Raw genomic sequence first — 144,179 nt, 5'->3', positions numbered from 1 at the left:
AGGTAGGGCCGGGCCTTCATTTTCGGGCCCGTTGAGAACTCTAGTGTTCGCCGGGTGCACAAATCACTTTGGGGCAGGTCCGTCTAGAGTTTGAATGGACAGGTGGGCCTGTTGAGAACTCTAGTTTTCGCCGATTGCCGGGGCGCAGCTGCACTAATAGTCCCAGGCACAAATTGTTTTAGGCAGACAATTACATATTAATTTGTCTGTCCTTGACATACATTTATTTGAGAAGAACTGGTTTAAACTAGAAAAGACTCTTTTGTATTTATTTTTTGATGACAGGAGAGCGCAACTGTGCATTGACTGCATTCCTTTAAGCACCACATTCTGCAGCTGCACCCAACATGTTTAGAATTTGCATCAGAGCCCCAATGATAATGGAAAAATATACTTTATTTTGTAAACATGTGTTTATTACACACGGAACAGTCGTTTAATCCGTAGGCTACAACAGTAGGATTCACAAAATGTTAGAAACAAGCCCTCAAAAAACTCAACTCACAACCGCAAATATTTACAAGCAACTTTACAGAAAAGCAAGCCCAAAGTCACTTATAATAAGCAGACATGGCAACACCGACTGTGACTCACCTGCACCAGAGGGATACGCATCATTCCTTACAATGGTTCTTGCACAAACCCTAAAAGCCGTCTGACTATTTATTTCCCAGGAGAAGTATAGCTGATTGTAACGGGGGGTGAAGCTAAACAAAGAAGTGATTGAGCAGAGATTATTTACTTCTGAGGGTGTCTCTTCTCCTTACTTCATCTATTATCCATGCCAGTGGTAAGAACAAGCCAAGACATCACCAGACAGTGAGTAATGATCCAACCTGTGCTGCTGGATCCAACAGTATGACTATCAGTGGTTCTCAAAGTGGTGTAGCATCACAATCATTGTAACCACTATATCCATGGATATGTTGGTAACTAAACTAAAGCATGCAGCCTATACAACCTATCTTGGTGTGACCCTCGACAGAACCCTGTCCTTCAAGGAACACCTTAAAGCAGGGGTAACCAACCAGGGGCTCGCGAGCTACCAGTAGCTCGCGGGAACCTTTCAAGTCGATCCCGAAGTGTCTGCAGCAATACACAGCAGAATGTCGTTCGCAAAAAAAGAGCAGATCTACAAGCTAACAACGTGTAGAGGCTCGATGCATTTCAGCTTGAAGATCTGTTCCCCTTGCTTCCACCGCACCGCCCTCGGCCCTCCCCCTTTTAGCACTCTGTGCTCATGTGCTGTGTGTCTGTTGTTCCCCTCGCAGGCAGCACACAGAGCAATGAGAGCATCAGAGTGAACGCAGCATGATAGCGTCCCCGACACGTTGAATATTATTCAATATTATTATTTGTAAAGTTCGAACGCCAACTTTTAACACTGCACGGCTGCACGCACAAATAAAGAGTGCACTCGGCACTCGCACATGACGGATTATTATCGATCAAAACAATCCTTAGCGTGTTGCACAGCATGAATGATAAGTAATCACCGACCTGGCTGGATAAATATCACTATGACAAATTGTCAAAATGTTTAGTGCCGCTTTCAAAACATGACAAGATGCTCGATTGTGAATTAAATTGTAACATTCTCCTTGGCTTTGACTGCTTCAGACAGAACATCTGACACACAGCTACGGTAGACTATTAATTTAATAAGCTGTTAACTTACTCGGCTGCCTACCGTTGCTCGTTAATCAGGTCACACAATGGATGGACCACTGATATTTATCCATCCAGGTCGGTGATTTTGTAACACATGCTTTTGTAAGCGACGCTAAGGATTGTTTTGATCGATAATAATCCGTCATGTGCGTGCGCGAGTGCACTCTTTATTTGTGCGTGCAGCCGTGCACAGTGTTTCTCCCACGTTTGGTTAAAAGTTGGCGTTCAAACTTTACAAATATGTGAATATTCATTGAAATGAGAAACAAAATATTGTGCTGTAAAAGCAATTCATGTCCTTTGCATTTTGTTTTATTAAAAAAAAAACTCAACAAAGAAGTTTATTTGTATTTTTGTCCTAATATTTTTTATTTCTAATACATTTGTCTTAAAGCGCAAATAACATACTTTCTAAAATGGCTTTTAATATTTAATATCATATTGTCTATGTCCCTCAAAGTTATTTCTAATGGTTTTGAGCCTCAATCACCACTGATATAACCAGGCCTTGTCATTTCTTTCTGGACTTTGAAAGCAGTTTTAGCTGCAGTACCACAATGTCCTGAGGTGGTGGGGGTGCAGATGCAGATTATTTAATATTTGAGTCATTATAATACTGATGCTAGATAAAACCAGGTTGTTTCCATTCCATGCCAGCTTGGAAAATCGACAATGGTGGACATTGTAAACAAAGTGGAAATGCAAATTTGGAACTGAATACTTAAGAAGAGGAGGAATTATACAAAGTAGGGTGACATTGATGACATCACGATGAGGCCAAAATCAGTTGAGCTGTTCCTGAGAGCAATTTCTATTAAAGCACCTGATATGATATGAAAGCCTGATTGTTCAAAATTGGTTATTTGTGGGGATAGAAAACACATATGGGAGCTCCAAAAACAGAAAAGAGTTGAATTCTATGTTATAGGTCCTTTAATATTATTTGACATTGATAATATAACTTACTATAAGTTTTTATTCTTATTTAAGCTTTAGTCTTTGTGTGGATGTGTGCACATGCATTGAGCCTGTCAGAAATAGCAAAGAAACAAGTGTTTTTTCTAACACGTTTTAGTGGTAGATCTTGGCTTACAATTGGGAATAAAATGGGCTCTTGGGCTTGAAAAGGTTGGTTACCACTGCCTTAAAGGGACAGCAGCTGGCCCAGGCCGTAGCGTAACGGTCTGGGCACCGGACTGGTGATCCAGTCGCGGTGTGCCGCGGGTTCGACTCCCGGACCCGACACGGCCTTTACCGCATGTCATCCCCCCATCTCTCTCCCGTTTCCTGTCAGCCTACTTTCTGTCCCTTAAAAAATCAATAAAAGGCGTAAGCCGCAAAAAAATATCTTAAAAAAAAAAAGAAAAAGGGACAGCAGCTAAGGTGAAGTCCAGAAACAACCTGCTCTGCAAGCTCGCTGGTGCAAAATGGGGGGGCGGGCGGCAGACTCCACACTGCGCACCCCAGCACCGTCATACTCTGCAGCAGAATATTGTGCCCCTGTCTGGTCTAGGTCATCACACACATACACACCAAGTGGACACCCAGCTCAATACCACCATGAGCACCATAACCGAGGCTATTTTCTCCACACCACTCCCCAGTCTTATCAAACATAGCCCCCTGCCCACTGTGTGTGTGTGTGTGTGTGTGTGTGTGTGTGTGTGTGTGGTGTGTGTGCGCGCGTGCGGTGAGGAACAAACGATGAAGCACATCATTGAAGTTTGTCCTCTCCAAAGACTGGAAGGAAGATTAAGCACCTTCCATACAGCAGACCAGGAAGCAAACGCTTGGCTTAAAGACTTTGCATTCGCAAAATAAAATTCTCCTGGCCAGTTCTGACATCATGATGCGCAACCTCGCCATTTAGGGCGTCTTACTGGTACTAACGTTTGTCCCCACCGACTTCACACACCACCAGTCAGGGAGTGCATTGTGCAGTGCCCAGCCTCGAGTTGGTGGGATACACTGTTGTCCAGAACCAGCACAAAAGCCTCTGGCCGGGGCTCTGGACAGGGCCCACATTAGACGTTGATTAGATGTTTTGTTAGGGCACTAAATGATGACGTAATTAAGACATCATGAGGTTAAATGAATTAAAATAGCCAGATCTACAATCCTGTAGATCTCGCACAAGATTCTACATATAATGATATTAGTGCTGCCGGGATGAAGCAACTGTTACATAATGACAAACAGTTCTAAAATATTTGTGATGTCTGTTATGTGAAGCAACGACTTTTTTTTTTGCAATGTGCCTAAGAAAGACGCTCCCTCTGGGACAATAAACGTCTCTGTCCGTCTCTCCCTCCCTCTCTCTATCTCTCTCTCAGCACAGACAGTCTGGCGATCTGACACATGGCACATTGACCGGCTTATGGCCAGTGACGTGCCTGACGTAATGAAAGCAATAAATCCATCATGGCCATTTGACGTAAGGACACTCTCCCCTGAAATCGGGAGCATTATAATAACAATGTAGCAACTTTTAGCTTGTTTGGCTAACGGCTGATGTAATCTACCATAAACCGGATGAAAACCGCGCGTGAACGGGCGATCGTGCACTTGCGCCGTCTTTATGTGCATCGCTGCGTAAAATGCGATCTTTTGGGCTTGATTAGAACTTAATTTGACTTAGTTATAATAAACAATGATAGCTTAGCATTCCGGACATCAGACTGTCTGTCTGACTGCAGAAAGCTAGTGGATGTTGTGATCCGTAGAACCGGAAATGACATCGCCAGATTAGCTCTATTTGGTCAAAATAGGCATAATGGTGCGTTCCCGCTACCTGGTGGCAATAATATATATTACTATAGGATTGTCGTGTGAGAATGAGCAGTAGTAAGTGTATCACAGATTTTTCTTTTGGCATTAAAATGACGAATTTAAACATATGAATAGTGCTGGCAGAAGGATCAATCCACTGTTAATTAGGCTGGCCATAAGAGGGTTAGACTGAACAAGCGAGTCAATTAAACGCCCTTCACCTCTCACAGGGCTGGCTGATCGATGGACGATTCAATTCCTACTTGTGTAGAAGAGATGACTAGATATTTCACCGATATTGATGCAATGATAATGTGATCGTTAATGGGAAAAATAATAATAATATGTATATTATTCAGAGGTTCATCGTTGGCATCCAGGGAGTGTCTGTGTGTGTCGACCGGGTTAACGGTGCCGGAGATTAGCTGTGGACGGACGGACGGACACTCACACACTGATGCTAATTAACTTCACACCACCGTAAACATGCACTCCTCCTTCCGCAATCTACAGCCCAGGTAAACAATTCCAGCTACTTTCGCAACGCATGTGTGTGCGTGCGTGCATGTGTGTGTGTGTGTGTGTGTGTGTGTGTGTGTGTGTGTGTGTGTGTGTGTGTGTGTGTGTGTGTGTGAGCGTGCGTGCGTGTGCGTACACGCGTGTCAAGTTAAAATGAACAGCAATTAACAATATTTATGGGGAGGCAATATATCACAGCGGGTAAGGAGTAGTAATAATAATAATAGAGAATAAATCAAGCTTTAAAAAAAAATAAGTATATGGTAGTTTGCCGGAAGGCTCAGTGGTAAAATGTCAGCATTTAGACACAGGGAACCCGGGTTTGAAACCCTGGTAGGACATGAAAGTTGCAGTGTGCAGCTTTGAGGCACATACTTCAATGGGAGGCTCTCCTCTTCTCTCACACTGCAGAATGAAGCTGCAGCTACTGTAAGCAGCTATAAGATCTCCATCTCAGAACATGACAATATGGGCTTCAGCACAGGAGGCAAGACCAAATGAAAGACGGAAGAGATAGAGGGACAGCAGAGAGACAGGAACACAGAGGGGAGGTGGTCCTGAGTGCTAGCTGGTTAACATATTAAGACCCGAAATTAAAGAAATGTCTAAATCCTAACGCATCAGTGGTTCTCAAACTTTTTCATGTCAAGGAGAATGCAAAATTGTACTGTATTTGGCCACAGACACACAATCTCAAAAACATTTTGTTCCAGGGACTCCCATAAGCAAGAAATTTGAGTTCAAATGTTTTCACAGCTTTTCAAAAACAGCAGTTTTACAAGCTCATAGTGAGCTTCAATATTTGCTACAGTATATTAACTAGTGTGTAGCCTGAGCTAACGTGTATTTTTGCACCAACAAAAATTAAAGCCTGGTACCGAGGCTAACTAGTGTGTGGTTAACTACCCTGGAACCCCCCCCCCTTTTCCATCACAGAGGGATGTGGAGGTGTACACATTGGTAGCACACTGCTGAGATTAAAGTATTTAGCAGTAGAAATGTTTATTCATTCTGATACAATATTGTGTCGCTTTATATCACCACATAATAATTGTGCTCCGAGTGAACGTACTCATGACACAAAGAGAAGTTCAAAATATATTTTCAGGCAAACTAATGACGCGAAGAAAAAAAAAAGACACTTTGTGTGTAAGGACCGTTGATGAATGGCTCTCCCAGTGACTCACTAGTGACTCAGAACATTAGTCAGTCAGTCAGGTCAGTCACCTTCGCATTCATAAGGCTGTGCCCACTGTTGCGTTCCAGCCAAAAACATGGCAGATCAACATCTGTAGTATTGGGGAAGGTACAGATTAGAAAGACCCGGGTGGTGAGGACAGATGAAGGGGACTCTGGGGCGAGGTTGTGATCAGTGTGAGCCTGGCTGAACACACATCTCTCTATGCTGTGAGTCATGTTGTGGAGGAAGAGGAAGGGCCTGGTTGTGTGTAGATAAAGAGACACTGGACTTGCCTCATGGTAGCTCCGCACGGCGTTGCAGAAAGCCTCGTCGGCCACAATCTGAGTCTCCCCGTTCAGGAAGGCCTGGAAGCGCTCCTTCACGGCCTGCAGCTGCTGCTTATTCACCTGTGAGAGGACAGAAGGGGCAACGAAGGACCGTCACAATTATTACATAATCGTCTCATCGCAGTTATTTGAGAAAATCGCAATTAGTCTTGCATAAATTGTTGAAAAAATGTCCATACATTTTCAAGCATTTTCCAAAAATAGCTGATCAACAAGCAACACGTCACTTTGTGAAGTGTTGTCAAGGCAAACTGATTTTTTAAATTATATTCATAATGTTCCAATTAATGTCAGACGCCAAAAAACACAATAAAACGTTAATTGCAATTATTTGTGTTGAGAAGTAATTGTCATTGCCATTTTTTTGGGGGGGGACCCCTTTTGGTGTTTCAAACATTATGTTATAATTTAGCTATTTTTGAAAAATCGTTAAAATGTGCCTCAAATCTTTCAGAAAATTGTCATGATTGAGAAAACATTTATTTAAAATTTCGACGTCAGGCCTGAATGGGTTAAATGTGTAATCGTGACAGCCTTACGGAGGATGGGAGCGTGAAGGACAAGAGGAAGGAGGGAAGAGTAAAGGCTCATACATACTCCAGTTTTTGGTGATAGGTTATCACCGTTTTAGGTGATAGCTTATCACCTAAAACGGTGATAAGAGTTGAGGCCATCATACTCGCTGTGATGTCCTTAAGGATTGACCCCGCCTCCCTGTGGTTTACCCAACTTCTACACCAATCAGTGAACGGGGTGATAGCTCCAGAGTGAAAAGACTTGTCTGATAGTAAAAACAGAGAGATGGGTCTGTGTCCGCGGTGATAGCTGATCATCACCGCGACTGACGTAATGGTGTAGTTTTCCAACCCTTTAAAAACTACACCGCGGTGATAAGCTATCACCAAAAACTGGAGTATGTATGAGCCTTAAGAGAGAAAGGAGAAAGGAATGAAGCAGAGTGGAGTGGATAGAAAGCGGCGGGTGGAGAGAAACGAGAGGACGAGGGAGTGAGAGTGAGAGAGAGAGAGCAAAGCTTGATGAGGAGAGGTGAAATGAGCATGAGGCAAAGGGAGCGCAGATTGAAATGGAAGAAAAGCAGGTGGCAAAGATAAGTGAGGAAGGCAGAGAGTCGAGGTAGCAAAGAAAGGAACACGCAATTAAATTCCATGTGAAGAATGTTCCAAGTCGTATCTTACACTACTGTCTCGTGTGAAATACTATATACTTTATAATTTGTCATCTGTCCAAATATGTTACTTTTCAGGATTCAAATTAAAAAACGGCAAAAGTAGCAGATCCGGGTTAGCGGTCCAGGCACCATGGCTGGTAATCCAGCCGGCAGCCAGGAGTCCCGATTCCGACGAACTTTGCTGTGTGTCTCTCCCCCCCCCCCCCCCAGAGGGGAGCAGGGGTCTCCCAGAGGGGAGGAGGGGTCTCCCGCATGTACATTCTCAATTTAACGCTGAAAAATAAAAAGTAGCTGAGCTACTTTTTCCTATGTAGCTGTAGCTTTACAAGCTACATTTATCCAGGGGTAGCTATGTAGCTTGATCAAGCTACTGCCATGGTGAGCTACTTGTAGCTTTACAAGCTACGCTTTCAAAGTAACTTCCCCAACACTTGCAAACAGTTCGGCATATTTGGATTGCTCAGCGGACAGAAAGCACTTTAATTCCTCCCTCAGTTCATATACACGCGACAAAACTTTTCCCCTTGAAAGCTATCGAACTTTGGTGTGCAACAGCAGAGTTTGATGTTCCGCCTCCATTTCCTCACACAGTGTGGCGAACAGACGGCTTTTCAGTGGTGACTCAGCGGCACTGTGTCAGCCTGTGTGTGCTGCTGTCGGGTTCTGGTGTTGTCTTTCTGGAGGGAGCGAAATGTAGCGTCTTCTGGTGCCCCATTTATACAGTAAAGTTGCCAGGCGAGTACAGGTGATGGCGATTAGCATTTAACATTCCTATGGCCGATGGTCGTTAAGAGTCTATTGTTCTGCCGTTGTTGTGGTCGCATGTCTAATTAACAACAACGACGCAACAATAGGAAGCCTGCAGCTCAGTAGCTATTGCTTTCGGGGGAGGGATTGTTCATTTCGGTCAAATCAAGCGGAGCACCTAGACACATCAAACCACACCAAAGCTCTGTGACACACAGGTTGGGAAACACTGCGTTACACAACAGTATTACTATTAAACTATGTTAAACAAAATAACAGAGATGACACACAGTTTCGCCCAGGACGATATTCGATGCGTATGCACCGTCCCAGCATATTCGATGCGTATGCACCGTCCTGACGTCAGGGTATAACTGGTATAACTAACTCTCAATGATGACGTAATAAAGATGTGGATTAAAGGACCCAATGCCAGAGTGTAATTGGTTACTTCATAATACTACATTTTTACATGCATAAGGTAGGTAGGTAGCAAATAGCTAAACCTAATAATTCAACATTTCAAACATTCCTTCACAGAGAAGCTGAGATTTGACAGTTTGTAGGGTCGACAGTACTTGTGCGCTCTGCTTGCGCACTAGTAGGCCATGTATGGCCTACTAGTGTACAACAAGCAAGTAGGCACTCGACAGAGTGCAGTTCTAGTTCACATTAGATTTAGTACAGAACACAGATTCTGCACAAACATGGGGATGAATTCATTCTACCATTATTATGGCACCAACATGTGGAATGGAACCAACAGCCATCACAAAGTGTTACTGCATCGACTTGATGCAGTAATGGCATGTTTTCCCTCTTTTTGTTGGAGTATAATAAGGTCTCAAATTTCTACTTGACTTCACTGACACAGCCAACCATCGCCATGTACTGCAGTGTACATGGCGATACAGTAACATCACAATCACACAATTCTGTGTCTGATCGTGTTTAGTTTACTGTGTGAAAATGTAGCTTCAAGCTTATTTCCCTTCAATTCAACCACCTCCGTCTTCTGTTTAGTTGAATAACTCGAAACAGGGTCAAACAATTACAATAATTTCATGGACACACGCTGTGTGAATGTGGCTGGTAGGATAAACACCAAGCTTCAGAACCAATGTTTTTTCTTCAGTTATGTCTTTAACCCATTACAATCAGGAAAGTATCAGTGTCATTTTAGATTAGAACCTCTTAAAACCTCTTAACTCCCTCAAACTGTCTGCTAAAGCAGTTAACTCCACCACCTCTCCCCCGCTCATGCAAGTAATTGACGAAATATATAGTCACGATACCAACTTTGATGAGGTTTTAAAATATATAAAATTTTCTTCATTCAAAGTATATTTGTCCAATTCCTGAAAAATGTACATTTTGGAGTTAGGTGGTTTCTTTATGGGGAAGTTTGAAGAAGATTTTGTTTACAATAATAATCATTTTTCTACTCTGTTAACTCCTAAACCACCGGTTTCTAAAGTGTCCGACAGGATTGTTTGTGCAACCACTTTCTCGCCACTCTCATTACACAAAGTATAGAGAAACACATTCTGTCAAGTGATCCCAGTATTGGTCATGTGTTTAGAGACAAACCTGTGTTTGCCCACAAGAGGGCTAAGAATCTGAAGGGCAACACTGGTTAGAGCAGATCTATACAGCCCACTGAAACATTTCTTGTAAACACTCCCCTCTGGTAAATTCCCCTGTCGCAATTGTATACACTGTAATGCAGTGATTAATTTAAGTCATTTTTACACCCACATTCGGGAAAGAATATATACAGTTAAAGGCAGGATTTAATGCAAAATAAAATATGTGTTATACCTTTTGAAATGCCCTTGTGGCCTATGTTATGTGGGGAAAACTATCAGGGAAATCAAAACCAGGTTCTCAGAGCATTAAAGTTCCATTCGGAACAATGATGAGAAATCTTCTGTTGCAAGACATTTTAATGATGTGGGTCATGCAGTCAGAACTTTGAGGTTCCAGGGGATTTAAGTTGTGAACCCCCTAAAAAGAGGGGATGATAGGGACAGAGCGTGAGTCCAGAGGGAGGCCTATTGGATTCATACACTCCAGACAAAGCATCCCAAAGGTCTTAATGAGGAGCTGTTATTGGGCTGCTCCGCTGCTTCCTTTAGAGTCCAACCATAGTCGGCCAGATTGGCTTATACAATTGGGTATTTTCAAATTCTAAATATTGTATGGTTAAAACATTCTGAAATGAGAACGGATACGAGTGATCTGTATTCCAAAGGTCTCCCTCCATTATCTATATTTAATGTTTTCTATTTATCTATTGTCTTCATACATTTCAAATTAGTTTTTGTAAAGACTCATTGTGTGAGTTTATGACTGTCCGTTTGGTCTATTAACTTTCCAGGCACTTTAGGGGCCGGCCCCATATTCAGTATGATAGCTCATTGGGATGTATTCATATTTTACCATTTACTTATTTATTTGTGCTCACATGATTTTTATCCTGTCTTGGTATGATAAATAGTCTTCTTTTTGATACTGTGTAAGATGATAAGAGTTGACACCTGTGTTCAATTACATTTGATTGCATCTCATGCATAAATACCAGACTTTCTGTTGTCTTGTCACAACGCTGAGGAAGGCCAACCAGGCCAAAAAGCGTACGTTGTCCACTCTCGCCAGAGGTAAAAAAAAAGAATGTGAAAAGGACATAATGAGTGCTGGTATTTTCTTTATTTAGTTTCTCCCAGCCAGACAGCAGAGATATTGAAAGCAAGCCGTCTGATAGCCACCTCATACTAGACGGTGAGGTGAAGATAAACCTGAAGGACGTCTGAAGAGCTGTGATCTGTGTCTAACCAAAATCTACCAAAAAGTGCTGTGCAACCTCCATCAGATTTACACCCTTGAGCACAAAGTGAACGAGACCGTTTTCTATCTTGAATCGATCTATCTTTACATTCTGAGGTTGTCCATGATTTCATTTCTGGTTTTTCCAGGGTTTCCATGGGGTTTTTTTTTAATGAAAAAACGAAACCAAACAATGTACATGGTTCCATACGAAGCAGCAACTTTCCCCATTCTGAATCCCCATAGACCTGTTCAATATTGTGGTATATAGGCCAAAGAACTGTGCTCCATAAATACACAATGAGCCTGGCACACATGGATATGAAGCACACAGTATTCAGCACTGGTGGGTCGGGAGTCGGACTCGGGACCAATTTGTGGGTCGTGGACACAGTTTTATGGGTATTTAACTATTTATACATCTTTCCTACATTTTGTTTTTAATAATTACCATTTCAAAACATTTTCATTTCAAAACATTCCCAAAAAAAAAGAAGTTCATGACTTCATGAATCCAAGTAATTTAATTAATTATAAAACATTTTTTTAAGAAGTAGTGAAAATACTAGCAAGCTCATGCGTTGTGAGCTTGTAGATCCGCTAGTTTCACTAGTTTGGGTCAAATTTCTCTTTCGGGTCACATGAGGCTACAAAGTGTGGGAACCAGTGTTAGGCCTATACAGGGTCTAAGTGGTTAAATTGAAGTGAAGTGAAGCTAAATTAATATTTGGAAGCTAAATTACAAATATTATCAAATCTGCGGCACCCCTGGACTTGCGCCACAGCATCCACTTTGAGAAAGGCTGCCCGAAGGAATATATGTGTAATGTGAAGAAGAAACGGAGCGTCACTCTGAACTCACCGAGTGAGCAGCAACAGCATTATCAACTCAGTTGAAGAGTGAACGCTGTTCTCCACTCTTGGAGGGGGTTAATAAGACCTACCGGTACACTGTTATTATTAGCTCAACATGTCCTTGAACCATCCCACCCACTCAGACCATGTGCTTTAGCTCAGTGGTTCCCAAACTGTTTCATGTCAAGGACCCCCACATTGACAGACACTACTTATTCCGCAGAGCCCCATTTTAAAAGATGTGCCAGCAGAGACCCCCATAAGAGAAGAGTTTTACGGCTCTAGCAGTGATTAGGCTTAGGCTAGTAAAATAAAATAGTACTTTGAACACATGTTTTTTTACTGCCTGTCTGCTTTGCAACACTAGTCGCTCAAAGTATAAATTGGCCTTTACTCTGTTGTTCCCCATCCAAGTAAAGATAATGAACACAAAGACAGAGTGTGACTGACTGGTATTAAGACAGCTAAAGATTGATAGCGGTCGACAAAAAGAAGATCACAGATTACAATGCTAAAGTTCTGGGATGCTAGGTTTCAAGGGGCAATGTAAAAAAAGGAAAAATCAGACTCGTCTGTCAGTGAGTGGTACTGTACTGTACAAGCCCTCCTCCCTGGCCTGTGTGTGTCTGTGTGTTAGGCTGTGCAACAGTGACACTTGGTGGTGAACAAACGCTATTTTCGTGCTCGGAGACAGACAGACAGACACACAGGATTGAAAGGGTAAAACTAGCTCTGAAAGTCATCATGAGTCTCTAGGTGTTCCTGCATAACTTCCGCGTATGATGTTGATGCCATGCACATACCCCCTTTATACTAGTCTAGAAAGTACATGTGGAAGTGACTTCCAGACAAATTGAAATTCATGGAGCATCAAACTTCAAAGTACAGATGAAAGTATTGGAGTGGAGTCAGTCAGTCTGCACTGTGCTGTGCACATCCTCCTTGCTCTGTATCCAAGCCAACCATATGAAAGGGAGGCGGAGGTCTTAAAGGTTTGCATTGTTCAAGAATAAAGATTAGAGAGCATCTCACAGATAATGAACCATAAGAAACTCTGTCTCTGATAACACCCATCCCACACATCCGCACGTACATTAAGAGCTCATCGACTTGAAATATTTTATCTGGCAGGTTTTCAACATCTTTGGCTGCACCCTGAACTGAACTTAGTAAAACGAGGTGCTTGGCTACCCGCCACAGGGATAAAAAGCACAAAATGGTTGAACTTTGGAACAAAATAAATGTCCTATACTTCAGGCTAGTATTATTGCAGCCCAGTAAGTTGCTATGTTATTAGTCAGCATCATGACTCACAAACATAATTATGCAAAAACTGTTTTTTATAATCCATCATAAAAATCTACTTGTGCTTGCTGATATGTCACTATTTTCTCTCTCTGCGTTCGGATATATTTGGTTATCCTATTAAACTGGGCTGTCCATCAAAATGCACTCAGTTCTGTCTTTTTTATTTTGATTATTAATTTGAATTAATACATTTAATTAATATTTGAAAAACATTTAAAAACGTGTCGGGTACACGTAGCGCTGGGAACACACCTAGTGCTAGAGAACATCAGGATAATGTCACCCTCTGAGGGGCAGAGCTAGGTGGACATCAACCACGCAGAACCGGCAGGAGCTTAACGTTCATTAGACCGAGCTACAGTTCTCTCCTTTAACCCATTTAGACCCGAGGACCATTCTACAAAATGTCTTCTAAATCCTGAAAAAGCTTTCTGAAAAACCCATCTTTCTGTGTCAGTCGTTCGCAAACATTTTCATGTCAAGGACCCCCAAGATTATATGTAATTTGCCCCCCCCCCCCCCCCCAAAGATTTGAGTTAAAAATGTTGGCTCTGAAAGAAAGCTTTGCACTATACAACTTCACGATTTTTCGAAAATAGCAGACCTACAAGCTCATAGCTTGGCACTCCTTGTAGAGCTTGTAGATCTGCTATTTTTCAAAAGCTAAACAATGCACCAAAAGGCGTTCCCTTCCCGCCCAAAATGGGTTAAGCTGCACATATTTTACCCAAGAACCCAGCAGTCCGTCCCCGTCTCGGCTCTCGCTGCCTGCATGATATGCACGTGCATCATCTCATCCACATGCTTGTGTTGTGTACGTGGGCTAAAGATGTCACACTTCATCAGCACATCACAGACTCATGGCTAAGTGGGCAGACGGGGCTGCCAGCTGCTGCCGTCCCCTCCCCTCCCCTCCGTCCTCTCCTCTCCACCCCCCCCCCTCCTCATCATATAGCCACTGAATGACTGCTGTGATGCAGCCGACTCTCAACTCTGGTCATTATGAAGTATGGTTCAATCAATGTTTATGAAGTATGGTTCAATCAATGTATAACGCAAGGTATAATATACATTTGTTTACAATCACAATTATTACATGATCGTCTGATCTCATTCTCAATAGTTTTGTCATAATTGTTTCCATGTTGAAACATTCCCATATGTTAAAAAAAGCTGAAATAAAGCAGATATATAAGCTTTCCGTGACGCATTGTAAGCTTGTAGATGAGCTATTTCCGCTATTTTTGAGCGGTGCAACAACTCCTATATGGAGCTTTGTGTGTCTCTGGCTGTGTTCGAGCACGAAAATAGCATTTGGTTGGTTTTCATCAGCGACACACACACACACACACACACACACCACACACACAAGCACACACACGTGACTATTAATCATCAACTTAAATCTGTAATTGTGACAGCCCTATAGTCTATTGTATATGTTTATTATTATAAATCCACAATGTGCTGGGCGACCGCCCGGGTGGCACAGTGGTCTACTTTAGTTTTAGTCACATTGTAGTCACCTGGAATGTTTTAGTGTTAGTCTAGTTTTAGTCGACTAAAAATCAGAAGATTTTAGTCGACTGCTTTTTTCACTTGCTGAAAATAGCCGATCTACAAGCCCACAACGCGTCGCAACGTTGTGGGCTTGTAGATCGGCTATTTTCAGCATGCAAATAATTGTAAAATGACTTATAGTGGATCTCTTGTCCACTAGTCCAGTTAATAACAAAATTGTCAGTATATTTAGTCTTAGTTTACTTTTTATTTAGTTTCCATTTAGTTGTAGTCAGTGGAAAAAGGTAATCGACGAACATTTTTCGCCTTATTCGACGAAATCAACACTGCTGGTAAAGTAGGTGCCGTGCACATCACCGTGGATTTGGAAAGAGCAACCATGAAGGCATCAGATGCAGTTACGCTAAATGACTGAATGAGGTTGTCTGTCAAGGGATTACCGACTATGTACTGTACTCCCACCCACTATGTACTGTTACTGTATGCTGGTGTCATGGGCTGATGTCGTGGGGAAGGTTTGTGATCCCTCGTGATAAGTCCGACAATGCCAGGCTAACGAGGGACTATACAGCAGAGGAGAATTTGTAGAATGACAAAAACTAAAATCCATTTACAATGCAGCTCCATTGACGAAGATGGATCTGGAATTTTGCAGGGCATTGCTGAAAATAAGCACCTGCTGTGCTCAGCTACTTCCCTGGGTAAATAAAGGATTTTTATTTTTAAATAATCATGAAGAGAAAACAATAAAAAGGAAGAAAAAAAAGAAAGAAAAACTTTGCCATCAAACCAAGAAACATTATCTTCTGGGGGTTAATGAAGAGATGCTGTCTATAAACACGATGCGCCACAACAAAAGTGAGATAAACATTTAACGGATTAACGTTCAGCCAAAATTAGAACAATGTAGTTAAAGGTATCATATCCTTGAACACACACAATTTGTAACTTCTCCCCAGTCCGAGAATATGACATCTCCTGTCATCGCCATGGCAACACCCACAGCTTACAGTGTTGACACCGAAACATTTACAATCATGACAAAGACTGACCACACACACCCCCACACTTTGGCTGCTACATATTGTTGTGACAAACATTTCCAATCATGACACACACACACACACACACACACACACACACACACACACACACACACACACACACACACACACACACTCTCTCTCTCTATTTGGCTGCACTAGTCATCCTCCATCTCAAGCTGGAATGAAATAAAACAATATTTCAACCAGCGCTGCATGTCTTCATCAGGACAGCTAAATCAACAGCTATGATCAAATTAAAGATAGGTAGGTACATTGCCTCCAATGAGTTGATCGGTGTGAGCTCGCCACCATTGGTGTGTGAATGTGGGAAGTGAGAACGCTGGCGTCGACTGTTCGCCCCTAGAAAACGCCTCAACATTAGAGCAATCCTTGTGTAGTGATGCCTAATTGCCTATGCATACAAGGAGTGGTTCTCAAACCTTTTCATGTCACGGACCCCCAAATTGATTTTGTATTTGGCCACACACCCCCATCTGAAATTATTTTGTGCCAAGCGACCCCCAGAAGAGACGATTTGTGCAAAGAAATATATACTACTACTACTACTACTAATAATAATAATAATAATAGGAAAAAAACCTGATACATATTGCCTGGATGTTGTAACTCCAAAGGTTGACAAGATATCAAAATTGATTCCAATGAATTGATAATTCAAAATCTGGAACAGGAAGTTAACATTTTTATATATCTCTGTGGTTTGGAAGAAATCACCTACAGTAACGCCAAAATGTTCATTTTTCAGGAAATAAAAAAAACATCCAGCTCAAGTGGAGTTAGGAGGTTTTTGTCGAAGCACTTTAATACTTTATTGGTTTCATATTATTTTAACCATGGGCGTAAAAGGGTGTTCAATAAATAAATAGCACTGATAGGTGGAGTCCAATTTAGTTTAGCAGAACTTGCACTTTTTAATACTTTCCATTGGTTCAATATTTGTTTTACCAATACACAGACATAAAGGGTGTTCAATAGAAATGATTCATGCAAAAAACCAAAATCCTCAAAAATGTACTTAGGTGGTTTCTTCCGGACAGCAACGAAGAAACGGTATACTGGGTTTTGTCATTTTGTGATGTTCTATATTTTCGGAATCAACTTTCCGTCCATTTACATGCTAAAAGAGCAACTTTGAGAGTTGTTTCACAGTCAATGAGGGGCATGTTTTGAATTGTCACTTTCTAATCAATGGAGCAGTCTTTGAGTTACATAATGGCAAGTCAAATACACAAGCCAAGTACTCAATCCACAACTCTACCGAAGTGGAATTTCACTTTAAGCCATAATTTGTACACAGTCACAGTTAACTATGAAATCGTGCATTTCCCGTCAGTTGGTCACGCCCCATATATGGTCATGCCTCGTGACATCACGGGATGTCATCAATATTAAACCCATATATGGAGATCCCTGATGTAATCAATATTGGCCAGCAACTCTACATCTCACCTCAAACCCTTAGATCTCTACATGTATATATGGAGATGACATGTTCTGACATTCCATATGTTGATCCTTCCCCATCATCCTCTTCAATGTCTCCCTTTTGACTGATACCTGTCCATTTAAACTCTAGACGGACGTGCCCCAAAGTGATTAGCCCGGCAGCTGGTGAAAACTATAGTTCACAACAGGCCCGAAAATTAAGGCCCGTCCCCTACCTGGGCCCTCATCAAACCCTGTACACATAAGACACTGCCCCCGCTGCCACCCTTAGATCTCCATATAAGGAGCTGACCTGTTCTGACATTCCATATGTTGATCTGACCTCATCAAACCCTGTACACTGAAGCTCCATATATGGCCAGTACAGATTTCATTCCATATGTTGATCTGACCCCCCATTCCAAAGCGCCAGCGCTCGCCCAGCAGTCTGCTGTCACCCAGGCGGATATGTTGATCTGACCCCCCATTCCAAAGCACCAGCGCTCGCCCAGCAGTCTGCTGTCACCCAGGCGAATGCGTAGTCGCTTCTCGCCCTCAGGCAGCTTACTGGTATAATGTAATTGTGTAATGTAAAAATAGCATATTTACAAGCGCACAATGCATCACACTGAGACTGAAAGAGACTATCCTGTCCCGTCTTCTTTGGCGTTTATCTACCATAAAAAAGAAAAAAAGGAAATAATGGAATGGCGCAGCCGTGGACAGGAACGGAATGTATACAACAAGTGCATTCATTAATGTACCTGAGGTGCATGGCCGTGGCTTTTTCACACAACATTTCATACAAAGAGCATTGCTGAGCATATGATGCCACCACACATTTCCACAGGTCAATTACTGACATGTCATGACCCGTCTGAAAAATCAACTTTGATCCCACCCAACAGGCTATTCTTAGACAACCGTACTTGTCTGCAAGCGGAAAATGCAGTTTAATTGGCTGTAAAAGATTGCGCTCAGATGCCCACGAGCAAATGAGGAAATTACACCAATATGGGCAAAGGGCCTTCAAAGTAACTCAAAGATACTGTAACATGACTTGACAACTTTAAAACAACCAGACAAATTTAAGCCAATTTAAGCCACTTTCATCTCATTCGCATGACAAGATTCCCTCCATGTGTTCAAAACTCAACCGGAGGATATGTTTTGTAAGTGTTATCTCCGGCAGACTGGTGCAACACTAATAGCCCTTGGTGTGCACCAGACGTTTTAATTGGCCAAGTGAAGTTATCAACAGTTGTTTGAATACTTTTGAAATTGTATACGTTTGAAATTGTATATGTGACCCACCGTGATAAACAACAAATAATTGTTTTTTCCTTCTAGTTTTTTCATGCCATATGAAAGCAGGGAATCATAGCTTCAAATTGACTAATGTCAGTGATGCCTTGCACAGATGTAGAGACTTGACAATTTAGCCCTGAAACATTCACTCCTATGGTCTGTGGCATTTAGAGGGCGCTGTTTGTCTCCACCAGGCCGAAGGCATGGGGAGAGAGTATGTTTTGCACTCCGTCCGTCCGTGTGTCCGTGTGTGTGTCTGTGAACAGCTAATCTCTGGCACCGTTAACCTGGTCGATGTCAAATTTGGAAAATGGAAGAATCAGGCTGGTTCATATACTGTACATGCAGTAGCAGTGTTGCCACGAAATGGATGACGTCACATCACCTTCAGCTAAGGTGCAGAGAATGGAAGTAACGAAGGGATCGACAGTTAGTAACATTAGAACAGCATTGGCGCAGCGTTAGTACATCTATTATAAGCATAAGAAAGGAGGTATCTAAAAAGGTAGACCTTAGACTCAAACGTGACCAGCTCCGTTCCCTCCCCAGCTCCAAGAAGAAAGACAGATCCTTAACCCATTTTGAGCGGGAACCCCTTTTGGTGTTAGCATGCTTTAGCTATTGAAAAATAGCAGATAGTCACGATGTAGAAGACATTTTTAGAATCTGATCTCATGACAAATTAATTCAATATAACGAACTTAATGAAATACAACTGCTAATGGAGGGGAAAGGATCATCAAACATAGACTAGTCACACTCAGAGGCGTGAAAGACACCTATGATGAGAACAAAGGAAATGCAACCCCCGCTATGCATGATGGAATAGGTGTCTGTACTTTCTCTGAATGAGAGACAATACATTATTATTTTGATTCAATGCTTTCATAGAAAGAAAAAAAAACACAATGGACCCACGGGAAAGCTATTACTAGGGACAACACACAGCCAATACCACCTTTTACCATCAGGGCGACGGTACATGGTACCTTCCCTGCAGGCTAGGGCCTCAAGATCGTTTGTTCCCATAAGTATAGGACTTATGAACAAGCAGGCCCCATCTCAGTTCGGTGCATAAAGTGTGATGTGATGCCTCTTGGAACGACTGGTGGACTTCTGTTGGCACTGTTTCTTTATTGTCTATGTACTGTGTGATCTGTTTTTTGCATATGTTTTATGTATATCCTGATGACTGCTGTGCACAAAACAAATTCCGAAAGGACAAATAAAGTATCTATCTATCTAATGACAGTCATTCTAATAAACGTAGTAGTCACATTTTGCCTTTCAATAATTGAAGGGCAACACAACAGACTACACTAGAGTGACATACATTAGGATATTTGCTATTGTGATATGGCATAATGATGATACAGTATGTTACAAAAAAATATAAAGATCGGATCGGGAAAGATCGGTATGTCTCAAAATCAAATGATCGGAATCGGATCGGGAGCAATACAAACGTGTTTGGGACATCCCTTACTTTTCAATGACAGATGTAGCCACTATGGCCACAAATGTCCCAAGAAACTAGATAGCCTAGCCACAGAGTCTGCTGCGCTCTGAGAGAAAAGCACGGCTGAATTCTTTGTTTTGATTAGCCGTGCCATTATCGTGGTTTAAGCACAGCTACAAAGCTGTTTCAACCAATCAGATCGCTTCGTCGAAATGACCTGTTGTTTAAATATAGTTAACAATGCATCTACTGATGCACAGACTTGGACACATCATCCGTGTAGTTTCCTGGAATCTTTGGGTGTTTCGGGTCTTGCAACAGACACCCTCCTCCAGGCAACCCGACCAAGGCTGATCAGACTTTGTGACGAGCTCACACTATGTCACAAAGTGGCAGGTTGTGAGCTTGTATTCACAATTTCTATTTCCGTGCATAACCGCCGTACGACGAGGTAAGTGTGAGACATTTCAATCTCCCGTGTGTTACTAAATGATTACATAGTTGTACACAATGGTGTTAATTTGACTGAGGAAAATAATTGACCCGTACAGGATGATTTTTCAACTCTCCCACAGAGGATGTTATTGTGTAGGCACAAACAACATGAAGACAATCTATTTAAATGACAGCCATTATCGAGGCAGTTTAATTGTCTTTCAAATTGAAGCTGTAATGGAGGTACAAGCTATTGCAAAGGAGAGACGTGTAATCAAACCCCTGCATGAATAATCCTGGTGAATTGAAGGTGTAATATTGTGCAGCAGTCAAAACATGAACCACTTGAACTCTATCGTCTCTATAGCTGTCAGCCCATTGAAGTATATTTTATACCATACAGGAGAGAAATGTGCACGGCAGACAGACGAGATGAAGTTCCATGATGTTTATTTCAACGAAGTACAGCTTACAGCATAAACTCACGCAGTGGCTGGTCTCGACACCATCTCCCTTGACCATGTCAGGGGAAGAGAGAGAGAGGGTTCCAAATAATTCCATATTAACATTAGGTTGTAAGGTGTCACTGATTGACCTACACAAAAAAACTACCGATTTATCTACAAATGCCTTCTCAGTAATTGTCATACTTTCCTGATTTTGAAAAATAATTCAAAGCTTTTGTGCCACGCTGTGGCGACGGGTTGTAGATTGGCTATTTTATTTCAAATAGCATAGGTTTGAACTTGAAGTGGCCTATTATAGTGGCTTCTCTTGGGCTTGAATTCATGGACCTGGTTGCTTATTTCTCTCGCAAAATCTGCCAAGGCTGCCGATCACCTCAATGAGTGGTATACACTGTGCTTACTGTACCACTAAAAATGTCACACAGCGTCTTGAAGAATCATCAGTTTGAACCCTTTGTTTCCTGTAGACAGGAGTAGACACAGTAGAAAATATCACCATATTTCAATGAGATCAGATTCTAAAAGCTCGTAGCACGCCACGAGTGCGCGCTACGAGCTTGTAGGCTATATTTGAAAAATCACACCCTGTGTGAACCGAGTGGTGCAACTCTCTCTCTCCTCTCACTCCTCTCACTCTCTCTCTCTCTCTCTCTCCTCTCTCTCTCATCTCTTCTCTCTCTCTCTTCTCTCTCTCCTCTCTCTTCTCTCTCTCTCTCCTCTCTCTCTCTCTCTCTCTTCTCTCTCTCTCTCTCTCTCTCTCTCTCATCTCTCTCTCTCTCTCTCCTCTCTCTCACTCTCTCTCTCTCTCTCTCTCTCTCTCTGCCGTCCACCTCCCATTATACAGGCAGACTAAAAGCTTCAATAACTCCTAATCTACGGAGCTCTCCATGGTTTGGTCATTTAGCGCGATGTTCGGAGAGGTCTTTGCTGACTATCCGGTGTCTAGATGGAAACATGGTGCTTTCTAGAGCAAGGATGGCTATATTTTAGCTCGCTAGCATTGACGCTATTTATTTAGCACAAGATGTGAGACGCTTACCATTGTACACACACGCGCGGATATTACTGGCCATTGCTGGTTTCACGCATGCGCACACCACTCGTGCTCATGATACATGATACATGCGGACATTCCTGGTTATAGGAGTGGTTGCACCACTCAAAAATTTGGAAAATATTGAGTTCAGCAAACTGAAGATTTAGAAGATTTTTTTTATTTATTTCGAGGGTCAGGCCAAAATCGATTAACCACCTTTGTGGTTGTGCAATGCATTTCTTTCTATGGAGACAGAGGAGCGAACGTGGCTTTCGACACCAAAGAAGTGGACTGCTGTATGGAAGTAGTGAACGCGAAGCGATTGCATTGTTGTGAGCTTGTATATTGGCTATTTTCACTGCGGGGAAACTTGAGCGTAATAGGTTATTCATTTTGAATTTTAACCTAAAAAAAGACATGGCCAAAAGAGTGAAAGAGGGATGCCAGCGTTGTTAAAGAATAACATTCCCCATCACCGCCTGGAATCACTTAGCTCAGGGTCGGATGTGTCCGAGTGAATCCAGAGGATGTACACTTGCATGCCGCTGTTCTGTCAGCTATTTCCTGCCATTGTCTTGCTCAACGCCAGCATTTAGTCTTGGCATTGAGTCACAACCTCTGTGTGAAGCATGGACAAGTGGAGGGAGGGTTGAGAGTGACACACGATGTACCAAAGAGGAATGTGACCTGCTGTGTGCTATTTGATAAGATATCAAACAGTTAAGAGGCACGAGTTGGATTTATATTGTGTGCTATTGGGGTAACGCTATGATCCTTTAGATTAGAGATTAACCCTGTGCAAAGACTGTGGAAGGTAAATAAGAGGAAAGACACACACACACACACACACACACACACACACACACACACACACACACACACACACACACACACACACACACACACACACACACACACACACACACACACACACACACACACACACACACACACACACACACACACACACACACACACACACACACAAGGGTCTTGGTAGGAAATTTCTTCCATTACTTTTTTAATTTCTTTAATGTTCATGTTTGATTTGAAAGTAGGGTACGTTTTGTAGGGCTTCTACTGGTTCTACCGGTTTCATTTCGATGGCAGATTTCAATTCGCCCCGAAAAGGTGGTTTCAAAGCGGTCGTCCGTATAGAAACCAATGGGGCTCGCTTTGTCCATAGATGTTACAGTCTGTGGTTGATATGAAGTGAGACAGCAGAGAGGAAATTAAGGGAACAACAGTGCGGCACACAGACAGTAGCCATGAGACATGCAAGAACAGCTGGAGGCAGGCAGGCTCCAATAAACAAGGGATGACAGCACGGAGAGAGAGTGATGCATTAATTCCCTTGTGCTTACGTGACTGAGGGAATGATTGGAAAGGAAGGTGTGTGTCTCTCTCTCTTAACCCATTTTGGGCGGGAACACCTTTTGGTGTTAGCATTATGTTACGCTTTAGCTATTGAAAAATGGCGTGCTACGAGCTTGCAGGTCTGCTATTTTTGAAAAATCGAAGAACGACTCACATAGAAAAATGGCTTTTTCAGAAAACTGTAATTTTCAAACAGACATTTTTTGAATCTGATCTCAGATCAGAATCTGATCAGATTCTAAAAATGTCTTCTACATCCTGACAGTTTTCTGAAAAAGCTATGTTTCTATGTCAGTCGTGAGTAATTTTTCAAAAATAGCAGACCTACAAGCTCGTAGCGCGCCACTCGGTGGTGCGCTATGAGCTTGTAGATCTGCCATTTTTCAATAGCTAAAGCATAACGTAATGCTAACACCAAAATGAGTTAAGGAGCGGTGGTGGATCAAGCCAATGAGGCAGAAAAGCACTCCGCTGGGCCCCAGCAGGAGACTACACTTTGAAGGGGGATAGAGAGTAGTGGGTTTTCAAAGTGGGGGGCTGTGACCCCAAGGTGGTCGCGAGGGGGTCACAAGAGGAGAGGAGGTAGGGTTATTACAAGGTAGGGTAAGTGATTTTCTGCGGTTGAAATAAGTGTTAAATAGCTCTATATTCTGAGGGTACTCACTATAATAGAGTGTTTGTTCAGTGACAGGAGACTCCACTCCATGTCTCTCCAGCTCTCCATTAAACAGAAATGCATTTTCTGGTGAGGACACCAATCAGGATAGAGAATTGAGGCAGGATACAGATTAAACAAGTGAAATTGGAAGTGATGCCACAAGGAAAATGAGCAGACATAATTGAAACACTATAAAAATGAAACAGATTGTATGATGACGTAATGTAGGGCATCAATTTGGCCTTCCTCTTCTCCTCTTACCTGACAGTTCCATTTGCAGCATCCTTGAGGAGAGCATAGTATAGCATAGTAGATGAACAACCAAAATGAGACCATTAGCCAAGCCCGAATCCCAACGTAATCCTTGCTAGACTAGAGATTATTCTCCACCTGCTGCAATATTTAACCTGCTTGAAATAATTGGAAATATCTCCTCTAAGAAAGCCCAGCTTTGCCTCTTTTGATGTGTGTTCATTGACTGAATTGCTGAGCTGAGCGGAGAGATGAATGATTTTGGGATGGCCGGTATTATACCTCCCTTTGTTTCCCAGCTCGTTATGGCTCTATACTCTCACAGTGAGTGGAAGTCCTTCATGAGCCTGTTAGATATCCTGCCAACAGGTTTACACACTTACACGTCCCTTCATGTGTGCCGTCGCTCCCACCGTCTAATAGCAGTGGTTTACAAACCTTTTAGCCTGTGACCCAAAGCAGATATTAGAGATATTAGACGACGTCTAATATCTCACGTTTGCCTGAGACCCGAACTAGTGAAAATTGCAGGTATACAAGTTCAACTTCAAAATGTGTCGCTTTGCGCCATATTGTGAGCTTGTAGAGCAGCTCTATTTTCACTACTTCTTAACCCTAAGGCGGGGGTGGGCGTGCAGATCAATGGGAGCTTGCCACACAGAGCCTTATAAATAAATAAAACACAATGTTGTTCTCTACAAATCTTTCAGATAAAACACAGTGATGAATAGGGATGGAGCTCATTATTTATTTATTTTTGATAACACCTCATGATAAGGTGCTCGTTATCAAAAAATTAATAAATAACGATCGATCAGGCTTATCGAGCCGGTTTCTTATCAAGCCCACTATCGAGCATTTTCTATTATTTTTTGGAAAAATGGGAGACAATAAATTCTGAACAGAACCAATATATTTCACTAGGACCTTCAAATACAGCACTTTTCTAACAGACGGAAGGCAATTTACCTTTTTACCAATTAAATAATATTAAAGAAACTGTTAACTGGTTAATGTGCACCATCACTTTAAAAGTGTAATTTTGTTTACCCGGACAGCACTGGTTGGCAGGTATCAATACACTTTTAGACCGACATTTTGTGCCAGCATGCGTCGATTGTTTAAACATGACATCATGGGTCCATAAAAGGCTTGATAAGCCCAAAGCATATTGATACCGGCCCGGGTACTCAATAAGCTTGTGATCAGGTTTTTACGGGTATCGGTTATCGAGCTCCATCCCTAGTGATGAGTATAAAAGCTATCGCGTGTAATGAAGTGTAAAGCACTGTGGTAGAATGCATCGAGAGGCATCAGTATAGTTAAGATTTGCTTGAATTAAGGACCAGTTTATGACTTGTCAGGGGCAATTGGAAGTTGTCGAAAGCAGTCTGCAAGTTTGCAACGGCTAGTTCAGTTGATGCTGCTATACAATGGTGTCGCCCACATGGTAGTGGACATCACAGTTCAATGAAGGTATAATCATGTTATTAATATAAAAATAAAATAAAAGAGGACCTAGTATGGACCCCTGTACCCACCCTAGTAGTTGCTGAACATTACTAATACTAGATTCAACATGTGACACCTGGAGCCAACTACTGTGGCTTTAAACAGACAACATCAAAGCTCGACCTCTCTTAAAGTCTCTCCCAGTCCCTACTCCCTTGTAACAAAAACATGAGAGTAACTGGCCTGGGCCGTGGCTCAGCAGTCCAGGCACCTTGGCTGGTAATCCAGTCTGGCAGTGTGCTGCGGGTTCGACTCCCGATCCCGACGGCCTTTACTGCATGTCTTCCCCCACCCCATCTCTATCCCCATTTCCTGGCAGCCTACTGTCTGTCCCTCCATAAAAAAAAACAAAAAAAACATTTTTTTTACCAATAAAATAATATTAAAGAAACTGTTAACTGGTTAATGTGCACCATCACTTTAAAAGTGTAATTTTGTTTACCCGGACAGCACTGGTTGGCAGGTATCAATACACTTTTAGACCGACATGTTTGTGCCTGCATGGGTCGATTGTTTAAACATGACATCATGGGCCACTACGCTCGATAACAGGCTTGATAAGCCCAAAGCATATTGATACAGAGACGATATACACCGAACCAGTGCTGATCGGAGTGATCTGCGGCCGCTAGAGGCAGGATCAACGCGAGACTGATGACATATTGAAGCGCTGCCACAGCGCACATGTAAACACAACCTAACAAGAGTACAAATCGAAATTAATTATGGAGATATCAGATGTTTGTCCCGCTGCTTCGGGTTCATCGTTTGAGAGAGACCAGATGAAGGTAGGAGGAGGGAAATGTGTGAGCGTGTGAACTCAATTCTGCCGCAATCTGGCAGTCGGGTTAATCCGGACCCACTGAGGAAGACAGTGCTCTATAGCAGGGGTACTCAACTGGCGGACCGCGGTCCACGACCGGACCGCGGACCACCTCTCTGCGGACCCTAGGCAATCTTTTTTTTTTTTTTTTTAATAAGTTAATAATATAAATAACATCAGATGGTACATTTCTCATGTCAAAATTCTGGCGCGCGCTATGCGCGCGCATTGTGGCCTGCCAGGGTGTATAACTCCCGGCCTGATTTGGAGTTCCACTCCGGGCCTGCACTCAGCACCCCATTATTGGTTGGGTGGAAGGGGATCTGATTTGTATAAGCTTGGCCATACTAAACGGGCATAGAGCCCCGCTCTCCGATGGACGCAGCGCATGGGACCGGACCTCGGTCTTATTCAAAAAAATATTTGTGGACCTTCATCATTTCTAGTTGAGGACCCCTGCTCTATAGCAACATTTGTTTTTCAGAAGTCATTTTCAGAATGGGGCTCAGGACAGGTCTCCATGGGTTAAGAAAGATGAAGCAGGAGACAGTGGCTGCATGTGACTTCACAAGTGGCTGTGGCTAAAAATAGAAGCTGGTCCCGCTGGCTGGGTAATGTCTGTTGGGGGGGCCATTTGAATCAATTGATCATCAGTGTTGCAGAGAAGCTCAACTCAAGTCCCTTATTGCATTAGAAGACCCAAGGGGCCAAAGAAGGAACCAATTCAAAAGCCATCATTATAAAGCAAGTATACATTTTCAGCTGTTGATGTATGGCGGAGATTCCTTTGCAAACCTGTCCACCAGTTTTGGAAAAGTACTGTACTTAAGTACAATTTTGAGGTATTATTAATTTACTTGAGCATTTCGAATTTCCAATAGGCTACTTTTACTTCTACTCCACTACATCACAGAACTAAATATTCTGCATTTACTTTGCAGATTTTGATTATTATTACAAAACATAGATTAACCACTTCAGAAAATAGCCGATCTACAAGATCGTGATGCGACCCATTGTGACTGCTTGTTGCCATTTTCAAAAGATTGCTATACACTTGAAAACTTGAAATGGGACATTCTGCACAATGCATACTTTTACTTTTGGTACTTTAGCAGTCCAGGCACCTTGGCTGGCAATCCAGCATTACAGTGTGTTTTGCGGGTTTGAGTCCCGTGTGAATGTGTCAATGACAAAGCCATTAGTATGGCTATTATGCATCTTTTGTGTGGAATAACATTTCAAAATGTCAATCACAAAAGAAAAGGGACTTGGAACATGACAGATGGGAGGGAGGGAGCAAAGAGAAATGGTAGTTGGGTAGCAAGGTTGTGCAGAAATGGAAGGACGAAAGAATTAAATCTAAAGGACGTTTTTTCAAAAGACTAATAATTTCCAATCTGACATTTAGCAAGAGTGAATGGTGCATCAGTGTTCCGTAATATTTTTGGCACAAAAGTCTGAGATGTGCCATTCAGTCTGTACTGTACGTGGTCACAATGACAATGTCAAAATACAGCTGCAAGCAGCGATGAGGCGGGACCAAGCAGGAAGGCAATAAGAATCTGCACAAATAAGCCATAGAAACTTGTGGTTCAAAGGCGAGAGCTCTACCGACTGAGCTATCCGGACACAAGCAGTTGTTATATTGTAAAAAGTTATGCGTCTCCTGGTTTTGGAGATCATGTCATAATCCATTTAGGGTTGGGTGACGATACGAATATATCTGCAATCGTGATTTGGATGAGTCTATCGCCGAATATGTTTATGAGGCGATTTATTGCGGCGATTTTTTCTTTTGCAAAATAATATCAACCTGCAGCGAAATAATGTAAGTGTGAGCAAAATGCTAATCAATTTGGGCCAGCAAAATCGTAACAGCGGCCGTGTGGAGAGTGGAAACCCCCTCCTCTCGTTATAATGGTATGCTCCCAGAGTCCCAGCAGCATCGGGGAACGGGGGAAGTTCAAGACATGCAGCGTGCTGCTCACTCTACTCTGGGCTGGCTGGGACCGAGGGAGGGTAATGTACTGTAGCCTACATGTTGTTTACGCTCCGGAGTCCGGACAGCTCCAGACCCATGCAGTTTAATAATATACAGTCACACCAGAACGCACACTGCTGTCTCGTGTCTCCTCACAACCCAACGCGCAACCCGTGAAGTCGGGAAATAAAAAGAGAAAGGGAAAAGACGGGAGTGACAAATCATTAGCAACCAGCTAAGCTAGCAGGCTGGTGGTTGAACTTCACTTCATCTCCGCCTGTAATCTAGGTTATTTTGTTATTGACAACGTGAACGAACAATGACTCCAGCGCTGCAAAAACAGACAGATCTACAAGCTCTCAACGCGTTGCAAACGGCACTGCAGAGACAGGCACGTCTGTGGGTGGATCTGCTTGTGGATCTGTCCTTTTATCGACTCACGACCCACTGTAAACTGTAATCACATTGCACGAATATATCGTACATCGGCGATTTTGGGCCAGACAATGGGCGATAGGAACATTTTGCTATATCGCCCAACCTTAAATCCATTACTACTGTGTGTTTGCGGTTCGTGTTTTCACGTACAAACTTCTCTTCAACTGGGATTTCAGATAATGGTCCATAGATTGTGTGTAGAATGTCGAGGCAGAAAATCAGGTATAAGCAATTTTCAAACTGCTCAAAGCGCCCCCCTTTGGTCAATTTGAGTAAGACACCAATTTCCATTGGCTCATAAAACCATTATTTCACTTTTTTTTTTTTTGTCCGTATAGGTCCAAAGTTCATGTGTAGAAATGTTTGTGCATTTTGATCAAATAGATTTTAATTGTTTTTCATATAATTCAAAATGGTGGGTGATCTAAAGGTCAAAATACTAAAGTTGTTCGGCATGAGGAGATGCATATGTGAATCAAATTTTTATTGTTGACGGTCAAACGGTTCATGAGCTATGCCTGTTCAAAGATTGCATTTAGTTGAGTGCTATAGCGCAACCCTTTGGCCAATGGGTGTGGGCTTCGTATCCTCACCGCTTGGCAAAGCCCTCTACCATATTGCCAAGTTTCACGAAAACTGACTGCACGGTTCAGCAAGAACTGCTATATAAGAAGAAGGAGAAGGAGAAGAAAAAAACAAACCGAAACAATAATGCTGCATTCACATGGAATCAGGCAAACGGTAGAAGGCAAACGGCAAACCTGTTGGACGGCACGTAATGGTAAAAAGATTAAATATGTAAACATTGATGCCGTCTGCCGTTACCGTCGCCGGTAGTGGCTGCCGGGCCGTCCTGTTCCGTTTACCGTCCTGCTCCCGTCCACTAAAATGACATGCCATCTACCGCTTGCCTGATTCCATGTGAATGCAGCATAAGGGGACCAAGAGTCCCGTCGCCCCTTCGGGCTTGGTCCCTTAATTATACACAGAGTTCAAAGACTCTTCTCCAACATGAAAATGTAGAAGAATGTATACCGTATTCACACAGGAAGAAACGTTACCAAAAGGGGTTCCCGCCCAAAATGGGTTTTAACATTGCTTTTACAATATAAATTGGGGTCCCAGAGATAGACAAATCATGAAAGGAGGGTCCATAATGCCTAATGCATGTCAAACTGTGGGTTGAATATCACTGCAGTGCTAGAGCCGCGTTATGTATGGAGAACCGCCCGAGGCCCAGATTAGCCTTCTAGCTGAGTTGAGCCTCACACCTGTTGATCTCCTGTGATAAACTAGGGCTGGACAAAGATTAACACTGTGGCCCTGTGGGTAGATTAACAGAGGGATTTAATTGTTTAAAGAGAAGCTCAGTGTAAACATTGTTATCATGGTCAGCTGTTGACCCAGCCCATCAGCATACAACTGGCTGCAGGGTTCTTTCTGTCCTTTGTGAGATTAGATATTGTTGTTGTCGGGCAGAAACCCTCTTATATCCATATTCTAACTTTTTGTAAATTAACGGCCTACTTGATAGTAGTAGTAGCAGATCTGCAAGTTTGAAAAACGTTTTGAGCATGTAGATCTGCTACTTTTACTAGTAATGAATTTGAATGCTAAAAAGGAACGGCTTTGGTTAAGGTTTCCTCCAGACAGAGACGATGCACCAGTTTGAGTGACTGGGAGATTGGTCTTTCGTTGGAGCCGAGAGGTGCTCTGAAGAGAGATGAGAGAGAGATGGTTATAAGATGCTCATGCGAAAGGCCTCTGGAGGTTTCAAGCTCCAGTGCATTTGCGTTTCAACCCATCAGTCCCCATTGCGAGCACAGCTAGCAATTCGTACTTTTTCAGCAAACACGGAATGCAAAATACCTTACAGATGAAGCAGTCTAGCAGCAATGGGAATTGGGAATCTCTCAAAAAAAATCAATCTCTGTAGCCTCATTCTACGTCTACTGGCATCCTAGTACTCCTGGGTTTTCCTGACGAGACAGCATCCCTAGCTGAAATTCATTCAAGGTGCTCTATCTGCAGGAATCAAGGGAATAACAATGGCATTCGCGGCGGTAGGATGCTGTGCATTTGGTCCTTTCGCTTGGCCAGATCCGTCATGGGTAACCGATTCAGCACAGCTCTGCTGAGGACTGGCTTTATACTGAGACGTCCTCAGAGAAACGGTGAAACATCCAGTGGATGCATCCAGCATGCATTAGGGCCGATTCATGCCCCTATTTAGTGCCGGGAAAATAAGTTTGGTTCGGGAATGGTCCCTGACCAGACTTTAGTTAGCCTCTATAAAAGTCAATTCATACTCCCTCACAGCTAGCGCAGAAGTCGCTTGTAAATATTGGAGGTCCTTGACATGAATATGTCTGTGGCCGGGAAATGAGCCTCGCACAGCGGGTACATATCTGACTGGCCCTCGCTGTGGCGGTGCGTCCACCTCCTCCAGCCAGCTCGGTGTTTACACAACAAAACACCCAGCTGTGTGTGTGTGCGCGTGCGTGCGTGTGCGTGTATGCGTGTGTGCAAATGCGGCTTGTTAAGAATACGATGCTGTGGGGAACGGAGGTAAAAGTATCTTGTATTTTTGTTTCTTTGATCGTGTTGTTTATTTGTGCAGCCTAGTATAGGTTTGTAATTATATAGACAGTATTTGTTTTATTGTTGAGAAGTTTAGAACGAGTGTGAGAGGAGAGGAGAGCAAGTGCCCAAATGATTTTGGGTCGTCACAATATTTCAGTGGCACCAAAGCGCCGACTTTAGGACGGTTCCCGAACCGCTGAATGACGTCACAGTCTCTGTCTGCTCTAAAATAGGAGTATGAATCACCAATCGGTCTTTAACCCATTCTGACCTGAGATCAGATTCATACGATGTTTCCGCCGGACACACACTGGTCTGATGAACCCATTCTGACCTGAGATCAGATTCTAAAAATGTCAGTCGTTCTTCGATTTTTTTCAAAAATAGCAGACCTACAAGCTCGTATCGCGCCACTCGGTGGCGCGATATGAGCTTGTAGATCTGCTATTTTTAAATAGCTAAAGCATAACATGATGCTGACACCAAAATGGGTGCCCGGTCAGAATGGGTTAACAAATCCAAGTGGACCACTGGCCACCTGTTATATACCGAAACAGCGAGTGTGTATAAATGAGTCACTTGTGATAGGGAGCAATTGCTCATAGGCTGGTGGATTGAGAGCTTTCTGCTGTTTCTGTAGCCATTTTGGTGTACTTCCAGTTTCTGGATAGAAAATGTTTGGCGCCACTTATTACAGATTTACTCACTCTGGACGAGGGGTGCGGGGTGACGTAATCATATCCAATTGATATTTATATCTGTTTCACATATACATATTTGTATTATGGGGGTGTGGTATAGTGCGGGGAGGGGGCGGAGTTGAGCGTGCTATTTTCTAAAACAACGCCACAGAAAGGCTTCAAAAATGCAACTTCTGGAAACAAAATGTAGCCGTTAAAAAAATACAGATTCCGCAACCTTCATGGCATATTTACCCCTACATATTATAAGTCGTTTACAAACAAGCCGTCAGAGATTAGAACCCAGGGTTTATTTTCTCCTCCTGTGCTCGGCTCGCCCCTTTTCGCTATAATGATTGCCGTCTTTGATCCGGTGGAAACGCCGGAGGTCCTAAAGCTCTACTCGAGACCTACTCGAGCGTGTCACTGTTTCAGTGTGACTTCGATACCGTCTCAAAAACACTACATTTGAAGAAACACTACATTTTACTTGAAAAAAGTGTGTGTGTGTACTGTTGCGGGCGGCGGTGGCTCAGGGGTAGAGTGCCTGGATGGTAACCGTAAGGTTGCCAGTTCGAACCCGGGCTCCCCCAGAGTTACTGTCAAAGTGTCCTTGAGCAAGACACTGAACCCCTAATTGCTCCCGATGTGCTAGTTGGTGCCTTGCATGGTTTCCGCTGCCATCGGTGTATGAATGTGTGTGTGAATGGGTGAATGTAATGCACAATCTCTGTAAAGCGCCTTGGATAAAGGCGCTATATAAATGCACCATTTACCATTTACCATTTACTGTGCAACAGTGCAACAAAGGCTACGCTGAGCAGACACACAGACACCCCCGACAAGACACACACGTAAGAGGAGGTAAGGAGGTTGTGGCTCCAGCCTCCAGGCTCAGACATCCGTGAAAAATCCTCCACCTCAACTTACGCTTGGGTTTGTTCTGAGGCTTTGGTTTCCGACAGATTCAGTGTCACTGTGCATCCGCAGCACTGTGCAGTCACCGTGTTACCAACCAAGTACAATCTGTCAATCTGGTACCCTGACATGCACACTCCACTTTGTAGAAACCATCATGATTCACCTAGAATCCATCGCACACATAAATGGATGTAGTGCATACAAAAATGTGTATATTGCTCGCCACAACCGTATCGTTGACCTAGTGTCAGATGCAGTTCGAAAATATATGCTGTGGCAGGGGGCGGGATCAAGGTGTCCGTGAGTGGGGTGACAGGGCTTGCTTTGCCAGCTCACAGGCGCACCTGCAGCACTTTGTGTCAATTAAATGAAGGACAGCTGCTGTGTATATAAGGAGGCTAACGTGCTTGTGTTCTCTGTTGCAGTGAGAGGCTGGGTCCAGACAGAGCCACACTCCACATTCCTGCCTGTTATGGTTGTATGTTTAAAGGCGTAGTGAAATGAAGAATACATTTTTCACACTTTTAGACCATATCCGTGGTGATTATATGGGCATACCTAACAATGGATGCCAAAAGAAATGGGCAAATTCTCATTTCTGTGTGATTTTATATCAAAAGTCCATAACAATCTTTTTTGGGTGGTGCAACCACTCCTACAACCAGCAATGTCTGTGCGTACCTATGTGTTGTTCACCCATGTGTTCATTAATGAGCACGAGTATATGAAACCATATACCAGAAACAGAGAGAGAGATAGTGCTGCAGCCTGCTCTGTTGCCTGCTAAAGAGAGAGAGAGAGAGAGAGAGAGAGGTCGGGGGGGGGGGGGGGGGGATTGCACCACTCAGTTCACACAGGTGTGATTTTTAATTACTTCCTGAAAACGAAAAGGGGCTGCGTGATGACGTGTAGAGATACACATCGATAAAAGCAAATAAAAACTAGAAAAAGTGCCCTTCTGGGCACAGGTCTCCACCAGGTTATTCACAGATCCGTGCAGTTAGAGGTAAAAACACTTTTCGGGCAGTTATAGCGCCACCTTGAGGCTGAGTTGAAATAGTTCATGTGGCATTTTGTCCTGGGCCTGGTGGGAATGTGGGTGCACAATTTCACGGAAATCACGCGATGTGTTCATGATTTGCAGCATTTTGTTTGAAACTGAGCACTCATGTGAACTTGAAGCCAATCTTAACCAATCAGGATGGAGTCTGAGAAATCTGAAAGACCCGTTTCGTTGAATGGCTCTAGAGAGACTGTGTACCAATTTGCGTGATGTTTGGACAAAATCTGTAGGTGTACTGTGCAAAATCTTGTTTTGCGCAAAGCGGCCTCCTGGTGGCGCTATAACAGGCCGTTCTGGAAAGTTTGGGGCAGAGGTTCATCGTTGGCATCCAGGGAGTGTGTGTGCAAAATGTGGCATCGACCGGGTTAACGGTGGCCGAGATTAGCTGCTAACGGACGGACGGACACACGGACGGACGGACGGACGGAGTGCAAAACATACTCTCCCCCCATGCCTTCGGCCTGGTGGAGACAATGAAGCTCACCCGTTTAATTCCCCATATCTACGGATCCGTCCAACACTATCCAACACAGCTGCTACTGATTACAGAAATCATCCGTTTTTATTCCCATTCAAGATGACATCCAGACAAGTGTATTACTCCGTTTCAACTTAATCATCATGCTAAAATATGTATCTGAAAACATTATAGGGTAGAAATAAGACACATAACAGTAAACTGGTACAGCTGGCCGACTATCTGACTTGTAAACAAACACACACCATGCCCTGCGTATAGCATAGCTACCGTCCCATCGCCTGAAGGGATGCAACGCTCTGATTGGTTCAGAAACTTCAGAGCGGCGTTTCAAGTTGAAAGCGTCTGAAACTTCAAAATGAAATAAAAACCTAGAGTGTGTGTGTGTGTGTGTGTGTGTGTGTGTGTGTGTGTGTGTGTGTGTGCCCAATGATGCCCAGATGACAGACTCTTTTGCATATATATAAAAATGTGTGTGATGCCCATATATCAAAAAGAGAAAAAGCCTTCCAAAGGAGGGACTGCACACTCCAGGGAACAGAGACGGACAACTTACTGCATCAACTTATTTATTAGCACGACGCGTTTCACCGTGAGCTTCGTCAGGTGCTATATATATATATATATATATAGCATGATATGGCATAATGTGTTGTCTTTTTCTAGTTTTAATCTAATGGGGCATGGAAGAAATTATTAACTTTTGATGAAGATAAAATATGTGAACAGGCATATCCTATTATAATTCTATAATAGTGTCAGGAAGAAGACAACAGTATGAATCATGAATAGCCATGTTAGAGAAAGGAATCTAATCTACAAACACGCCTCAAGCCTGAAACGGCTAGCATCACAGGACAATAGTTGCAGAAGAAGGAGAAGCTTCGATCTCGTCATCTTCCTCTTCGTCATGTCGTGATGACTCTGAGGAGTCCGTCATTATTATTTATACTAGCGCCTGAATAAAAAGGCTTAAATTGTCCGAGCTGCTCCAGTGTCGTCTCCTCCTTCTGCAACATTTACCGCTTTCAGCCTGGCTGGCCTGGCATCCCAATTTTGGGCACACCATTATACGTAGGTGGGAAAGTTTGAAAATACAAAAGCATTAGCATTTTCATTCACCGCCTGAGGCTGTGCATGCGGCGTGCGCAATCTGAAACGAGGACTGACACTTGAAACTGTGGCACTACAAGAATTAGAGTTCAATGCACTTTTTGATACATTTATAAATTATACCTTTTTTTGCATTAAGTCATTGAGAAACAGTTTAAAATAAAAAAACGCACCCATTTTCTTTTAAATATATTTGCTCAACTATCCAACATGGCATATATCTTGAGGTACTGTACAGTATGCACTCACTGGGTGCAATCTTTAGTTGTATTACCATAATGAGGAAGGAGTCAGTGAGTAGATTCTGCACCAGTGTGTGTGTGTGTGTGTGTGTGTGTGTGTGTGTGTGTGTGTGTGTGTGTGTGTGTGTGTGTGTGTGTGTGTGTGTGTGTGTACGGCCTCCTCGCCATCTAGAACCAAATATCGTCGTGTGTCGGGTGGGAAGCCGTTACTTTTCCAAAACTGATACTTTTCTGGAAATGGAAAAAAAGAACCCGTGTTCCAATGGATAATAACTATAAGTGCCACCACGTATAATGGACAGTATTTCCGCCGGCAAGCATTCCAATGGAGATGAGGCAGAGACCCCAATGCATTCAGTAACGTCCTTGAGCTAAATTCATTCTCAAGGAAACATGTAGTTATTATTTAGTCACAAGCTTGTGTTAATACTTTTTATTTGTTCAATAATCTTAAAACCCAGAGACAAACATAACTTTCACATAAAAAAAATATTCTAAAATAGCAAAATAAATCTGATCTACAAGCTCACAACGCGTTGCATCAGGGCGCGCTGTGAGCTAAGGCTTGCAGATGTATTTCTACTTTCATGTGAGATGTACAGTAGTATGATGAAGTAGGGCAATACTTTACGGGAAAATACAAAGCTGAAATATGGACATGCAACAACAAATCCAACAACAACGATATGTCTGTATGTATGCATGTCCCATAAAAGAAGACAATTCACAGCTCATGCACACATCTTCAGTACTGTAATAGTTACACTACAGAAACAACACTACATCACTTCCGGGATAAATACATCACTCGAGATAAACAATTTAGTATAATGTAGTAGGCCTGACTATATGTAAGGTTTTACCCACTCAAATAGTACCTCGTCCGATAATCCCCACATAGCCTGCAACAACTTCCGTGAACCGACATCACTGTAGTAGCCTTTTCATAAATTATATTTGTACTTAGGCTGTCTGCTGTCGTGAAAGTTTATAGTTAGAGAAATTCAAAGTTTCAACATCAAAGTAGTAGTAGTAGTTGTTGAATTATAGCCAACTGGACATTTGTACTGAATGTGTCCTATATCCTCGTGTTGCGCTTCTGTTTTCGACGAAGTTTGTATAGGTCCCGTTCAAGTTCCACAGCCGTCTACCGTCCAGATGGACCCAGCCCCTTCTCTCCCACCCCTCACTGGTGCGAAATCGGGTAGGAAAAACGGGGACGCGGAAGTGACCGGTCTTCTATACTTATTTCGCGGATTTCTATGGCACTAGCACTATTTGACTGTCAAGGGTTCAGCCTCCAGGAAGAAACCCTAAATACAAAGGAAATCATTGCACATAAAAACGACTCCCGGGTGTCTAATGAAGTACTGTCACCTCATAGACACATGAAAAGCTGGAAAAATACAAAAATTGTGTCTCTCCATCTTTAAGAAAGGAAACATGATAGAGAATGAGTTAAGCCCAATTCTGTGTTTTACCTAAACAAGAATGCATCATAATGCTTGCCGGAGATACTGTCCATCGATTGCCGTCACAGGTTTTAGTGCTGACATGTGTCTCTCTCTTTTGTTTGTTTGTCTGGAGTCTAGATAAACAATAAAAGTTAATGTAATGAAAAAATGTAAATTAAAATTTAAAGTTTACAAAAAAAAAAAAAAAAAAAAAGAAGTGCCCACAAAGTCTAGATAAACAATAAAAGTGCCCACAAATGCCTTCAAGTACTTTACAAAAACAATATTTTCATACATACCATTCATTTTGTGACATGTTTGTTGGTGATAAACTAGATCTCATCTCAAAGTGGGAACTCCCAGGGGTCCTTGGGGGGGGGGGGGGCTATGTTGTTTATTCAAAAATAGTAGACCTACAAGCTCACAACATGAACTTGAAGACCCCTGGTCTACTGTATGGGAATCGAAAAGCTGCAAAAAGCTAATTAGCATTTCTTCTCAGGTGATATTCGATTCCGCTAAAGCTAGGTGGAGGCCGAGCAATCAAGCATGGAGGTACAGGAGTGAGTGAATCAATACCCTTTGTCCTTGGAGAAACCCTTGTGTTGTCATGTTTTACTGTCAGCTCTCTACTAGGACAAAAGTAGGGGCTCGCAACTCACTTTGTATGCTCAGGACAATTTGTATTCGCGAACAAAGCAGTCAGGACATGAGAAGCTCTCTACTAAAACATGTTTTCTGCAAAGCACAAAGATGTTGCCTTACAATAGTAGTGTAATGGTACTCTGCAGACATTCTTCAACACTGACAAAGAAAATGTCAGTCACATTCTCACACATTTTCACCGCTCCAAGAGATGGGGGTCAAATGCGGAAAACAAATTCCACCGCGATAACGTGTGTGACAAATCGTATGACTTTGACCACGTGACTACACTAGAAAGTCTGATCATTGATCAGCTCTGCAAGCTGATGAAAAAGAAATGCAAAAGTAGGAGCAGATCTACAAGCTTAAAATGCGTTGCTTCTGCTACTTTAGATGCTTTTGTGTGGGGCATTAATTTATGAAGAAACACAACAAGTTTAAATATGGAGAATGGAGATAAAGTGTCTGCCTGTCAGCAACAATATCACTATCACACTTGTTCACAGCTAAAAGTAAAAATGCACTCAGGATAATGATGCTCATGTGAAAAATCAGACCTGTCTGAAGTGAGTGGTACTGTACTGTACTGTACTGTACTGTACTGTACTGTACTGTACTGTACTGTACTGTACTGTACTGTACTGTACTGTACTGTACTGTACTGTACTGTACTGTACTGTACTGTACTGTACTAGCTCTCCTCCCTGGCCTCTGTGTCTGTGTGTTAGGCTGCACAACAGTGACACTTGGTGGTGACAATATGCTATTTCCGTGCTCTGACCCAGGGACACAGGGACGGACACAGCCACACACATAGCTGTCTATAGGAGTGGTTGCACCACTCAAAAATCGGTGGCACCCAAAAACAAAAGTGTTTCTCTCTACATTGAATGAATGACAACCATCTTACTCTGTCTCTTCCCCCAAACATGGTCAGGGCAGACGACCGCCAGGGTTGTCAGAGAGAAATAAGCAACTAGGTCTAGGAAAAAAAGAAGCGACTATGGGCCACATGAGCACTTTAAACCTATATACTGTATACATCAGCTATTTTAAAATAGCCCATCTGCTATCCGTGTAGCAGATCGGTACACTTTTGAAACATTCAACACAAATCTGGGACGTGGCTCCCCTGGCACTTTCAGATGGGGTTTAATGACAAATACATATCAATTTGAAAATATTTGAGAAACACTGGTTTAAATAATATTAAAAAAATAAAAAGTGGAAGCAAGCTCAGATAAGCAACTAGTAACTACCAATATTTACAAGCGACTTTACAGAAAAAGAAGACCAAAGTTGCTTAGAACAAGGAAAAACCCTAGGGCCTGGTTCTGCATGTTAAAATCGGAGGAGGTTATTTTTCCCTGTCACTGTCGTCACATGCTTGCTCTGGGGGTTACTGTCAGCCGGTCTCTGTTGTCTTGAGTCAACTTGATGTGTTTTGGCACTCTGATAATAACTTGAACTGAATTGAATACTTCTGTAATGTAACATGTAATACTTGGATGTGTAAATGCACTGTGAACGAGTCAGTTATGAGACAGTGCATGCATTACCATTTAAATGTCTGCTCAACACTACTAGCCACAGGTTAGGCTTTATTTGCTGACATTATTGCACACAGTATTTCTACAAAGATCTGAGCAAATACAATGCTTTTCCCAAGAGCCCCATGTTTGTGGACTGTGAATTTGGGGTCTGTCACAAATGAACATTTGCAGTTTGCACTACAGTGAGTGCAGTCAGTGGTGGAAAGTACTTAAGTACATTTACTCAAGTACTGTACTCAAGTACAATTTTAAGATAGCATTTACTTTACTGGACTATTTCCAATTTCCAATGATTCTACTCCACTACATCTCAAAGGCAAATATTGTACTTTTACTCGACTATAATTACATTTGAAAACTTCAGCAACTGGTTAGTTACTTTGTAGATTTTGATTATAAAATTTTGATGTCAATACTTGTGCTTTCACTCAAGTATACCAAACTCGCACTTGTACTTGTACTGTAACAGACTAGGGTAATACATTTGCCCAAGTGCAAAATGTGAGTACTCCCTACTTCCATTACTGAGTGCAGCGCACAAGTACCTCCAAGCATGAATCTCAAGAAGGAACAGATGACAAATCAGCCGATTGTCTCAATGTGCATCGTGTTGAGGGGCGTTAGAGGGGGTCCTGGGGGACTTAATTAGGCACAAGAAGAAGCAGTGACTGAAACTGAACACTTGTACAAGTGCTAGATTGAGGACATGACGCCGTTCACTCAATCTGCCAATACACATTTATAACTGTTCAAACCGCATGGCATCAGTGTGGCCTTGTGGGTGTTGGAAAAAGCAAGATTGCCGATTAAATCTTGGCACTATAACCTTTGAGAGATTATTTTACAGTTACACGTTACTAACCAATTGAATAATTACGCCCACATGAAATTGAAAATGCTTTTGAAAAACATGAAACGACTTACAGTAGCTTAACGCATGTCGAATAAGCAATTAATGACAAAATACTTTTGCCATATGCAGTTGAATATAATTATAGCAACAGAAGAGCCTGAAAAACAGTTTGAACATACAGTTAAGTTAAGTATTTCACAACCATATATAATCCTCCTATTTTTAATTTATGCGTGTAAATGCAATTAATCTCCTCTGTCTTGTGCACAAAACAATTTACAATTTACAATTTAGGCATTTAGCAGACGCTCTTAATCCAGAGCGACTTACATTTAAGCAATGAGTTGGGAGCTGAAATGCGATGGACTACCTTTCTTACCTGAGTTAATTCATTGTAGAAGACTTTCGCTGCGATTCGCGAGTTGCCCAAGTTATGTCTAGCCTGGAAGACGCTGTTAATTGTAAAGCAGTGCAAATATCCCACAATATGACTCAAACATTGTCTCCGGCCTTCGGCCATCCGCCTTGGCGGAGACAACAAAACGAGTAGAATACTAGAAACAAACTAGAAACTTTCACTATGGTTATTGACATGAAGATGTTATATGTATGCAATGATTAACCACACCATATCATTAGAATGATTTTCACATGTTGTTGTAATTGTACGTTTTTTTAACTGTTCTCTTATACTGTCATGTAATATGTGTTCACGTAATCACGTTATGTAAATGTGTTTCTGTGTGGAGCCCACAGGGAGAGTAGCTGCTGCTAAGGTAGTAGCTAAATGGGGAAATAAACAATAAATAAAAACCATCTTACACATACTGTAGTGTAATTAGCCTTCCATGAACCCCCCTGAGAATGAATTAAGAACACACACACACACACACACACACACACACACACACACACAGGCTCCTGCTAAATGTAGTGGTGGCAACCTCAGACAATAGGCATTCATTTCCATTGGGAATGATTTAATGTGTTATGGGACTGATGTTTTATGTCTTTCTTTTATAAATTCATGTTTTATGTTGCAATATGGACAAAATACCCAGCCACAATGTTCAAAGCCGGGCAAGGAGGCCTCCTTGCCCGGCCGCGGTCGTTGTAGGGATTTGAACATTGTGTACATATACAGTACACGCAGTATCAAGAGCAACACCACCATGTTCATGAACAGCTTCCCCCCGCCTACCGCCAGACATCAATACGCACTATTTTCCACCTGTAAACTAGAGAAGTTGAGTTGATGTATAAATCATGTACCATTGATGCTTCCGACAAAGTCTATATTGGTCACTAAGGAGGACCATCATCACTGTCCACATGGTTTTCGTTGATGCCCTAAAATCTAAGTCTCTTCACAAGAGCATCCTAAGCTGTCATAAACCCCTGCTAAGTCATCCCCTTCATTTCTTGGCAAAAACAGGGGGTGGAGTGAGTGTTACATAAGGAGGAAGATCCACGTCTCAGAGGGAGAGGGAAAGTGACAGGGGGGGAAGGCGACACCACACAAAGGATCGAAGGAAGTCTGCCTCCAGCGAGCTGCAGCACCCACCGACATCCAACAAGAGCTTCACACAGACGGCCTTCATCAGCACAACAGCCCACTTAGTCCATTCTGGGCGGGAACCCTTTTTGGAGTTTCAAGCATTGTTATGCTTTAGCTATTGACAAATAGCAGATCTACAAGCTCATAGCGCGCCACCGAGTGGTGCGCTTCGAGCTTGTAGGTCTGCTATTTTTGAAAAGTCGTGAAAATGTGGCGCAAATTTGGAATATAATATATATATATATACAGTATATTATTTTTTTGTGGCTTTCGCCTTTATATTTTTATGGAGGGACAGACAGTATGCAGGGGGGGGGGGGGGGGGAGTCGAACCCACTGCACACTGCCAGACTGGATTACCAGCCAAGGCGCCTGGACCACTGAGGCTCAGGCAGAACGAACGTTTTTAACTCAAATCTTTGCTTCTGGGGGCGTCCCTGGAACAACATTTTCAGATGGGGGTCGGAGGCCAATTATTACATTGACATTTGAGCACCACTGATACAGAACCATGAGATATTTCAGAAAACTGACAGAATTTAGGGTTAGAATGGGTTAAAGAAGGCAGGGAAGGAAAATGTCTATTTTCTCTTCATTTGCGTAACCAGCGGGTGCCAAGGAATTATGGCAAGTGGAGGGAGGGAGGAGGGAAGCGTGGGACTCCTCATGTGGCGCTTATCTCCTTTTGCCGTCACTAAGACATGGGGATCAAGGGCTGGAAAAGACTTGATGCTCCATCACTCCTGCGTGTGTTGAACGTGAGAGCTGCTTTTCTTGTCAAAGCCCAGAAAATTGCTGCCTTTATAATCTTCATGGCAGTCTTTCAAATTAAACAAAATCCTCTTATTCAGACGTGTTACTCCTTCAAGCCCCTAATCATTTTATCAAAGTTCCATGCTTCCAGTTATTTTAATCAGTGATGCCAAGGCCACGTGTACTTACTGTACATGAGTAGCTGCTGCAAATCAGGCTTGATTGCCACTAGACGGCAAAGGAACAAGATTATAGAGCAAGAATAACGATGGAGGGATAATGCTTTTTTTCCCTAACCATTTCCAAAAGGACAGCTCCTTTTTAAACACAGGTTTAAAAAGAGCAAGAAAGAACAAGACATGGTGTGTGTGTCAGCAGTTTTGAATCTAGAGCTCCTCTGCCACATTGAAGCAGAGAACGAACACCCACATATTGTCTGTCAGGTGGAACCCTCATATGTCCAAAACTGTTACTTTTCAGGATTCAAATTCAAAATGAGCAGCTCTATAAGCTCAAAATGTGTCAATAATTAAGTGTCATAGCTGTTACGTGTGGTGCTTTTGTGCACCGCTGTAGTTATGATCTAGTGGGGCGTTCATTTACAAAAAAAGAAAGAAAAAAAAGAAGAAACAAGAAAAAAAATATGATGGTTTCTGCCCGACAGCGACGATATCACAAGCATAGTGGCGGTGGTAAGCAGTGGTCATGACAAGGAACTGGAGCAAAGGTTCATAGCACAACACAAAGTGTAACCTTTAGTTCCCCCCATGGCTCATGAATGTCAACCCCCCCCCCCCCCCCCCCCAGGGCAGTGTGAACTGTGTAGCCCTCTGGCACGCCATCGATTGGCAGCCCTCCCTCTAACTCTTCTCCCACCTATAGCTCCCGGAAGTCAAACGACGATGTGCACGTCGTGTGCATGACACAACGGTCCAGTTGTAAAAATAAAAAATCCAACACTGGGTACGGTATCAATGCACAGGTCAATGTTGTCGTTTCAACTGCCCTATACTTGATTTTAGTTTTAGTCATAGTCTCACTTAGTTTTAGTCACCCGGAATGTTTTAGTGTTAGTCTAGTTTCAGTCGACTAAATGTCATGAGAATTTAGTCGACTAAATCTACAGTTGATTTGGTCAGCTAAAATGTATTAATGTACAAGCTTAATCTACAAGCTCACAACGCGTCGCAGCGCGACACGTTGTGAGCATGCAACCAAGTGTAAAATGACATACTGGATCTCTTGTCCACTAGTCCCTTCCTAACATTTTAGTCTAGTTTATATTTGTTGACGAAATTGTCAATATATCCAGTCTTAGTTTTAGTCATCATAGCTTAGATTTCATTTAGTCAAAAAACAAAGCTGTTCAGTAGTGAACCCTAACTAAGGCAGTAGGGGAAAAAGGGTATGGGAGTGGCGGACACACACAATATGTCCACCCCTCCCATACAATATCCCCTCCCAACAAATATCCCTCCCCTCCCAGTCGGTGTGACCGGATATAGGAGTGCGATAGAGGTGGGCATTGCCAAATTGTTTTGCCAAAGTTTTTGGCAAACCACTCAGTGGTTAGGTGCGGTTGAACTGCAGATACCTTTTGCGTCGTCATTGATTCCATCATGACATTAGTTAGGAGGCAAAACAAAGGAATATTGCATTGGAGGCGTTGAGGCGATAGGAATCACCTCAGAATAGCAGCACAGTTCTTTGACATATAGTACTACTGTACTAGTAGGCTGGGCGAGCTCCTCGGCTACTAAACACGCCATCTAGCTCTGTTGTTTGATGCCAACATTGAATGAGTATGAATGAATGAGAATGTCTCCAAATTATACATAAACTCACATCACCAGGATTTCTTTGGTTTCTGGTCTGATGATTCGGTCTAGATCTAGAACCTGCCAACTATATCCGGTAATTTGCACACACACACAGTTTCCGTATCTGATCGAAACCCAGAACGAATCGGCAACCTACAGTACAACGCTAATTGATCCCAGTCTAATCACATAACATCTGCCACTGCCAATTAAATAAAATCAACGACAACTATGAAAACGCAAGGATTGGACAGTGGCGATCATCATGCCTGTGTCATCATGCATTCTCTACAGGGGTATCAAATGTTTTTACACCTGACCTGAGAGATTAGCAGGTAGCAATAAACTGAAGAGAGTATACACTATAGCAAATGTACTGCCGGGCGCTCTGGAATCACTCCCTCCAAGTGACACCAGATTTATGTATTTATTTATATGACAGGGACAAAGCTCATTAATCAACATTATGCTGAGGTGGAGCATGCGGTAAGCTGCCAGTACCCTACCTACCACACTACTTTACACAACCAAGCCAAAGCCATGCTACTCATATGCCGAGTTGGTGGTGGATTGAACCCATGAGCAATTGTAGTCTAAATTCGAGAACTCTAAGGAAAAGAACAGCTGATAGACCGTAATAAAACACACTGATGTTAATTAAAAAGGTGTCCACCGCTCCCCTCCTTTTATATCTCCGGTTGACACCAGAAGACATGATAGGAAAAGGACATAATACCTGGCGACAAAAAAGCCATCACAAGATGCAGGCTGGATGTTATACCCATTGCCAGTTTCTGGCACTGTACATCAGAGGATACATTGTCCGTTTAATACTAGGTTGATTGCAGCTGCTCATCAATGCAAACTGCAAAGCCGTTTCATCGACGTTTTGGTTGCAACTTGGAATAGGCAAGTAATGTAAAAGTTTAACCCATTCTGATCTGAGATCAGATTCATACAAGGTTTCCGCCGGACACACACTGGTCTGATGAACCCATTCTGACCTGAGATCAGATTCTAAAAATGTCAGTCGCTCTTTGATTTTTCAAAAATAGCAGACCTACAAGCTCGTATCGCGCCACTCGGTGGCGCGATATGAGCTTGTAGATCTGCTATTTTTAAATAGCTAAAGCATAACATGATGCTGACACCAAAATGGGTGCCCGGTCAGAATGGGTTAAGGGGATAGATTATCTATATGGACGTCACATTATAGCGATAATAGCGTATTCTTGGGACTGCGTGCGTGTGCGCGTGCGATCACTGATCAGCGGACTGACGGCATTGCGGTCCTCTCCTCCCCCGGTTTTTCTGTCAATACAATATCAAACATGTTTGAAAATGATCAGAGTGGCCTTGATCAACTCAGGACGGTTCAAATTGGATCTTTGAACACTCACAGATCAGAGGATGATCATCCACTGCCGCTGCTCCACTCAATTTCGTTCTGCGAAAACATTGCAACTAATTTCAATAATTCGAGAATTGCAGGACTTTTATTTTGCGGAAAAACCGCAAAAACCACCACAAAAACAGTCCTTTACTGTACTATTTACATATTGTACACTTGTAGCTGCACTTTAACAACTATTAATGGAATATGTATTTATTCCTACAGTAGATCAGTGGTTCGTTCTCAAACCTTTTATTTTAATGACCAGGCAAGAACTCTGAGTGTACAAATGGAACCATACATGTCCATTTGGTTACATTTGGACACTCTTTTCGTCACGATTCGTGTGGCAAGATAATTTGATCAACGATATTATTATGATAATCAAAATATGCTAAAAGACGGCTATTTGGAGTGTTTTTTAACCAATCAGAACGTTGTATCCCTTCAGGGTATGAGACGTAGCTTCGCTACATGCGCGACGCATGCGTTGAGTTTGTTTGTTTACATGTCACAGAGAGACGGGCAGCAAAGCTTGTGGCCTATTTCTAACCTATAGTGTTTTCAGATACATATTGTAGCGTGATGATTAAGTTTAAAACAAGTAATACACTGTCTGGATGTAATTTTGAATGAGATTAAAAGTAGTAGTTCTGTAATCAAACCAGCTGTGTTGGAGGAACGCGCAGCGATGGGAATAAAACAGGTGAATGAAAGATAATTTTTTATTCATGCAGGACTCGACACGCCAAAAATAGACGATGTAAAACCTCACAGTGCGCTGTGAGCTTGTAGATCAATTTGTATAGAGTAAAATAAGAGCGTACCAAATGTGCTCTTTAGTTTACAGCTTACAGGTCAGTTTTTAATAAAGTATAGAGGGTATAATTGGTGCTGAAATTGCAGCTCAACAAAAGCCGTGCACGCGCTTGAGGGTCTTAATTTAAAGACATGAGAAAGGTTATTGCATTGGAATCCAATTAGCTATGGTCAACTCCAGCAGCATTACTTGATACAAGTGTTGCTGTAGCGATCCATGTCCCTCGAGGGGTCTGATGGGTCATGTTTGTTTGTAATATTGGATTCTCCTTCTTTTACCCAATCGCGAAACAGGAAGGACTTGAAAAGTCTTTGAGTTTATAGGCGGATAGATATTTTGGAAATGGAGTTTATTTAATCTCCCGAACATTAACAGACTGCAGATTATCTTTCGTTGTATAATGAATGCATGAATCATTTGTATTCATTTATTTCAGGTGGTGTGTGCGTGTGTGTGTGTGTGTGTGTGTGTGGGAGGGGGGGTTATCGTAATAAAATAAATTTTAATGTTATGAAACCCTATTATAATTTACTAGACCTGTACGTGCCCGTCGCAGTCGGCCACCGGCCTACTTGGGAACGATGCAACTTGGGAACCTAATATTATATGTTGTCATAGCACCCGTTTTAACTGTCAGCCACATGGAGATCTGTGTATGTGCCTGTGTGCAAAGACTACAAACTGAAAAGTGTACTTGGCAATTCGGCCCACTGGCAGAGCCTGGATCAGGTGAAAGGAGTTGGCCTCATTAGGCCCACTGGCAGAGCCTGACCAGAACCGTGGGTCCGACCGACTCCATACCTGGCACTGCACTACCTGTGGGGGTGTGGAATGTGTGTGTCGAATGTGAAGTCGGTGGGTCAAACGGTTCTCGAGTTACGTGCATTACAACCGTACACACACGCACACAGAGACGTGGCGCATTTATAGGATGATAAATGTGATTATGATGCATTAGAAACCCGACACTTTGACCCTCGAGTTATAAAGTGAATTGGAATTAAACATTAGAATGGGTTTAGTTACAAGCTGTCAGACACCCACACACCCTACGTAGTACAGTATAATCGCATTGGCAGACATTCCACAGTGTGTCTTTCTCTAGGGAGATTGAGCATTCCATATTCTCCTGGTGTATGCAGTATGGACTTCACAAAAATGAGGCTTGTGGGTACTTAAATAATTGATTTCCTGGAAGTGTATGGATAAAAGTTTAGAGAGTGTAAAGATTATCCAGTATATGCAGTATGGACAAAAATGAGCTTACAGAAATACGGCTCGTCGTGGATACTTTAATAATTGATTTCCTGGAAATGTATGGATAAAGGTTTAGAGAGCCGCCTCTGGTGAATTACTGCAGGTTACCTTGAAAAGCTGCAGTGCCCTGGGTTTATGTTTGTGTACTGTGTTGTTTTATACATACTGTACAGGATAAGCATCCGGATGTGGCTCAGGCTCTCAACCCTTTTCATGTCAAAGACCCCCCCCCCCCCCCTTTGTTCCAGGGACCCCCAGAAGAGATAAAAATGTTCTCTTTAATCGTATAGAATGTATATACATAAAGGATTTCACAGATTTTCACAATGTTTTCAAACATAACACATTTACAAGCTCATAGACTGTGAGGGGTGTGTGTGTGTTTTCACAGACAGATTAAACACTTATGTGCCACAAATGTTGTATTTTTCCAGTTTTTCATGTGTCTATGAGGTGACAGTACTTCATTAGACACCCTGGAGTCGTTTTTATGTGCAATGGTGTATTAACTTTGAGGCTGAACCCTTGACAGTCAAACAGGCCAATGAAATAAACAGTAATATAGTGACCTCACACTATCAGCCCCTCCCCCTTTATCATACAACTACAAGCCCAAGCCCACTGTGTGCGTGTGGTGAGGAGCAAACTATGGAGCACATCATAGAAGTTTGTCCTCTCCAAAGACTGGAAGGAGGATTAATCACCCTCCATATACAGCAGACCAGGAGGCAAACCGCTTGGCTTAAGGACTTTGTATTCGCTAAATAAATAAATACAACTACAGCTGTGGGTGCGGCTTCAGTTCAGGTGGATCACCACCCATCACCACCCACCAGGCAAACCAGGCATACTTAATGAACTGGTGGGCGTGCCGTGCCCACATAAAAACAAGATACAAGATAAAATTATACCTCCTTATATAAAATAAGACCTGATGATCATGTTTTAGGGTGGAAAAAATCACAGCACTCCATCTTCAACCCCTAAATACTTGCAAACTAGACCTTTGGCTATGTACTTTGTCTGCTCTTTTTATCCCTCAACACAAAACCTAGCATATCTAGCAGATCCGCAAGCTTGCGTTGTGAGTGAGCTTGTAGATCGGATACTGTGACTGATGATCTTCACAGTAAGTAAGTCAACTAGCATTCTGTTCCAGGTTAATGATCACACAAGCAGTGGAGCATGAACAGGTGTTAACCTTAATTACCTGAATTCAAGTAAGCTAAAGCTATTAATCCAAGTAATGCAGCAGCTGTTATTGGTGAAGATGATGGACTTTACAAGTTCACAGTAGGAATACCAACCTATATGCCTGTTCCATCCAGGTTAAATGACAAAAGCTGTGGAAAACGGGTGTTTTTTTTTGTTTTTCGACCTGTGGGGAAGGCTTACTAGCTCTGGTCCATAGCGTTAGAAGGAGTAAGGCTAAGGACCAATGAATTAGGGATGCACCAAAAGGGAAATTCTTGGCCGAAACCGAATATAGGAAACAGTTGACCGAAAACCGAATCCCGAATATGATTAATATTATATATTTTTTTTCTTACCATTGCTGTCATGGCCGTACCTTAAAGCTACCTGATTTATGGCAAAATAAATGGTTATGGCAAAACTTAATAATAATAATCACTATTATGGATCCATAAAACATTTATTCAGCTCTTTTGAATGCATTAATTGCATACACTATTCAGTGATATATTTTCTGCCTATTCGGGCCTTAACCGAATAGGCCGAAAATGCAATTTTAGCCATTTTCTGCCTATAGTTATACTAGCTTAAATGGCTTTTAAGTCAAGCCATTTAAGCTATAACTATGCGAAGTTTGAACTTAGTGTGAGGTGGTACAACTGGCTTCAGAGCTGTACTAATTGTAGCCAACTGTTGGTTGACTCTTCAGTCTTCACAGTAGGTAATAGGTAGTCACACAAACAGTGGAGAATTGAAGACAACAGGTGCTTTTTGTTTTGACTGTTACTACTACTACTACTGTTAATACTCGTAGGTTACTGTACTGCAGTGGTTCTCAACCTTTTCAGGCTGTGACACCCCAAAATAGTCATATTTGATTTTGAACAGGGGACCACTCCACCCTGTCTTCACAGCACACTGAGCACAGAGTACGCCTGGCTGCCTATACCCTTCATCACACAAGTGTAGCAGCACAAGTGTGACACACGTGAAGCAGTGGAGAATGGAACACAACAACAGGTGCTTTTTGTTTGGACTTTTGGTAGTAACTCACCTTCTGCTGCCTGCGCGCCATGTCCGTGGGCTGCTTGGCGTTGAAGGGGTACGCGATGCAGCGCAGCACGAACACGTAGATCTGCAGCTTCACCTTCCTCTCCGCTTCCTCCCTCTGGAGCCGCTCGCGCTCCTTCCTCTCCTCGTCCTCAGCCTTGGCGGCGGCGGCGGCTGCGCTGTTGTTTTTGGGAGAAGGAGAACCACCGCCGCCACTTTGAGCCTTGTTGGAAGAGGGCTTGCTGCTGGTCGTGTTGTTGTTGTTCTCGGGACGTAGTCTCTTATGTTGTTGTTGTTGTTGTCTCCCGCCTCCGGAGACGACGTTAGAGGTGGTGGAGGAGTTGACGCTAGGTTTCGGCGGCTCGTCTTCTTGAAAAACTTCGGGGTCCGACTCCCCGCCGGTGTCTTCGCTGGAGGACGGGTCCAACATGGTGAAGAAGAACAGCGGCAGGTGCAGCCGCAGGTGTTGTAGTATATGAAAGAAAACTCCTGTTCGTTTGTTTTTAAGTCGACGTGGCGTTCGAGCGCTTCCACTTTCCTAATGCTGCACACCTGTATCCTCTTCTGTCTTGTTGTGTGTTTTGGGAACGCTCGAGCGAAAACCTACTCCGCGTAGCTCTGTGTGAGAAATAAATAATACTTTTTTTTGTGTTCCTACTTCCTGGCAGACAGACAGTAGCGGGGTTTCTAGGAAGGGCGGAGTTCTTTTTTTACAGGAGCTGTATAGTCTCTCCTCTCCTCGCTAGTCGCTATACTTGTTCTGGAATGAGGAGGCGAGCGGCTGTGAGCGCGGTGCAGTGGCTGCCGATACAGTGCGTGCGCGTGTTTGTTTGTGGAGTGTGTGTGCGGCTGTGCACGCGCGTCGCTGCCACACAAACAGGTGAGCAGCAGCAACCTGTAGCTGAAGGAGAAAAGCAACATGTGGGAGGCGCCTCTGTAGTGGAACTAGCGCACATGCACACACGCACGCGCGCGCACAATGCATACATGTACACAGAGAGTCGTAATTTCATAAACATAATTATATTTATTTAATTCCATGTATGTGTACTGTACTGTAACTGTAGGCTACATACATTGTTTAGCATACCTTTCAAGATTTTGCACTTGCTACAGAATTATTACTGCATTTGCCCTTAGGCTATACCAGATCCCTCCCTTTCCCACCATCACCATATCCATGGTGGAAGAAGTAGGCCTACTGACATGTTTTACTGAAGTAAAACTATCAAGAAGAAATGGTCTGATGAGTTCGGAAATCAAAATGTACTTAAGTAAAAGTATTTATTGTCATCACTATAATACCAAGTGTAAAAATGTATAAAAGTCCTTTGAAAATAGATCTACAAGCTCACCATGTGTCAGCTATATTCAAATTGCCAAAGAATATATAGGTCTGAATTGGTTTTGTAATAATCAAAATAATTAAGTATCTAATAACTATAAAGTTTTCAAATAGTAAAAAGTAAACACATGTTGATTAGGTGATGTAAAACAAACGTGCAAATTAAACGCCATTAACAATAAAGAGACAATATGACGTAAATGTCCCCTTCATTGTCAATGGCGTTTACATTGAACTAAAGACAAACATTAAACCTGTGTATAGGAGAGGCCCCTATAGCGCCCCTCAAAAATAAAAAAGTATACATTAACAATATGTAGTTACTTACTTCCACCACCCACCCAATAATGGAGCCCAAGGAACACCGGAGAAGATGTGTGTGAATTGAATAATGTGTCTCTGACAGACATGAGCTCTCGACTCTCTGGTTCCTGAAAGTGTAAACAGTAAACACACCTGGACTGGATGAGGGCATGAGGCGGTAGAAGTTATTATTCCATAAGATGTCAGATCCTGATGCAGAGTAGAAGTGAAATTAGAATCAAGTGAGTTAGAATCAAACCAACGCCCCTAGGTTGACAGCCTCCTCTCTCCCAAAGGATGCCAGGGTGGATATGATTTTAAAGTATGTGTGCAAATCTACTCCCCTTTTGTTTACTTTTTATACAGAAGGAAAGCTGAGTGACACATGGCAAAACAAAGCTTCCTCTGAGTTTCTTTTTGTTTTTTCTCCATCCCACCCACACACAAAAGCCACGTACAGCTCCTGTTTGGCAGAACAGAAGGGGGCTGGTGCTTTTTGTTTCAGTGCCTGTCGTCGTGGTTCGGACATGTCCGGGTATAAAATCAAGTTTCTTTCCCTTCCAACGCCCATGTAATAAAGAGTCTCTAGCACAGTTCCACAGGTCGTGCACCAACAATCAGACAGTACATTGTTACTGTCCAAAAACATATGTCTGGAGTCTGGACAAACACAAAAGCTCTCTAACACTCAGACAGACTTCAAGAGAAATACTGAAGAAAGGATGGCATTGGTTGGAGTGATCAAGTGAGTCATGTCTTTCAGAGAGTGATAGAGAGACAGACCGATACCTTTTATCCTGTGTGGGAAATTCAGTAGCCCTAATAGCCTATGGGGCAGCACAGCAGCAAGGTTACAAAGTTACAATGAAAGGGAAGAAAAAGTACTGTCGTGTACAGCAATACAAGGTAAAAAGAAAAAAACAATACAATACAAAGCAATGGTATAGAGAAGTAAAACCTCTATACAACTGTCCAGCAAAATGCAGGAAAACAAGTGTCTCGCTGCGTCCCGTCATAAAAAAACATCACACTCGTGTGAAGTGAGTAGTGCAACTCCGTGTGGGGAAATGACCGGTCGCCCTGCATCCGAAATGGTTGAGAAATGACGTAGTTATCGTGTGGGGGTCCCCAGGGGGGCCCTCTACTGTACTGTCACTAATTATACTGTACACTGTCACACCCGAAATCATCACATATACACAAAAAGATGTATATTAAATTTAATATAATAGTGAAATATATTTTGACGCTGAATCAAATGTCTTATATATGGTCATAATTCACCAGGAGCCTGGATCACTTCATGGTTCCAACTTCCAGGCTTAAAATGATAAAATGATGAATATTTTCAGAAATCTCTATGGCAAAATGGCAGCCACCGCCCAATTAGCCTACTGTAGATGTGTTTTCTGGTTCAAAATAGTTGTTTAAGTCAAAAGTCAAAGTATATTTTGTTTTGTTTTTTTAGTGAGCACCAAAATAGTGAATGGTGCTGTAGCCACTAGGTGGCGTTCTTTCTCTGTATGCCTAATGTGAGACGATTACACATTCATTATCATATAGTGACACTACCAACAAGAAGTTAACAATAAGTTAACAATAACTAAAAAAAACATTGCATGGATGCACCTGGGACGTATCCTCTATACTATAACTTAGAACTATAACTAACACAAATATTATAATTTTCCAGCAGGAATGCAGGATAAATGATATAACATAAAATATGATATGATGATATGATGTCATACAGCGTCATTCACCTCCACAGTTGGAAAAGGAGGCAGGTATCAGGTTTCAGTGGTTCTCAAACTTTTCAGGCCACAACCCCCCAAAATAATCATAGGCTATTTGAACTGGAACCCCACCATTGTCATGTTAGAAAGGTGCAGATACCCTATAATACACATACAGTATAGGCTACTGTATGGTTACTGTTGAGTGAGAAAAAGCTTGCATATTAAGCAAATCATCTGGGGAGTGGGGACCCACCAAAAAAAACATGTGGGGTCCGTCCGGACCCGCAGGTTGAGAACCACTGGGTTACAGGACAGTGTATTCACTCTCCGTTGCTCCATTTGATAAACAGAACAAGGAGAGTTCATGCTTCGGCAGTTGATTAACATAAAACATGTATGGTTTACTGACGCGACATGAACACAATTAGTTATTCTCAGCACGATAATAACGCCTCATATTGACAAGATGAAAATGACTGCATTTATTTTCCTGTTGCATTCAACACCATGCTTTGCTAATGTTATGTTATACTGCCAAATTTCAATTAACAAGGCAATGAAATGATTGGTTGAATCTCCATATTTTTTGGTTGATACATAAATATAACTTTGAAGGGCTTAAAATCTGTCCGCACAAACTCCTACCCGCCTCCTGCATCCAATACTGTAACGTGCTTCTTATCCTGAGGATATGAACATCTCACCAGACCCTAGAAATGATCTGATGAGATGTTCAGATCTTCTTTTTTAAATGTTTTCTTTTGTGGCTTTCGCCTTTATGTTATATGTTTTATAGAGGGATATACAGTAGGCTGACAGGGAATGAGGAGAGAGATGGAGGGGTTAGGGTTAGGGTGACATGCAGTAAAGGCCATCGGGATCAGGAGTCGAACCCGCAGCACACTGCCAGACTGGATTACCAGCCAAGGTGCCTGGGCCGCTGTGCCACGGCCCAGGCCAATGTTCAGATCTTCTGATACTGTAATAGATAAACAACTGTTAGAGAAACCATATAATTTCATCATGGGTCAAGTAAATATCCACTTTTTTCATAAATATTCTATTGTTTTATTAATATTAATATTTTCAAAAATGTAGCCCGCCTACAAATCTAATCACTTCAAGTCATTTTTCAAAAGATTTTCAATACTCTAGATTAACACTGATAGAACAGTTGTTATATGTCTAGTACCCCCAAACGTATTTGTTTGGCTGTAGACTAGTAAACACCCAACTGAAGATATTCTATGCCAGGGCTCCCATACATGTTTTGTGTTGTTAAAATTGTTTTGCGTGGTTGTGGTTGAACTGATGTTTATGCTATATAAACTCACTTAGCTGGGGACCCCTGGAATCCCCTCACCAACCCCATGGGGGTCCCCGGGTCCCATTTTGAGAACCACTGACCTATGACATGATCATCACTGTCACTGTAGGCGTGTTCATCGTAGAGTTGGAATGAGGAAGTGCAGGTGCCCAGTCAGGATAAGTGTTGAGAGCAAACAGGGGAGTTCCCCACGTGGTCACGGCCAATAGGACGGCTAGGAGACCGATCACGTTCACGCCAACCCCCGCCTTCACCTGGAACAACCAACCAATCACACGTGATGACATCATCAGCACTGTAAGAAAGCATCTAACAAATGTACACATACAGTGCACGCGCGTGCGCGTACACACACACACACACACACACACACACACACACACACACACACACACACACACACACACACACACAATGTATTATTATTAGGTCTCTTTCTGACAACGACGATATACATAGTCCAGTATGGAGCATATGGCACCATACACAAGGCAGGTGCCAGTGGAATACATACTGCACTGTATCCAGAATCTAAAAAGAGCAGCAAGAATATTGTTGCTGTCGGGGCAGAAACCTCAGAAATCTCCATATTTCTTGTGTTTTTCCGTAAATTAGCGTCCTTACTTGAGCATACCAGCGTAACACCAAAAAGTATCAAAAGTATTAGATCCACAAACACGCGTTGATCTGATACTTTTGGACATAATAGGTATTGTATTGTTCACATTTAATATTTGTGTGTAACATGAGTGCACACGCCTGGCTTTTCCTTTAATGATCACCATTAATAACATTACTGGCTTCTCTCCGATGTGTGTGTTTGCCCTGAACATTATAAGTAAAAAGAAATAGGAAAATTGCCGCAAGCGACAATTAACGGAATCAAAGCAGAGTATGAGAGGATGAGGAAGATGAAGAAGAAATGAAGATGAAAAAGAAAAACACATTTTGGTTTTTCACAGTGAAATTCAACTCACAACCCCACATGTATCACTGCCGTTGCATTTATCACAAGATTACCATAATTAATGCATGGTTTGGGAATAGAGGCTGCAACAGCTAATCGGACTAATCAATTTAGTATTTTTCGGGTCAATTCGCTTTCATGCTTCTTGATTATTTGATTAGCCTAATCAAAAAAGTTACAATCAATTGAAGCCCAATTTGGAAAGCTGGTACATTTTCAAGCTCTTTGGTGGTCTTTAATGTCCAAGAATGATTGTTTGCCACAAAATTATAATTGACACAAGCCTTGAAAGAACAAATATTCTCATCAGCCAAATTGTTCAGGCTTTCAAAGGCCATTACAAGTCAAAAGAAAGGATAATCTGCACAGTATAGTTTATTATCATTTAGCATTTCCAGTGATCATTTGGGTTCAATTCCAAAAGTACTTCAAACAACAACTACAACTGTGTCAATGAGTGGTGTGAAGTAAGTACATTTACTCAACTGTACTACAATTTACAATTTAGGCATTTAGCAGACGCTCTTAATCCAGAGCGATTTACATTAAGCAAGAACAAAAAAGCATGGGAATACATCACATAAAAAGCATTTATCATGAAACATGCGTAAGCTAAGAAAGTAACAGTGGAATATCTATATAATGAAACTATACATATATACTACTATGCTATACATATGTACTATGACGTGCTATGACTACATACAATGCAATTATAGTGCTGTCTACATAACATGCTGGGGCGGCGGTGGCTCAGGGGTAGAGTGCCTGGATGGTAACCGTAAGGTTGCCGTAAGGTTGCCAGTTCGAACCCAGGCTCCCCCAGAGTTACTGTCGAAGTGTCCTTGAGCAAGACTCTGAACCCCTAATTGCTCCCGATGTGCTAGTTGGTGCCTTGCATGGTTTCCGCTGCCATCGGTGTATGAATGTGTGTGTGAATGGGTGAATGACTGTAATGCACAATCTCTGTAAAGCGCCTTGGATAAAGGCGCTATATAAATGCACCATTTACCATTTACCATTTATGCTATAAGTCTGTATCAAATGCTATTCAAGTCTACAGAAATGCTATCTAAGGGGGTAGGGTAAGTGCTATGGGCCATGATGGAGTCTGAAAGGTGGGTTTTCAGACTACAGCGGAAGATTGGGAGTGATGCTGCAGTTCTGACTGCAATGGGACTAACGGGTCTCACCTCTGCACTTGCTTTGTTAACCGGCTACTTGGTACACAGTGAGTGAACTCAATACTCCGAACCTTTTTCTATACTTTTTCCTCTCTTTATTATTCTTGTACTTGTCTTCTGTCTGTGTTTTTACTTACTTAGTCAAATTGTACCTTTCCAATCTCCTCTCTGTATCGTTCCAATTTCTCTGCTGTATCGTTCCAATTTCTCCGCTGTATCGTTCCAATTTCCAACCCAAAAAATCACACAGGCCGACTAATATAGCCTAGTGTCCAATCCAAAGACCTGGACACCCAGACACATCCAGACACATCGAAGGAGGCCGTCCTAGGGGTTCTGTATCAACTTATTTCCTACTTCCTATTATTATGTTATAATTACTAGTTGTACCTTATTATTATTGTACCTTATTATTATTATTATTATTATTATTACTTTATTATTATTATTATTATCTCTTATACCTGTTTAGAATGTGCTTTCCCACCGTCCCTATACTGTCCTCCTCATGTCGCCCTAGACACTACTTCTCCAGTCACAGAGATCCGTCAAATCTCATCTACCCAGCTCGTTCACCCAGTCACCATATTGTGGTGGAGGGAGGACTATGGAACTGCCACGCAGCTACCAAAAAGAATATGCCTGAATTCATTTCAGGCCACGCCTCCCTCAAGTCTCTGCATTTCCTTGCTCTGACTGAAACCTGGATCACCCCAGATAACACTGCAACTCCCGCCGCGCTCTCTGTTTCACACAAGTTCACCCACACCCCTCGCCAAACAGGCACAGGGGGGGGTACAGGGCTACTAACATCCCCCAAATGGAATTTCCGTGTCTTAAATCTCTCTCACCTTTCTCTGTCCACATGTGAATTTCATGCTATCTCAATATCACAGCCAGTCCCCCTCATCCTCATTGTGCTATATCGCCCTCCTGGAACTCTCGGGAACTTCCTGGAAGAACTAGACTCTCTGATCAGCTCGTTTCCGGAAGATGGCACCCCTCTGATTCTACTGGGTGACTTCAACCTTCCTACCGCAGAGAAGTATCTTCCCGTTACATCCCTTCTGGCCTCATTTGACCTCTCCCTATCTCCCTCCCCTCCCACTCACAGGGCTGGTAATGTTTTGGACCTTGTGTTCTCCAGAGCCTGCTCTCCCTCCACACTCTCTGTTACCCCCTTAAGTAGGTCTGACCACCACTTCATAACCTTCTCCCTCTCTCTCTCCACCCTCCCGCCTAAACATACTAACCCCCCGAACGTCACCTCCCGACGCAATCTCAAATCCCTAAACCCCTCCTCCCTCTCATCCTCTATTCTCTCCTCTCTACCCTCCCTGGAGTCATTCCTCTCCCTCTCACCTGACACTGCAACCTCATCCTTCCTCTCCTCTATCTCATCTGCATTCGACCAACACTGCCCGCTCTCATCCAGGCCAGCTCGCTCATGTCCACCGGCTCCCTGGCTATCTGAAACTCTCAGATCTGAACGAACACCTCTAAGGGCAGCCGAAAGAAAGTGGCACAAGTCAAAGCTACCAGATGACCTTTCACACTTTCACTCACTCCTCTCTGCCTTTGCCCACTCACTAACCACTGCTAAAACCTCTTTCTACCACACCAAAATCCAATCCTGTACTTCTAACCCAAGGAAGCTCTTCTCCACTTTCACCTCCCTCCTTAAACCCCCTCCCCCCACTCAACCCTCATCCCTCACTGCTGATGTTTTTGTCAACTACTTCGAGAAGAAGGTTGATGATATCAGCAGCTCCTTTCCTCCCCTCCCACATAAAGTGGCATCTGACTCAACCAACACCAACCCCAACATACCATGCATGTCCTCCTTCTCTCCTCTTTCCCCAGACGAGGTTCTACAACTAGTAACATCCTCTAGACCTACCACTTGTCCTCTTGACCCTGTCCCGTCTCCAATCTTCCAGACCATCGCACCTGATCTGCTCCCCTTCATCACCTCCATCATCAACACCTCAGTAACCTCAGGCTGCGTCCCATCTGCCCTCAAGTCAGCCAGAGTAACACCACTCCTCAAAAAACCAACCCTTGACCCCTCAGATGTCAAGAACTACAGACCGGTATCACTCCTTTCATTTATTTCTAAAACCATTGAACGTGTCGTCTCCAACCAGCTCTCTCTCCATCTCTCACAGAACAACCTGCTGGATCCCAACCAGTCCGGATTCAAGAAGGCCCACTCCACAGAAACTGCCCTGCTGGCAGTCACAGAAGCACTACATGCTGCCCAAGCTGCTTCCCACTCTGCAGTACTGATTCTCCTAGACCTATCAGCAGCATTTGACACAGTGAACCACCAGCTGCTCCTAGAAACCCTAGCGGAGCTAGGCATCGGTGGAACGGCACTAAAGTGGTTCTCCTCCTACCTCACCGATCGGACCTACCAGGTTTCCTGGAAAGGTCTGCTATCATCCCCCCGAACCCTCCAAACTGGGGTCCCACAGGGATCTGTACTTGGTCCCCTCCTTTTCTCACTGTACACTAAATCCCTTGGCACTATCATCTCTGCTCACAATATATCCTATCACTGCTACGCCGATGACACACAACTGTTCCTATCCTTCCCCCCCTCTGCCACTCAGGTGGAAGAGCGCATCACTGCATGCCTGGCTGACATATCACAGTGGATGTCCTCCAACCACCTCAAGCTGAACCCAGACAAGACTGAGCTTCTCTTCTTCCCAGCTAAGTCCTGCCCTATGCGGGAGCTAACTATTTCCGTAGACAACGCCCTGGTAACGTCTGTCCCAACAGCCAGGAATCTTGGTGTTGTCCTGGACAGTCAGCTCTCGTTCAAAGCTCACATCACAGCTGTCACTCGATCATGTAGGTTCACACTCTATAACATACGACGAATTAGACCGTTCCTCACCCAGGAATCAGCCCAGCTCCTAATCCAGACAACAGTCTTGTCAAAACTCGACTATTGTAACTCCCTCCTTACTGGCCTACCAGCATGTGCACTTAAGCCTCTCCAGCTGATCCAAAATGCAGCAGCTCGCTTGGTCTTCAACCAGCCAAAATTCTCACATGTCTCCCCCCTGCTCCGCTCCCTCCACTGGCTCCCGGTCGCTGCCCGCACAGAATACAAAACTCTGATGCTGGCATTCAAAGCAACCAAAGGTATGGCTCCCCCATATCTTACAAGTATGATTGAACCCTACAAACCCTCCCGCGCACTCAGATCAGCCAACGCAGGGAAACTGGAAGTACCCTCACTAAAAACGCCGGGACAACGCTCCACACGTCCCAAACTCTTCTCCCTTCTGGCTCCAAAACTGTGGAATGCACTTCCCATTGCAGTCAGAACTGCAGCATCACTCCCAATCTTCCGCCGTAGCCTGAAAACCCACCTTTTCAGACTCCATCATGGCCCATAGCACTTACCCTAACCCCTTAGATAGCATTTCTGTTGGCTTAGATAGCATTTGACACAGACTTATAGCATGTTATGTAGACAGCACTATAATTGTATTGTATATAGTCATAGCACGCCATAGTACATATGTATAGCATAGTAGTGAATATGTAGTTTATTATGTATAGTGTATGTATAGTTTCATCATATAGATATTCCACTGTTACCTTCTTAGCTTACGCATGTTTCATGATAAATGCTTTTATGTGATGTATTCCCATGCTTTTGTTCTTGCTTAAATGTAAGTCGCTCTGGATTAAGAGCGTCTGCTAAATGCCTAAATGCCTAAATGCCTAAATGCCTAATGGGAAGTGCATTCCACAGTTTTGGAGCCAGAAGGGAGAAGAGTTTGGGACGTGTGGAGCGTTGTCCCGGCGTTTTTAGTGAGGGTACTTCCAGCTTCCCTGCGTTGGCTGATCTGAGTGCGCGGGAGGGTTTGTAGGGTTCAATCATACTTGCAAGATATGGGGGAGCCATACCTTTGGTTGCTTTGAATGCCAGCATCAGAGTTTTGTATTCTGTGCGGGCAGCGATCGGGAGCCAGTGGAGGGAGTGCGGAACTTCTACTTTACTGTATTTCCAAATTTCAATAGTTTTACTTCTACTCCATTACATTTTATAGAGACAAATTGTTACTTTGCAGATTATTACAAAACACACTATACCACTTCAGCCCTAAATATAGTTCGGCTATTTGAAAATAGCAGAACTAATACGACACATTGTGAACTTCTATCTAGAATTACAAATATAATTGAAAATAGACGATCTAGATTCTAGATCATCTATTTTCAATTATATTTGTAATACATTTTGAACTTTTCAATGTATATTTTGATGTCGATACTTTTGTAACTTTATTCAAGTAGCCTATATCTTGAATATGGGACTTCTGCTTGTAACATAGTCTATCTACATTGGAGTATTGATACTTTTACTTTAAGAACATTTTTCCACCACAGGACATACTACATATCTACAGACTAATGAGGCACATTTATAGCCACAAGTTCTGGATGAGTTGTCAGGCAAAAGTCTCAGAGCTTACAGTAAAAAAAAAGGATTGTTTTCATTTTTTTTTGCAATTATTCCACACTGGCATAATAATTACAGGGCTAGGTTGGAGCCAGAAAATGTATGAGACTCTGTCCCTGTCCATCATGCTGTAGCCAAGAATAGACATAAGCATTAATACACAAACAACTATAATGCAGAACCACAATCTCGCCCACAAAGCTTGCGGAATCATGAAGGATTCAAGCCATCCCAATCGCAGACTGCTTGAGATGCTGCCACATGGAAAACGGTTTTGTATAGACTCAAAGCCACTGGAAATAGAATGCAAAAAAGCTTCTTTCCCTGAACAATCAGATATACATGAACGAATTGCACCTTCCTAAATATATGGTTTAACTGTATGGAACATAGTCCACTGTGAAGTTATTTACACAAAGTTCACCTAACTTTGCTACTACAGGGAAAACGGCACATGTACAATACATATGATGATACTCATTATTCTTTGTTGTCTAATGTCTATGGCTGCTGCATTGTCTGAAGGAATGCCAAACAAAAATAAGTTTTTACTCTTATGTGCCTGTACACAAGATGTAACAAAGTACAACCTTGAACCTTGAACCCAGGAAATGAGGCCTTCATTGCGACTTCCCACGTGAGATATCTTATGTTACCTTTACCTTATGTATCTCATCTTATCTTAAATATGGAACCCCATGATACTTTAAAAGTACACAGAAACCATACAAAGAATTGTTGTCTATAGACAACACAATACGGAACGTTGAGGAGGCAGTTTATGAACTCCTGCTCCAGTTCTATTTAGAACTTATTTTGATAAAGTGATTCGAGTTCTGATTCTCTCTCCCTCCCTTTTTGTTTCTGTTGCATTCCTAAGCCAATAACCAATAGCCAATAAATGACCGGCGGAGTCTCCGGTCGGATAATCAAAGGGTGTCCTACGGAGTATAAATTATTGGCTTAGGAATGCAACAAAACAATCTCCATGAATTCAAGGCTTCATAGGGTGTGTAATTGATAGAAAACAAGTCATTTTCTTGGGTGAACTACTCTGTTAACAACTTAATTAATTTTCTTTTCCAAAATAGCAAACCCTTGAATGACAAAATAGGGCATAAATGTATGTAAGAAAAAAGAGAGGTAGATACAAGGTTTCTGCCCGACGACAGCGATCAAGTCATTCAGACACAGCTGCCATCTGGACGGGGCGGACATGAAGCGACTAATTTGTACGTCTCTTAATGACAAAGAAAACAAACTGGGTGATTATTGGTATAGGAAAGATTCAAGGACTTCCTCCTCATCAAAACTAAGGATATGAGATATTAATGAGACATATTCATCATTCATCTCATAGATGTGACAATAAGCCTGCAAAAAGCCCAGCTGGTGCCAAAATGTGGTGAATGGAGAATGTTTTCCTGTGTCCTGAGAGGATGTTCAGACCCTTCTAGGAACCAGTTCAGAGCTGATGAGTCACTGTCAAACCTTTGTCATCATGTCGAATGTGTATTTGGCCTCAGACTCCCACCAGAACATATTACTGCTGACAAGCTTGAACAGACAACGGCCAAGGTTTCGACATCCCAAAGTTATGAAAAGTTATATAGGCCTATTCATTTTTAACCAGCATAGCCATATGGGATCACAAATGCAGCGCAGCTTGCTGCGGTACTACTAGATATAGATCCTGTAGCTACACATTAAATTCACAGGGGGGAGCAGATGGTGTTCTGTCTGGACAGTGGCTCTCGCCGTGGAGATGACCGATGTGTTACTTGATTTCCTCGATGTACACTTGCACAGGTGAGCAGCATCACCCACCTCTGAGTCCAATTACAGTTTGACTCAGGCCAGGTATGACTGCTTAGATAAGCCATCCTCCATCCCACAATTATCTTCCAGAGATTTGTGTTAGCCTGACACTCAGCCTGAATTTATTTTCACTCCAGAACAAAAAAAAAAAAAAAGATGCAGTTGCTGGCCAGTCTAGATTGGTGGTGTTTCCAAATGTTTCATATAAAGATTATTTAAAATAGCAGATCTACAAGCTCTGCAATGCGACCTATGGTCTGAATGGTTCTCTCTGGAACCAAAAATGGTTCTTCTAAGCCCAAAGATGGGGTCGCAAATTTATTTTGGATCATCAAAAAATCTATATACTGGTATATAAAAAAGAATACACACCTGATTAAACATAATGAATAGTGAAATACAATGTAAAAATGATTACAAATACATTTTAACCATAATTGTTACAAAACCCCATACTTTACAAATGTGCACCAAATGTGCACACATGTTCGCTTAAGAGGGTCTCTGGTGTGAGAGGAGGGAATAATTGCAATTAGGCGATTATGCCATTAATCCCTTCTACAAATGTTTTCTAAATGCTTTCTGAAATACCTATGTTGCTACACTATATCAGTGGTGCTCAAACTTTTCATGTCAAGGACACCCACAATTATACTATATGTATTTGGCCACCGACCCCCATCTCAAAATACTTTGACCCCCAGAAGCAAAGATTGAAAAAAATCGTATATATTATATACTACTCATCATTATATATTGTGTTCAGGTGACCGTATAGGCCTCAGTACTCATTATCTATTGTGTTCAGGTGCCCGTATAGGCCTCAGTACTCACCATATCTATTGTGTTCAGGTGACCGTAGGCCTCAGTACTCACCATTATCTATTGTGTTCAGGTGACCGTATAGGCCTCAGTACTCATTATCTATTGTGTTCAGGTGACCGTAGGCCTCAGTACTCACCATTATCTATTGTGTTCAGGTGACCGTAGGCCTCAGTACTCACCATTATCTATTGTGTTCAGGTGACCGTAGGCCTCAGTACTCACCATTATCTATTGTGTTCAGGTGACCGTAGGCCTCAGTACTCACCACTATCTATTGTGTTCAGGTGAGCGTAGGCCTCAGTACTCACCACTATCTATTGTGTTCAGGTGAGCGTAGGCCTCAGTACTCACCATATCTATTGTGTTCAGGTGAGCGTAGGCCTCAGTACTCACCATTATCTATTGTGTTCAGGTGAGCGTAGGCCTCAGTACTCACCATATCTATTGTGTTCAGGTGACGGTAGGCCTCAGTACTCACCATATCTATTGTGTTCAGGTGACCGTAGGCCTCAGTACTCACTACTCACCATATCTATTGTGTTCAGGTGACCGTAGGCCTCAATACTCACCATTATCTATTGTGTTCAGGTGAGCGTAGGCCTCAGTACTCACCATATCTATTGTGTTCAGGTGACCGTAGGCGAACACCACAGCGTTGGGAGGGTTGGACACGGGCAGCAGGAAGGAGAATGACGTGCAAAGGGTCGTAGGTATCAACATGTAGAGTGGGTTTACGTGTATGGTTTCTGCCTGTCAACGACAATGCAGAAAAACACACAATAGTCACACTCTAACACACACACTCCTGAAACACGATGCTTGGTGAGCTTGACATTTTTTGGCAATGTTAGTGTACACTAGGGAGATGGAGCCCGGTAAGAGAAGGGTTTAAGTGTTTTTTTATTTTTTTAAACAATATACAGAACAAGAATTACTTAAAAAACAAACAAACAAAAAAACCAATATATATATATAAATACAATATAATAAAATAAGGGCACTTAGACTGGTAACAACAGATTCCTTAACGTAATTAAATGTAACATAATAACCCTATATTTTGGGCACCCCTCGACGAGAGCACTGAGTTTCTTTATTTAATCTATTACTGTCTGTCTGTCTGTGTGTGTGTGTGTGTGTGTGTGTGTGTGTGTGTGTGTGTGTGTGTGTGTGTGTGTGTGTGTGTGTGTGTGTGTGTGTGTGTGCCCAACAAGCATCATTGTTTACGCATGGAGGTAAGAGATATAGACTAATTACTATCATGCATTTCCACCATGAATTGTGAGAGGGGAAAATATATGGTCTCTTACCACGAGCCGCACGCCAGCCTGTCTCCCAGGAGAGTCTCTGCAGACTGAGGGAGGAAGGAGCGTTTTATACCAGATGGGAGCTTATAAGTCATCACTGACGAGATAACGAGGGAAGTACCGCCCCTGGCCTGTATGACGTAACCGAGGGGCTCCCCCAGTCTCTCTCTGCCTGGGGAGGCTCAGACGTGGCTCGCGGTCCCGCACCGAGATGCCACAATATATAGTATGTCAAACAAAAATGTTTAACCAATGAAAATTGGTATTACAAAGTGCTTCGGCCAAAACCTCCTAACTCCACTTGAGCTGGATGTATTCTTTTTTTTGGTGGTTTCTAAACTCCAACATGTACTAGTCTATACTGTCATTACGGTATGTGTGACTGTGAACCCACCAGAGGTGCGAGGATGGGGAGGAAAATGGTGATGGTGGCAGCGTTGCTGGTCACTTCTGTCACCGAGGTGACGATGACACAAGCCACCGTGACCGTGGCCAAGGCTGGCAGATGACCCAGGGGAGAGAGGAGGCTGGACACCCAGGAGGAGAGACCAGACACCTGTGGTAGAGAGCAGGGGTTTTCAATTATTGTGAACCAGCGACCACCACCCTGACTAAGAATCAACCTATGGGACCACTGAATAATTTGTTTGCGACTAATGACATGACGACACATATTTAGTGCTCCCAATTTTAATATCTAGGATAATGTACTTGTTGTACAATATGTACCTTGATGCACATCTGCTAATTTTGCAAATATTTGCAAATATGATTTTTTTTTGAGAAGCACTGTGCTAGAGTTCATGTGGTTATGCACTCACAGTGACTCACCTGAAGTAGAAGAAAAACTAAATCAAAGTGACTGACCTGACCTGAAAGAACCCCAACCATAATAAACCTGCACATACTGTAAGAGGCAGCACAGGTAACTGGCAACTAAAGTGAGGCACAACAATGCCATGACTGATACTGCCAATATTTTTATTTATTAAAGCAGAGCTTCTAATTAGCGCTTTGGCATGGGGGGGACGGGGGGTCAGATCAACATATGGAATGAATTCTGTACTGGCCATATATGGAGCGTGTCTTGAGTGTATATAGGTTTGATTCTATTCTATGTCGGGTGGAAACCTCATACAGTATGTCCAAAACTGTTACTTTACAGGATTCAAATGATGCAAACATTTCAAAAGTAGCAGATGCCGAAGCTCTAAATGCAGGCACGAATTAAGTGACACGATTTGAGCTTGTCAATCTCAAAGCGTGTCAAATCTGTCGAGCTTGTAGGATCTGATACTTTTGATGCTGTTGGGTGACGCTGTAGTATGATCAAGTGGGTGTTAACTAACAGTTAGAATATGGAGAATATGGAATATAGAATAACAGTTCATTTCCGACAGCAGTGGCTCAGGAGGTAGAGCCAGTGGTTTTGTAACATTTTCATGTCAAGGATCCCCAAATTAATATGAATTTGTCCACTCATCTGAAAATATTTTGTGCCAGCCCTTAAAATATTAAAAAAAATATATTCAAAACGTGTCGCTTTTTTCCCAAGAATCTTTTGAAAAGATCTACAAGCTCACAAGAGTCACAACCCATTGCACCATGACGCACTATAGCTGTGAGCTTGTAGAGTTGTTTTCAAATAGCCAATGTATATAGGCTTAACGTTCTCATTTTGGCCTATAGTTAGCAGCAGCAGGTTAATTTAAATTTAAATTTACCTGGGTACCCTCTGCCAGGGCAAAGCCTCCGCCCACCAGCAGCAACACTTCCCACGGCATGGATCGCTGGAACTCCTTCCAGGAGATCATGGCATCTACAATTTACAATTTAGCAGACGCTCTTATCCAGAGTGACTTAAGGGCCTATAGGCCCATTCATACGGGTGATAAGAAACTCACCAGTGTAGTTTTCTAAAGTTAGAAAACTACAACCTTACGTCACTCACCAGGGTCACCCTGACACATCGCTCTGTTTTTACTGACCGACATCTTCCCTTTTTCTCTGGGCTATCACCCCGTTCACTGATTGGTCTAGAAGTTGGGTGGGCAGTCCCCTTGGCTTTGCCGGCATATGGCATGGTTACGCATATGAACTCGTTATCACCGTTGAGGTGATAAAGTTTACTCGTTATCACCGTTTAGGTGATAAAGTTATCACCTAAAAGGTGAGTTGCTTATCAGTATGAATGGACCTTACAATAAGCAAGGTAATCACACAAATAGAATGCAGAGAGACAGTGTAGTGCCCCAGGAAAATAGGACCACAGGTAAACTAAGAACCAGGCATTGGTTTAAAAGTTTAAAACAATACTTTTAGGTAAACAATGGACCTAGCATCTGTTGAAATAGCATGCTATCTAAATTACATTCTTAACATTGTGGTGAAGAAAGACAACAAAACATGAGAACGAAAGACAAAGGAACAGTATGTCTGCATGGTCGTTTTTGCAGTCAATCACTAGCATCCACCTGGATGGGCAGAAGACAATGCAAGGGATCGGAAGAGAGAAGATAATATCTCCCAGATGCAATTGTCTCTCTCGATTTGCTGGGGAGGATGGGGTTAAAAATACATAGCTCTGCTTTTGATATCCCCCTATGGTCATTATTTTTGTATGGTCACTGGTCGGCGAGGGGATACTGTATCTTTTTACCCCTGCTTCTGGTCAGACTGATCGATTTCCTTTTGGTACACTCTGGTCTGGCATGTGTGATATTTTATGTTTGAAAATATCACAATGTAACAATTTAATGGGAAAAAAAACAACAGAAAATGTTAACCCTGGGGTTGCTATTTCTGATCCCTCTGATCATCTTGGCTATAGGAGAGACTAATAGTTACCAGGTTTGGTGGAGGAGGAGGGACCGTGGGCAGGAATGATGAACATCAGGAGACCCAAGAGAAGTGCCACTGTGGCATCAGTGGTGTAGCCTGTGTACCTGTTCAGAAAGGACATGGCAACATATCATCTCTGTCAGGCAGAAACCAATTATCTCCATATCCAGAGTTTATTTTTGTTGACGCCCCTACTTGATCATACTACAGCGTCACACAAAAGCACCAAACGTAGTGGATCTGCAAGTTTTAACCCATTCTGACCTGAGATCAGATTCATACGAGGTTTCCGCCGGACACACACTGGTCTGATGAACCCATTCTGACCTGCGATCAGATTTAAAAAAATGTCAGTCGTTCTTCGATTTTTCAAAAATAGCAGACCTACAAGCTCGTATCGCGCCACTCGGTGGCGCGATATGAGCTTGTAGATCTGCTATTTTTAAATAGCTAAAGCATAACATGATGCTGACACCAAAATGGGTGCCCGGTCTTAATTAGCAAATAACTTAACCCATTTTGGGGCGGGAAGCCCTTTTGGTGTTAAGCATTACGTTATGCTTTCGCTATTTTTGAAAAAATCGAAGAACCACTGACATAGAAACATAGCTTTTTTCAGAAAACTGTCAGGATGTAGAAGACATTTTTAGAATCTGATCTCAGGTCAAATGAATTAGCAAATAACTTGTTTGTGAGCAACGAATAAAACCACAGAACTGATCACTGATCAGCCAGTGTTTGCGCATCTCCAGAAAGTGTTGAGTTTATTTCCAAGAGAGATAAACAATACAGACATTTCAAATGCCTCTGTATACTCGATAATAAAATAAGTTGAGCTCTCACGTGGGGAAGAGTGAAGCCCAGCCAGGCATGAAACCGGGGTCCCTGGTCAGCCACAGAGCGGCCATGAGGACGAACACCCCCTGGGTGACGCACTCCTGGGAGCTGCAGACAAAAATGGACAGACAGGGGAACTCAACCAAGTCCACATGGTTCATCCAGACAGAAAGAGACATGGTAAATGGTGCCTTTTGTGTTTGCTTTGCTGTCGGAATTCACAGGAGTTTGTGTGGTTCATTGCAACCCAGTCGGCAATTACATGAGCATTTGTACGTCATTATCTCTGCGAGGCCACACGCCAGGGACAGAGATGATGCTTTTTCTACCCTGTGTGTGCGTATGTGCTCGTGTGATGCATATCCATGATGCAAATACATGTAGCCTGTATATCTCTCCTTGAGATTGTTTAGGCAGTCTGTAGGACACATGCTCAAAAGGACAATTAATAATAATGAGGCAACACAAGAATTCAGAGTTTGGAAGTATAAGGACTTTACTCGAGTAAGGAGACAAGATTTACATGAGACCTGTTCATGCATGGAAACCCCAGTCTGACTCTCAGAGTCACATAGGGTCACAGCCTTTATAGCTTTTACTCCCACAACAGCCAACCCCCAACATGGCCTCAAGACTCGAGCCAGTTCAACAAATGGGACAGTAACATTGTAAAACAAACAGCACCACAGGGGTGTGACAGATGAGATAATCTCAGACTGTAACTTAGAGGAGATACTATTTAAAAAGGGGTATGATTAAATGTTTACATCTTAATTTCTACGACAGGATCAAGTCATTTCTATGCACATCCTGTGCTCTGAAGTCATTGTCTCCACCAGGCCGAAGGCATGGGGGGAGAGTATGTTTTGCACTCCGTCCGTCCGTCCGTCCGTCCGTCCGTCCGTCCGTCCGTCCGTCCGTGTGTCCGTGTGTCCGTGTGTCCGTGTGTGTGTCCGTCCGTCCGTCCGTCCGTGTGTCCGTGAGCAGCTAATCTCGGCCACCGTTAACCCGTTTGGTCGATGCCAAATTTTGCACACACACTCCCTGGATGCCAACGATGAACCTCTGCCCCAAACTTTCCAGAACGGCCTGTTATAGCGCCACCAAGAGGCCGCTTGGTTTTGCACAGTACACCTACAGATTTTGTCCAAACATCACGCAAATTGGTACACAGTCTCTCTAGAGCCATTCAACAAAACCGGTCTTTCAGATTTCCAGAACGGCCTGTTATAGCGCCACCAGGAGGCCGCTCCAGGAGGCCGCTTTGTGCAAAACAAGTTTTTGCACAGTACACCTACAGATTTTGTCCAAACATCACGCAAATTGGTACACAGTCTCTCTAGAGCCATTCAACGAAACCAGTCTTTCAGATTTCCAGAACGGCCTGTTATAGCGCCACCAGGAGGCCGCTTTGTGCAAAACAAGTTTTTGCACAGTACACCTACAGATTTTGTCCAAACATCACGCAAATTGGTACACAGTCTCTCTAGAGCCATTCAACGAAACCAGTCTTTCAGATTTCTCAGACTCCATCCTGATTGGTTAAGATTGGCTTCCAAAGTTCACAGGAGTGCTCAGTTTCAAACAAAATGCTGCAAATCATGAACACATCGCGTGATTTCCGTGAAATTGTGCACCCACATTCCCACTAGGCCGAGGACGAAATGTCACATGAACAATTTCAACTCAGCCTCAAGGTGGCGCTATAACTGGCCGAAAACTGTTTTTACCTCTAACTGCACGGATCTGTGGATAACTTTGTATGCCAACTCCCTAGAGGCCAAGGAAAAACCTTTGCCTGGAATTCTTCACATCTGCTCATCCTGGTGGAGACCTGTGCCCAGAAGGGCACTTTTTCTAGTTGGATCTGTATTTCATAAACACGACTCGTGTGGAATGGCTGACCTCATCGGCCCCAGAGCGTTGTATTCCTCCTGGATCAGTCTGGCAGTAGCCTTCTCCCTCTCCGATCGCTCTGCTCTGCAGTGCCACAGGAACCTAAAACTGCCGTGCGCGTGTGCGTGTGTGAATGTTCATTGAACACATAACACATGATGTTACTGACATACATGCACTCACATTCACTTGGGTCATTAATTACTCATTTCCTACTGTACATCAAAGTTCTCAAATTCTTAAATATAATCAAGAAGGGTTTTACAAGCAGTGAAATGTCGGTGGGACTTGTCCCGCACAAATGTGCCAACATAACAGTAGGCTACAGCAATGGTAAAATACTGGATGCAATAGAACAAAAAGTTAGGGTTAGGGTCTTGTCTTTCGACAAGCATGCCAAAAGTACTTTTTAATAAAGCCAGTACAAACATAAAAGCTATATATGTCTATTAATATCACAGTTATTATGAGTATAGAAAATCCCAGACAAACGCTAACACTGACACTGCTGGTCAATGTAATGATTTCTGAGTGTCTCCAAAAAGGTCAACCCTGCAGATAATTAACTGAAGTCTGTCACGCCACCATCATAACAGTCACCCCAGGCTGTCAGTCATTGTGAAATTCCTCATCGTCGCAGTCGGGCAAAAACCTACTTATCTCCATATTCTGAAAAGTCCTTGTCGGGGTGGGGAGTCCCCAGTTCAGATATGATTACTTTGGGGGGTCGGGTGGGGGAGTCCCCAGTTCAGATATGATTACTTTGGGGGGTCGGGTGAGGGGTCCCCAGTTCAGATATGATTACTTTGGGGGGTCGGGTGGGGGAGTCCCCAGTTCAGATATGATTACTTTGGGGGGTCGGGTGGGGGGTCCCCAGTTCAGATATGATTACTTTGGGGGGTCGGGTGGGGGAGTCCCCAGTTCAGATATGATTACTTTGGGGGGTCGGGTGGGGGGTCCCCAGTTCAGATATGATTACTTTGGGGGGTCGGGTGGGGGGTCCCCAGTTCAGATATGATTACTTTGGGGGGGTCGGGTGGGGGAGTCCCCAGTTCAGATATGATTACTTTGGGGGGTCGGTGGGGGAGTCCCCAGTTCAGATATGATTACTTTGGGGGGTCGGGTGGGGGGTCCCCAGTTCAGATATGATTACTTTGGGGGGGGGGGGTCGGGTGGGGGGTCCCCAGTTCAGATATGATTACTTTGGGGGTTCGGTTGGGGGAGTCCCCAGTTCAGATATGATTATTTTGGGGGTTCGTTGGGGGAGTCCCCAGTTCAGATATGATTACTTTGGGGGGGTCGGGTGAAGGAGTCCCCAGTTCAGACATGATTACTTTGGGGGGGTCGGGTGGGGGAGTCCCCAGTTCAGATATGATTACTTTGGGGGGTCGGGTGGGGGAGTCCCCAGTTCAGATATGATTACTTTGGGGGGTCGGGTGGGGGAGTCCCCAGTTCAGATATGATTACTTTGGGGGGTCGGGTGGGGGAGTCCCCAGTTCAGATATGATTACTTTGGGGGGTCGGGTGGGGGAGTCCCCAGTTCAGATATGATTACTTTGGGTGGTCGGGTGGGGGAGTCCCCAGTTCAGATATGATTATTTTGGGGGGTCGGGTGGGGAGTCCCCAGTTCAGATATGATTACTTTGGGGGTTCGGTTGGGGGAGTCCCCAGTTCAGATATGATTATTTTGGGGGGTCGGGTGGGGGAGTCCCCAGTTCAGATATGATTACTTTGGGGGGTCGGGTGGGGGAGTCCCCAGTTAAGATATGATTACTTTGGGGGGTCGGGTGGGTGGTCCCCAGTTCAGATATGATTACTTTGGGGGGTCGGGTGGGGGGTCCCCAGTTCAGATATGATTACTTTGGGGGGTCGGGTGGGGGGTCCCCAGTTCAGATATGATTACTTTGGGGGGTCGGGTGGGGGGTCCCCAGTTCAGATATGATTACTTTGGTGGGGTCGGGTGGGGGAGTCCCCAGTTCAGATATGATTACTTTTGGGGGGCGGGTGGGGGGTCCCCAGTTCAGATATGATTACTTTGGGGGGTCGGGTGGGGGGTCCCCAGTTCAGATATGATCACTTTGGGGGGGTCGGTGGGGGAGTCCCCAGTTCAGATATGATTACTTTTGGGGGACGGGTGGGGGGTCCCCAGTTCAGATATGATTACTTTGGGGGGGTCGGGTGAAGGAGTCCCCAGTTCAGATATGATTACTTTGGGGGGGTCGGGTGGGGGGTCCCCAGTTCAGATATGATTACTTTGGGGGTTCGGTTGGGGGAGTCCCCAGTTCAGATATTATTATTTTGGGGGTTCGGTTGGGGGAGTCCCCAGTTCAGATATGATTACTTTGGGGGGGTCGGGTGAAGGAGTCCCCCAGTTCAGATATGATTACTTTGGGGGGTCGGGTGAAGGAGTCCCCCAGTTCAGATATGATTACTTTGGGGGGGTCGGGTGGGGGAGTCCCCAGTTCAGATATGATTACTTTGGGGGGTCGGGTGGGGGAGTCCCCAGTTCAGACATGATTACTTTGGGGGGGTCGGGTGAAGGAGTCCCCAGTTCAGATATGATTACTTTGGGGGGTCGGGTGGGGGAGTCCCCAGTTCAGATATGATTATTTTGGGGGGTCGCAACTCACGGCCTGAAATGTTTGAGAACAAGATGACACAGAGGGTTGTTTACTCACTCTGAACCAATGAACAGCCAGTGCAGCCATATCCATGACAACAGCAACATGATGATGCTGATTGGCAGACACAGCAACAGCCAGTTTCCAAAGTTAATGCTGTTGCACCCTGGGTAAAACCTATAGGATACAATACAGTTGAATCTCTCGGTCAGCACCGCTGCCCTAAACATAGTGTTGCTGTTAGTAGGCATAAACACAGAAGCACCCGGGAGGAAGTGGACTATTCTGTGACATTCTGTGCCATTTCAGCCTAGTAACTTTTTCAAAACAAAACATTTGTAGGCCTACAGGATTTTGAAAGAGGACACGTTCAGCTGTCAGAAAAACAAATAAAAACAGTTCCTATTTGTTTTCCAAAACACAAACTGCCACTCACCCCTAAAATGATTGCAGACAGTCTTCATTGCGAACGCAGTGAGCCACTTACTATGAGACCCTGCTGCTCATGTCTGTGTGTGTCTGTGTGTCTGTCCCGCTGTGACACCACCCGCCCGCCACCAGAGGGCGCAGTCCTCTTAGTCTCATAGCCTATTGTGTAATGTGTAGGCCTGTGTGCAGAAACATGCATGTGTCCATACAGTAGGCCTATTATTAATTAATGATCAGGATAAGTCATGATCAAACCGGACAACGTTAAGTCCTTAAATCATTGTTCAGGTTGTGATGACTGCACTTTTATTCAATGTTTTTTTTCTTTCAAATGCTAAATAATGAACAACCCCCACATTCTTACCCCAGGTTAAAATGTAAACTGAGACCATTTTACACCTCTTTGACTCTGATGAGTTTCAGTAGAACTAGGCTACAGAACTTCCTTTGTGCTTCCCATGTATCCATACCTACTTCACTAACATCATTATTACTGTTTCATAATGTGAATTGTGTTAAAAGTACAATTGATTAACAGTGATATGAAGGGGGGATTAAAGCCTGGGCTCTACAAGTATTTAAGAACATATTAGCCTACTTTACTTACATACGCTGTTACGCTCCAATTAGTTTAGGTGTAAAGGGTACGCATAACACATAAAATGGACAAGAAACCTCACTCAAAAGTTGAAAATACTTTACTTGTGTTGTTGTTATTAATACAAATGGCTCAATGGATACATGATGGAAGCTGAGAGAGACCCAGCAGAAACTGAATGTGCAAAAACGTTGTGTACATTTTAATTGTGTACTAAGAAAGGTAACATAACATTCTAGAAAGGTAATATATTATAGGCTAGGTTTGTTTAGTGGTTGAGTAAAACCAAAATAACTTGTAGGCTTATTCTATATTTTTATGAAGCCCAAACAAACTCTGATTGATTGACATTTTTATTAACAGTTTGTAGAATGGGTGCATTTCAACAGAAGTACAGGTCAATACAAAAAAATTGCTAAATTCTAAATGTAATATACAGCAAATCCACATGTCAAATTACATAATGTTCAGACTAAACTGATCCATTGTTCATATTTTCAGGACGTTTTTGGTGGCTTGAATATGTAAAACTCTTCCCACACGACCACAAGGGGCAGTTTAAATCCAGCGTGTACAACCCTGTGAACGTCTAAATTATTTTAATTACTAAAAGCCTTTCCACACACAATTATTTGGTTTTCTCTACAGTGTGACTTCTCTGGTGTGTTTTAAGGCCATCCATTCTAGAGAAATGTTGTCCACACTGATCACATCCATAGGGTTTCTCTCCAGTGTGAATTCTCTGGTGTGTTTTAAGGTTTGACATTTGAGAGAAGTGTTGTCCACATTGATCACATCCATAGGGTTTCTCTCCAGTGTGAATTCTCTGGTGGCTTTTAAGGTGTGCCATTTGACAAAAGTGTTGTCCACACTGATCACATCCATAGGGTTTCTCTCCAGTGTGAATTCTCTGGTGAGTTTTCAGGGTGGACTTGTCAGAGAAGTGTTGTCCACACTGAGCACATCCATAGGGTTTCTCTCCAGTGTGAATTCTCTGGTGTGTTTTAAGGTTTGTTATTTTGGAGAAGTGTTGTCCACATTGATCACATCCATAGGGCTTCTCTCCAGTGTGAATTCTCTGGTGGCTTTTAAGGTGTGCCATTTGAAAAAAGTGTTGTCCACATTGAGCACATCCATAGGGTTTCTCTCCAGTGTGAATTCTCTGGTGTGTTTTAAGGTTTGACATTTTAGAGAAGTGTTGTCCACATTGATCACATCCATGTGGTTTCATTCCAGTGTGAATTCTCTGGTGTGTTGTAAGGCTGTCCATTCTAGAGAAATGTTGTCCACACTGATCACATCCATAGGGTTTCTCTCCTGTGTGATTTCTATGGTGAGTTTTCAGGGTGGTCTTGTAAGAGAAGTGTTGTCCACACTGATCACATCCATAGGGTTTCTCTCCAGTGTGAATTCGCTTGTGTGTTTTAAGGCTGGACATTTGAGAGAAGTGTTGTCCACACTGATCACATCCATAGGGTTTCTCTCCAGTGTGAACTTTCTGGTGGCTTTTAAGGCTGGACATTGTAGGGAAGCGTTTACCACACTGATCACAGCAGTGGTGTTTTTGCTTAGCCAAGCTTCTTTGTTCATTCACCTCTGGTAGAACAGGAAAACCAGATTGATGATGCAACACTGAATTGGAGACAAAGACAAATGAAACATTGCTTAGTTGTACTTCATGGATTTAAAATCGCAGAAACTAATTTTAAGTTAATGTACACAATTTTACATTAGCATCCATTTATAGTTCGATTCGACGATCAGTTTAGCCTTAAACAATTGTTTAGAAAAATAGGTATTTTAAGTCAATGATAATATTAAAATGAAATAAATACACATGACTATTTAAGACATAGTGTATATGTATATTCATATAGACACAGTTTGTAACTTACAGAGGTCTTGGTGATCATTGGGTCCTCCCTGTTGAGCAGAACTATTCATGGTGGCATTGGTAGAGTTCATCTTCAGCTGAAGTCTGGAGTCCACAGTCAGATGTGATCAGAAATGATTGATATCCTGGAGGAGTTGTGGAGAACTCTTCTTATACTAGAGAGCCTGAGGTGGAACCACTAACTGCTTGGTGTTGATTGGCCAAAGAGTGGAATAATAGAATCATGTCTCCACCAATCACAACCTAACAAACTGCTGCATGTGCTCCACCCCTCTGTAGCTCCTCCCCCAGGCCATGCTCTATGCAACATTATAGAAATAAACTGCTAACTGTGAGATTGCTTTGTAAGCTTCATATTTAATGCGTCTAAACTATATCCATATTATGATACATCGATGTATGGACTTAAGTACATCCTATTAGTCTATGTGGACGTGAGTAAAGTAAATGCAGGAGTCAGCATAAATCCCAAATAACAGACACTGTCAGAGTCAAAGCATGCATATAATATAGAAAACATGATTAGTTAGTTATTGGTAAATCAGGTAACAAATAACTGAAACAAAATAAATAAAAAATATCTAAACATTTCAGCGGAGAAGAGAAAGAAAGTCAAACTCATTCAAATCCAGTGGGAAACAGAACCGTCTTTAACAGTGATTTAACATAAATAAGGGTGTCAGCATACCTGCTGTTTTCTGGGAGTTTTTACATATGTTGTGCATACAAACTGCTGGTTTATAATAAACCTTAAAAACATCAAAGGAGTAGTTCATACCAAACTCTCCATTGGGTCTCCTACTGGAGACTGAGGTTCACAAACTATATGCTATGGATATTATGTACATACATGCAATGAGTAATATATGTCTAACAGTATTGAATAATATAAGTGGATATTAATTAATGCAGCAGAATCAAAGAGGATTGCTCCACATTCTTTCAGTAACATCAGAACCAGCTCTGGTGAAGAAACAACTGCTCATACTGTGGTTTACATCACAGCATCTTATAAATAAAAGCCTATTTGTTTTCCAAAACACAAACTGCCACTCACCCCTAAAATGAATGCAGACAGTACACAAGCCTTCACATCTTGTCTTTTACCAGTATACTACCACATCCCCTGTAACTTCAGCATTATGTTATTAAGGTGCAATGTAAGTTCAATTTGTTTCCACTTTGACAGTGGTCTGGTTTCTGTACAAAACTGGTCAAGGCCTAACAACACATTAGTATATTGTCAAATCCTCTTAGGTCACATTCATACCAGAGAGCTTTGCTGCGATTAAAACGAATCCTGCTGCGCATTGTCAGAAAGTGCGCTTCGTTTGGCAGGTGTGAAGCCTCATTCGAATCCTAATGCGCAGCAAATAACCGCATTTTACTCCGCCCAAAAACGTGGGTTTCGCTTCGCTACGAATCGCACTTGACTACGATTCGGTGCAGGTGTGAATGCAATCCGCAGTAAATAAAGGAAATGAAGCAAACATAATGTGGCGGGTGAGGAGCTGAACACAGTTGGAGATGGAGAAGGCATATTTTACGCAGCGCAAAGATGTCCCGTTACTGTGGATAGACGTGGTCGAATAAGGAGACTGAAGCCCTGATCGAAATGAGGACGTGTACATTAATCAATTGCTTAAGAAAACACATAAAAACACTGCAGTGTATTATAGCCTACATCATATTCTGTCTGTCTGTCTGTGCGTGCCGTAAACATGGAGTGCTGTCACTGTGTGGGACTGGGGAGTTATATCAGTGCGCTCATGCAGCGCTGTGCTCCATGCCCAAAAGAACAGTGTGTGGCGGCTGCGTGCGTAGAGAGAGAGGGGGGGGGGGTCCCAGACGGCACGACACATGCACGTTATGAGTGTAATTTTATCACCATAGATTTCACTGTGTAGGCTATAGTTTATGAATGGAACACATTGATAAAGGTCCCCCCTGCTGCGTTTCCAATTGCTGCGAATGACAGTGTGAAGGCAAACCCCAGCCAATTAAATATGCAAGAATCCCAATTCCCCGCCCATACGGATCTGAGTCTACCGAAGTATTAGGTGAGAATCTGACCTTAGTCTCATAGCCCATTGTGTAATGTGTAGGCCTGTGTGCAGAAACATGTGTCCATACAGTAGCCTATTATTAATTCACGATCAGGATAAGTCAGGATAAATAATCATATCATATCCTATATTCACGATTACATTGTTATTAACAACAGAGACACAATAACAGCAGTTTATTTGTGTAAACCTGGGAAACCGGACAACGTTAAGTCTTTAAGTCATTGTTCAGGTTGCTCTGAGGGAATGAGGAGCACTCAGGTGTGTGGAATTAGTTTCAATAGGGTTGTGATGACTGCACTTTTATTCAATGTTTTTTCAAATGCTAAATAATGAACAAAACCCCAGGTTAAAATGTAAACAGGCTAAATGATGATGGCTGATGCTTCATTCACTATAAACAATGCATTCAAATGCAGAGATTAAACGTGTTAATGGTCACTGGTTGTCTGGCATTGGACAGACCTGTTAATGATCACATTATGTATGCACTGAGACCATTTTACACCTCTTTGACTCTGAGGAGTTCCAGCAGAACTACAACTATCTATCACATGGAACGTATTATTATTAAACTTTGTGAAATGTTACAGGTGTTGTAAGGGATATGTGTTGTTAAAATAGCTCACAATGACATATAGTTTGTTCAGTAACAGAAGTCTTCCCATGTCTCCATATCCAGTCATAGGACTAATATAGGATACATACAGAAGTAAAACTGGAAGACATTGAACTAAAACAGAAGCTGATAAATCTTTGCAGGGTTCTCTCTCCTTTTAGGATAGCATTTGTAACCCACATGTACATTTATTTCTGTTCACCAAAGAGATTGTGCGATGGGCAGACTCCTGGTACTGAACAAAGACGGCATGTTCCCTTGTGTCAGAAGACCCTGGTTAGTTTTCTAGCCATAACTACACCTCAGTGAACAGTTGGAAAACTAAACTAGGCGGTGACGATACACAGCACAACCAGGCCCAGGAGGACCGTCAGCGTGTATGTTTCAGTCGCAACTGCAACAGAACCCTGGCAACAGACGACCCGCACACCTCGTGCATGTTCTGTTTAGGCCTTGAGCATGCTCGTCAGGCCTTTGAATTGAAACACATGGTTTCTGCCCATGCTGCCTTGTCCTCACTACTAAGGACAAGGGCCGCCGCCTCGTACGTGTCGGTGCGCACTTCAGAAGGCTCGCTGACGACCCCATCCGGGGTCCCAACGACGATGGAGGTCTTGACCTCAGAGCTAGCCTCTCCCGCCCGGTCGTTTAACCTTGGCCTTCCCTTCCTACCCCCAGTGGTAGGATCCCTGCCAAGTCCAGCTCCACTGTGACCAAAACACCCACGGCGACGGTCACAAGACGTGATTTGGACCAGGGGCCTACATCACCGACCAGAAAGGCGCCCAGGATAGCGACAAAGAGGGCCCCATCCCTCCGTTACGAGAGGGAGCCCCGCGAGGACACACGGACCAGACCCCAACCGGCGCCTTTTTCAAAACAAAACATTTGTACAGGATTTTGAAAGAGGACACGTTCAGCTGTCAGTCCAGCGTATTGCATTATTCCAATTTAACCTAAACTAACCAGCTCTGGGGAAGAAACAACTGCTCATACTGTGGTTTACATCACATAACTGCCACTCACGCCTAAAATGATTGCAGACAGTCTTCATAAATAGTACACAAGCCTTCATATCTTGTCTTTTACCAGTATACTACCACATCCCCTGTACCTTTATTATTATGTTATTAAGGTGCAATGTAAGTTCAATTTGTTTCCACTTTAGTATAGAAGACAGTGGTCTGGTTTCTGTACAAAACTGGTCAATGCCTTGACAACACATTGACATTAGTATATTGTCAAATCCTCTTAGTCTCATAGCCCATTGTGTAATGTGTAGGCCTGTGTGCAGAAACATGTGTCCATACAGTATTATTAATTCATGATCAGGATAAGTCAGGATAAATTATCATTGTCCTAATAATAATCATATCCAATATTCACGGTTACATTGTTATTAACAACAGAGACACAATAACAGCAACAACTGTATTTGTGTAAACCTGGGAAACCTGGGAAGTCTTTAAGTCATTGTTCAGGTTGCTCTGAGGGAATGAGGAGCACTCAGGTGTGTGGAATTACTTTCAATAAGGTTTAAATGCTAAATAATGTACAAAACCCCAGGTTAAAATGTAAACAGGCTAAAGGATGATGCTTCATTCACTATAGACAATGCATTCAAATGCAGAGATTAAACGTGTTAATGGTCACTGGTTGTCTGGCGTTGGACAGATCACCTGTTAATGATCACATTATGTATGCACTGAGACCATTTTACACCTCTTTGACTCTGAGGAGTTCCAGCAGAACTACAACAATGGAACGTATTATTATTAAACTTTGTGAAATGTTAAAGGTGTTGTAAGGGATAATGTGTTGTTAAAATAGCTCACATTGACATATAGTTTGTTCAGTAACAGAAGTCTTCCCATGTCTCCATATCCAGTCATAGGACTAATATGCCTTGCTTTTCTTTTATTCTCCATTGTTCTGTAAAGCACTTTGAGCTGCATTTCATGTCATGAAAGGTGCTATACAAATAAAGTTTTATTATTATTTATTATTATTGTGCGATGGGCAGACACCTGGTACTCCTGGTACTAAACAAGACTGCATGGGATGTTTCACTTTCAAACATGAGGATTTTAACATCTACTCAGACTTTTGTGAGGACCCAATTTTTTAAGTTGATGTGTTTAACATAGTGTGTCACTATAGACTATTGCTCCTGCTTTGACGTATAGCAATTGTCTGCTTGCTTTTTAGTCAACTAGCAATTTCCGTTGCTTAGTTTTTATGTATTAGTCCTTATTGGTCGCGGTCCTGTTCTCCCTTGAGCTTCTTCGGTAGTGGGTACTGTATTTATGAGCATTGTATGTCTGTCCTGTTTTTTGTTGTGTGTTTTTTTGTTACTGGCAGAGCTGTGTCACTTATTTTGCCTATTGTCTTGGCCAGTTCACACTTGTAAAAGAGACTTCAGTCTCAATGTTGTTTTTACTGGTTAAATAAAGGTTAAATAAATAAAAAACTATAGATCAAGCTTGTACATTTTAATTATATACTAAGAAAAACAAAACGGGAAGAAAAAACAACCTTTCATAATAGCATTTTGAATATCCATCGTAACTAAATACATAGGCAGTTAGTTTTAGTGTTGAGTAACACAACAATTAACGATATTTTATATTTTTTGTAAAGCACAGACAAACTATTATTCAACATTTTATTCAGTTTGTAGAATGGTTACAGTTCAACAAAAGTACAGGTCAAAAAACCTGATACGAGGAAAAATAAACAACTAAATTGTTTACACCAGGGTCCTCCATTTTTCAATTCATCCGAACATTTAATGACACAACTAAAATGGTCTAAATGTAAACTACAGCAAATCTGGGGAATCTGTAACATGGCAGAAGACCAGTCCGTTCAAATAGTATGTTACATTTACTTGCAATCCATCTATACATGGAAACATTTGTTTCATCGCCGTCCTATTAATCTAGAATTAGCATGCTCATATACATGTAATACGTTTAAACAGTTTAGCCTTAAACAATTGTTTAGAAAATACCATATGGATCAACATGTTACACTTGGTTGTAATGTGGATTAATATGTGTGCGGTCATCACATTTTCAGTGGCTCAAATTAGTAAAATTCTAACACAAGACCAGTTTAAATCCAGTGTGTACAACCTTGTGAAAGTCTAAATTATTTGAATTACTAAAAGCTTTTCCACACACATCACAATTATTTAGGTTTCTCTCCAGTGTGAATTATCTGGTGGCTTTTGAGGTGTGACATTTGAGAGAAGTGTTGTCCACACTGTGTAAAATGGTCTCAGTGCATCCATAATGTGATCATTAACAGGTGATCTGTCCAATGCCAGACAACCAGTGACCATTAACACGTTTAATCTCTGCATTTTAATGCATTGTCTATAGTGAATGAAGCATCAGCCATCATCATTTAGCCTGTTTACATTTTAACCTGGGGTTTTGTATGAATTCTCTGGTGTGTTTTAAGGTGTGCCCTTTGAGAGAAGTGTTGTCCACATTGATCACATCCATAGGGTTTCTCTCCAGTGTGAATTCGCTTGTGTGTTTTAAGGTTGGCCAAATGAGAGAAGTGTTGTCCACACTGATCACATCCATAGGGTTTCTCTCCAGTGTGAATTCTATGGTGAGTTTTCAGGGTGGTCTTGTCAGAGAAGTGTTGTCCACATTGATCACATCCATAGGGTTTCTCTCCAGTGTGAATTCTATGGTGGCTTTTAAGGCTGGACATTTGAGAGAAGTGTTGTCCACACTGATCACATCCATAGGGTTTCTCTCCAGTGTGAATTCGCTTGTGTGTTTTAAGGTTGGCCTTGTCAGAGAAGTGTTGTCCACACTGATCACATCCATAGGGTTTCTCTCCAGTGTGAATTTTCTGGTGGCTTTTAAGGTGTGCCATTTGACAAAAGTGTTGTCCACACTGATCACATCCATAGGGTTTTTCTCCAGTGTGAATTCTCTGGTGAGTTTTCAGGGTGGACTTGTCAGAGAAGTGTTGTCCACACTGATCACATCCATAGGGTTTCTCTCCAGTGTGAATTCTATGGTGGCTTTTAAGGCTGGACATTTGAGAGAAGTGTTGTCCACACTGATCACATCCATAGGGTTTCTCTCCAGTGTGAATTCGCTTGTGTGTTTTAAGGTTGGCCTTGTCAGAAAAGTGTTGTCCACACTGGTCACATCCATAGGGTTTCTCTCCAGTGTGAATTCTCTGGTGGGTTTTAAGGTGTGCCATTTGACAAAAGTGTTGTCCACACTGATCACATCCATAGGGTTTCTCTCCAGTGTGAATTCTCTGGTGAGTTTTCAGGGTGGACTTGTCAGAGAAGTGTTGTCCACACTTATCACATCCATAGGGTTTCTCTCCAGTGTGAATTCTCTGGTGTGTTTTAAGGTTTGACATTTTAGAGAAGTGTTGTCCACATTGATCACATCCATAGGGTTTATCTCCAGTGTGAATTCTCTGGTGGCTTTTAAGGTGTGCCATTTGAAAAAAGTGTTGTCCACACTGATCACATCCATAGGGTTTCTCTCCAGTGTGAATTCGCTTGTGTGTTTTAAGGTTGGCCAAATGAGAGAAGTGTTGTCCACACTGATCACATCCATAGGGTTTCTCTCCAGTGTGAATTCTATGGTGAGTTTTCAGGGTGGTCTTGTCAGAGAAGTGTTGTCCACACTGATCACATCCATAGGGTTTCTCTCCAGTGTGAATTCTGTGGTGGGTTTTCAGGGTGGTCTTGTCAGAGAAGTGTTGTCCACACTGATCACATCCATAGGGTTTCTCTCCAGTGTGAATTCGCTTGTGGCTTTTAAGGCTGGACATTTGAGAGAAGTGTTGTCCACACTGATCACATCCATAGGGTTTCTCTCCAGTGTGAACTTTCTTGTGGCTTTTAAGGTTGGACATTTGAGAGAAGTGTTGTCCACACTGATCACATCCATAGGGTTTCTCTCCAGTGTGAACTTTCTTGTGGCTTTTAAGGTTGGACATTTGAGAGAAGTGTTGTCCACACTGATCACATCCATAGGGTTTCTCTCCAGTATGAATTCTCTGGTGACTGGTAAGTTTGGACATTGTAGGGAAGCGTTTACCACACTGATCACAGCAGTGGTGTTTTTGCTTAGCCAAGCTTCTTTGTTCATTGACCTCTGGTAGAACAGGAAAACCAGACTGATGATGCAACACTGAATTGGAGACAAAGACAAATGAAACATTGCTTAGTTGTACTTCATGGACTTAAAATCGCGAAACTAATTTTAAGTTAATGTACACAATTTTACATTAGCATCCATTTATAGTTCGATTCGACGATCAGTTTAGCCTTAAACAATTGTTTAGAAAAAGAGGTATTTTAAGTCAATGCTCATATTAAAATGAAACAAATACACGACTATTTATGACATAGTGTATATATCCATATAGACACAGTTAGTAACTTACAGAGGTCTTGGTGATCATTGGGTCCTCCCTGTTGAGAAGAACTGTTCATGGTGGCATTGGTAGAGTTCATCTTCAGCTGAAGTCTGGAGTCCACAGTCAGATGTGATCAGAAATGATTGATATCCTGGAGGAGTTGTGGAGAACTCTTCTTATACTAGAGAGCCTGAGGTGGAACCGCTAACTGCTTGGTGTTGATTGGCCAAAGAGTGGAATAATAGAATCATGTCTCCACCAATCACAACCTAACAAACTGCTGCATGTGCTCCACCCCTCTGTAGCTCCTCCCCCAGGCCATGCTCTATGCAACATTATAGAAATAAACTGCTAACTGTGAGATTGCTTTGTAAGCTTCATATTTAATGCATCTAAACTATATCCATATTATGATACATTGATGTATGGACTTAAGTACATCCTATTAGTCTATGTGGATGTGAGTAAAGTAAATGCAGGAGTCAGCATAAATCCCAAATAACAGACACTGTCAGAGTCAAAGCATGCATATAATATAGAAAACATGATTAGTTAGTTATTGGTAAATCAGGTAACAAATAACTGAAACAAAATAAATAAAAAATATCTAAACATTTCAGCGGAGAAGAGAAAGAAAGTCAAACTCATTCAAATCCAGTGGGAAACAGAACCGTCTTTAACTGTGATTTAACATAAATAAGGGTGTCAGCATACCTGCTGTTTTCTGGGAGTTTTTACATATGTTGTGCATACAAACTGCTGGTTTATAATAAACCTTAAAAACATCAAAGGAGTAGTTCATACCAAACTCTCCATTGGGTCTCCTACTGGAGACTGAGGTTCACAAACTATATGCTATGGATATTATGTACATGCAATGAGTAATATATGTCTAACAGTATTGAATAATATAAGTGGATATTAATTAATGCAGCAGAATCAAAGAGGATTGCTCCACATTCTTTCAGTAACATCAGAACCAGCTCTGGTGAAGAAACAACTGCTCATACTGTGGTTTACATCACAGCATCTTATAAATAAAAGCCTATTTGTTTTCCAAAACACAAACTGCCACTCACCCCTAAAATGATTGCAGACAGTCTTCATAAATAGTACACAAGCCTTCATATCTTGTCTTTTACCAGTATACTACCACATCCCCTGTAACGTTATTATTATGTTATTAAGGTGCAATGTAAGTTCAATTTGTTTCCACTTTAGTATAGAAGACAGTGGTCTTGTTTCTGTACAAAACTGGTCAAGGCCTAACAACACATTAGTATATTGTCAAATCCTCTTAGTCTCATAGCCCATTGTGTAATGTGTAGGCCTGTGTGCAGAAACATGTGTCCATACAGTAGCCTATTATTAATTTACGATCAGGATAAGTCAGGATAAATAATCATATCCTATATTCACGATTACATTGTTATTAACAACAGAGACACAATAACAGCAACAACTGTATTTGTGTAAACCTGGGAAACCGGACAACGTTAAGTCTTTAAGTCATTGTTCAGGTTGCTCTGAGGGAATGAGGAGCACTCAGGTGTGTGGAATTAGTTTCAATAGGGTTGTGATGACTGCACTTTTATTCAATGTTTTTTCAAATGCTAAATAATGAACAAAACCCCAGGTTAAAATGTAAACAGGCAAAATGATGATGGCTGATGCTTCATTCACTATAGACAATGCATTCAAATGCAGAGATTAAACGTGTTAATGGTCACTGGTTGTCTGGCATTGGACAGATCACCTGTTAATGATCACATTATGTATGCACTGAGACCACTTTACACCTCTTTGACTCTGAGGAGTTCCAGCAGAACTACAACTATCTATCACATGGAACGTATTATTATTAAACTTTGTGAAATGTTGCAGGTGTTGTAAGGGATATGTGTTGTTAAAATAGCTCACATTGACATATAGTTTGTTCAGTAACAGAAGTCTTCCCATGTCTCCATATCCAGTCATAGGACTAATATAGGATACATACAGAAGTGAAACTGGAAGACATTGAACTAAAACAGAAGCTGATAAATCTTTGCAGGGTTCTCTCTCCTTTTAGGATAGCATTTGTAACCCACATGTCAACTAGCAATTTCCGTTGCTTAGTTTTTATTTATTAGTCCTTATTGGTCGCGTTCTTGTTCTCCCTTTGAGCTTCTTCGGTAGTGGATACTGTATTTATGAGCATTGTATGTCTGTCCTGTTTTTTGTTGTGTATTTATTTTGTTACTGGCAGAGCTGTGTCACTTATTTTGCCTATTGTCTTGGCCAGTTCACACTTGCAAAAGAGACTTCAGTCTCAGTGTGGTTTTTACTGGTTAAATAAAGGTTAAATAAATAAAAAACTATAGATCAAGCTTGTACATTTTAATTATGTACTAAGAAAAACAAAACAGGAAGAAAAAACATCCTTTTGTAATAGCATTTTGAATATCCATCATAACTAAATACATAGGCAGTTAGTTTTAGTGTTGAGTAACACAACAATTAACGATATTCTATATTTTTTGTAAAGCACAGACAAACTATTGATTCAACATTTTATTCAGTTTGTAGAATGGTTACAGTTCAACAAAAGTACAGGTCAAAAAACCTGATACGAGAAAAAAATAAAGAACTAAATTGTTTACACCAGGGTCCTCCATTTTTCAATTAATCCGAACATTTAATGACACAACTAAAATGGTCTAAATGTAAACTACAGCAAATCTGGGGAATCTGTAACATGGCAGAAGACCAGTCCGTTCAAATAGTATGTTATGGTCTAAATGTAAACTACAGCTTTCCACACACATCACAATTATTTAGGTTTCTCTCCAGTGTGAATTCTCTGGTGGCTTTTAAGGTGTGACATTTGAGAGAAGTGTTGTCCACACTGTGTAAAATGGTCTCAGTGCATCCATAATGTGATCATTAACAGGTGATCTGTCCAATGCCAGACAACCAGTGACCATTAACACGTTTAATCTCTGCATTTGAATGCATTGTCTGTAGTGAATGAAGCATCAGCCATCACCATTATTCTGTTTACATTTTAACCTGGGGTTTTGTTAATTATTTAGCATTTGAAGAAAAAAAACATTGAATAAAAGTGCAGTCATCACAACCCTATTGAAACTAATTCCACACATCAACGAACAATGACTTAAAGACTTAACGTTGTCACATGGAACAGATTATTATTAAACTTTGTGAAAGGTGTTGTAAGGGATATGTGTTATATGTAATAGCTCTAGTAATCATTGATATATCGTTTGTTCAGTAACAGAAGTCTTCCCATGTCTCCATAATATAGGATACATACAGAAGTGAAACTGTAAGGGAAACTGGAAGACATTGAACTAAAACAGAAGCTGATACATCTTTGCAGGGTTCTCTCTCCTTTTAGGATGGATTTTGTAACCCACATGTACATTTATTTCTGTTTACCAAAGAGATGTGCGATGGGCAGACTCCTGGTACTGAACAAAGACGGCATGTTTAAAGGGATGTTTCCCTTTAAAACGTTAGGGGTGTCTCTCTGTATCCCATCTAAGACTGTTACTGTTTTTAGCAATAACAAACCTTGGTTCAGTAAAGATGTTAAAACCCTCTGCTCAAAGAAAAATTAAGCCTTTAAGAGTGGCAACAAAGAGGCTTTTAAATTAACCAGATATGAGTTTGAACATGCTGTGAAAAAAGCTAAAGCCAAATATAATTACAGTCTGCAAGCCAAGCTACGTGCCAATGACACCAAGGGTGTTTGGCAAGGGATGCAGACCATCACAGGGTATAAAGGCAGCCGCCGAGCCCCAGATGATGACCCCCTCCTTCCTGATAGATTGAACGAGTTCTATTGTAGATTTGACATGCCCAGAGATGTCCATCCCAGTGCAGCAGCAGCAAACTACCACCCTCCCTTTATAATTAGTGAGCAAGAGGTAAGAACCCTCCTCCTTAAACAAAACAGCAGGAAAGCAGCAGGCCCAGATCAGGTCTCTGCTTTTACTTTAAAGCACTGTACCCACCAATTATCTCCTGTCTTTACTGGTATTTTTAACTGGTCTCTTACACTATGCAAAGTCCCACGGTGTGGCTGCAGGATCCGCCCGGAGCCCTTAAAACAGCCCACCATCCGGAAGGTGTCATTCCTGCTTTTTTCTGTTCTGAATTTTATTATTATTTTATTAAGGTGCAATGTAAGTTCAAATTGTTTCCACTTTAGTATAGAAGACAGTGGTCTGGTTTGTACAAAACGGGTCAAGGCCTAACAACAACTTAGTATAATATTGTCAAGTCCTCTTGGTCTCATAGCCTATTGTGTAATGTGTAGGCCTGTGTGCAGAAACATGTGTCCATACAGTATTATATTAATTAATGATCAGGATAAGTCCGGATAAATTATCAAACCGGACAACGTTAAGTCCTTAAGTCATTGTTCAGGTTGTGATGACTGCACTTTTATTCAATGTTTTTTTTTTTCAAATGCTAAATAATGAACAAACCCCACATTCTTACCCCAGGTTAAAATGTAAACTGAGACCATTTTACACCTCTTTGACTCTGATGAGTTTCAGTAGAACTAGGCTACAGAACTTCCTTTGTGCTTCCCATGTATCCATACCTACTTCACTAACATCATTATTACTGTTTCATAATTTGAATTGTTTTAAAAGTACAATTGATTAACAGTGATATGAAGGGGGGGTTAAGGCCTGGGCTCTACAAGTATTTAAGAACATATTAGCCTACTTTACTTACATACGCTGTTACGCTCCAATTGGTTTAGGGGTAATGGGTACGCATAACACATAAAAATCACAATTGATTAACAATTGATTAACAGTGATATGAAGGGGGGGTTAAGGCCTGGGCTCTACAAGTATTTAAGAACATATTAGCCTACTTTACTTACATACGCTGTTACGCTCCAATTGGTTTAGGGGTAATGGGTACGCATAACACATAAAAATCACCCCTAAAATGATTGCAGACAGTCTTCATAAATAGTACACAAGCCTTCATATCTTGTCTTTTACCAGTATACTACCACATCCCCTGTAACGTTATTATTATGTTATTAAGGTGCAATGTAAGTTCAATTTGTTTCCACTTTAGTATAGAAGACAGTGGTCTTGTTTCTGTACAAAACTGGTCAAGGCCTAACAACACATTAGTATATTGTCAAATCCTCTTAGTCTCATAGCCCATTGTGTAATGTGTAGGCCTGTGTGCAGAAACATGTGTCCATACAGTAGCCTATTATTAATTCACGATCAGGATAAGTCAGGATAAATAATCATATCCTATATTCACGATTACATTGTTATTAACAACAGAGACACAATAACAGCAACAACTGTATTTGTGTAAACCTGGGAAACCGGACAACGTTAAGTCTTTAAGTCATTGTTCAGGTTGCTCTGAGGGAATGAGGAGCACTCAGGTGTGTGGAATTAGTTTCAATAGGGTTGTGATGACTGCACTTTTATTCAATGTTTTTTCAAATGCTAAATAATGAACAAAACCCCAGGTTAAAATGTAAACAGGCAAAATGATGATGGCTGATGCTTCATTCACTATAGACAATGCATTCAAATGCAGAGATTAAACGTGTTAATGGTCACTGGTTGTCTGGCATTGGACAGATCACCTGTTAATGATCACATTATGTATGCACTGAGACCACTTTACACCTCTTTGACTCTGAGGAGTTCCAGCAGAACTACAACTATCTATCACATGGAACGTATTATTATTAAACTTTGTGAAATGTTGCAGGTGTTGTAAGGGATATGTGTTGTTAAAATAGCTCACATTGACATATAGTTTGTTCAGTAACAGAAGTCTTCCCATGTCTCCATATCCAGTCATAGGACTAATATAGGATACATACAGAAGTGAAACTGGAAGACATTGAACTAAAACAGAAGCTGATAAATCTTTGCAGGGTTCTCTCTCCTTTTAGGATAGCATTTGTAACCCACATGTCAACTAGCAATTTCCGTTGCTTAGTTTTTATTTATTAGTCCTTATTGGTCGCGTTCTTGTTCTCCCTTTGAGCTTCTTCGGTAGTGGATACTGTATTTATGAGCATTGTATGTCTGTCCTGTTTTTTGTTGTGTATTTATTTTGTTACTGGCAGAGCTGTGTCACTTATTTTGCCTATTGTCTTGGCCAGTTCACACTTGCAAAAGAGACTTCAGTCTCAGTGTGGTTTTTACTGGTTAAATAAAGGTTAAATAAATAAAAAACTATAGATCAAGCTTGTACATTTTAATTATGTACTAAGAAAAACAAAACAGGAAGAAAAAACATCCTTTTGTAATAGCATTTTGAATATCCATCATAACTAAATACATAGGCAGTTAGTTTTAGTGTTGAGTAACACAACAATTAACGATATTCTATATTTTTTGTAAAGCACAGACAAACTATTGATTCAACATTTTATTCAGTTTGTAGAATGGTTACAGTTCAACAAAAGTACAGGTCAAAAAACCTGATACGAGAAAAAATAAAGAACTAAATTGTTTACACCAGGGTCCTCCATTTTTCAATTAATCCGAACATTTAATGACACAACTAAAATGGTCTAAATGTAAACTACAGCAAATCTGGGGAATCTGTAACATGGCAGAAGACCAGTCCGTTCAAATAGTATGTTATGGTCTAAATGTAAACTACAGCTTTCCACACACATCACAATTATTTAGGTTTCTCTCCAGTGTGAATTCTCTGGTGGCTTTTAAGGTGTGACATTTGAGAGAAGTGTTGTCCACACTGTGTAAAATGGTCTCAGTGCATCCATAATGTGATCATTAACAGGTGATCTGTCCAATGCCAGACAACCAGTGACCATTAACACGTTTAATCTCTGCATTTGAATGCATTGTCTGTAGTGAATGAAGCATCAGCCATCACCATTATTCTGTTTACATTTTAACCTGGGGTTTTGTTAATTATTTAGCATTTGAAGAAAAAAAACATTGAATAAAAGTGCAGTCATCACAACCCTATTGAAACTAATTCCACACATCAACGAACAATGACTTAAAGACTTAACGTTGTCACATGGAACAGATTATTATTAAACTTTGTGAAAGGTGTTGTAAGGGATATGTGTTATATGTAATAGCTCTAGTAATCATTGATATATAGTTTGTTCAGTAACAGAAGTCTTCCCATGTCTCCATAATATAGGATACATACAGAAGTGAAACTGTAAGGGAAACTGGAAGACATTGAACTAAAACAGAAGCTGATACATCTTTGCAGGGTTCTCTCTCCTTTTAGGATGGATTTTGTAACCCACATGTACATTTATTTCTGTTTACCAAAGAGATGTGCGATGGGCAGACTCCTGGTACTGAACAAAGACGGCATGTTTAAAGGGATGTTTCCCTTTAAAACGTTAGGGGTGTCTCTCTGTATCCCATCTAAGACTGTTACTGTTTTTAGCAATAACAAACCTTGGTTCAGTAAAGATGTTAAAACCCTCTGCTCAAAGAAAAATTAAGCCTTTAAGAGTGGCAACAAAGAGGCTTTTAAATTAACCAGATATGAGTTTGAACATGCTGTGAAAAAAGCTAAAGCCAAATATAATTACAGTCTGCAAGCCAAGCTACGTGCCAATGACACCAAGGGTGTTTGGCAAGGGATGCAGACCATCACAGGGTATAAAGGCAGCCGCCGAGCCCCAGATGATGACCCCCTCCTTCCTGATAGATTGAACGAGTTCTATTGTAGATTTTATATGCCCAGAGATGTCCATCCCAGTGCAGCAGCAGCAAACTACCACCCTCCCTTTATAATTAGTGAGCAAGAGGTAAGAACCCTCCTCCTTAAACAAAACAGCAGGAAAGCAGCAGGCCCAGATCAGGTCTCTGCTTTTACTTTAAAGCACTGTACCCACCAATTATCTCCTGTCTTTACTGGTATTTTTAACTGGTCTCTTACACTATGCAAAGTCCCACGGTGTGGCTGCAGGATCCGCCCGGAGCCCTTAAAACAGCCCACCATCCGGAAGGTGTCATTCCTGCTTTTTTCTGTTCTGAATTTTATTATTATTTTATTAAGGTGCAATGTAAGTTCAATTTGTTTCCACTTTAGTATAGAAGACAGTGGTCTGGTTTGTACAAAACGGGTCAAGGCCTAACAACAACTTAGTATAATATTGTCAAGTCCTCTTGGTCTCATAGCCTATTGTGTAATGTGTAGGCCTGTGTGCAGAAACATGTGTCCATACAGTATTATATTAATTAATGATCAGGATAAGTCCGGATAAATTATCAAACCGGACAACGTTAAGTCCTTAAGTCATTGTTCAGGTTGTGATGACTGCACTTTTATTCAATGTTTTTTTTTTTCAAATGCTAAATAATGAACAAACCCCACATTCTTACCCCAGGTTAAAATGTAAACTGAGACCATTTTACACCTCTTTGACTCTGATGAGTTTCAGTAGAACTAGGCTACAGAACTTCCTTTGTGCTTCCCATGTATCCATACCTACTTCACTAACATCATTATTACTGTTTCATAATTTGAATTGTTTTAAAAGTACAATTGATTAACAGTGATATGAAGGGGGGGTTAAGGCCTGGGCTCTACAAGTATTTAAGAACATATTAGCCTACTTTACTTACATACGCTGTTACGCTCCAATTGGTTTAGGGGTAATGGGTACGCATAACACATAAAATGGACAGGGAACCTCACTCAAAAGTTGAAAATACTTTACTTGTGTTGTTGTTATTAATACAAATGGCTCAATGGATACATGATGGAAGCTGAGAGAAACGTTGTGTACATTTTAATTGTGTACTAAGAAAGGTAACATAACATTCTAGAAAGGTAATATATTATAGGCCAAACTCTGATTGATTGACATTTTTATTAACAGTTTGTAGAATGGGTGCATTTCAACTTGTGTTGTTATTAATACAAATGGCTCAATGGATACATGATGGAAGCTGAGAGAGACCCAGCAGAAACTGAATGTGCAAAAACTTTGTGTACATTTTAATTGTGTACTAAGAAAGGTAACATAACATTCTAGAAAGGTAATATATTATAGGCTAGGTTTGTTTGTTTAGTGGTTGAGTAAAACCAAAATAACTTGTAGGCCTATTCTATATTTTTATGAAGCACAAACAAACTCTGATTGATTGATTGACATTTTTATTAACAGTTTGTAGAATGGGTGCATTTCAACAAAAGTACAGGTCAATACAAAAAAAAATGCTAAATATTCTAAATGTAATATACAGCAAATCCACATGTCAAATTACATAATGTTCAGACTAAACTGATCCATTGTTCATATTTTCAGGACGTTTTTGGTGGATTGAATATGTAAAACTCTTCCCACACGACCACAAGGGGCAGTTTAAATCCAGCGTGAACAACCCTGTGAACATCTAAATTATTTGAATTACTAAAAGCCTTTTCACACACATCACAATTATTTGGTTTTCTCTCCAGTGTGAATTCTCTGGTGTGTTTTAAGGCCGTACATTCTAGAGAAATGTTGTCCACACTGATCACACCCATAGGGTTTCTCTCCAGTGTGAATTCTCTGGTGTGTTTTAAGGATTGAAATTCTAGAGAAATGTTGTCCACACTGATCACATCCATAGGGTTTCTCTCCAGTGTGAATTCTCTGGTGTGTTTTAAGGCTGGACATTTTAGAGAAGTGTTGTCCACACTGATCACATCCATAGGGTTTCTCTCCAGTGTGAATTATATGGTGTGTTTTAAGGGTGGACATTTCAGAGAAGTGTTGTCCACACTGATCACATCCATAGGGTTTCTCTCCAGTGTGAATTCTATGGTGTGTTTTAAGGTGGGCCAAATTAGAGAAGTGTTGTCCACACAGGTCAATACAAAAAAAATGCTAAATATTCTAAATGTAATATACAGCAAATCCACATGTCAAATTACATAATGTTCAGACTAAACTGACCCATTGTTCATATTTTCAGGACGTTTTTTGTGGATTGAATATGTAAAACTCTTCCCACACGACCACAAGGGGCAGTTTAAATCCAGCGTGAACAACCCTGTGAACATCTAAATTATTTGAATTACTAAAAGCCTTTTCACACACATCACAATTATTTGGTTTTCTCTCCAGTGTGAATTATCTGGTGTGTTTTAAGGCCGTACATTCTAGAGAAATGTTGTCCACACTGATCACACCCATAGGGTTTCTCTCCAGTGTGAATTCTCTGGTGTGTTTTAAGGATTGAAATTCTAGAGAAATGTTGTCCACACTGATCACATCCATAGGGTTTCTCTCCAGTGTGAATTCTCTGGTGTGTTTTAAGGCTGGACATTTTAGAGAAGTGTTGTCCACACTGATCACATCCATAGGGTTTCTCTCCAGTGTGAATTATATGGTGTGTTTTAAGGGTGGACATTTCAGAGAAGTGTTGTCCACACTGATCACATCCATAGGGTTTCTCTCCAGTGTGAATTCTATGGTGTGTTTTAAGGTGGGCCAAATTAGAGAAGTGTTGTCCACACTGATCACATCCATAGGGTTTCTCTCCAGTGTGAATTATCTGGTGGCGTTTAAGGCTGGACATTTGAGAGAAGTGTTGTCCACACTGATCACATCCATAGGGTTTCTCTCCAGTGTGAATTCTCTGGTGGCCTTTAAGGTGTGCCATTTGAGAGAAGTGTTGTCCACAGTGATCACATCCATAGGGTTTCTCTCCAGTGTGAATTCTCTCGTGTGTTGTAAGGTTGGCTAAATGAGAGAAGTGTTGTCCACACTGATCACATCCATAGGGTTTCTCTCCAGTGTGAATTCTCTGGTGGCCTTTAAGGTGTGCCATTTGAGAGAAGTGTTGTCCACACTGATCACATCCATAAGGTTTCTCTCCCGTGTGAATTCTATGGTGAGTTTTCAGGGCGGTCTTGTCAGAGAAGTGTTGTCCACACTGATCACATCCATAGGGTTTCTCTCCAGTGTGAATTCTATGGTGATTTTTCAGGGCTGTCTTGTCAGAGAAGTGTTGTCCACACTGATCACATCCATAGGGTTCCTCTCCAGTGTGAATTCGCTTGTGGCTTTTAAGGCTGGACATTTGAGAGAAGTGTTGTCCACACTGATCACATCCATAGGGTTTCTCTCCAGTGTGAACTTTCTTGTGGCTTTTAAGGTTGGACATTTGAGAGAAGTGTTGTCCACACTGATCACATCCATAGGGTTTCTCTCCAGTATGAATTCTCTGGTGACTGGTAAGTTTGGACATTGTAGGGAAGCGTTTACCACACTGATCACAGCAGTGGTGTTTTTGCTTAGCCAAGCTTCTTTGTTCATTGACCTCTGGTAGAACAGGAAAACCAGACTGATGATGCAACACTGAATTGGAGACAAAGACAAATGAAACATTGCTTAGTTGTACTTCATGGACTTAAAATCGCAGAAACTAATTTTAAGTTAATGTACACAATTTACATTAGCATCCATTATAGTTCGATTCGACGGTCAGTTTAGCCTTAAACAATTGTTTAGAAAAAGAGGTATTTTAAGTCAATGCTCATATTAAAATGAAACAAATACACGACTATTTATGACATAGTGTATATGTATATCCATATAGACACAGTTAGTAACTTACAGAGGTCTTGGTGATCATTGGGTCCTCCCTGTTGAGCAGAACTGTTCATGGTGGCATTGGTAGAGTTCATCTTCAGCTGAAGTCTGGAGTCCACAGTCAGATGTGATCAGAAATGATTGATATCCTGGAGGAGTTGTGGAGAACTCTTCTTATACTAGAGAGCCTGAGGTGGAACCACTAACTGCTTGGTGTTGATTGGCCAAAGAGTGGAATAATAGAATCATGTCTCCACCAATCACAACCTAACAAACTGCTGCATGTGCTCCACCCCTCTGTAGCTCCTCCCCCAGGCCATGCTCTATGCAACATTATAGAAATAAACTGCTAACTGTGAGATTGCTTTGTAAGCTTCATATTTAATGCATCTAAACTATATCCATATTATGATACATTGATGTATGGACTTAAGTACATCCTATTAGTCTATGTGGATGTGAGTAAAGTAAATGCAGGAGTCAGCATAAATCCCAAATAACAGACACTGTCAGAGTCAAAGCATGCATATAATATAGAAAACATGATTAGTTAGTTATTGGTAAATCAGGTAACAAATAACTGAAACAAAATAAATAAAAAATATCTAAACATTTCAGCGGAGAAGAGAAAGAAAGTCAAACTCATTCAAATCCAGTGGGAAACAGAACCGTCTTTAACTGTGATTTAACATAAATAAGAGTGTCAGCATAGCTGCTGTTTTCTGGGAGTTTTTACATATGTTGTGCATACAAACTGCTGGTTTATAATAAACCTTAAAAACATCAAAGGAGTAGTTCATACCAAACTCTCCATTGGGTCTCCTACTGGAGACTGAGGTTCACAAACTATATGCTATGGATATTATGTACATGCAATGAGTAATATATGTCTAACAGTATTGAATAATATAAGTGGATATTAATTAATGCAGCAGAATCAAAGAGGATTGCTCCACATTCTTTCAGTAACATCAGAACCAAGTAGAACCAGCTCTGGTGAAGAAACAACTGCTCATACTGTGGTTTACATCACAGCATCTTATAAATAAATGCCTATTTGTTTTCCAAAACACAAACTGCCACTCACCCCTAAAATGATTGCAGACAGTCTTCATAAATAGTACACAAGCCTTCATATCTTGTCTTTTACCAGTATACTACCACATCCCCTGTACCTTTATTATTATGTTATTAAGGTGCAATGTAAGTTCAATTTGTTTCCACTTTAGTATATAATACAGTGGTCTGGTTTCTGTACAAAACTGGTCAAGGCCTAACAACACATTAGTATATTGTCAAATCCTCTTAGGTCACATTCATACCAGAGAGCTTTGCTGCGATTAAAACGAATCCTGCTGCGCATTGTCAGAAAGTGCGCTTCGTTTGGCAGGTGTGAAGGCTCATTCGAATCCTAATGCGCAGCAAATAACCGCATTTTACTCCGCCCAAAAACGTGGGTTTCGCTTCGCTTCGAATCGCACTTGACTACGATTCGGTGCAGGTGTGAATGCAATCCGCAGTAAATAAAGGAAATGAAGCAAACATAATGTGGCGGGTGAGGAGCTGAACACAGTTGGAGACGGTTAAGGCATATTTTACGCAGCGCAAAGATGTCCCGTTACTGTGGATAGACGTGGTCGAATAAGGAGACTGAAGCCCTGATCGAAATGAGGACGTGTAGGCTACATTAATCAATTGCTTAAGAAAACACATAAAAACACTGCAGTGTATTATAGCCTACATAATATTCTGTCTGTCTGTCTGTGCGTGCCGTAAACATGGAGTGCTGTCACTGTGTGGGACTGGGGAGTTATATCAGTGCGCTCATGCAGCGCTGTGCCTCCATGCCCAAAAGAACAGTGTGTGGCGGCTGCGTGCGTAGAGAGAGAGAGGGGGTCCCAGACGGCACGACACATGCACGTTATGAGTGTAATTTTATCACCATAGATTTCACTGTGTAGGCTATAGTTTATGAACGGAACACATTGATAAAGGTCCCCCTTGCTGCGTTTCCAATTGCTGCGAATGACAGTGTGAAGGCAAACCGCAGCCAATTAAATATGCAAGAATCCCGTTTCCCCGCCCATACGGATCTGAGTCTACCGAAGTATTAGGTGAGAATCTGACCTTAGTCTCATAGCCCATTGTGTAATGTGTAGGCCTGTGTGCAGAAACATGTGTCCATACAGTATTATTAATTCGTGATCAGGATAAGTCAGGATAAATGATCATTGTCCTAATAATAATCATATCCTATATTCACGATTAAATTGTTATTAACAACAGAGACACAATAACAGCAACAACTGTATTTGTGTAAACCTGGGAAACCAGACAAAGTTAAGTCTTTAAGTCATTGTTCAGGTTGCTCTGAGGGAATGAGGAGCACTCAGGTGTGTGGAATTAGTTTCAATAGGGATGTGATGACTTCTTTTTTTCAAATGCTAAATAATGAACAAAACCCCAGGTTAAAATGTAAACAGGCTAAATGATGATGGCTGATGCTTCATTCACTATAGACAATGCATTCAAATGCAGAGATTAAACATGCTAATGGTCACTGGTTGTCTGGCATTGGACAGATCAACTGTTAATGATCACATTATGTATGCACTGAGACCATTTTACACCTCTTTGACTCTGAGGAGTTCCAGCAGAACTACAACAAGCTATCACATGGAACGTATTATTATTAAACTTTGTGAAATGTTAAAGGTGTAAGGGATATGTGTTGTTAAAATAGCTCACATTGACATATAGTTTTTTCAGTAACAGAAGTCTTCCCATGTCTCCATATCCAGTCATAGGACTAATATAGGATACATACAGATGTGAAACTGGAAGACATTGAACTAAAACAAAAGCTGATACATTTTTGCAGGGTTCTCTCTCCTTTTAGGATGGATTTTGTAACCCACATGTACATTTATTTCTGTTCACCAAAGAGATTGTGCGATGGGCAGACTCCTGGTACTGAACAAAGACAGCATGTTTAAAGGGATGTTTCACTTTCAAACGTTAGGGGGTGTCTCTCTGTATCCCATCTAAGACTGTTACTGTTCTTAGCAAAAAAAAGAAAAATTAAGCCTTTAAGAGTGGCAACAAAGAGACTTTTAAATTAGCCAGATATGAGTTTGAACATGCTGTGAAAAAAGCTAAAGCCAAATATAATTACAGTCTGCAAGCCAAGCTACGTGCCAATGACACCAAGGGTGTTTGGCAAGGGATGCAGACCATCACAGGGTATAAAGGCAGCCGCCGAGCCCCAGATGATGACCCCCTCCTCCCTGATAGATTGAACGAGTTATATTGTAGATTTGACATGCCCAGAGATGTCCATCCCAGTGCAGCAGCAGCAAACTACCCCCCCTTCCTTTACAATTAGTGAGCAAGAGGTAAGAACCCTCCTCCTTAAACAAAACAGCAGGCCCAGATCAGGTCTCTGCTTTTACTTTAAAGCACTGTACCCACCAATTATCTCCTGTCTTTACTGGTATTTTTAACTGGTCTCTTACACTATGCAAAGTCCCACGGTGTGGCTGCAGGTTCCGCCAGGAGCCCTTAAAACAGCCCACCAACCGGAAGGTGTCATTCCTGCTTTTTTCTGTGCCGAATACAGACGTTCCTTTCTAAGACTACCATACTCCGTTGAAAATATTATTCCCCTTGGACGAGTGCTCTCACTTGTACCCTGGAATTTGCGGTGAAAACCCGGTGGTCTTACACTCACGAACACAGAAAACGAAACGAGTAAGTTTCCTTAGGGCTTTTCTTAGGGCGCTGCTCTGCCACGGTGAGTTGAAAAGCCGCCGTTTTGCAACCTCAGCTCGTTAGCTCAGTTTTCCCCTGTTTCTCCGCTCTACCGTCGGAAAATGTTAGGGACCCTGCTAGTAACACGTGGTTTACAGACTCCCTCAGCCCGCGCTGAACCACGCTCTTTCCCGCTATGTTGTGTCGGAAGCCCACGCTCCACGCGATCACAGGCTTCCACACGGCCGCACGGCCTACCGCTAGATAGACCATAGCTATAGCTAGCTACTATCTAGCGGCCTTTCTAGCTACTTCTAGCCTCCCTAGCTACTATCGGCTACTCCTGTTGCCTCTAGCTACTGTTGACTACCTTTGACTTTTTGTTTGTGGCTTTGTAGCTATTTTCTAGCGACTTCTACCGACGTCTAGCGACTTTGTAGCTATATTCTAGCGACTTCTAGCGAACTTCTGGGGAACACTGCACTTGACCTACAAGACTCTTTCCTTGTGTCGGAAGACCCTGGTTAGTTTTCTAGCCATAACTACACCTCAGTGGACAGTTGGAAAACTAAACTAGGCAACATGGCTACTGGCGGTGACGATACACAGCACAACCAGGCCCAGGAGGACCGTCAGCGTGTATGTTTCAGTCGCAACTGCAACAGAACCCTGGCAACAGACGACCCGCACACCTCGTGCATGTTCTGTTTAGGCCTTGAGCATTCTCGTCAGGCCTTTGAATTGAAACACATGGTTTCTGTCCATGCTGCCTTGTCCTCACTACTAAGGACAAGGGCCGCCACCTCGCACGTGTCTGTGCGCACTTCAGAAGGATCGCTGACGACCCCATCCGGGGACCCAACGACGATGGAGGTCTTGACCTCAGAGCTAGCCTCTCCCGCCAGGCCGTTGAACCTTGGCCTTCCCTTCCTAGCCCCAGTGGTAGGATCCCTGCCAAGTCCAGCTCCACTGTGACCAAGCCTATGGCCTGCCCCATGGCGCCGGTCACAAGACGTGATTTGGACCAGGGGCCTAAATCACCGACCAGAAAGGCGCCCAGGATAGCGACAAAGAGGGCCCCATCCCTCCGTTACGAGAGGGAGCCCTACACAAAAAAGTGTAGAAGCGTAGGTGGAGGTTCAATTGCTAGTTTAAAATGTTTAATTATCACAATATAAATTACAATAGCAGTCGTTTACGGTTTCTTTTCAGCAGCGATGAGCTAACGGTAGGGCTGCCTGCGGCCCCGCCCCGGTAGTTCTGAAGCTGCACGCACACCCCCCCACATGCACGACAATGCGCGTTGACGGCGCGCGCAACACCTAAAACAAAGCAAGCGGTGGCGCCGTCTACCTAGCTCGTCTACCTACCTCACGACTCACTCATTGATGTACTGTGAGCAGGGCTGGACTGGCCATAGGACGTACCTGGGCATATTCCCGGTGGGCCGCGACTCTAGGGGGCCGCCATGATATAAACAAATCACACCTGTGTGAACTGAGTGGTGCAACTCCCCTCCCCCCCCCCCCCCCCTCCTCTCCTCTCTCTCTCATTAACAGGCAACAGTGCGGCACTAATACTATCTCTCTCTCTGTGTTTCTGCCACAACAGCGCCACCTACTGGTACTCATAGTCATATACTGGTGCTCATGGCCACATAGGTGAACACATAGGTGAACACGGACATTGCTGTTCCTTGGAGTGGTTGCACCACTCAAAAACAATGTGCTGCCATAATTCTGCCAGTGACATCATGATAATTTCACTGTACCTGTATCAGTGAGTGACAAATAAACCCTCTTCTATGTTGAATCATTTTGCCAGCATCATTCTTGTGAGAGCAACAAAGGGTTGTGTAGTTGTCTGTTGGTTTGTATCATTTATGTTGTGGTAAATTGGTGGTATTAGGGCTTGTTTGTGTGTGCCTCGACGGAGCGGGCGGTATAGTTTCTGCTATCTGCACGCTGGTTGTGGTGGGCTGGTGAAAATGTGGTGGGCTGGCGAAAATGACCAGGCCGAATTTTATGTCCCAGTGTAGCCCTGACTGTGAGACTCACGACTCACGACTCACTCATTGATGTACTGTGAGAAGATGAGATTGGGGGAGGTTCCAGGCAGGGTGGCGATGCCTCCGATGTTGGAGGAATATGCAACACCCAGACACAGAGCCTTGCACAGCATGCGCTCTCTGTTCCTGCTCTCTGTGGTGACGGACATCGTTATCTGTAAAGCATGACCATTCACATTTAACCACATAAATCCTGGCTGGCATCCGAATTGGGCACATCATTGAAGGCAAATGCTTAAAGGACAACTTTAGTTTTTTTCAACCAAGGTTCATGTTTTAGGTTGTTATTAGAGAAAGTGAACATTTCAAATTTGGTTGAAAAATACTTTATAGTCTCTTGTACTGTAAAATATATGACCTATAAAGCTCACATCGTGACATCATGATGAGGTGGGACAAGGCTATTTTCACCATGTGACAATATCGTATGACAAAAGTATACCGTAATAAAGTGGTTAATTAATTTGGTCACAACATCCCAGTGAAATTCCAATGAATTCTGTGAAAAGGTTAAGTTATGATGTATCATGTGTACAATTCTTGTGTTCTGATACAGTATGTACACTCTTGTACCGGATAGTATAGTGGTTTTATTGAGTTATGATGGTATTAGAGTACATTGTGCTATGATACAGTACTATACAGTATGTACCTGACAGTAAAATGGTATTACAGTATACTCATTCACCTCCACATGTGATGATGGCTCCTCAGGAGTACAGTGACCTTGGCCTTCTTCTGGATGCTGAGCTGTACTGAGAGAGAGACAGCAGCGATTGATCCACGCTCACTGGACCAGCTGTATACAGTACAAAGAACAAGAACTAATGACCGTTATACACAGAGGACCTTTCACTATAGATTAGGGTCCCAGTGGCCCCGGGGCGGCCGGCGTAGCCGTCTGAGCACCTATGCAAACGGGGAGCGATAAAACACGCCTATAGTTCATTTTCAATGCGTTTTTGCTCGGAGAAGTCGCGGTGCGACAACGCAAGCGTATTTACGCGAGCGCGGTCCCGTGAATTTGTTGCGCACATGCTCGTTACGTGCACACGCCCGCGACTCACCAGACCTGGATTCTGTTTAGCTTTTTTCACGCTTGCGTTGTTGCGCAAGCAGGTCTTCAACAGACCTGGAGGAGACCTGTCGTTGATCGGTTGCGTTCCGATTGGCTGCGTTCCTCGGCCTATCGGCTGCCCTATAGTGCCGCCTGCCAGCGTGTCGCATGTTCGACTCACGATCCCGACGACCTTCGCTGCGTGTCACTCCCCATCTCTCTCCCCATTTTCTGTCAGTCTATACTATCTCTATCAATAAAGGCAGAAAGAGACCAAAAAATATCTAATTCGAAAAAAAGAAAGAAGGGTATAACGTCGGTGGCCTAATGCCTATCAAACTGGGGGTCCTTGCAATTAAAAAGGTTATTGCAGTGATGAAAGCTCATGGCTGAAACACAGTAGGTTATTAAAAGTGGAAATGAGTACTTTGTCCTCCATTGACTTTGGGATGTGCCAGTGTCTCTATAGACTGTTGATTTGCATCAAATTCAAAGGAAAAGAGGGCACTGTTTTCTTTATGTTTTGCCGATGGGTTCTCAGATTGGGGATTTGCTAACCCTTTTGAGTGATTTTCATGTGTATAGAGAAATCCCATTGTTGTACCTCTTATTTTGCATGCATTTTTGTTGTTTATATGTTTTCTTTCTGAGGATAACTATAGCTCTTGTGGGTGTTTTTGTTCATGTGAATATTTTGGATATGTTTTATGTAAATTCAGTCACACTGCTTCAGCCACGTCTCCTGGCTGCCATACGCACCGCTGTGTGCGTTTAACGTTGGGCCTTGGACATATGTCATTTTACGAATACTTCAAGTAAAGTACAAGAAAAGTTACGTTTTTTTTGTCTTTTGTCTTTGTCTGTCTTGTCTATACTGTCAGTGTCTAGTACTGTACAGATACATGTAGTATAAGGGCAGAATACAGTCTAAGACAAGCTGTGGGCATAGCTCTTAACTCTTGACATTTATATAGGGCTCCTTGAGCACAACTGAACACGCTCTGTATCTCCAGGCCAGTCAACCAATCCAAAACGGTATGACGTTAATGACGTGTTGGGAGTGAGCTGCCGGCTAGACATTTCATCTCAGGAGCCAAGTGGCTCATAGCCTGTGTGGCACGTTCCCCAAAGAAATACTACGTCCATGAAGCCAAGGAAATATGGCTCGCGGAAGGGTTGTCATACGCACTATGAATTTGGATTAAGATTGGATAATGCATTGGGGTCTATAGGTACCCCAGGATTATTTTCTTTTTTTAATATATGCTAACCTTAATAAAATATTCTTCAAGTGGGTCTGCAGCCAAATACATATCAACCATGAAAACCACACATACGTCATGTTTTAAGATTGAATAATGTACTCCACATAGCCTACCTACCTCGTGTTCTCCTCCGTGTAAACATGCCCAGCGGTCTCTACACAAATTACAGACATTAGTCAGTTAATGACTGATGCTAATGGATGTCATTACAGACTCAAACGGTAGCCATGATTCTAGTCATTAGCAGAAACACACTGCGACTCAGAGACAATTTACAATACATCCTCGCATGTCTCTTCATACTTTTCTTTGTGTGGGTTATTTTATGTTAAAATAAGTCTTAAATATGACTACATAGTAATCGTTGCAATGGAGTGTATTTTTGCATTAGGGGTCTCCCTGTCTGCCCAGCAAATGTTGCAGACATAAAAATTAAGCTGATAAATCAGTACTCTCTCTTGATTGCCTAACATTTTGTCACCTAAATGAAAATGTATTTTCTGTTTATTAAAGAACTGGAGAAATGAACAAACACTCTATAACAATCATTACTATCGGAATATAGTGTTTTACCTATTTAAATAAAAACCCTTTTTGTATTAACAAAAAACTATCACTTTATACTCTTTAATTACTTTTTGGTAAATATAGCCCACTTGAAATTACAAAGCTTGAGAACTACTGAGTTACCGTAGTTAACCCATTATGGGTGTTAACCCCTTTTGGTGTTTTAACTAAGCATTATGTTATACTTTAGCTATTGAAAAATAGCAGATCTACAAGCTCATAGTGCGCCACCGAGTGGCACGCTACGAGCTTGTAGGTCTGCTATTTTCTTTTAAATCGTGAAAATGCGGCACAAATCTTTGAATATATATTCTTTCAGAGGACTTTTTTTTTTAATTTCGACTCTCAGGTAAACAGGTCAGCTTTGTAGCCACATATGGTGCATGGTTGCTACAGGCCTACCGTTGAGCTCCAGCCCAGGGTTGTGGTGGCCGGGGCCTGCAGCCTGTGTCACCTCCTCTACCTCCTCTGGCCTCACCAGGTGCTGGATGACGGCCTCCACGATGGGCATGACCATGGTGACGGCAGAGGTGTTGTGGACCCACATGGAGAGGAAGGAGCATCCCCCCATGAACCCCAACAACAGCCTTTTATAGAGCGGAGGGAGATCACAGGGCAACGATGAAGCAATGAAGGCTCATACATACTCCAGTTTTAGGTGATAAGTTATCACCGTCACCTTCATAACGAGTCGAGGCCATCATACTCGCGGTGATGTCCTTAAGCATTGACCCCGCCTCCCTCTGGTTCAGATGCGAAACCCCCATGCCTGCAAAACCGCCCACCCAACTTCTAGACCAATCAGTAAACAATGACTAAAACTAAAACATAAAATCTAAATTTGCTGCCCAAAAACAAACAGTGCTCACCATGCAGGGTTGACCCCAACCAGAGTGATCAGCCTGAGAGCTATCCTCCGGTGGAGCCCCCACTTCTCAATGGAGGTGGCCAGGCACATGACCCCTATCAACAGGAAGTGGAAGTCTTTGAAATACACCCTCGCCACCTGAGACAGAGACACAGAGAATGGGGTGCATACTTAGTTTAGACTAGTCATTGGTTAGACATGGGTTATGGTTAGGTTTAGGTGTGCTGCCCCGTGGGAGGTTAGGTTTAGGGTGAGGGTTTGAGATAGGTTGTAGTTGTAGGACTAATGCCTGGGCTAACCAATGACTAGCCTGAGCTAACGTGTTAGGTTTCTGGTCTAGAGGGTCGGGTCGCGGCTGAGATTTGCGCAAGCCCTGATTGGATCTCATCGATCTGTCCGTCACCCCGGGCCCCTCCTCTCCCCCCTAGTGCAGCGCTACGTCACATCATTTGGAACGACGCCCCATCCGGAAGGGTTGACTCCCACTTTTAGACCAGAGCGGCCAATGCGTTCCTCCAGGCTTTCAATTTTTGCACCAACAAAAATGAAAGCCTGGTACCGAGGCTAACCAATGACTAGTCTAAACCAAATACTGTCTAAACTAAGTACTGCACCCCAGAGAACACGAGACAGGAGTCATGGAAAAAACAGAGGGAGAGAGAGAGAGGACAAAGCAAGAAAGATAAAGGAGAATAAAAGGAGAGATAGGGAGACGTTTATCATAATGTAACTTATCTTAATTCTTCATCCATCAGAGATGATTTGGCCTCAATAATGCAACCATTTCCAACCCGTGTTCTCCCAATGTTGGGCATGTCATAATAGGCCAGAAAGAAATACAAAATAAACCTCACAAGTTAACGCATTGCAATAGACAGGGTATAATTATGTGCGTGACATCATCATCATTCCTGCAAGTTATGCAGGAATGCCTATACTGAGTGGCAAAAAAAAACGTTTCTGGGCTTGACAGCCCATGCATCCGAACAGAAAAGTCCTGTCTGATTGCATTAAACAACATTAAACAATGTTAAACTCAATTTGCATGTTGCTTTGCCACACGATGTGCCATTCACTTTAACCCATTTTGGGGCGGGGAACCCCTTTCTGTGTTTTAACCCATTCTGACCTGAGATCAGATTCATACGAGGTTTCCACTGGACACACACTGGTCTGATGAACCCATTCTGACCTGAGATCAGATTCTAAAAATGTCAGTCGTTCTTCGATTTTTCAAAAATAGCAGACCTACAAGCTCGTAGCGTGCCACTCGGTGGCGCGATATGAGCTTGTAGATCTGCTATTTTTCAATAGCTAAAGCATAACGTGATGCGAACACCAAAATGGGTTCCCGTTGGGTTAACTATTTAAAAATAGCAGATCTACAAGCTCATAGCGTGGCACTCAGTGCTGCGCTATGAACTTGTAGGTCTGCTATTTTTGAAAATGTGTGAAAATGTGCCTCAAATCTTTGAATATATATATATAATTAGTACAGACTTACAGAGTGAACATTTCAACTCATATCTTTGCTTCTGTGGGGTCCCTGGAAGAACATATTTTCAGATGGGGGGTGGAGGCATATTGCATATAATTTTTGGGTTTCTTGACATGAAATATTGAGCACCACTGATACAGAAACATATAAGGTTTTTCAGAAAACTGTCAGGATTTTGAAAGACATTTTTAAAATTTCAACGTCAGGTCGAAATGGGTTAAGCATGTGCATACCCGCTATAATGTACCACCTTGTGAGTTGTAGATTGTCCATTTGTGCTATTCGTTAATCATTATACAACTAAATATATGTAGTTTGGCTACTATAATAGAATCTTAGTATGCCAATCTGTTCTATAATTATTTCTGTTCCATCTACTGTACTTTGGGGCATAGAGTGTCAACTTCAAGGTCAAGGTAAACTTTATTGTCCACAAGGGGAATTTGTCTTGGGCTTTCACCCCAGCTACAGCCACACATAAAACATCAATGACAAACAAAAAATACATTACAGAGGGAGACACAACATTACACCGTTGCACACATGATGTGGATAATCTAGCCTCACACAGTTACTGCTGTTTCAGAGCCTCGTTTCAACATATTAGTTGATGCTGGTACACGAACGACACACTTCCCAGCAGGGGTCTTGTCAACATGGGAGCCAGTCAACAGCTGTTCGAGAAACACATTTCCACTACTGGTGGCTATGCTGCGGCAGTTTGAAATGCCCTGAATCCCCTTCAATAAATTGCACACTTCACCCTGAGTCTGGGAACATTATTATGTCCCAAGTGGTTACATTAACAAAAACATTATTAAGGACGTGTTTTTTTCCTCACTCACCTCAGATGACTTCATGATGCCGAGGAGAGGGAAGAGCAAGGCAGGCAGCATGGCTGTTACAGCGAGAGGCAACACCTCGGTCACCCAGTAGACCGCCATGAGACACAGCACGAACGCACATTCTGACACCTAGACGCGCGCACACACACACGCATGCACACGCACACATGCACACACACACACACACACTTTTTTGTGTTTAACCCAGTTCAGAATCTAAAAATGTCTTCTACATCCCGACAGTTTTCTGAAAAAGCTATGTTTCTATGTCAGTCGTTCTTCGAATTTTTCAAAAATACCAAAAGGGGTTCCCGCCCAAAATGGGATAACTCTGTGAGGGTACAAATGGAGCCCAATGCATAGCCTACCACACTATGTACACCACAACAGGCGAAATACTTTGTTGTACATGTTGAGTATAGGCTACTGAAAGCAGGCGATCTACAAGCTCGAATTAGTTTGTTTTGGGAGATTTGGAGCTTATTCGTCTGTGCCTTTGAGGTGTTAAGAGAACCAGGATGTGCAAGCATTGTCAAAAATGGGCAGTATGCATGCTCCAGCTTTTGTTAACAAAAGAGGAGATTCTGCCCAGGAATCTTGTCCTTTGATTTACTCTTTTGATCGCCCTTGTTGCCATGCTCTCACCTGTCAGCTTATTGTCAAGGATACAGTCTAGATATGTAACCTCTTCTTTGCTATAGAGATTACTATGTTGTCAACTTGGACCTTAAAATCATGTACATTAATCCTATACTAAGGACCCGAAAAGGATGGATTCTGTTTTACCAAGATGCAATGAGAGTTTGTTATCGGTTCGGATTTCCGTGAGTTCTGCACCGAGAGCCTCTTCAACCTGCTTTTTGTCTTCTCCCGATATCAGGAGTTCTGAGTCGTCGGCAAACAGGAACAATTTGCAATTACAGGCGGCACTCATGTCGTTAATGTATAGTAGAAACAGTAACGGTCCTAGTATGCTTCCTTGAGGGACCCCACAGCTCACTGGGAGGGGTGAGCACATGGTTCCGTTTATGTCCAACTGATAATGTCAAATAATAAAGGCTTAAACATGCCCCTGAAAGACACAAGTAAAGAATTAGCGTGCTATACTGCATCACACTATTATCTTTACAAAAAAGAATGTCACAAAGGGTTGAAAGGAATGTCACAACAGTGGTCTCCTGAAATATACTGTCACCCTTGTTGAATGTTAAGTGTCGGAGCTGAAGTAATAAAACCTTGTATATCTATTATAATGATGGGAACAGATATTGTTTCGGTTCTAATTGGACTTGGGGAAAAAAAAAAAAAGAAGAAGAAGAAAACTTAATTCATACCAGTCGGAAACAGGCTTGGTAATTCTCTGTGCCCTGAAGACAAGAATATCAATTTCAGAGGATAAGTGGAATCCAGTTAATGAAATTGACCTCAAGCCTCCTAGGATTGGAAATTGAACAATGGCCTTGGTTTATTACATTCGAACTAAATGGGATTTTGTTTTCCCTCTGTGGAAAAACATAGAAACTATGTTGTTCTTCAGGAGGCATAGGATAAGTACATTTTATTTATAGAGCCTATACCTTTCACAGACAGTATTAGTCACAAAGTGCCCGGCACGTTTAAAAACACAGAAACATATCATAATGATAAATCAAAGGACAATGTGAATAAAACAATCAACATTCAAACAACCGACCAATATAAGAAGACAAAGCAACAAGACAGTGCACAACACAAAAATCACAAATCACAAAATAACTAAAAAGCCTCTCTCACTTCACCCGTGTGAATTGAGTGGTGCAACTCCGTGTGGGGGTTCCTGGGGTGGGGGTGGGGGGGGAGTTCCGGACCCACGGGAACGCGCCCAGGGTGCCGGCCCGGTTCCGGCGTGCCGCCCCGCGTCCAAAACGGTTGAGAAATGACAGAGTTACCGTGTGCCCGTCCCTCTACTGGACCCTCTACTGTACTGTACTGTACTGTACTGTACTGTACTGGCACACCCAAAATCATCATATACAGTTAATATGTGTGTGTGTGTGTTTGTGTGTGTGTTAGGTTGCGCACAGGTGGTGAAAAACAACCATGCTGTTTTCGTGCTCATACCCACCCAGCCAGCCAGCCACCCACCCACACACATAGCTCCGTAAGTGAGTGGTTCCACCACTCAAAAAACAGGGCACCTTGTACAGTGCGTGAAACTGCCTTAACTCTTTCAGTGCCATCTTTGTCACTGGTGCCATTTTGTCATACCGATATAGAAATCTTTGAAAAAAAAAAGGTCATTTTTTTTACTGACAAAATAAAAATAAAAAGCTAGGAAAAAATAAACATGGAAAAAAAAAAAAAAAAAAAAACGTACCGAATCCGGCCCTGGAAATAATTATCGTTTTGAGAGAGTTGGTGCACCACCCTGTGGCTGGCTGTTGCAGCACATGTGCACACGCGTGCACGCGCGCATGCACGGGCAACGCGTGTGGGGGACGTTGGGAGTGAAATCAGTGAATGTGCTGTATGCGCGGTAATGGATTGCTTTTCGATAAGACTTGGATGGATCCATGTTTGACGGGAAGGTTTCGAGTTGCACACGGTGAGTTCGGTCAGCTGGGGGTCTTGAGATGTCGCGCATCGCGCGCACGCACACACACACGCACGGGGGAGAAAACTTGTGTTGTTTCTGCTTGAGTTTCGATCGAGATTACGTTTCGGACGGGGGGGGGGGGGGTTTGGCTGGCCACATTATCAGTTGATCGATGGTTGCGACGCTTCCCTCCCTTGTACATGCTCATCCTGTACAGGTCCTTCAGCTTTGCGACTCTTTTCTTTCAGATAAATAATGACTTTAGTTTTAAGAACGCACAGCAGTGTGTGAGCTGGGCTTGTGTTTGTTGTGTTCTTGCGCCTTGCTGCTATCTAGCGGTTTCTAGCCTACTTTATGCCTGGAAATAAATGACTAGTTCACACACACAGACACAGATGGGTTTTTTTTTACACTAGTGTCAATTGCCGAGTGAGGCTGGGTTTGTTTTGCTTCCACATGTCCACAGCCCTCTATCAAATTTGGTTTGTTGTAGTTCTTCCCAGGCATGGAGGACACACCCCCCCCCCCCCGTGTGTGTGTGTGTGTGTGTGTGTGTGTGTGTGTGAGACGCTCGAAATGAAGAGAACTGTTTCTTGTGACAGGGAACAGACAAAATCAACCATAGATTGACTAATAGATTGACTAAAACTAGACACAAAAAATTAATAAAAATCAGATGACTAAAATATGACTAAACTAAATGACATTATATTAAAAGACAAAAGCAATGTGCGCCTGCGCGGCGTTGAGATGGTCTCACCTTGGTCCCGACAGCCAGAGGAAGAGGAAGGAGAGCCAGGGGAGTCAAAACAAAGACAAGGACATCCCGATAGTTCCACAACGTTCTCATGAAGCGCCTCATCTCTGCAGCACGCCACAACAAAAAAGTTAAAAACAGACACGCTGCTGCACAACACCAAATGTCCCGGAGAGAGATCGAGACAGAGAGACGGAAACCTTTCCTTATCTATCTGTTACATGTATATCATTCACCAGTGGCCGCTCGTAAAGGTTTATTAGCCACTGAACCTGTCAAAGAAAAACACACAAAAGGATATTGCATGTCGTTATACTGCCTACGTTTACATGAAGGGTGATCATTCCGAATAAATACTTCTGAACTAGAAAAAGTGCCCTTCTGGGCACAGGTCTCCACCAGGATAGGAATGTAGGACATTGCAGCTTGCCTTCATCTGGTGGTTGGATAAAAGGGCAACAAAAGTAAATTATCCACAGATCCGTGCAGTTAGAGGTAAAAACACTTTTCGGCCAGTTATAGCGCCACCTTGAGGCTGAGTTGAAATTGTTCATGTGGCATTTCTTCCTCGGCCTAGTGGGAATGTGCGTGCACAATTTCACGGAAATCACGCGATGTGTTCATGATTTGCAGCATTTTGTTTGAAACTGAGCACTCCTGTGAACTTTGGAAGCCAATCTTAACCAATCAGGATGGAGTCTGAGAAATCTGAAAGACCCGTTTCGTTGAATGGCTCTAGAGAGACTGTGTACCAATTTGCGCGATGTTTGGACAAAATCTGTAGGTGTACTGTGCAAAAACTTGTTTTGCACAAAGCGGCCTCCTGGTGGCGCTATAACAGGCCGTTCTGGAAATTTTGGGGCAGAGGTTCATCGTTGGCATCCAGGGAGTGTGTGTGCAAAATTTGGCATCGACCGGGTTAACGGTGCCGGAGATTAGCTGCTCACGGACACACACACACACGGACGGACGGACACACGGACGGACGGAGTGCAAAACATACTCTCCCCCCATGCCTTCGGCCTGGTGGAGACAATAAAATACATCCGATGTAATGTTTTTTGCCGCGAGTTTACATGGGAAATGGTCATTCAGAATGAGTGTTTATATGGAGAAGTGATAGAAGACATGATACATGTTAATTCACATGAAACTACGCCATCTGTTGGACACATAAAATATTCAGTTCATTCATTGTGACTGTCTCAACAATACAAACATATTACAGACGAAAGACGATACTTTGAAATCCCATCATTTCATTCCGCAGTAGCTTTGAGGCTGCTGGTTGGATAGGGACGGGCAAATATGTTTACCGTCTTTTTTTCCCCACCCGCTGCGGCTCCGCTTCTCCGCTGGGAAGGTGATCATCTCGTTTTTATTTGTACTTTATTATCTACAGCACGGCCAGGGCATGCAACACTGATTATTATTGTATCGGGTCGCTCGTTATTTTTTAGAGAGAGAGAGAGAGAGACCGTTGAACACACACACACACACACACACACACACACACACACACACACACACTACACACAGATCAGGGTTATCGTCATCTGCTGCTGCTCCACGTTTTTTTGTGGATTTCGGATCTGAAAAAAGGAACGAAATAACGCAGTGTCGCACTCTATGTGCAAACTCCTCGGCGCGCCTTGGATATGAGCGCCTTGGAGCATGCTCAGAAAGACCAGAATGAACTTACATCCGAATTAGTGTATACATGAGTCCAATTTTCTTTCAATCGCATTGAACATCGGAGTAATTCGGCCAGTGACATCGGAATGTTTTTTAGATCGCATCGAGCGTTTTCATTCGGATGTAAGTTTTTGTAGGTGTTTACATAACAACGTTTAATAGGATTGAAATTCTATTCGGAATGAAAAGGGGATTTAACTGCTCATGTAAACGTAGCCACTGTTTGACCTGACTATATTAACACGGAGGGCATTTTGGAAGAGCAACACTGTGTGAATAATATGGTCACTGGTCAGTAGAGACCAATGTTGTTTTTGGCAGGACATTTTCTATTTTAGTTTTAGTCATAGTCATAGTTGAATAGTTTTCATTTACTTTTAGTCACATTTTAGTCACCTGGTTTTAGTTTTAGTCGACTAAATATAAGATTTTAGTCCACTAAATCTACAGTTGATGTAGTAGACTAAAATGTATTTTAGCGGGCCTTGATGCCGTCATAATGGCTGATTTTACACTTTCTAGTAGATCTGCTATTTTCAGCATGCAACCAAGTGTAAAATGACTTAATGGATCTCTAGTCCCTGCCTAACATTTTAGTCTAGTTTTTATTTGTTGACAAAATCAACAGTATATTTAGTCATAGTTTTAGTCCTCATGGCTTAGTTTTTTTTCCTTTTTATGTCATTTGTCAGGTAGTCAACGAACATTTTAGTCGACGAAAACAACACTGGTAGAGACCATGTACAATGCGATTGCATATTTGGTTCATGTCTTGCACATGCCTGTGGTTGGTTGGACGGTAGGAGACACATTGTGAGTCCGACCTACAGTCCAAGTGTTTTAGGCCAAAACGTGAAGTAGCCCATTATAGCGTGACCAGAGCCATCTAATAGAAGAGTTACGACATTGAGGGGGCAGAAACCCAGCACTCGAGTGCTGTTCATGCAGCCCTGAACTGGGACAAATACATTGTTTTCAACGAGGGCAGCGCAAATAAGAGCAATTTCAGGCATGTGTGCAACATGAAAACTGTTTTAAAGTATTGTACAGTGACAACTAAAGTCTCTGTAATGTTGTACGGTTACTACAAAACTATCTAAAATAAAGGTATTTAAGATCATTGAAGCTGGGCTGTTGCCTCAGTCCAATGCATTTCTGACCACTTCCGGTCCAGGACTTGTCCCTATTTGTTGTGCCCATTCTCTATGTAGAAGAGCCGCCATTGGACTGGCCCCATGAAGAAACTCCGTCTTACTCTATGGCCCTCATTTATCAATCGAGTGTAAAATCTGCCACAAATTCGAGTGCAGGTTTCGTAGTACACCCACGTCTCCACGGCATTTATAAAGTGATCGCAAACAGCTGATCCTTCCTTAATTTCGTTCTCACGTTAATAAATGTCACGGCTGAATTTGATCTGGCACGCCCTAAGAAATCAAGCCTCGCCCTCGTTTTTGCGACCTGAACCACTGCTATACGATCTGGAAACCATGGTTACCGTGCCTTTCTGCCCGCCTCACCCCCCTCTCTCATACACACACACACACACACACACACACACACAGACGCACACAAGCTGCACGCACACGCAACTTGCAAGCCCAACTAACTGGTGTGTTGTTAAATAAATAAACAACGAACACCTGCATGAATTAAACAAGTAAGACGCGCAAACGCGTGAAGCGAACGCAGCTCGTGTGTGTGTGTGTGTGTGTGTGTGTGTGTGTGCTACAGCTGCGCCCTGTGTGTGTGTGTGTGTGTGTGTGTGTGCTACAGCTGCGCCCTCTGGTGGCGGGCGGGTGGTGTAACAGCGTGACACACACACACACACACAGACATTCAGCCCTTGCTGTCATAGTAAGTGGCTCACTGCGTTCGCAATAAAGTTGTAGGCCTACCCTGTCTGTTCCCTCTCACCTCGCTTGCCTTGCTGTCATGTCCACGCACGCACGCACCTACATGACACATTAAATAAAGCTGTCTGTTTCTCCTCTCGCTTCGTTTCCCTTGCTGCCCGCCTCACCCCCCGCACACATATCGCAATTTTTCACTGTGTGTTGTTAGTTGTATATTAAATCATTAAAGTATTTTTAATTTAATATACAACAAGATATATTAGTGAACGAAAACCTGAACCTGTGAACCATAATTAAATAACAAATAGGCACACACACGCTGCTGTTTTGCAGGTGCTCCTCCTGTCCAGTGTGTCTGTCTGTCTGTCTGTCTCTCTCTATCACAGTGGTCCGTCCGTGACCAACTGACCATGCACGTTCCGACGTTCGACAGTCTATTTAGATTGCCTCGCAGACGTTAGTCACTGCAGTGGCCGCCGGGCCGGGCTGTCAACTGTCATATGAATGTGCAGCAAAAACCGTATATAGCCTCATGTGGCTGGTGGTTGCTTGGCTGGGTAATATACCTATATATCTCCGATGCAGTTCCCACTTGCGCTGGGAGCCTGGCACGGTACATTTGGCATTGAGCGACGCGTCGGGTTTATTATATTGCACATACCGTAAGAAAGACATCGGCCTTCATGCTGTAGATTATGCTACAGTAGGCTATACCACGTTGGGACTGCTGCACTATACTCTCCAACGTCCCGTCATGGAAATATTTCAGCACAGACAGCCCAAATCCTCGCATGTATGCGCTCATGCAAAACACTGTTTAAATGGCTTAAGCATCTTTTGCAACATTGTTTTTAATTGCGCGATTTTATCTCCTACTAATTTCATATGACACATGTATTCCTTAACATTTTTATTTATTTATTTTTTACATGTAGCCCATATACATTATACATACCTTTTATATAAACATTTTAGGAGTGAATACATATATGTTTAGATGCCTGTGACAGCCTCTCAGCAGTTCAGACAAGGCTGCTCCGCTTGTGTAAAACAGAAAAACAGCGTACGCCAGCTGAAGAGTAGACGTGACTATTTGTCCTACTCAAGTTCAAGCTTTGCCGGAAATGTTAAATGCCGAAAATGTCGGTAATTTCAGCGTGCGCCCATATTTTGGCGTACGCACGGTTGATAAATGAGGGCCTATGGCTCTGAGCGTGACCATTAGGCTGATCTTAAGAATTGTGGGATTCCTTACATCATGGCCTACTGGGAGTGTGTGTGGCTGAGCACACTGTTCCAATCGTATAATTACCCTGCTTAGTAAACTCTGATGTCACCGTTTCATGACTTCCATTCTGCTTTTTTGGGGGGAGGCAAATACTCTTTTTAGTGTTCCCAAGAACTGAGACTAAAACAATTTCAGTTTCAGTTTTCTTAATGTTTTTCCCCTATTCAAGCTTTTGTCACAAAATGAAAAAGTAAAGCGGCCACTTGTCCTTTCTTTTAATTACAACATTTCGTTCCACTGTAACTTTTTCATCCATGACAATAATTGAAATGCTTCGAATAAGCCACCCTAAAATCAGCATTCAAAGGGCTTAACCGGCTTATGGCCAGTGACGTGCCTGACGTAGTGAAAGCATTAATGTGTGATAAGCTCTATGTTTTATGCATTATTGTTTTGGGCTGTGATCAAAGCAATCTTCCTTAGTCCTTTGAAGTGATGCTCATCTTAGAAATAAATGTATGTCAAATCTGTGCCGCAGATATTAAAGGTGTAATTGGTGTGTGTGTGTGTGTGTGTGTGTGTGTGTGTGTGTGTGTGTGTGTGTGTGTGTGTGTGTGTGTGTGTGTGTGTGTGTGTGTGTGTGTGTGTGTGTGTGCGCACAAGCAAGCGTGTGTGTCTTTACCAATTTCACTAATTGGTAAAGACTGATGAAAAATAATATGTCAAGAATATGGCAAAATATTTGCCCGTTCCAGCAGTAAGCCATTACAATCAAATTAAGTCAAAGCACAAAGCAATTATCAGCTTTATTTTCATCATTTTGAAAATAATGGCAATGCTTTTGAGAGCATCTATGTTAGAGGAGATAGATCGCCACAGATAGAAAGTGGAATGAAAATGATTTGGTTGAAAATCACAGTCCTGCTTTGTGAGCCGAGAGCGGCACAGTGTTGGTGGCGGGGGGTTAGTCCGTCTCCGTGGTGACGGGCTTGGATACCGGCTGGTTGCCGCGGGCGACGGGCTGCGATTCCACATTGCGGAGGTAGCGGGCCATGGCGGGGATCTGGGCAAAGTATCTCTTGGCCACGGTGTGCTTGTGCTCCACGCTCTGTACCAGCGCCAACCCATAGGCCTGCAGGGAACCAACATACACTTCAACCCATACATGAGACTACGCTTTAACTTCCCTGCCGCCACTAGATGGCGCTAGATGGCTCAGACAGCTAGCGTGCTTTCTAAGGTGTGATTTGGGCCATAAAGATTAATTCAAATATATATATCAATATCAACATCTTAATACTTAGACAGGGAGCGGGGTGAAATTATGACAGGCAGTTTCTGCTGTCCAAATATACACTCCCCCCACACCACTTCTTAGAAGCCTACAAAAGCAGCAGTGTCAAAAGTGTGAATTAACATCTAACTATAACTGTCCAATACTTAGATAGGGAGCGGGGTGAAATTATGACAGGCAGTTTCTGCTGTCCAAATATACACTCCCCCCACACCACTTCTTAGAAGCCTACAAAAGCTGCAGTGTTAAACACAGCGTGAATTAATATCTAACTATAAATGTGCCACGTCTCTGTCTGTGTCTGTCTGTCTGTCTGTCTCTGTGTGTGCGATGCGTGTGTGTATGGTTGTAATGCACATACCTCGAGAGTCGAGACACACGCGTTCCACACCCCCACAGGGAGTAGTGCCCAGCCCACAACGCGCGTTGTGAGCTTGTAGATCGTCTATTTTCAGCATGCAACTAATTGTGTAATGACTTATACTGGACTTATACTTCCTAACATTTTAGCCTAGTTTTTATTTGTTGACGAAATTGTCAGTATACTTAGTCTTAGTTTTAGTCATCATAGCTTAGCTTTTATTTAAGTTTCCATTTAGTCTTCGTCAGTGGAAAAAAGCTTAGTCGACGAAACATTTTTCGTCTTAGTTTTAGTCACTGGTCTTACCCCATCTGACTGACCTGACTGAGGTAGTGAGGCCGGTTCTACAATCAGTATGTGTGTCACGTATTTTTCGTCTTAGTTTTAGTTGGACGGAATCAACACTGGGATGAACATAACGACGTGTATGTACCTGGCTGACGCGGTCCACCTGGCGGTGGGCGGCGGCCTCGTCCTTGGTGAGCAGGATGCAGTTCCAGGGGCTCCAGTGGCGCCGGCGGTCCCAGCGCACCATCAGCAGCTCGTGGAGGTCCCTGCAGGCGCACAGCGCCGACTGGCACCCCCACACCACATCCACTAGGTGGTGCATGTCCTTCCCCTGGACGTCACAGGGGGGGAATTAAAAAACTTCAGTGCACTGTGTGCACAATGCAAGGAATAAATGCATTCGCCATGTATCCGAAGGAAGTCTGATCCAATCATTTTTAGATTTCTCCAGTTTAATCCTGAGTTTAAGTTTTGTTGTGTTCAAGATCTGATTTTAGGCATGTTTAAGCCTCCAGGAAAATCCGTGTTGAGGTTCTTAATCCACTGTTTTTCATTAAAACGTCTTTGTCCTACTGTCCAGTTGGGATTGTGTGGAAGTCCAGCGCATTTTAGAGCTTCAATGCCGTGAGCCATGAAATGTTGCACAAACCTTGTGGTTGTCTTTTTTCCATTGTTAATATTGTATCTGTGTTGTCCCAGCCTTGTACCTATTGTTTTACCCGTTTCTCTGACATATTGTAAACCACATTTTTCACATGTGATTAAGTAAATGCAGTTGCTGTTATTTGTTGTCTAATCTCTAACACGCGTTTTGTAGTTCTATTTTTGACTAATTGTTTGGGTTTGAAGTATTCTGGTCCCTGGCGTGCTGGTGTGTTGATTTCTTTTAGCTTGCTGTGTACTAGATAATCTTTAAGGTTTTTGTTTTTTCTGTAGGCCGATATAATTTTATAATCTTTTAGAAGATCATCCGTTCGGTTCTCAAAATTCCTTTTTATTCTGTTGTTGGCTAGTGTGCTCTGTGTTGAATAACTGGTTATCAGGGCCAATTTAGGGCCTGGATCCCGCACTCTTATTTCTAAGAAGGTATTTTGAGCTTTCCGGAGGAATGTCCTAGTGTATCCTCTTAGTCTGAGGGCCCTAAAATAGTGTTTTACAAGCTATTTTGAAATCACTTCTTTGCGTGCAAATCCTATGGAATCTTAGTAGTTGTGATTTGTCTATCCCTGTGTAGGAGTGTGTCGGGTGGAATGACGTTTTGTGTAATAGGGCGTGGGTGTCTGTTTCTTTAAAAAAAACTTCTAAGTCTAGTTTCCCATTTGTGCACCGAGTGCCGTGCTACGAGCTTGTAGATCTGCTATTTTTGAAAAATCGATAAAATGTGCCTCACATCTTTGAATATATATTCTTTCAGAGTGAACGTTTTTAACTAAAATCTTTGCTTCTGGGGGGTCCCTGGAACAACATATTTTCAAATGAGGGTCGGCAGCCAATTACATATATTTTTGGGGGTCCTTGACATGAAAATGTTTGAGAACGTTTTTCACACACACACACACACACACACACACACACACACAGTACCACTGTATACCTGCAGCAGGTAGGTGATGCCGGTGTCCGTGCTGAGCTCTCTCTCCTCGTCGCGGCGCAGCCTCTCCAGGACGGCGTGGTACTTTGAGAAGTCCTGCCGCGGGCGGGCCTCGTTGTCCAGCTCGCCACACCGCCGGCACTGGCCGGCGGCCACGCGGCGGGCGGTGGCCGTCAGGGAGAAGTGGCCGGAGGGCAGGTAGCGCCGGCAGCCATGACAGTAGTACCTCTTCTTCTCCTCCGGGTGGCCAGACGGCGGGTCCTCCTGGGGCACCGTGACCTGAGACAACAGTTACTTATTAGTCTTAATTACCCATAGTGTTGTTTTTGTTGGCAGCACATTTTGATTGAATCTTGAATAGTTTTAATTTAGTTTGTGTAGTCACATTTTAGTCACCTGGAATGTTTTAGTGTTAGTCTAGTTTTAGTCGACTAAATCTACAGTTGATTTAGTCAAACAAAATGTGTTTTGGCGGGCCTTGATGCCTCGTGACGTCATGTTGTAGTTCGGTGGTCACCTCACCACCGAAACTCCAGACTATGTATGAGCCTTAAGAATCAAGCTGGGGACCACTGTTGTGTTGAGTGGGGAATGAGATATGGGCTTAGATTAGATTTTTGCCAACACTTGATATGCATCACATGTCTATAATGCAGAAAAAGACACATTCTACACTACTAATGGTCCAATGCATAATTAGGTCTTCAGGTGGGCCAAGAAAATAAAATCGGAGTACAGATCAGTTAACGTTGGAAACTGGGGATGGTGATCAGCTGTTATGTCGCTAACACTTTAATAACATTAAATCCCTCTATAATATATACAATAGAGGGAAATAATCTATACATGAACTGTGAAATCCAAACATTAATGGGATTAAGTGTTGAAACATGTTGTCAGTATGTCATGTAACAGCTAGCTCACCATAGCAATGTTTCCAGTTGTCACAGTGGCTACGTTTACATGAAGGGTGATCATTCCGAATAAATACTTCAGAATGAAATACATCCGATGTAATGTTTTTTGCCGCGAGTTTACATGGGAAATGGTCATTCCGAATGAGTGTTTATATGGAGAAGTGATAGAAGACATGATACATGTTAATTCACGTGAAACTACGCCATCTGTTGGACACATAAAATATAGGCAGTTCATTCATTGTGACTGTCTCAACAATACAAACATATTACAGACTTTGCAATCCCATCATTTCATTCCGCAGTAGCTTTGAGGCTGCTGGTTGGATAGGGACGGGCAAATATGTTTACCGTCTTTTTTTCCCCACCCGCTGCGGCTCCGCTTCTCCGCTGGGAAGGTGATCATCTCGTTTTTATTTGTACTTTATTATCTACAGCACGGCCAGGGCACGCAACACTGATTATTATTGTATCGGGTCGCTCGTTATTTTTGAGAGAGAGAGAGAGAGAGAGAGAGAGAGAGACCGTTGAACACACACACACACACACACACACACACACACATACACACAGATCAGGGTTATCGTCATCTGCTGCTGCTCCACGTTTTTTTGTGGATTTCGGATCTGAAAAAAGGAACGAAATAACGCGCTCTATGTGCAAACTCCTCGGCGCGCCTTGGATATGAGCGCCTTGGAGCATGCTCAGAAAGACCAGAATGAACTTACATCCGAATTAGTGAATACATGAGTCCAATTTTCTTTCAATCGCATTGAACATCGGAGTAATCCGGCCAGTGACATCGGAATGGTTTTTAGATCGCATCGAGCGTTTTCATTCGGATGTAAGTTTTTGTAGGTGTTTACATAACAACGTTTAATAGGATTGAAATTCTATTCGGAATGAAAAGGGGATTTAACTGCTCATGTAAACGTAGCCATTGTTAGATCCTTTAAGTTGATGAAATGCCATGCCATACATTTAAAAACACCCTCACAGACGATGCGATTATTGTTCTCATTCTTTTTTTATGTACTGTAACTCTGAGGGTGTAAAAATGGAACCAAATAAACCTGTAAGGATCCACACGCATTTGTTACAAGCAAGTAACCATTTTGGACTCTCTGGAGGTCCCCAAACCTGACGTTGAGAACACTGAGCATTCTTTTTGTCTAATACGTCCAAATGGCTGTCTAAAAATGGACTAAAAAGGAACGTTTTTTAGCTTAGATTAGACGTTGAAACAAAAAACTGCGAATCAAGGTCTAGGCTAAGGCGGGAACCCCTTTTGGTGTTAGCATTATGTTATGCTTTAGCTATTGAAAAATAGCAGATCTACAAGCTCGTAAGCGCGCCACTGAGTGGTGCGCTTACGAGCTTGTAGGTCTGCTATTTTTGAAAAATCGAAGAACGACTGACATACAGTAGAAACATGTTTCAGAAAACTGTCAGGATGTAGAAGACATTTTTAGAATCTGATCTCAGGTTAAAATGGGTTAAACCGCTAAAAGAAATTCAGACGGACGTCTAATATATGACTATTGCTCAACCAGTGGTTCCCAAACAGTGGCTCGGGACCCATTTATGGGTCGCAAACCCATTTGTATTGGTTGCAAGTAAATAATATATGCGTATATTTTGTTTTTACATGGTTTCCTATATTTTCCTATACGTTTTAATAATAATTATTTCAAAACAATTGACCCATTGTCAGCCTTCTGATTGGTCCCTCACTGACTAACCAGCAGGCTCTTAATGTCTTGTTCCGCCAAAGGCTTATGGTGGAAAAAACATAAAACAAACACAATATGTACAGTCACTACTGCACCTGAGATGTTCCTTTTTACTGTGACCAATTTGAAAATAAGAATCGAATACACAGAATATCAACTGAAAAACAATGATAGTGGATTGAGGGAAAGGACCTTCGCCAAAAATAAATAAAAATGCAACCAATGGGTGCGAAGAAGGGCACAACGGGACTTGACAAAGGGTCAATTAAAACACTTTTGAAAATAATATCTGTTGTGTCGCAAGGTTTTTCCACTGTATACTGTACCTTGAGCCACCTGGCCACCTCAGGGTTAAAGGTGGGTGTCTTGATGTACTGGAGGAAGAGTGTGGAGATCCTCTTCCTCAGCCCTTCCAGATTGCTCTTCTTCACCCCTCTCATCATTAGGTCCGCCTCCCTGTCGATCAACTCCACCATGTCCCGCGTCAGCTTACAGTCATGCTCCTGTTATGCATGTCGACCAGTAGAGGTTTGTTAAAATAAAAATAAAAGGTTTTTGTTAAAAGGTTAAACTTTAAGCATTTTGTGACCCCTGTACCAGGATTTGTGTGAACAGTATTAAGCAGAGACTAAAGAATAACTACATTGGATCCATTGGAACACACGTTTTTCTTATTGTTGTCGTTTCTATTTTCCTGGACATTTACATAATAAGTTTCCACCCGACACAAAGATATCCCATGTATTCATAAAAACACAAATAAACTGAAGCCACATTGAAGCGTAAAAAGACGGTCTTACTTTGACAGTGTGCTTGAGCGTGAGCAGCGCGTCCAGGCGCTCCTCCTGGCTGCAGGAGGTCAGGGCCAGGCTGGTGTACAGGTCTCTGAGCTCCTTGGCCCGCAGGGTGGAGGGAGTGTCCATGTGGGTCATCTTACCGTCCAGCGCACACCACCTCCTGGGGGCTGCACACTGTCCCACAACAACCACATATAAATATAAACACACCACCTCCTGGGGGCCCCACACTGTCCCACAACAACCACATATAAATATAAACAGACCACCTCCTGGGGGCCGTACACTGTCCCACAACAACCACATATAAATATAAACACACCACCTCCTGGGGGCCACACACTGTCCCACAACAACCACATATAAATATAAACACACCACCTCCTGGGGGCCACACACTGTCCCACAACAACCACACATAAATATAAACACACCACCTCCTGGGGGCCCCACACTGTCCCACAACAACCACATATAAATATAAACACACCACCTCCTGGGGGCCTCACACTGTCCCACAACAACCACATATAAATATAAACACACCACCTCCTGGGGGCCTCACACTGTCCCACAACAACCACATATAAATATAAACACACCACCTCCTGGGGGCCTCACACTGTCCCACAACAACCACACATAAATATAAACACACCACCTCCTGGGGGCCCCACACTGTCCCACAACAACCACATATAAATATAAACACACCACCTCCTGGGGGCCCCACACTGTCCCACAACAACCACACATAAATATAAACACACCACCTCCTGGGGGCCCCACACTGTCCCACAACAACCACATATAAATATAAACACACCACCTCCTGGGGGCCTCACACTGTCCCACAACAACCACATATAAATATAAACACACCGCCTCCTGGGGGCCTCACACTGTCCCACAACAACCACATATAAATATAAACACACCACCTCCTGGGGGCCCCACACTGTCCCACAACAACCACATATAAATATAAACACACCACCTCCTGGGGGCCCCACACTGTCCCACAACAACCACATATAAATATAAACACACCACCTCCTGGGGGCCACACACTGTCCCACAACAACCACATATAAATATAAACACACCACCTCCTGGGGGCCGTACACTGTCCCACAACAACCACATATAAATATAAACACACCACCTCCTGGGGGCCACACACTGTCCCACAACAACCACATATAAATATAAACACACCACCTCCTGGGGGCCCCACACTGTCCCACAACAACCACATATAAATATAAACACACCACCTCCTGGGGGCCGCACACTGTCCCACAACAACCACATATAAATATAAACACACCACCTCCTGGGGGCCGCACACTGTCCCACAACAACCACATATAAATATAAACACACCACCTCCTGGGGGCCACACACTGTCCCACAACAACCACATATAAATATAAACACACCACCTCCTGGGGGCCTCACACTGTCCCACAACAACCACATATAAATATAAACACACCACCTCCTGGGGGCCCCACACTGTCCCACAACAACCACATATAAATATAAACACACCACCTCCTGGGGGCCTCACACTGTCCCACAACAACCACATATAAATATAAACACACCACCTCCTGGGGGCCTCACACTGTCCCACAACAACCACATATAAATATAAACACACCACCTCCTGGGGGCCGCACACTGTCCCACAACAACCACATATAAACACACCACCTCCTGGGGGCCCCACACTGTCCCACAACAACCACATATAAATATAAACACACCACCTCCTGGGGGCCACACACTGTCCCACAACAACCACATATAAACACACCACCTCCTGGGGGCCGCACACTTTCCCACAACAACCACATATAAATATAAACACACCACCTCCTGGGGGCCCCACACTGTCCCACAACAACCACATATAAATATAAACACACCACCTCCTGGGGGCCACACACTGTCCCACAACAACCACATATAAATATAAACACACCACCTCCTGGGGGCCCCACACTGTCCCACAACAACCACATATAAATATAAACACACCACCTCCTGGGGGCCTCACACTGTCCCACAACAACCACATATAAATATAAACACACCACCTCCTGGGGGCCACACACTGTCCCACAACAACCACATATAAATATAAACACACCACCTCCTGGGGGCCACACACTGTCCCACAACAACCACATATAAATATAAACACACCACCTCCTGGGGGCCGCACACTGTCCCACAACAACCACATATAAATATAAACACACCACCTCCTGGGGGCCACACACTGTCCCACAACAACCACATATAAATATAAACACACCACCTCCTGGGGGCCACACACTGTCCCACAACAACCACATATAAATATAAACACACCACCTCCTGGGGGCCACACACTGTCCCACAACAACCAGATATAAATATAAACACACCACCTCCTGGGGGCCCCACACTGTCCCACAACAACCACATATAAATATAAACACACCACCTCCTGGGGGCCCCACACTGTCCCACAACAACCACATATAAATATAAACACACCACCTCCTGGGGGCCCCACACTGTCCCACAACAACCACATAAATTATGTGACCGAGTACAGTGGTTTGATAAACAAGGGGGCCATGGTCATTTTTCAGTTTTGAAGAAAATGAAGAAGATATGACCATCTGAAACTTGTTGAACTGGAAACCCAAAAGTAGAGAATTTGCCCTGCAAAGATTCCAAAGATTTTAGCACCTCTGGGCCCCAGGAATGGGTGTGACAATAGAAACTTGTCTCCACCCCTAATGGCTTGCATAATCACTCCCCCACCCACTAACCACAGTACAGTACAGTACAGTACAGTACAGTACAGTACAGTACAGTACAGTACAGTACAGTACAGTACAGTACAGTACAGTACAGCACAGTGGAGTACAGTACAGTACAGTACAGTGGAGTACAGTACAGTATACTGGAGTACAGTACATTCCAGTCCAGTACACTACAGTACAGTGCAGCGCAGCGCAGGACAGTGCAGAGGACTACAGTACAGTACAGTACAGTACAGTACAGTACAGTACAGTACAGTACAGTACAGTACAGTACAGTACAGTACAGTACAGTACAGTACAGTACAGTACAGTACAGTACAGTACAGCGCAGCGCAGGAAAGTGCAGGCGCGGAGGAGGAAACACGCCGCCAGCGCCAACAGCGTCCCGAGCGGGAATCGAACCCAGGACCTTCTAGCTGTGAGGCGACAGCACTACCAACTGTGCCACCGTGCCCCCTAAATCCGCCAATTCTAAGCCTCGCTTGGCTTTTTATAGTGGAACAAATAAACCAGGCTGTACAGACCAGGATTTAACAAGCCTGGTTTTGTCTTAAATCCTGGATTAGTTAATCCAAGTTTCGTGAAATAAACCCCAGAGCTCCCGAGGATTGTTTTTGTTTTCCTCTGCTTTATCATTGATAAAGTTACTTTTACTTTTTTAGAGAGAGAGAGAGTTGTTTGTCATATGTATCTGTGATTGTGCTTAGGCAACACTTGTAAAATGTCATGCCAATAAAGCCTATTGAATTGAATTGAATTGAATTGAATTGAATTGAATTGAATTGAGAGAGAGAGAGAGAGAGAGAGAGAGAGAGTGAGAGAGAGAGAGCCTGCCTTCCTGTGTGTGTGCGTGCGTGCGTGTGTGTGTCACATATGTGTGCGTGGGTGCGTTCCGGCCAATCTTCACTTTTCTGTCCTCACTTTTTTGTCTTCAATGTTTGTGTTTACGCAAACGCGAAAAGCTGCAGGGCATACAGGTAACAATCACACCTGTGTGAAGTGGGAGTGTGAACATGTTTGTTTAAGCAACGGGTGCTAATGTTTGTTTTAGTCCTCAAAACAAACATTACGTTTATATTTATTGTCTATGAGGCTTTTTCTTAAAAAAGCATCGTTGAAACATTAAAGCTGTATATAGCGCCCCCCTGTATATGGGAGGGGCTAGCTGTATATGGGAGGGGCTAGCTGTGTATGGGAGGGGCTAGCTGTGTATGGGAGGGGCTAGCTGTATATGGGAGGGGCTAGCTGTATATGGGAGGGGCTAGCTGTATATGGGAGGGGCTAGCTGTATATGGGAGGGGCTAGCTGTATATGGGAGGGGCTAGCTGTGTATGGAAGGGGCTAGCTGTATATGGGAGGGGCTAGCTGTGTATGGGAGGGGCTAGCTGTGTATGGGAGGGGCTAGCTGTGTATGGGAGGGGCTAGCTGTATATGGGAGGGGCTAGCTGTATATGGGAGGGGCTAGCTGTGTATGGGAGGGGCTAGCTGTATATGGGAGGGGCTAGCTGTATATGGGAGGGGCTAGCTGTATATGGGAGGGGCTAGCTGTATATGGGAGGGGCTAGCTGTGTATGGGAGGGGCTAGCTGTATATGGGAGGGGCTAGCTGTATATGGGAGGGGCTAGCTGTGTATGGGAGGGGCTAGCTGTGTATGGGAGGGGCTAGCTGTGTATGGGAGGGGCTAGCTGTATATGGGAGGGGCTAGCTGTATATGGGAGGGGCTAGCTGTATATGGGAGGGGCTAGCTGTATATGGGAGGGGCTAGCTGTATATGGGAGGGGCTAGCTGTATATGGGAGGCAAAAAGTGAGGGCGGAAAAGTGAGGACGCCAATTGTGATCGGCCGGAATGTGATGTATATGATGAGAAGAGCGCCGCTCACAAGAGCGCCCCTCCTGGGGGCCACACACTGTCCCAACAACCAACCACACACACATATATATAAACACACTGTCCACACTGTCTCACACCAATACATATGTATATGTCCACGCTGTCCCACAACAAACAGACTACACCACGACCGTATATGGTCGCGGTCGGGCAGCGCAGGAACCTCTTATCTCCATATTCAGGTGATTTTTTCGTAAATTAAGATCCTGTACTTGATCACACTACAGCGTCAAAAGTAGCAGATACACAAAATGTGGCGCGAAGCGACACGTTTTGAGCTTTTAGGTCTGCTACTTTTGATGCTTTTGAATTCCTGAAAAGTAACGTCACTGGACATAATGAGGTTTCCACCCGACGGAGACGATATACTCTGTCATAGAGACCTCTCCATCACCTTGTCCAGAAAGGTGTGTATGACCTGGTCATTAAAGAGTTGTTCTGATACCAATGGCAGTATCGGAAAATCGGCTCCGATACTGCCTAAAATGCTGGTATCGGTGAGTATGTCAGTCTATATGCCATTCCAATACCACGACATTTAACACATCATGATTGTTGTGTATCTTGAATGCTTCAGTTGATAGTGCGTTACTGTTTTATACTCTTACTGTGCTATTTGCTGTATTATTTTTTAGCAACTTGTCACTTTAACAATTATTAATGGAATTTGTATTTATTCCTGGATCAGTGGTTCGCAAACCTTTTTAATTTCAAGGGCCCCCATAACTCTGAGTGTACAAATGGAACCAAATGAAGTAAGTGTCCATTTGTACACTCTGTTACAGACCCGTAAGGGTCCGTTTGGAACCCCCTCAAGGAACCCAGATGGAACCCCCCTGTCCTAGATTATTTTAAAACTACACACTGGAATCAGATCGGTACACGGCATCGACCAACACATAAGATACGGGTAGAAGGGAGTTGCACCGCGCATCAAGCCTGTGGTAGGCTAATCTGGTGCATCTCAGAGGCAGGACAATGAATTGCATTTTTCATGAATTGCATTTTCATAGCGCTTTTTCTAAGTGCTCAAAGTGCTTCACAATGGTCCATTCATTCATACATTGGGAGGTGAAGCGGCGAACAGTCGACGCCAGCGTCCTCACTTCCCACATTCACACACCAGTGGTGGCGAGCTCACACCGACCGACTCATTGGAGGCAATGTAGGGTTCAGTGTCTTTCCCAAGGACACTTCGACATGTGGACAGGAGGAGCCGGGATTCGAACCGCTGACCCAGGGATCATTGGACGACCTGCTCGACCTCCTGAGCCACAGCCGCCCCATGGACAGGCACTGGAGCAACTCAGACAGTTTAAGCCTGTTTTAAAGTAAAAAATGACCTGACAAAGATATGACCGATACATCAAAACGTTTTACTGTGAATTAAAACAGACTTAAACTGTCTGAGTTGCTCCAGTGCCTTCCTTCACATAAGTTATTGGTATCGGAATCGGTATCGGCACCGGGAAGGAAAGAAATGGTATGGGTACATCTCCACTTGTCATAGAGCCCTCTCACCTTGTCCAGGAAGGCGTGTACGGCCTTGTCGTAGTTGTTCTGCTGAGCGAGGAGGCGATGGCGTCCGATGGAGGAGATGAGCTGCGTCTCCTGTTCCAACAGAGAGCACAGAGCTGCCTTCCTCTCTGCTCCACACAGCGAGGAGTTGATGAGCTGGAGCTCCTCCTGCCTCCACTCTGACAGACACAGGCACACACACACACACACACACACACACACACACACACACACACACACACACACAGTAAGACGCCCTGAGGGCACACGCACGCATCCGCCATGTTGACAGCAGACTGCTGGGCAAGCGCTGGCGCTTTGGCATATCGACATATGGAATACATTTTGTACTGGCCATATATGAAGTGTGTCTTGAGTGTACAGGGTTTGATGAGGTCAGATCAACATATGGAATGTCTGACGGCCATATATGGTGATGGCCATATATGGTGCCGTGCCGTGACGTGTGACGAGGCATGTTGTCACGAGGCGTGATGGACTGACAGTGACAACCATAATGGAGGTGCTGCGTGGAAGAGCTGAGGAGGGCGAGGGACCCTCACGATTCTAATTTTAATTCTAAATCAGTGGTTCTCAAACTTTTTTGTCCAATGGACCTCCAGAATGATATATATTTGGCTGTGGACCCCTATCAGAAAAGGTTTTGTGTCAGGAGTGTGGAGACCCCCAGGAGAGAACGTTTATGTAAAAACGAATGCAGAATTATTAAAACTGTTATTTTTTAAACACTTCCAAGACAAAATAGCAGATAAACAAGCTCGCAACATGGCGCAAAATTATGCACTGTGAGCTTGTATATCTGCTATTTTTTAGTTCAAAAGTTTATTTTGATAAACTTGTGTAACTCGTCTAAAATGAGTGATTTACAGTAAACCGGGTAATCACATCTTTTACACACATCAAATGGAGAGAGTGCCTTGGTAATCTATAGTTCATAGGTAAACCAAAAATCATCAGTCTAAAGTAAAATTTGCACATTGAAACTATACAAACTACACTCTGACTCTGGCTAAATAACAAGCCATCTAAATTACATTTTAGCCTTTGCATAAGCGGAGTGTATAGGTGGAGTATCTGAACACACAATTTATCGTGTGTTCCAGGAAAATGGGGACCAGGAACATTGTGGGGACCAGGAGTAGGGACCAGGAAAATTCAAAATAGTCTGTGTCCTGCAGGCACACACACACAGAACCCTCCCCTCTTCCTTACTCTCCAGGGCGTTGTAGAGCAGGGCGAAGTCCTCCTTGCTCCTGGGGTTCCTCCTGCGTCTGTCCTCCAGCCGGCCCCTCTCCTCCATCTCCTCCTCCCTCCTCCGCTGCTCCATGTGTATCCAGGCCAGCCGGCGGTCCCTCGCCCTCCTCAGCTCCTCCACGCAGCACCTGGCCAGCCAGCGCCGCACGTACGTCTGCAGTGTGATCACCTAGTGCAGGGGGATATGGGAAGTACGGTATGTGTATACGAAGGATGCAACGGTTATTTAGTTTAGTTTAGTTTAGTATATTTGACCATCTTCACAGTTACAAAACAGCTTAGTTGTTAACACACGGTTACATAACAAAAAGGAACTGGAGGTGATCAAAAGGAATAGGCTGAAGCTGAAAGCTTACAAATGCCTATAATTTACAATTTACAATTTAGGCATTTAGCAGACGCTCTTAATCCAGAGCGATTTACATTAAGCAAGAACAAAAAAGCATGGGAATACATCACATAAAAACATTTATCAAGAAACATGCGTAAGCTAAGAAAGTAACAGTGGAATATCTATATAATGAAGCTATACATATAAACTATACATCTATACTACTATGCTATACATATGTACGTGCTATGACTACATACAATGCAATTATAGTGCTGTCTACATAATATGCTATAAGTCTGTATCAAATGCTATCTAAGTCTACAGAAATGCTATCTAAGGGGGTGGGGTAAGTGCTATGGGCCATGATGGAGTCTGAAAAGGTGAGTTTTCAGACTGTATCAAATGATATCTAAGTCTACAGAAATGCTATCTAAGGGGGTGGGGTAAGTGCTATGGGCCATGATGGAGTCTGAAGAGGTGGGTTTTCAGACTACGGCGGAAGATTGGGAGTGATGCTGCAGTTCTGATCCTGCCTATCCTATGAGAGATTATGTACGAAAGATGAGCCCAGGGATCATGTTTAACCCATTCAGGCCTGACGTCGAAACGTCAAAAAATAGCAGACCTACAAGTTCATAGCGCGCCACTCGGTGGCGCGCTATGAGCTTGTAGATCTGCTATTTGTCAATAGCTAAAGTATAACATAATGTATGTAACCACCAAAAGGGGTTCCCGCTCAAGTACTGGGTGTGAGGTTATTATAACCACATATCCTCTTATCCAGGGATGTGCACACATAGACATCAAAGGGGGCTTCAAGCCCCTGCCCTTTCACCCGTCTGACAACTGCCCTCTCCAGACCACGAATGCAGCATTTACTACGGTGAAAGTAATGCAAATGCCACTCCTTTCCATGCCATGCCGTTATAGGCAGCATTCGGGAGAATTGCCTTTTTTTCCCGAAATCTCCTGAACTTGAACGCAGCATTTTGGTTACACCGCATCTCCACTAGCTAAAGAGTGCTGGGTTGCGCCCCGAAAATAGCTGATCTACAAGCTCTCAACGAGTCGCAGCATGACGTGTTGTGAACTTGTAGATCTGCTATTTTTGTCACAGGATTACAGCCCCTTCCCCTCTAACTGCCCCTGCCCCTCTGCACATCCCTGCTCTTATCCACACATTTGAACATGTTGTGATTTTTGGTAAATGAACGGCCTACTTGATCAATGATCACACTACTACAGTGTCACACAGATGCATCGAGAGTAGCTCGGATTTATTTTCGAACGGCCACAATAATTCATCGTACAAGACAGCTGTGTCGCGACCACTTAGATAAATATTTGCATATTATTTCTGATAGGGTTGAAATGTAGCGCCAGTAATAAAAGTATATATGTTTTTAGCTTAAAATCCTCTACACAATACTCACAGCGTCCAGTCTGCGGCTGTGGAGCTGGGCTGCAGTAACGTAGGTGCCGGTGGGGGTCAGCAGTTTGTCCTTCACGCAGGAGACGTAGCAGCCGACGCCGGTCATCTGAGTGGACGCACTGTGGGAGCACTGCTGGGCCTGGGTCTTCACCACCGCTGTCTGGAGGGCAGGCAGGCAGGCAGGCAGGCAGACAGGCAGGCAGGCAGGCAGGCAGGCAGGCAGGCAGGCAGGCAGGCAGGCAGGCAGGCAGGCAGGCAGGCAGGCAGGCAGGCAGGCAGGCAGGCAGGCAGGCACAGACAGGCAGGCAGGCAGGCACGCACGCACGCACGCACGCACGCCAACAGGGGGACAAAGCAAAACGTAGCAGTCAGACAGAAACCTCTAATTTCATTTTTTTGTGTTTTTCGTAATTAACGCCCCCACTTGATCATACTACAAACACAGAGTCACACAAAAGCATCAAATAAATGACGCATTTTGAGCTTGTCGATCTTTGAGCTTCTCATTTTCAGTGCTAACCTACTCTCTTCTCTCTCTTCTCATGAAAACTACAAATGAGTGCACCCGGGAAAAGAAAACACTTCTTTTACACTTCCTGATTCTGTCATCTTCTACCAAACCATATTCTTTCACCACACGAATGCTAGCATCCCCATATTTGTGCATATATTCATAATAGGTGCAAATTTGGCAAACATATAGGCAAACATTTGGGGGGGGGGGGAATTGTATTGGGATAGTTTCAGCCAAGAAATTAGTTGTAGAGGGGGAAAAAAGAGTGGGCCATGTAATAGAACCCTGGTCAACAAGGTATACAGATCAGGGGTTAAGCAGGTGAGGAATAAGCCCTTTCTAAGGACTGCTCCCTATTGGTTACCAACTAATGTGCCCACCTCTCCTCTCCTCATCCCAGGAGAACAGTGATGTCACCAATTTTGGAGTGACGCCCCTCTGCTCTGTGATTGGTTAGGAAAATACAAGGTTCACTCCCACTCCTAAACCAGGCCCTTCCCAGAGGCTTTTTTTATTTTGTATTATTATTTGCCAAATGCCTGGGTTCCCGAGGCTATGGTTTAAGTAGTTAATGAAAATATATAGTTGAATCCTGCACCCGTTTGATGTAGAAAACGCTTAAAGAGCCCCTGTTTCTCAGATCCCGGCCCACTGTCTGTCATGTTAACAAGCAGCTGCAGTGTGATGTGATGTGTGGCCTCCTCCTCACACTTTAATCTGTCTGTCTGACTGATCATCATCATGCAGCACATCATCGAACCACAACCAATGCACGCCAAATACAGAGCTCATTACTACAGCAAGGTGTACAATCCAACACCTGCACATGTTTGGATATGTACTAGCCTATGTTCATGCCTATATATTTATTATATCGGCTCAGATCGTGTAGATTGTGTATAATGGTGCTACTATATACTACTACTAAAAAGTATGACAGGTGACTTGTTGTATTTATGCATAGGTACTTTAAGGTGTATTATGGATGTTGTATTTGCTGGTTCAAAATGTAACATTGACGATGTGGTATTGAAGTGTAATTTGTATTTCTGCCTCAGTTCCCACTTGTAAAAACGCAGTCTCAATGTGATTTTACTGGTTAAATAAAGGTTAAATTAAAAAAAAGTTTTAAAAAAAAGTGTGCATGAGCATTATGGAAAGATAATGATACCTGAGATGCCGGTGGTTAGTCGGATGTTAGGTACTTGCTTGCTGAAAGTCGCTCTGGATAAAAAATGTCTGCTAAATGCCTAAATTGTAAATTTGTAAAGTAAAGTGTGCTCGTTTGAATTGCTATACATGTAAGGATATCCACCTTTTTTGCCATTTCTAATCCTGATTGTAAAGCCAAAAATAGGCAATGTTTGGTGCACGACACAAGTGTGCAAATAAGTATGATTTGGGCATAAATGTTGATGAGGGCTAGGGATGAATTATCATTAACCACTTCAGCCCTATTTAAACTTTGGCTATTTGAAAATAGAATAATCTACAAGCTCACAGCGCGTTGCGATGACGTGTTGTGAGCTTGTAGATCTGCAATTTCCAAAAGATTTAAATTTATTGTATACATGATGCCTTGTGAAACAGGACAATCTGCATAATGAGTACTTCAACTTTTGGTATAGTATATTTTGATGCCAATAATTTTGTTTCTACATGGCAGTATTGATATTTTACCTTGAAACACACATGGAACACGCATGAAAAACACCCACGAAACACACATGCTGTCAGACAGAAGGCCACTGTCTCATATAACCGTCCTCCGTCAGCCTCTGGGGTAAAAATACATGTCCACCTACATCTGTCATGTGCTGCTCAACACCACCGCCATACTATTCCACGGAGTGCAACGTGTTCTGTGTAGTGTCAAAGCAAAAGCTGCTCTCCCACCTGATGTGTCACAAACACTTGGCAGCACTTCAGACTGGGTGAATGCAGACAAAGGATACGTTTAAAATATAGGGGATTAAGGCAAATGAGATGAAAAACACCTGCTATAAAAGGTAGGTATAGGTAGTGGCTTATTGTCGGTATCAGCCAGTAACACGCGGGAGTCTAACCCTGTTACAATACGCTAGACACCTGGGAGATGGAGTCTATCCCCGTTACAATACATCTGTAAGGAATTTCTTGACAGGAAATAGCTCATAACATGTCTACGGTAGATTTCTATGAAACAAACACTTTGCAGACATCTAAAAATATGTTGTGGCAGGGACCCCAAAAGGAGAGATGATGATCTGTGTTGTATTTTACTATTGTTGTACATTGTTAATTTGTCAAAAAAGGACAGAAATAAACTAAACTAAACTAAACTAACCTAAAGTACAAAAACGAAACTAACCTAAACCGTACCTGTGTGTCGCGGCTGAAGACGGCCACGCCCCTGTCGGGCCTCCTCTTGGCGGGGGTCTGCACCGCGGCGTGGTGGTACTCGGCCCCCGTCACCGTGTGCCTGTAGCCGCCCAGGAAGGCCTTCCGCTGGGTGGCACGCTCGATCTCCACCACCACCTCCTGGAACTCACTCAGCTCTGCATCTGTGTGCGTGTGTGCGTGCGTGCGTGCGTGCGTGCGTGCGTGCGTGCGTGCGTGCGTGTGAGTGAGTGAGAGAGTCAGAATTGCAATAAAATGTTATGCAGAGCAAAAGGCAAAAAAGAACTAAAATGTACACAGGTAACGTATTTCATACAGTAGTGCATACAGTAGGTCATACAGTAGTAGTAGTAGTAGTAGTATTAGTGGTGGTGGTCATTGTAAAGACAACTTTATTAGCTGTCTGTGAAACCTATGAAAATGTTTAATCTGCAATACAATTTTATACAAAATGTGACTCCGTTTCACCTCTCTAGGGGGTCCTTGGCATGAAAAGCATTGAAGACATGTCACAACCAAATCAGATGGAAATGTGCTCTCAGGCCCTTTACCAAGTGAGTGTGGGTGACTGATTTATCCTGTGATGCATTGATTAGATCCATGCAACAGGTGTAATGTATACTGTCACAATCTTCTTCATTAATTCCCTTTCGGCTTTTCCCTTTAAGTGGTCGCCACAGTGAATCATCTGCCTCCTCTTCTCTCACACCAGTTGACTTCATGCCCTCTTCTTTCACTACATGCATACATCTCTAATTTGGTACTTCCTATAAGGCCTCCTGAATGGCAATTCCACTTCCAACCTCAGTATCCTTCTACCAATACACTCACTATCCCTCTTCTGTACATGTCCAAACCATCTCTGTCTGGCTTCTCGCTGTCCCTCTGATGTCCTCGTTCCTATCCCTCCTTGTCACTCCCAAAGATGTTAGTACCTGTAGGCTAGGGCTTTTAATTCTAGTGATTTTTACTAGTTGACTAGTTGCCTAGTTTACTAGTCGACTAGTTTTTTTTTTAATGATATTTGTACATTTAAACACTGTGTACATTGCTAATCTTGAGGCCTACAAAAACTAGTCAACTAGTCAATATAGTACCAGCAAGGTCGACTAGTGGTTTACTAGTCGACTAGTTGAATAGTCGACTAGTTGCTTAAAGCCCTAGGCTATAGGATACTTTGTTAAATTAAAAGTGTGGGTTTTCATACAAAAAAAACACCACCTTATCTTACATAGAAAGTAATGGTTATGAAACTGAATAAAAAGTTTTAGTCTGAGGTCTATACTTCTAAATATATACATATACATATTTCTTTCAGTGCCCCACATACTGTGGGGGCGGTGTTGACGTGAGGCCACACTGGCCAATGAGGTGTCTACCTAATTCTGGTGTGGACACCCACATACTGTACACAAGAAATGACACATCCATGGCATCCATTTAGGGACAGTATATACCGCCCTTGGGAATGTCAGAGCTGACCAGATATTGTTGTGTCTGTGTTCACGCATAACACAGAGAACACAGGGGGCTGGGTATAGTTACAGGATGGCCAAAGTGCCATTGTTAAAGGACAACTTTAGTTTTTTTCAACCAAGGTTCATGTTTTACATGTTATTAGAGAAAGTGAAAGATGAGTGTTAGTTATTTTTCATTTGCTGCTTTCTTTCGTTTTAGGGATTTTAGCTGTTTTTGACAGGGGGGCGGGGGCATTCGAACATGGTCCTAATCCTAAATATGTATTTTTTTTACCAAATTGTATAGTGATTTATTTTTGTATTATTTACTATAGTCCTACTAGACCCCAAGACATTACATCTGGCCACAAAAGATCACGGGATCTACTGAATGTGTCAAACTGACATATTGAGCCTATGACACACAGTGTGGCTTCCCCCCAGTAAGCTACCTTCACATTCAGTAGATCCTGAAAAAAAAGAATCGCTATAAATGTTTGTAAAAAGAATACACATTTAGCCCCATGCTCGAATGTCCCCCTGTCAAAAACTGCTAAAATCCCTAAATTGAAAGAAAGCAGCAAATGAAAGAAAAAGTGTAACACTCATCTTTTACTTTCTCTAATAACAACCTAAAACATGAACCTTGGTTGAAAAAACTAAAGTTGTCCTTTTACTAGAGGTCATTATGCGACAATAGGCCAGCATGCCACTGTATGTTAAGCTATCCAAGCCATGGCGCTATAGTCATAAGCCGAGTTGGTGACGCTCAAAATCTCTTGAATCTTTCAACAGCGGTGCATGATGCATATGGAGTGCTGCATATATATTGCAGTTGCTGACAATATGCTGCCGAGCTGGTGACTCCATGTTTTAAGAGCATAGCTCTGATACTCTAGGGTTTAGGAGATTCTACCCCCCCCCCCCCCCATGCTAAAAATAATATATGCACAATGGTGCTTGTAAATAACTTTGGGATCCATACCAAATGGCACATTTGTTATGGATTTACTGCAGGCAAGAATAGACACCATGTTCCACAACATCATGCCCAGATATACTGTATCTCAAAGTCGGGTCCAGGGAGCAAAAGGGACCCTTACACATCGATTACTCCGAGGCCACTTCTCCACCAAAAACACTGGTTCCGCTCTAGAATCTGTTGCACCCTGACAGTGATGACATCATACCATGTTGCACCCTGACAGTGATGACACCATACCTTGTTGCACCCTGACAGTGATGACATCATACCATGTTGCACCCCGACAGTGATGACATCATACCATGTTGCACCCCGACAGTGATGACACCATACCTTGTTGCACCCTGACAGTGATGACATCATACCATGTTGCACCCCGACAGTGATGACACCATACCTTGTTGCACCCTGACAGTGATGACATCATACCATGTTGCACCCCGACAGTGATGACATCATACCATGTTGCACCCTGACAGTGATGACACCATACCTTGTTGCACCCTGACAGTGATGACACCATACCTTGTTGCACCCTGACAGTGATGACATCAGGCATGTTGTAGTCCTGCTGGGGCTTGGCGGGACGGACAGGGTGGTTAAGGGGGTCCGTGGACCTCAGCTCCAGCTGGGTGGTCCCGTTGGGTTGAACCCCTAGGTCCATTAGGGTCATGTGATCCTCCACCACGTTACCTTAGAGAAACAAGAATGATAATCGTATGGATCTCTGACTTCATGTGACCACCCTATGACATCATCATCTATGACGTCAGTCGTTTATGACAGTGGTTCCCAGAGTGGGGTCTGGCGACCCCCAGGGGTCCTTGGGATGGTTCCAGGAACATTTGTCAATAGTCTTGTAAATCTGTAAATCTGATTTGTAAATCTGTTTAACCACTTTAAGGGCACAGTAGCTTGCTACCATTTGTGGATTTCTGAAATAAAAATAAATAAAAAAATAGGTAGAATAAAAGTGCGGTGTGTACCTACCGTGTGAGCGGTGTAATGTAACCCTATTTTATACTTTGGCGATTTGAAAATGGTTAATTTAAATTCTAAAAGCTTCACATTCAGCTTGTTTGGCTATTTTCTAAATGTTTTCATATTTCAATTTGGAATAATCTTGAAAATGTTTAACGTCTCCAATCATGTTTTATTGGAGACCTGTGGGCGTCGGAAACCAAACACATCAATTTAATTTAGAGGTTCTATTGTCAACCTGCGACATGTGACTAAAAATATTTATTCAGCCAGAACCCTTTGACTTCCATCATAAAATGAAAGTGGTTTGCGAGATTAGGAGACGCACGCGCACACACATGCACACGCACGCACACACACACACGCACTCGCACACAGACGCACACACACACTTATGTTACAATACAATTGTTGTAATCCTATGTATTATGTGGCCTATGTGGACTATTGAATGGTAACATTTGATTGTTTAAATCCTATGCAATGCAATGTAATTATAAACTATTGTAATCCCATTTAAAATTCTGATGCAATTACAGTAGTTTACCTTAATTAACTTTGTGTGAAAGTGATAGCATTATTGACGGTATTATTGGTGCATTTGACAGCTTACTGTTCCAAGAAACATGCAGGACTTCTGCAGGGACCTTGAGCTCCTCAGCAAAGTGGCTCTTCAGTTCTTCAATGCTGAGTCCGATGGCAAAGGCCATGGTCATCACCTGGCCCTCCGGCACCAGGATGATCTTCACTGCAGTCAGAGAGAGAACACACATTACACAATGGAGCCATTACAGAGAGAGAGAAAGAAAGAGAGAAAATAGTGTGTCGCATCACAATTCATTGTACACTTGTAGAGTTGTAGAGTCAAATAATGCTGACATTTTGTTAATTTGCCCAACACCAGGGTTAATGTGGTTGACATACTTTTTAATAAGTTGTGAAATTGTGATATTATAAATATCAAACATAAATATCAAAGATTGACAGTAAATGGACACATTAACCCATTAAAACCAGGCAAGCATCTTCCTGTGCAGTCATTTTGGATTTATTTGGCTATTCAATAATTTGAATAATAGATACGTACATGCGTGCAAGATATTTGCTTTCTAGATTTACATTTTAAGATTTTTAACTCAATCTTTGCTTCTGGGCATCACTGGAACAAAATATTTTTAGATGGGTGTCGGCAGCCAAATGCATATAATTTTGGGAGTTCTTTACATGAAAGAGTTGGGAACAGAGTGGACTCCGACACACGGCCATACGTGGCTTCCTCGTGACGTTAGGGTTAGGGACAGAATTAGTAATGAGCGTGAGCGTGTACATTTGTAGAATCGGCCTGAGGTTAAATTCAGTCTGAACAGAAGCATGTGCATATCCGCACCATATCTACTGTACACAAATGACCAGAGAGGGGATATCAAAAGGAGAGGCATAATGGTACACTAGTATTAATTACAGCAGCTACATTACTGTACATACATGGCCAGGAAGGGAATTCTCACCGGTTGCTGTAGAGTTTCCAACATATGCTGATGATGTTTTCTTAGGTGAATGTCCTCCTTCACTGTCCTGGGGATGAATGTTGGTCTGGGAAACGGCCTCTTCCCAGCCTTGACCTGAACATGGGAAGATGGTCTACAACACAGTTTACCATTTAGGCAAATAGTGAATTAGAAGATGTTCATAGCACGTAAATGTCCAATTACATTTTAAATAAAGTGTGTGTGTGTGTGGGGGGGGGGGGGGGGGGCAGCTCAAATATGATTATTTTGAGCAATTTCAGGGGTATAGCAGCACCCTGAAAAGTTTGAGAACCACTGTACTATGATAGCATACAGCTATAGGCCTATATTATAATTTTTGAGGGGCGCTAGCCCCTCCTATACACAGGTTTAATGTTTGTCTTTAGTTCAATGTTTGTTTTGTAAACGCCATTGACAATGAAGGGAAAATTTACGTCATAATGTGCTATTTACGTCATACTGTCTCTTTATTGTTGATTGCGTTTAATGTTTGTTTTACATCACCATTACACCTAATCAACATTTAGACGTTAATATATTAGCGCCCCTCACTTCACACGGGTGTGATTTGTATTATTAAAGTGAACATTTTCAACTGAAATATTTGCTGGAGGTCTCTGGCGCAAAAACATGAAAAGGTTTTCCAGTCCTGCTGTGGTGTTGTTGAATCACCTGTCCGTTCACTCCACACTCATGGTCCTCGTCTTGCTTGTGAACTGGATCAGTAAGCCTACCATCAGAATCTACCTCTGTGTTTACTGCTCCATCAACTGCTTGTTCTCTTCCCACCGCTGGTTCTTCTTCCCTTTCTTTTTGCTCGGACATTCTTACCTCCACAAAGTAAGTCCCGCTGGCCGCTGGTTAACTAAACTTTATTTAACTTTAGGATAACGTGCAATGATTCATCAAACGGCTAATTTTGTAACTGCTGTCCAGTCCAGTCCACTGGCAAATGTTTGATTATTTTCCTATAAACCAGCTGCTTTTGTTTTGGTTCGATAGTGTGGCTTGTTCGCATACACCATAGGCATACACACACCACCACCACCAGTGTGTACATGACGCCATGGCAACGTCAACGGGACCTGCCTACCCCGTTGATGATCCTATAGTCCAGAGGGACGGTTGTTACTTTAGACCTAACTCTATGCTTTAGACAGGTAACATGGCTAACAGTTGGCTGTCAGGCAATCGCTTCGCTGATGAGTCAGAGTCAGACTTAATTACTTACATCCGTGTGGTTTGCACAAAAACTGTCTTAATTTAACAAGAGTTATTGCTAATGTTGTAGTTAGCCTCACAGAGAACTAAACAAACATAATATTGTCCCTCTGACAACCAGTGGTTTTCAAAGTGGAGACCACCAGGGGGCGCCAGGGGGCAATTAAAAGAAAAAGAAAAAAACCAATAGGCTACTAATAAATTAATACTATTTGCTACTATATTTGGAGAAATGTATAGGCTACAGCCATGAGTGGTTGGTTAAGTCAACACTGCTGGCTGGGATGCTTGCAGGGACTTGGAATCCATTGGCAGAGTGGTGCTTCAGAGATGATGCTGATGACGACCATGACCTTTGGCAGCGACTCACTCTGCACTGAAGCACCACTTTACCAACTCAACTCATGGAGCCACGGGGCTCTCTCAAAGGGTTTACAAACCCTTTATTATCCCTGAGGAGCAATTCGTTGCACAGCCAGCATTGATTTTTTTTATTGACATAGGCCTAGATAGATATCTTTTATATATCATATCATGCTGTATGTTTAAACAAAAACTGTTACTTTTCAGGATTCAAATTCAAAAGTAGCAGATCAATAAGCTCGAGCTTGTGGTTGTGCTACTTTTGATGCTTTTGTTTGACACTGTAGTATGATGATGATCAATAGTATAGGTCAGCAGGGCACCTATGGATGCTTAAAAGTAAAAAAGTCTTGGGATGGGATAGTCTTGGGACCATCCCAAGACAAAGTAAAAATATTTAGGACGACCGTTGAGCCGATTCTACTCTATGGCTCCGAGACATGGACACTTTCAAAGAAATTATAGAAACGGTTGGAAACGGATGGCACGCCTTCTAATGAGAGAGCAAAATCTGTCTTGGAAGAGCCACCCATCGACTAATCTAATATACGGCAACCTTCCATGTGTTTCTTCACTAGTCCGATCCAGAAGAACACAGTTTGCCGGCCACTGCTACAGAGCTGACAATGAGGTTATATCTTCCCTTCTTCTCTGGAGTCCTGCCTCAAAGCAGACCAGAGGTAGAAAACTGTCGTTCCCTGATGTCATCGTTAGGGACACAGGCATCACTACGCAGGAACTGGGGATGGCAATGAAGGACCCGGGAAGTCTGGCGTGATATTGTGAAATCCACGATCTCGACCGCGGTCGAAAAATGATGATGATGGATGCTTGGACTGACATGCACAAGGACAATTTTGGCACCTTTGGGTGTGTGGACTTACAAGTGCAATTACACACACAGGCCTATACACATCACACCATGTAAAATGACAGCATCATGTCATGTGCACATACGTACATACAGTACTGTGTGAAATGGAAATAATTGCCACTGACCTATACTTTTTTTTATAATGGTATGACTGTGTGTCATTTTAAAAGAAAAGGAGAGAAAGAGAGAGCAGAGTGTAAAACCAACCCCCATGCGCTGGGGGAGCAGTACAGTAGAAAACCAACCCCCATGCGCTGGGGGAGCAGTACAGTAGAAAACCAACCCCCATGCGCTGGGGGAGCAGTACAGTAAATACAATCATCAGCAGCAATCGCAAAGTAACTCCCACGCGTGGACTTATTATACTGCTATTTTGAAATTGTGCTTACAAAGCCAGGAATGGATCTCACAGGGGTCGCCTTCAGTTGACCTTGTGGAGGATGACGAGACACAGTGGCTCCTTCCTAAAAGCCATGCTAATCTTCTAGTCCAGTCCACATCTCCTGGCTCCTCTGGGATAAGGCCTACTTCAGACTGGACTCACGGACAGTCTGCAGCTGCATCTATTGTGAGTTTTTATTTGTATTAATGCAAGAGACCAACGGCTTCCACCATTATAGCATAGCATTATTTCACATAATTCGCAGGAATGGAAAGCCTGCACTCCCTGCAGTTTCCATTAGCTAAGAATCCCCAATCGGATGCAGTATAGTAAGCGGGGTTCTGAACTGTCCACAGCCTCTGAGACAGGGTGAATAGACAAAAATGGTTCCATCTTGTCATCAGTGGCATCAGTGAGAACCTCGGAAGTCATCCTTTAAGTACAGTAGGCTGTACTGTCACTGTGTTATTTATACTTACTGTCCACCACTGT

At 42.7% G+C, this 144,179-nt stretch overlaps 2 protein-coding genes across 2 annotated transcripts; both read right to left on the bottom strand.

The window, feature by feature from the left end:
- Positions 1 to 55,397: 55,397 nt before the first annotated feature.
- On the bottom strand, positions 55,398 to 113,337 carry slc13a1 (solute carrier family 13 member 1; the record flags this gene model as incomplete). Its single annotated transcript, XM_083762817.1, has 15 exons — positions 55,398 to 55,571; positions 65,210 to 65,347; positions 66,299 to 66,460; positions 67,629 to 67,723; positions 68,752 to 68,849; positions 69,589 to 69,690; positions 71,488 to 71,586; positions 74,157 to 74,276; positions 102,538 to 102,689; positions 103,261 to 103,289; positions 105,826 to 106,010; positions 106,293 to 106,429; positions 108,635 to 108,763; positions 111,970 to 112,073; positions 113,283 to 113,337. 15 exons carry the CDS (start codon positions 113,335 to 113,337, stop codon positions 55,398 to 55,400), a joined length of 1,779 nt encoding a protein of 592 aa, XP_083618943.1.
- A 4,372-nt stretch (positions 113,338 to 117,709) lies between these two features.
- On the bottom strand, positions 117,710 to 141,672 carry iqub (IQ motif and ubiquitin domain containing; the record flags this gene model as incomplete). The annotated part of the gene is made up of 13 exons (XM_083762814.1): positions 117,710 to 117,877; positions 118,834 to 119,019; positions 120,283 to 120,558; positions 123,256 to 123,432; positions 123,730 to 123,900; positions 129,965 to 130,140; positions 131,195 to 131,405; positions 133,004 to 133,162; positions 135,878 to 136,059; positions 138,863 to 139,030; positions 139,932 to 140,066; positions 140,827 to 140,940; positions 141,582 to 141,672. The coding sequence occupies 13 exons, from the start codon at positions 141,670 to 141,672 to the stop codon at positions 117,710 to 117,712; spliced, it is 2,214 nt and encodes a 737-aa protein (XP_083618940.1).
- Between the last annotated feature and the right edge of the window lie 2,507 nt (positions 141,673 to 144,179).

This window comes from Protomyctophum parallelum, assembly GCF_964188405.1.
Source record: "Protomyctophum parallelum genome assembly, chromosome: 4".
Lineage (NCBI taxonomy): Eukaryota > Metazoa > Chordata > Actinopteri > Myctophiformes > Myctophidae > Protomyctophum > Protomyctophum parallelum.
Note: the sequence above shows the minus strand (reverse complement) of the source record. Positions and strands in the feature narration are given on the sequence as shown.